The sequence below is a fragment of the Diabrotica undecimpunctata genome, chromosome 2, assembly GCF_040954645.1.
Source record: "Diabrotica undecimpunctata isolate CICGRU chromosome 2, icDiaUnde3, whole genome shotgun sequence".
NCBI classification, from domain to species: Eukaryota; Metazoa; Arthropoda; class Insecta; order Coleoptera; family Chrysomelidae; genus Diabrotica; species Diabrotica undecimpunctata.
This window is the reverse complement of record NC_092804.1, coordinates 33,875,075-33,996,852: the sequence shown is the minus strand read 5'-3', so window position 1 is coordinate 33,996,852 and position 121,778 is coordinate 33,875,075. Positions and strand designations below refer to the sequence as shown.

Here is a 121,778-nt window from a genome sequence, read left to right as displayed (position 1 = left end):
GTATGCTTCTAACAATCTTCTAATCCAAATTTTCTAGTGCATGCCCTATCTTTTGTATAGCCAAATGTTTGATGTCATAATTGCACACAATTTTATTTAAATAAGTTAGAGCACGCCCTATGTCCTTGTAGCTTGCCCTGTCTGTATAAGACTTCCTGGTCACCATATACAGCTAATATCGAGGACCATCTTCTAATCACAGTACTCTTTCAACTTAAGGCTGCTGATTTTTCAACTCGTCCAAGTGACCAAACTTCTTAATACCTTAAAGGTACGTTCATAGCGGAGATCATTGCATTGTATCTTCGCCGATGGCATAGCAGTGACAGTGAACGCTTGCATTTAAAATAATGCATTTATTTTACCTGGCGATCGATAATATGGTACGATCCTATGGTCGGAGCGAGGGTCGGCGCCTCGTTGTGAGCGCCCACTTAGAATCGAGTGACATATAGGATCGAGGATAAGGTATTCTATTAAACAGAGTTATTTGTTGGCCAAATTACGAAACAATAATAAGAAAGAATCAAATTTAACAACTAGAGCATTTTTATTATAAAGAATTGTAAGGATTAACTTATTAGATTATCCTTAAATCCACTTTAAAATTGCATAAAACCAATTGTTCGCTAATATCAAGATTTCGTCGCATATAATCTAATTTATTATTTTATGCCGGATGGTTGCAAAATATTATCTTTCTTGTAAAAAAACGTACTATAAATTTCTTAAAACACAAACGTATTAATGGGAAATTGTGTAAACACTTGACTGTTGTACTTCTCCTTACAATGCAACTGGATCATCTGAAAGTAAATACATTGAGATTGACAGATAAGATTTTTCTACGAATATTGGACTACTTTACCATCGCAGTTAAAAATATAAATCTATAAAAGAAACATTCGTCCTAAGCATTTATCACAGAAACATTTTTTTATATTATATTAATAGCATTTCTTATTCAATATGCTTCTGAAAACTCTTATTATAGTATGTGTTGCTACAAGTGCCTATAGTCAAGGTCAGTATTTTTTGATATCTTATTCATTTTCCTTCTTAATTTTTTGGTCCTTTTTATGTCTATAATATTGGAGCCAATTCTAATTTTCTAGTATTGATAAAACTAAGATAACCTCTACATAAACTCAATATCATAAACAAACATGACACGAATGACACGCACAAAAAACGGTGAAGAAAATTGTACCATCAGCTAAAGAAGTAACAAAACAACATCTTGAGTAAAGAAAAACGAAAATAAGCAAAGAAATTCAAAGGTTAATTGACAACATATTCAAACTTGTTGACCAACGAAATTAAAGTACAGTAGAATGGAGAAATCATAACAGATAGTAACTTTAATAATAAAAAATATCGAAAGTTAAGAAATTAGTAACCATGTGCCAACAAAAGAGAAGCTAAAAATGACAACTTATAATGAGAGCATTTAAAAATATCAAGTAAATTGTCCCTGAATAATATAATTGAAACCAATAATAAATGAATAATGAGAGGAAGTATGATTAAGCATCATATGCAAAATTTTATGAAGAATCCACAACAGCAACTTGTCTTGACCATACTCGTAGACTCATAAATTTGAATCATCATTATCAATAGCTATTCCATTCATCTTCTGGTATAAGTCTCCCTTAGGTGTGTTCATTCATTTCTTTTTGTTGGTTTTTGCATTCATTCGTGACCAGCCATTCGCTTTATGTCATCCGTCCATCTGGTTTGAGGTCTGCCTCTACTTCTCTTGTTTGCTCTTGGTCGCCATTTAATGGTTCTCTTCGTTCAACGGTTGTCTTTTATTCTTTCTATGTGTCCTGCCCAGTTCCATTTTAACATTTCAACATCCGTAACTTTTGTTCGTCTTCTTATTTCTTCATTGGACTGGCGATCGGTGAGCTTAATGTTGAGCATTCTCCGTTCCATAGCTCTCTGAGTCACTTGGAGTTTGTGGACTATGTTGTTGTTAAAAGCCCATGTGACCGTCCCACATGTCAGTACCGGCAGCACATACGGAACGAAAGTTTTTGCCTTTAAAGTATTTGTTATGTTTGATTTAAATACTGTTTGTATTTAAATGCGAATGCTTCCCATGTTAAAGAACATCTTCTATTTAAGTCAGCCTGTAAGTTAATCTTTGTTAATTCGATTTGTTTCTCCTAAGTATATATATGACTTAACCGTTTCTGTATTATTATTGTGCAGAGTTGTATCCTCAGTTTTATATACAGATTCGTATGTTAGATATTTAGTTTTTACTAGATTTATTTAAGTCCTATTTCTCTTGATTTTGTATTAGTTAAATAGTATTTTCGGCAATTTTCCTTTGTCTTTTTCTATTAACGTAACATCATCGGCAAATCTCAGCTGATTAAGATTTTTACCGTCTATCGTCATTCCTTTATTTTCTCATTCTAAAGTTCAGAACATATCTTCTCTTCTTCTTCAAGTGCCATCTCCGCGGCGGAGGTCGGCAATCATCATAGCTATTCGGACTTTTGAGACGGCTGCTCTGAAAAGTTCATTTGATGTACATCCGTACCAGTCTCTCAGGTTGCGCAGCCATGACATTCTACGCCTCTCTATGCTTCTCTTGGATCTTCCCTGCATAATCAGTTGGAGCAAGGTGTATTTCCCTCCACTTGTAATATGTCCGAGATATTCTAATTTTCTTGTTTTTATTGTATTTAAAATTTCCATTTCTTTATTCATCCTTCGCAGAATCTCTTTGTTTGTGTCGTGTTCTGTCCATGATATTTTCAGAATTCTTCTGTACACCCACAGCTCGAATGATTCCAGTTTTTTCATTGATGTCGCATTCAAGGTCCAAGATTCCATTTACCTTTATTCCGCATCCCTGTCTCACTCCACATCTAATTTCAATTTCTTCTGACAGCAGTTCGTTAACACGTACTTTTACTCGTTGTTTATAGTATAAATTTGATATGATCCTGAGGTCGTTGTAGTCAATCTTCTTTGATTTCAGGACATTCATTAATTGTTTATGTCGTACTTTATCGAATGCTTTATTATAGTCAATAAAACATGCATATATATCTTGATTGACGTCCAAGTATCTTTGTATTAGTATATTAAGTGAAAAAAGAGCATCACGTGTTTCTAGGCCTTTGCGAAAACCAAATTGTGTATCATTAACGTCTATGTCCAGTTTGTGATATATTCGGTTATGGATGACTTTAAGTAGTAACTTTAGCATATGAGACATTAAGCTAATGGTGCCGTAATCGTTGCATTCTCTTGCGTTTTTTTTTTAGGGAGACAAATAAAAATAGATGTTAACCACTCTTTGGGTAATACGCCTGAACTATAAATTTGGTTCAAGACTATCACTAAAACATCAATGTGCTTGTCATCTAGAATTTTTAGGTTATATATATATATATATATATATATATATATATATATATATATATATATATATATATAGAGTGGTGTATCGTCAAACGGGCCTCAATGGGAAATTCTAAATTGTTAAATTCCTGCTTTCCTAATTATTTTACACCTAATGTCATGGAAAACTATTTACAGAGGACTGAAATTTGTAATGAAAACAAATAATGTTAAAATTATTCTACGAATTAAACGTATTCCAAAATGTTGCAACAATATACATTTTTCAGGCCACCCCTAAAAGTCAGGCCACACGCAGTGCATGAATGTGTATGACGTATTGCTTTTGGTCATATTGATGTTTCTAATATTTGACAATATTGGAATTTCCAATATTTTGTGAAATTTTTATTTTGTACTTTATTTTTAAAAAAAAACAATAAAGTTGATTAAAAAATGTAATAAGTTTAGGAAAATGTAGGAATAATAAAAGTGTGTCAGTTTTTTATTTAGCGCAAGATTTCCCAATAGACCAATTACAAGCCATTCAATAATTCAAAGGATTTTACAAAATTTTGCAAATACTGGAACCGTGATTTCTAATTGTACCTATACAAACAATATTGCTGAGGTGCCGAGAAACTTAGAAAATCAAAATGAAATAAATGTGTTAACAGTAGTAGTAGAAAATCTTAGAATTTAGTTTAATTTTGGATAGCCCCAAAGATTTTTTGGGGTCAATTGTGTATTTTAATTCGTTTTTGGACATTACTCATCTTGTCATCATTTATGCTTTGTAAATACACTTCCATTTCAGTTTTATCATACAAAAATTGATAAAAAACGAACATTCCCAGTAAAAATAATACAGTAAAAATAATAAACAAACAATACACGGAACGACGATCTAAGGAATTGAATCATATAGGGATAAGAACGGACTAAAAATTACTCTTTGCGAATTATTAAAGTAAGAACTTAACTTTAGCCAAATCGGGAGCTTAAGCTAGCCACAAAACTGGTCCACTGCTGACTATGCATTACCTATTCTATTTCATTTATTATATCTATAAAATATCCCAAATACTTCGTTTTTTTTTAGCTGTAGGAACATGCCCACCTATAGACGGAGTTTTTCCTGTGTACCTTCCAGACGCTACGGACTGCAATATATTCTATGAGTGTTCAAATGGTCAACCAATTCAGTTACAATGTGCCCCTGGTACATTATTTGATGAAAAAAGAAGTATATGCGATGTCGATGTCAATTGCGGAAATAGGTCCACGCCTAAACCTCCATCTGCCGACTCATAATTTTACTTGAATTCTAAGTTTATAATATTTTTTAATAAAATTGTAAATTGTGTTATGAGAAATATTGTTAACAAGTTTAAAATTTTAAATGATAATAAAAACAGTTCTATCAAGTACATAAATAATATAGTACAATATCATTTCATATAATTGATACAGATTTTTCTAAAAAAAGTCTGCTAAACAAGCCAAAGCCAAATAAGACCAATTAAATATCAGTGGCGGCTCGTGGCTTGAGAGACAAGGTCGGCAAGGTATTTTTTGTCTTCTCAGATAGGTATACCGTCTAATAAAGACTTCAACCATTATAGGAGATTTTTTGTTGTCTTGTGTGTTGTGTTTTTTTTTGTTTTTTCCTATAAATTTAGAACCTAAACATGTTTATAAATTAACTCGTCTAGTCTACGTTGTTTGGAAGTAGCAAAATGGGTTATAACGTCATCGTAAAATTTATTAGAGTTTTGGAGAGATTTTAAAAGTTTTTTTTCTATTGACATTTGAGACAAGCTTGACATTCTCTCTTGTTTCATGGTATTTCGACAATACGTTTTGATTCTTTTGAGGCAAGAGAAATCTCGTTCATTTGAGGCAGACGTTGGTGGTAATGAGAGAATTAATGACAATAATTTATTAATTTCGGTAACAGTTTGTTGTAATAAATTACAGTATATAAAATAATACATATCTTGTAACTTATCCCATCTTCCGAAAATATTTGGATCAGCATATAAAACTTTTAATTCATTTTCTAATTTTATTTTATTAAATAATGATGGATAATTTTTAATTAACCTGTCTAATAAATATCTTGGAAATTCTTTGGCGTAACTTTTAAATTTTGAATCGTCAAAGAGGTCAAAAATTTGCAAATCTTCAAAATTCGAAAAACGAGTATCTATTTGCATAATAATAGTATCCAAAATTTCAAAATATACTCGTTTTTTGAGATCTGTTTCTGTGTCATGCCTTTGTCTTTTTTTTTGGGGGGTTCGGAAATATCAAGCGAGTCCAAAACGTCACTGCGTATATACTGGAAATTACTATCATTACGAAAATCTCTGAGATTTTGCACCAGTCTTATTATTCTATTTTTGGAATGAATAATGTCAGTTAATTTTGAACAACATTGAATATCAAATCGGTTTGAGTAAACACTTTCTTAAAAATAGTTAAAAGTATGTTAAAAGAGTAATCATTTAATAAAGTTTTCAAACCGATTGCTTCACGGATCGAGATATCATCACTTTCAAAATCGTCGCATTCAATAATAAAATCTAAAACTTCCAAAAGCTCTTCACGAAAATCTGCTACAGTGAAAACTAACCGAGATTTAAAATTCCATCGCGTCTGACAAACTGTTGGCATTTTTTTCAAAACAAACCGTTCTAAAACATTAGTCCATTTAGGCGAGCTTGAGAAAAATGAAGCAAATCCGCTTAAACTGGCAAAAAAAGACTTAAATTCTTTAATTTTTTTACATGTATCCTGCAAAACTAAATTCATTCTATGCGCATAACAGTGAGTAAATAAAGCTTGCGGTGCAATAGTTTTAACTTTTGCCTGGAGACCATTTAATTCACCAGACATCACGGCAGCGCCGTCATAAGTTTGCCCTACCAATTTATTTTTGATATCAAAAAATTTTAATCTGTACTTTAAAACACCAAAAATATATTCTGCCTTATGGCTTTTACTCACGTCTGTAAAACCTAAAAACATCTCATAGATATTACCACGTAACGCGTATCGAACAACAATTGATAATTGTGGATGACATGATATGTCGGTAGTTTCATCTACTTCTAGTGAAAAGCAAATGGTTTCCTGAATCTCAGATTCAATAAAGTTACTCAAAATGTAACTAATTGATTCTATTAATTCATTTTGGATTGTTTTAGATACACCGCTAAATGTCTTCGAGTCAGAAAGTAAATTAGAAAATTCCAAATCGTATTACTTAAACATTTTTATTGGTTCTCTATAATTACCTTGATTTAACGAATGCTCCGATTCATTGTGTCCCCTAAAAGATAATTCCTGACAACTTAAAAAAATTACAATATCAATTAAACGACGTAAAACTGCGTGATTATTTTTTACAATTTCGTTATGTTTAATAGCATTTTCACGTTGGGCATTATCTAATGAAACATAGATATTTTGTTTTCCAAATAAATCTAATTTAATCTGGCTGTAAGTATGATCTTTCGAAATATCATGTTTATGTAAAGCCCTAAATAATTCCTTTAAATTATCGTAACCAGATTCACACCACGGATTTTGATATTTGCCCCTATTTGTCGAAAATAAAATGCAAGGCCAACAGAAAAGTTTGTTTTTTATTTCACTCCCGGTAAGCCATGAGTACTTGCTGTATCAATTATCTGAAAATGATCTATTACTTCCCTTACCCGCACTAATATTTATAAGCCGGGACATTTTAGGCAAAGGACGCCCCTTATTTTTAATAACAATTTGTTCTTCGTATGGAATAGATGAAAACCCATTATGCAAAATATAATTTACAATATCAGACTTATCAATACTTACAGTTTCTCCCATGGCTTGCATTTTTTAGGTTAATTTACCTGAATTTGTTTACACTTTAATTTAAAAAAAAAACTTCTAATATGTCAAAAAACCCTTTAAGCTTTAACTATTTACGGCAGACGTAACGTATCACAGTATTACTTTAGAAAATAAAAATTATCACAGAAAGAAAGGTTAGTTCGTGCACTGAATATCACTTCAGTTTACTACTTACGTTCTTATATGAAGTAACATTTCATCCCGCGCTAGCAATGTACAGTTTGCGACCAATCACCAATCCCAATGAAGCATCGGCAAATTTAAATTTGCCGTACTTGGTAATTAAGTTCATATGGAAAGAAATGTATATTTGGTTGCTAATCAACTAATATTCCGTTGATTTTTATAAGTAAATCGTCAAGGTTGGGATCGGCTTGCCGAACACTCAAAACGTGCCTTTTTAAGAATTCACTGGCGGATGGATGTCTCCGATATCGGATCATCAATTTGAAAAGTGTCTACGCAGGGATCACTTAACGCTCAGATTGGACGAATTCTTTTAAAAACCATGAATAAAATTTAGTCTGATCGAATTGGTGGAATTCTTTTAAAAATCATGAATAAAAGTTAGTCTTTATTATCTCACAGATATTTTTTTATTTCTCAAAAACAAATGACATCAACTGATTACCTGCCACAATTACTGATTGAAATACTGATTAAATTAAATATTAAAAAAACTATAATATCTATAAAGGTGTGGGTCGGCACTGCCGACCCTGCCGACCCTGACCGGCCGCCACTGTTAAACATAACTCCTCTTGTCCTAAGTGCCTTTTCGATTGAGGTTAGTCGTAAATTTCTGTCTGTCCTATGTTTGATGAATAAGTTGATTTCCTGTTGGATAGGTCAACTTTTTTATGTTCCGCGGCTTAATTTTTTTTTACCTTATACTACTCTTTCCTTCTATACTTCCTTCTAATATTACTTGAATTTGTTTAAATTCTCTGTGTTGGATTAGATATCCAAGGTATAACTTTTTCCTAATTTTAACGGTGTTAACTAATTGCGGTCGTGTGTCCATGCTGTTTAATACATCTTCGATAATGGTTATGTTTATTCAACTTACCAGCAATTTAATATTAAAGTAGTGAAGGAAGTAATGAGATCAATACAGTAATTCAAAAATATTAGAAGTATTGAAAATATTATATCGCAATAAATATTTGCTTTCAATAGAAAAGGGAGCACACGTATCGAATACAATGTGTGTCTTGTTTCATAATATTTCGTTATACTTTAAGTCAACCTTGTAGAGTCAGTAACTTTGTATGAACAAACTTGGCTTAGTAACGTGGCGATGTGTAATACAACTTTGACGTTATAAAATAAAAACAGAGAGTAAATCTGGGCACACACTCAATAATAATAATGTTTCTTACTTGGTCGCTATTCGTAATAAAACAGACGTAATCTCAGTTAGGCGTAGACAACGACATCTCCATACGGCTTTAAGTTAATCGCGTTTACATCTTTAATTAAGTACTATATAAATCATTATTTATAAATTGTAAGTAGCGTTTTAACAATACAGATGTAAGAACAGACTATACGTATATTTCGACTCTCTTCGCCCCAAAGATGATATCCTGAAATAGCAGAAGAATGGCGAATAGGGCTGAATGTCTACCCCAGATTTAGTCGACCCACTATTCTACCGTCGATACGTGCACATTGCGAATGCGTCTTTTGATGTCATATTGCTATAATATTTTTCATATAAAAATGCTTGCTCGCATATACAAAACAATAATTAGTTTTAAAGCTATTAATCTAAATTTAATATGTATTTATAAATACAATTTATTAATATATATTATATTATGATCAAATTGTGTAAGAAATCAAAACATAAACAAAATCCTTACTCTAAAAAAGCGGCAACACTTTATACACTTTTGCCACATGCTCAACTGTCAATAAAATTTGAAGTATTCCCGTATCAGTTGCGTACAATTGTCTTATCTATTTACTTAAAATTATTATTTTGTGGAATATTAGACTTACAGAGTTATTTCATAAAATTTATATTATTAATAATAACAAATGTTTTTGGTTATTTCATCAATATAATTCTAAAATTTCCAATATAATGATGATTACATTTTTCTGATTATTACACCATGTTGACGCCTATGAAAGATCGAGCAGTTCCGTATGGGTTTCGTATTATTAGCTTTGTTAGGAAAATACAATAGCCATATTTTCCACCCGTATCAACTATGGGTCATATATAGAATTTGAAAATTTATCTTATACTATATTATAGTAGGTATGCATATTTTTGGATTACAGAGCATTTTAGGAATGTTCGTCAAGTCAGATCTTGCTATTGCCATGCGCCTTCTAATCTTTGTGAAGTATTGTAATATATGATATGTAATAAATGATAACGTTTATTTATTCCTTCACCTTCAGAAAGCTCCTGAAAGAATACTTTAAATATATGTTTAGCATTTACATTAAATCAAAAAGGAGATATAAAATACAAGCCTTGCGAATTTTTCTCTTTATATTTATATAATTAATGTTACAGTTTTTGTTTTATTATCCTGTGTGAGTCCAATATATGTTACCAATGATGGCTATTAAATGTCTCTCTGGTCTTGCGTCTTTCAATATATCGATTAATAATTAACGATCATCGTTCATTCTGTAACGTGTCAAAATTCCGATGAGTTACGTCTGGTTTAAATTGTGCTATTTTTTAATTTGTATAAAATCACCCAGTTCATCATTTTAATTTGTGTAAAAGTTCCTAAGAAATTATTTCAGGCCGATAATACCTTAAATATCTTAACCTTAAATATAAAACCCCTTTCAAAAATACCGCCTATTGTAATAATATAATTTAAAGGCTATACCAAAAATGCACATAAATATTCAGTTTATGATTGTATTGTGAATCATCTGTACGAATCAACCGTTAGTTGGATAAATTTCCCACTGTCATACTCCCTGTACCGTACGGTTTGTTTGAATCTTTTATAGACTTAGAAGGTCCGACCGAAAGATGGCCGCGATAGATGAAATCTATTTTAGACCACACAACAACTCAAAGTTGGTTTTATATTTGGATATATATCTATAAATAATAATAATTGTGCCATGCTATTCATTATCCGTCAAAAATTGAGCTGTTAAGATCTGTTTTCACCCGCTGTGAAAACAGATTTTTCCTGCCTGTTCCACTGGTAAGTGTTGGAATATGGTTTTGCTGATTCTATTATACAACAGTCTTTCGAACAATTTGTACACCATACTTAAGAGTGGGATGGGGCGGTAGTTTTTCGGTGAATTATTACTTTTCCCTTGTTTTAAAATGGCGACGATTTTTGCATTTTTGAGTTGGTGGGGGACGTTTCCCGTTTGAAAGATGTCAGAAAAGAATTCTGCAAGCCATTGCCTAGTGAATCTGCCGCTATGTTTGAGGAACTCAGCGTGAATGGTATCGAAACCCGGCGCTTTTCCTATTTTCATTTCATTTAGGGCTTACGATATTTCTTCATGCGTAAATGGGTTGGAATATTCTGTTAAGTGTGCAAGACTAGATTTTATGGTTTTGAGGTCTTTTTTAACTTTAATTGTATGTAAGCGATTTTGAGGTGCCCTAGAGGTTGACACTATGTACGTAGCTATTTGGTCTGGAGTTACTAGGTTGGTTTGCTACTTCCGCCCCATCCAACGGGTGGGCTGCTACTTCCGAGTTTCCGCAGTAGGGACCAAGCTTGTCGACTTAACTTCTGAAAGTCTAGGTTTTCTACTGTCTGGGTCCATTTTTCACGCCTGGCAGCATCAATGCTGTAGAGTAGTTCGTCTGCAATCTCCTGCTTTCCATCTTCGCAATATTCTTCATACAGTTTTTTGCTCTGTTCTGTCCAACCAGGGATATATTCTTTGCAGTATCCTCTAGGGATTGTCGCTTTTGCTGAGGTGATTATTGCTTCTGTTAGTCTCCCGTAGTTCTGGCTCTTTGGTGGAATCCATCCTAGGCATTTATCAAGGTTACTGGTGAAAGCAGACCAGTTAGCTTTCTTTAAGTTCCATCTGGGGCGTGGGAACGATCTTATAATCGGAATGCTGATACCGATCTTGATTAGAACGGGGCGATGTTGACTATGTGGAAAGTCAGGTATAACCCTTCGTGATGCTGCTAGCGGTTGGCCTTTGTTGTCAATGGTAACAAAACAGAGATCAGGGTTATATTCTCTTCTCCAGGCCGCAGACCAGTCTCTGCAGACTATCTTCATCTTGGGTTTATCAATATTGAGTCGTCTGCTTAACACAGTATTTTTACTTCTTTGATTCTCATTCTGTATTGATAGTTCCCATCTTGATACTTTTAATGATTTCCTATTTCTATTGATTATCTACAGATTATAGATTCTTTTTTCTTAGCATTTTACTTTTATCTTTTCTTAAAACAAAGGTATGCGTTATTTGCTTGTTTTCCTTTATATTGCTCCAAGTGCCTCTTTACCGCTGTTTTATGTTGGTTTTAATTTTTTCCTAAATAATTCGATAAATCTTATTTCAATCTGATTCTTTATTTTCCATTTTTTGTTCTAGCCTTCTTTGATATTCTGTGATACAGTTGTTGTATATAAATTTTAGTTTCAAGTTTTATTGTTTTGTCCAACATCATTTCCTGTCCCAAGCCAGGGTAGAGGAGGAAGTCTGCTCTTGGTAAGCCAACCTTATATGTAATATAACTCTTAATATGAAACATTTGATAAACTGTTTAAAATATATTCAAGAAAATTATGAAATAACAAACTTTCTGGCAACGGAAAAACCGTGTTATGAGACGAGAACTGCAATATACTTAAACAATGTAAATTTTTAACCGAAACTAATCTATTTCATGAGTAGTATTTCAGAAAACAAATTATAAATCATAAAAGTATAGAAAACTTTATTAATTTTTAAAATAGTAATAAAAATAATTCTTTAAGTTTTTTTTAATATTGTAATAGCATCCAAATTTAAGCTATTATAATATTTAAAATAAGAGTTTAACAAAAGTAAAATAGCCTTTTATGTAATAATTATTCTTAATTAAAAAAACATAATGTTTCTCAAGACACGCTAATGAAAAGTGCGTGCCAACATCTACACGTCCATCTTTTAGTAAGTAGATAAATCAGCATACACATTTCGCCACCGCGCTTTCATCGCAAGGGGGCTAAGCAGGGGAGCTGAACCCTAAAAATATTGATTTTCTTTGTATGGACTATTTTTATTTTTTCTATTAGAAGAAACATGGAGCCAAATTGTATATCAGTAGAGTAGAAATTTATTTTTTTGGGTTTGAGAAAGTCGACGATTAATTGAAAATTATATTATTAAGTATTTACTTGCAGCTCTATTGATGAATCCACAATGATCGCAAAAATTATGACAATAATTTTATACCAGAAAAAAAACCAGAAAAAAACAGAAATTGCAACACTCAGAGACATAACTAATACAATACATCCTCTTCTAACTTGTAGAGAAGAAATAATATATGAAAAAAGCGTGTGCATCAACCATAGTTGTGCTTTATTCCATATTGAAGTCACATCACGCTATTAAGACGAACTGGGAAAATGTCGAGTTTGCAAAATTAAAAAAAGAACGGCGCCTATCAAGGTTGGATCCAGACTATGCTGAAATGTGATCGGTCTCCTAGACGTAATCAAAAATCTCAATCACACAGTTATTTGTAAACTGAATAACTTTAGGGTTCTCAAAATTAAAGTACTTAAAAAAAGACAAACGAGAACAGAAGACAAAGAAAAACGTTAACAAAAAATTAACCTACAATCAGATTAGGAACATGGAACATTACTTCTTTCAAAAAAAAAGACCAAGAGATAATAGAAAAACTGATAAACAAAAACATAGACATTTGTGCAATCCAAGAAATCAAGAAGAAAGGCCAAAAAGACTATAACCAATATTTTCTAGCATACAGCGGAGTGAAGAAAGAAGAACGTGCACAGGCGTAGGCATACTTATCCATAAAAAATTTAAAGACGACATAAATAACTGCCATTATATCTCCGAAAGAATAATACATATGAACATTACAATGGACTACCAAAAATTAAATGTCATAACTATCTATAGCCCCGAGGACTGCAAAACTAAGGAGTAACGACAGGCATTTTACGAACAATTGCAAACCATCCTTGATGAAATACTTCATGAAGAACCCCTATGTCTTATGGGTGACTTGCAGGAATCCAAAATGAAATAACTCCAGGAGTAAAACAAAGATTTAACCAAAACCATGTCAACGCAAATGGAGAACTTATGGCTAACCTCTGTGCTTTTAACGAACTGAGTATTAATAATACATTTTTCGTCCATAAGCTCCAGTATAGATATACATTTGAAAACTACAGGGGACACAAATATATGATTGATTTTATAGTGACTAATAGAAAAATTAACCCAAAGCACATTCTAGATATCCGAACTTTAAACTCAGCTGGCGCAGGGAGTGAACACAAACTAGTACTAGCAAAAAAAAATAATGAAAATAACACTAAAACATTTTCTACAGGAAATCACCGAGGAAAAAGTCAATGTAGAATCACTGTGGAACGACTCTGCAAAATAAATGTACCAAAGGAGGTTAGCACAGAGGATACAGCTGAAACAAATAGACGACATCAAAGATATAACGAGAGCTGGGAGAAAATTAAAAACAACATTGAAGAAGCAGCAATAGAAGCTCTAAGAAAACGCAAAGTCATACTGAACAAAAGAAACCACAATAATACACCATGGTTCGGAAAATAAATAAAAGAGAAATGTAAAGAGAAATGAGAGGCCTACACGAAGTACAAAACATCGAATACTCCAGAATCCCAAGACACCTATAGAAGAATACGAAATGAAACCAAGCAGTTGATAAGAAGAACAAAAAGTGAACACTGGGAACAGTTTACAAAAAGGATGGAAAGCTACTTTGGAAATGGAAATTTTAATGCAAAGAAATGGCAGAATTGAGGGAATATAATAACATACCAGCAAACGAATGGGAAAGATACATGACGCAACTGTTTATAGAAGAGGAAAATAATAATCAACAATTAATAAAAAACCAAATGTATGACAACATCTAAATTCCCACTACGATGTAAAATCGAAATTGTAGGGAAAATAATAAAGCAGGAAGCAAGGTTTAGATATCTGGGAATAGATATAACTAGTTACGGAGATGTTGAAGAAGAAATACGACAACAAAGCTTAAAAGCAACACGAGATGAGACATCTAAAACGGGACGACTACTAGAAACGACAGAGATGAAAATAATCCGACGAATATCAGGGAATGCAATATGTATGCGATATAAAAGACATAAATGGATGGGTGACAAACCGGAAACAGGAGTGGAACGAACACATTAGTAGAATGGCAGAGGATAGGATAGAACGAATAGCACGAGATAAGTCATCAAATGGACGAAGAAGTATTGGCAGACCAAAAAAAAGATGGTGCGATAATTTAAACAATTTAGGAGGCTTATATTGAAGAAGAAACAGGCTTTAAAGCCTATATGCAAGGAGGAAGAAGAGAAGACTATTTTTTGACTAAAATAAAAATAGTTTTTTGCCTCTACTGAAAACTTTTATTTTGGACACTTACAACGTTATGGTTTGGCGCCACTCAATTGTGGTTATTATTTTTACAATTATTTTGCTTGACTGAAAAACAAATACATTTTAAACAAATTAAAAATAGGAAACTTTAGCGTGTAAATTGTATTCTGTTAAATATATACACAGATCACTTCCATAATTTTTATTTATAAGGATACAAAGTTTGTAAATTAATTTGAGTAAAATATAAATATTTGTAATGTTTTTGAGAAAAAGTAATTGTAAAAACATTAAGCATAATAAGTTAAGAAAAATTAAGACGCAATTTTTTGTAAAATTTTTTGGAAAATTAACTGTTATAAGAGATTATTTATAACTATAATACATAAATATTAAAGTTGCTTATCATTACATTATTTTTTTTTACTAATAATATTAAGAGAAAAATTTTGCAAAGTAAATATTTATTATAAATTGTTTAAAAAAATTATTCGGTTAAATAATTGTTTCACAAATTAACTAAATACATTTTTATGATCTATGCCACGAGGTACCCAGATTAACGTCAATTTTCTTTAATTACAAACGGAGATATTGCGACTTTTATAAATTTGAATGTATGAATTCAGTTTTTGAAATAGTAAAATAGCTTCCCTTTTAAACCCCTTGTCGCTGGCGCATTATGGACGGAACATTTTTAATTTTTTTGTCTAAGCTTGAACTCTTAATCGTCCAAATGGTTCTTTTTAAAGTACTTGTTATTTATAGTAAAGCGAATTTTTGAAAAAAAAGTGAAAGCTTTTTTTTTTTTAATTCGTGTAGTAATACCAACGAATAAAAAAATTAACTTCCTTCATATTACTGCGTCTTTATTGCTATTGAGTCATTTTAATGGTTTTCAAACTTAACATCACAGTACTTTTGCAAACCTATTTTACAATATTTAACCGAAAATTTTTTATTCGTTGAATGATTTAATTTGATACAATAAGCTTTTCTTCACTTTTCTTCAATATGATATCTTCTTGTAGAGCCAGTAGTTTACACATAATAACGTTGTCGATAACAGCTTTTTGGGATAAACAATCTCAATTTTGCAATGCCTATTATGTTAAACTTCTTTGAATTTTTAAAGTTGAATATCTGTGATTTGTCCTCAATCTCACGCGAAAACAAAGTTTTTTGTGCATTTTTAAAAAAGTTTAGGGGAGGATAGGGCATTGTGAACCATCTAAGGAAGATATGCACATACTGTTAAACCAGAAATGATTTTGTTTTGTTTAATTAATTAGGGACGTTCATTAAACATTTAACTGTCATTTAGTTGCAATTGAAACATAATTTATTTAACGTATTTTCAACAAAAAAATGACAACTGACTATATGTCAAAAGTTCACATTGCCCCATAGGGTGGGGCAATGTGAACTACTGAGGAAAGTCACACTATTTCATTATCTAATGGCTATGTTTGGTAAATAAAATCAAGTAAAAAGAATTTTTTTATTAAAAATACTTATAAAACCGGTAACAGAACATTAGTAAAAATAGACACATGTTATATTTATTCAGAAATACAAAATTCACACTGAAATTCTTCATCATCTTCTGGATCTATTCCCGCACATGCTTCATGAGCCCATTTCAGACAGGCCGAGCAACGTACCCATCCTTCTTCATTGGCTGATGAGGAGAACCACTCGTTACAGTAAAAACATTCAGCATCTTCACCATTGCCATCATCTTGTACTTGATGGTTACATTTATTTTTTTTCTTTCCCTTACCATCTTTGGAAGGACAAACTTTTATTTTTTTGTTACTTCTTTCACTATCTTCGTGCTTATCATCATTTATTTTTTTCTTAGCTTTTTCCTTTTTCATTGTTTCTATTGCCTCCTTCGTATTTATTTCAAGTTCTAATTCTAGCTTATACGGACTAGATGTCAGTACAGCCGTTTTACCTTTTTTGGATTTCCTCTTTGGTTCCATTAATTTACTTCTCTTGGGCAGAGGACGAATGTCTTTAGGGCTGTTTGCTCCAAATGAAGTTGTTGCTCTATTGTGTGCAGGGGAAATTGTCAATTGAAAATCGTTACCAGTATGAAGCTTTGCAACTGAGGTTGAAGCAATTACCTCATCTTGACTTAAGTGAGGCTCTACAGTTGAAGTTGAAGGAATTGCCTCATCTTGACTTGACACTGGTAGACTATTATTCTCCAAATCTCTTTCAGTCGTAGCAGATGGTGCAAAATCGAGGTCTGTAAATATATTGGGATCATAAGGTACTATCCCACATTTTTTAAAAGCGTTAATAGCAGTCAAAGGTGTTGCAGCTTGTAAGAAAGCCTCACCAAAAATTTTAGAGATTTGGAAAGCTGTTACCACTCTGCCTGGGTTGTTATTAAGAAACTTTTCTAATGCCATATCATAATATCGTGCTAAAGGAGCCATGACACCAATATCGGTTGGCTGCATTCGATGGGTGGAATGTGGAGGCAAACAAATGATATGTACATGTTTTTTCCTAGCCAAATTAATTACTTCTATGTTTTTTGTATGGCTGCTGTGTCCATCCAAAATCAATAAGATCGGATCGTCTTCACTTGGTTTCGTTTGTTGAAGAAAATGTTGAAACCATATTAAAAAGAGTTCACTATTTATCCAGCCACTATCGCTACAGGCGAATATTGAACCTGGAGGTGCACCAGCTTGGAGTTCAACTTTCATTCTCTTTCTTGCAAAGATTAACATCGGCGGTATGAAGATTCCTGATGATGACATGCAAATAACGGCTGTTGTTATTCCACTTCTATCAGCAGAAGTAAGCCGTCCAACTTGTTTCCGTCCTTTATGCGCCAAGATTTTACTATTACATTTGGGGACTGTACCTAGACCTGTTTCGTCACAGTTAAAAACACGCGTTGGATTGACATGTTTAGAATCCAAAGTAGCTTTATACAGATCAAAAAATTGTTTTACATTGTAACGATTAAAAGCTTCAGCTCTTGCAGCAGATGTTGATTCGGGTTTACGTAATGAAAGCCCTGGGTGCCGTTTTCGAAATCCGTACGCCCAATCTAAACCTGCAAGTTTGTTTGTTTTATTATATAGATGGTCTATGTTATTTTTTTCGGCTAACTGGAAAGCTAGGTGACGAAGATCAAGCAAAGTAATTCCTTCTTCCTGTTCCTTGGTAAAAACCGTTTTGTAGAAACCTAGACCCTTTTCGTCAGGAGAAATTCTTGTTACTTTGTCTTTGCATCTGCGAATTAACGTTGCTTTCGGGATACCATAAACTTTACTAGCTTTTAAATAGCCCATTTCCCCAGCTTTAACTGTCCGGATAGCATTCTTCAAGGCAACAAGAGACCAGGATTGTTGCTCAGTTTTCCTCACATAATTTCGTACCATTTCTAACTGCAAAAGAAGCATATAATTAAAAAAGTGTCAAGAAAATATAATGGGGCAATGTGAACCACTCCTAGTCCACGTTGCCCCATGCGTAGTACACATTCAAAATATGGAAATTAACGTACCAGTTCACAACGTATCAAAAGCAAATCTTAATTATTAAAAGCACATTTTACAAGCAACACCACAGTATCAAAAAGTTAAAATAATCATGTCTACTTACCGAGAAATCTTTAGTCAAAAGTACTAAATTCCTTAGATCAGCAGCGACGAAACACGTGTTTTTAATTATAACACGTCTGAACGTACTCCCCGTGCGTTCACACTCATACTAAAAGTAGATAAGATGTCTACGCATATTTGTAGTAGTTACTAGATGCAGTGTTGCCAATTTTAAACAAAATAACCGATGTGGTTTACATTACCCCCATGGTCCATGATGCCCCATCCTCCCCTAATAATAGTAATATTTTTCAAAAATCGATTTTTGAAACTATTTTTGCAATAATTAACCACCAAAATAACAAACATAATTTTACAAACCCTCACTTTAAAAGATTTTGTTTGCTTTCTCAGTAAAATTGTGTCACTTTTCCATATAATTTAGCGGTCTTCACCTTTAGTATTTAAAATTAAATAGTGATCTTGCATTGTATATACATTGTTTATAAGTAATTATTGTAAAAATATTTTGTTTATTGCATATTGTTATCACCAAATTTATCAAAAGCAGTTGTTAGATACCTGTATACCTGTATACAATGTATCATGTATTCATTGTACCATGGTATCAACGAGTGCCATGGGAAAATCGTTAGTTACCTGGTATATAGTAAAATTGGTTTAGTTTACTTTCAATAATAGTTTTAAAGCCGTAATATTATAATATGTATCTGTTATAATATTGTATATTCTGTATTACCATTCGGTTATTGCTAAAAATACTAGTTTTTATTGTATTTATTAAATCATTTTATCGGATATCCGTTGAATGGAAACGGTTAAGATTCTGTTCTGAGCAAAACTTTTTTCAAAAAACTGTACTTAAATCCTTCAAAGTGTAACAATTTGTGTAATTCTCCTTCTTGTGCGCTACTGGGTTCTCCGCCCATCAAAACATTCAGCGCATGGAGCTAAATATAAACTGATTGACATTAGAACATAGTAAGCGAAAAAGAGAGAGGAGACGCGGAGGTCGACCCACTACCGGTAGATTCATATCGTGAAAACACTAGTGCACGAAACACCTCAAGTGATCAACACGTGTTATGTAGAGTAGTTTCGAAAGTGCAAGCAACAACAACGATGGAACACCACCCTCAACAATCAACCGAGTCCTCGGCAGCTCAGCACCAACCCTTGAATAATCCACCTGCGACAGGTAGCAGCAATGCACATCATACACCGGCTCAAACACAAAAAGCGAGAATTGCTAAAATCAAGCAGAAAATTCTGCGTAAGTAACTTTGTTTTTTTTTTATTTGTTATGATTTTGTTACAATCTGGCGAACGATAGCGTGCTGGATTTATCACATTGAATAATATGTAGTACGGACTCGCTGGCGCCGTAATAATGAGTAAGGTAATACATCTAAAAATAACGTAACCTGCATTGTTAGAATTATCGTTCTCAAAATAGAATGTACTAAATTTTAAAAACTAGATATCATTATATTGGCATCCATTTTTATGCTAATTTGAGTGCGCTAAATTAACTATTCATTTAAAAAAAAAAAAGTGTATATATTCTGTTGTAGCTAAAAATGTTTGTGATCTCATAAAATTGGATGGACATGAAAAAGATTATACTCTTGATTCCATCAGAACTTTCTCATTTATACAAAAAAATTAAATTTTTTATTCAAAGTAATTTAAAAGATATGAAAATATTATAAAGTGTATATATATATATATATTCGGCCCTGTCACTTCTGGACCCCCATTTTAATATGAGCTCTTATGCGTCGTGTTTCGCGGAGGATCACTCGGCCTTTTCTTTCTTTTATTGTTCTCTGTCGTCTTCTTTCACAGGTTGTTATGTGATTTCGTCCGATTGGTGATTAAGCTCCATTCCAATCTGTTTTTGATCTCCAATTAGGTATCTTCATTCTATAAATCCAAAAATTGTACTACCCTTTACTACTAGTAATCCTTAATCTTTATTTGAAGATTTGCATTTGTAATGAGTTGCCAGTCGCAAACAGATTGACCTTAATATTGGATTAGCTAACAGAGAAATTAGAGGGTAACATTTCCTGATGCCTAATGTATGCTGATAATGTAGTGCTAGTAGGAAATATTGAAAGGGGTTTAGAATAAAAACTGGAACATTGGGACAAGGAAAAAGGTTTAGAACTAAAAGTACAAAAAGCAGACTATTTGAAATGTTTATTTGAATATGGAGTTACCACTACAAATAAAATGATAACTTCGGACGGTAAATTGATTGTAATAAATAATAGTTCCAAGTACCTAGGATCAAACCTTGACAAAGCATCTGCCACTATGTTGGATTTTCCAGAAATGTATTTGATTTCAAAACTGTATTCACTCAGTATTGGGCTCCAACGGTGTACTCGACTGTTTCCATATTTGTTATTTAATATAGATGTTAAAGCTTGGTGATCTGTTTCTATAGTAAATTCATTTCCCAACAAATAAAATCTTAATTTTGTGACACAGTGTATGATACTTGCTAGTTCTAATTCTGAAACTTAGTAACCCTTTTCATGTGGCTTTGTAATTCTTGAAATGAATTGTATCGGATATTCGACCCCATCATGTATTTGTAATAATACCCCTGATAATCTCTCTATTGATGCATCTGTTCTTAATATGAATGGCTTTGTGTAGTCAGGATGGTATATTTTTAAATTTGACAGAACAATGTTTTTGATTTCTTGGAATGCTAGTTCTGTTCTCTGATCCCATCTCCATTTTACACCTTTCCTACAGAAACAACAAATGCATGTGACATTAAAAATGAGTATATTAGGGGAAGTCTATTGACTCTATTGACTCCTCCTTGGCACCAATTGATTCCAAAATAAGAGAGCACAGATTTAGATAGTTCGGGCATGTTCAATGTCGAGGCGCTAATCACCCAATACGAAGAATGTCTGATATGCTAATATGCTAGTTCCTGAACGGAGAAGTAGAGGAAGACCAGACCTAGGGGATACGTTTCGGCAGGACGTATAACCCAAGATAAAAATTTTTGGAAAAAGATAAAGAGAATAATAATTACCTACAGGTAGCACTTGTTTGGTAGAATTATCCTTCATTTTTAATATTGTATGATAGAGTTCTGTTCTTATCCTGCATTTTGATTTGTCTGTGATAAGAGTTTTCATTGGTCACAAGGCAGTTTAAGTACATGAATATGTTTTATACCTCAAAGCTAGAATTTTCTACGATAAAGTGGTACCCAATATGTCTCGCTCTGTTGTTAGGTGTTGATGCCATCAATTTGGTCTCCGCCATTTATTTGCAGGTCAATATTAAAAAAAAAATAGTAAAAATATCTTTTAATTAGCCCATTTCTTCATTTATTTGCAGACCCATATTTACAAAAGGTAGTAAACATATCATTTAATTATCTGGTAGGTTATAGTTTGCGAAGATTTATTAAAAATGTTAAAAAGGAAACACGTGTGTTTCAAAATTTTGTGAACGGTCACTATGTATTTGTTTTTAATACATATATGTTTTAAAAGTTGGTAAAAGTTCACTATGTAGTTGTATTTTGTTTATTACTTTATGCATTGTGGACTTCACCAGTCCGATTAGTTTATAGCGTCATAAAGTTCTTTAAAAAAAAAATGGGGTATTAAACCAAGGATCAGATTTAATGCCCGATATAACAAAATCAGAAATCAAAGAAGCCCTGAAGAAAATGAAAAATAATCGAACCCCGGGTGAAGATGGAATAGTATCAGAAGCACTAAAAATTGGAGGGGATGTATTACTTGAAAAAATTAAACAACTTTTCAATATCTGCCTTCACAGCGCCAATATTCCAACAGACTGGATTAACATAACGCTACTATGATTCTATTACACAAAGCAGGAGACAAAGCAAATTTAGAGAATTACAGACCGATTAGCCTCCTCAGCCATATATATAAGTTGTTTACGCGAATACTAGTTAAGAGAATGGAAAGAAAATTAGATTATCAACCAAGGGAACAGGAAGGATTCCGAAAAAGTTACGGAACAAATGACCATCTACAAAGTATAAAAACCCTAATAGAGAAAGCAGTGGAATACAATAAACCTCTAGTTCTAATATTTATCGATTTTCACAAAGCCTTTGACACAGTTGAGCTAAGCAAAATATTACAGGCGCTTAAAGAATGCAGGCTAGATTATAGATATACTAAATTATTACACAAAATATACCTGCAGGCAACAACCACTGTCAGATTACATACTAACAGTAATCGCATAAAAATATAACGGGGGGTTAGACAAGGAGACCCAATGTCACCTAAACTTTTTAATACGGTGCTAGAACATGCTTTTAAGAATTTGGATTGGATGACAAAGGGAATAAAAATAGATGGAGAATATCTAAACAACTTACGTTTCGCCGATGATATACTTATAATAGCTGAAGATCTAGGTATGGCAAGAGAGATGGTACAGGAACTCGTTGTGGCTACAGAAAATGTAGGTTTAAATATAAATATCTCGAAAACAAAAATCACGACTAATTTGGTACCCAACCAGAACATCAGTATTGGTGGGAAAGAAATAGAACTTGTAGATAGATATAAATACCTGGGACATGAAATTATGATTGGCAGGGATAACCAGACTCATGAACTGAAGAGAAGAATCGGCCTAGAGTGGGCAGCATTTGGAAAACTGAGAGAAACTTTTATAAGTGAGCTGCCCACATGCCTAAAGAGAAAGGTATTTGATCAGTGCGTCCTCCCAGTCTTGACGTACGGAGCAGAAACACTTACCTTAACAAAAGCAGCAACTACCAAACTGAGAGTCACGCAGAGAAGAATGGAGCGGTCCATGTTAGGAATAACTCTGCAAGACAGAATAACCAACGAAGACATCAGGAGAAGAACCGGAGTGACTGACATCATCGAGAAGATAGCCAGACTAAAATGGAGATGGGCAAGACACATAGCCAGAATGACAGATGGGCGATGGACAAAGAGGTTATTGGAATGGAGGCCAAGGGAAGACAAGAGAAGCGTCGGTCGACCACCTACAAGATGGACTGACGATTTAAGAAGACTCAATAAAAACTGGATAAGAGCGGCGCCAGATAGACGGGGTTGGAAACATGAGGAAGAGGCCTATGTTCAGCAGTGGACTTTTGAGGCTGGATGATGATGATGATCATAAAGTTTATTTTTTAGTACGCTGTTACAAACTGACTTAAAATCAATGAAAAGATGATATCGACACTAAATTCATTGGCTTTTCTCCAAAATATGCGACAGTCTGCTATTAACCGACGTAGTCTAGAGCCTTATTGATACGCGCCAACAAACTTTTATGACTGTTCCCCTCATCGTCCATAATATATTACGTTAACAAATATTTTGTATATTATATTGAGAAGTGTTGTTCCTTTACAATTTCTTCATTCTAATTTGTCACCATTATTGAACACTGGATAAACAATTCCGGTAAACCACTCTTCCGAGATTTGTTACTAATTTCAAGCCATGACTATTATTTTGTCAATTTGGTTAATGAGACTATTACTACCTCATCTTAAAGTTTTGCATCTATGAGGGTAGTTGTAAGGGCGTATTATTTTGGTCTCTCTGAGATGGTATTTGAGGTGTTAATGTGCTTTTTCTGCTGCGGTGAAGGGCACAACTTCTGTAATTATTACTTCTTCCTTTGTATTGACTATATATCCGTTCCGTTCCGTTGGGTTTTAATTTTTTAACGACTCAAGTTCTTCCAATATACCATTTGCAAAAGTTTGCTTTTTTTATTCTTTCCTAAGGTCCTTATATGCCTGCTGTTTTCTCAGGTTTTTCTGGGCGGCCTGTCCTCATCTTCGCATTGTACCAGACGTTTCGTGGTGGAGGTCTTTTTGGTGCTATGATTACTTGCTGATCTTGGATATTGTTCCTACACGTATTCCAATATTCACTAGTTCCTAGACTTTCATTGATTATGACTAAGGTTCAGTGTAGTTTTGAAATCAAATATTTGGGGATATTTAAGAAGTTTATAGTTGTGTCGAGATTCTTTCCCAGATTATTGCGCCAACTAGGTACTGATCATAATCAATATTGGTACCTCAGTAGATACGGACATCCATTAGATTAGAAAAGTGGCATTTTTAAGCAGGTGATCGTTTTGGTTATTTGTTCAATATTTTTTTTTTGTGGAAAAACATGTATTTAGCAGATGATAAGGTAGCTGTTCGGTTTCCATTGTTATTGGTCATCATCGTCCTATCCATCGTTCAGGAAAATATCCACTCTCTTATCAGCAAAGTCGAATTCGACGAACAGCCATCATGTTGAAAATAAATTGGACGCCTTTGTTTCAAGGGAAAATCATCTAACTCCGATAATAAAAAGTTATCCAGCAAATCTACATATATGCTTCCTGATTTAACCTTTCCTCCAGAAAATACGGTCCGATTATTTGATTTGGTAAAAGAGCACATGAAATATTTACTTTTTTCGCAAATTGATTATTACGTTAGATCATGTAAAATAGGATTTTCACTAGCTCAGTACCGACAGTTGTGGGATGAAACGTTGTCGTGAACGTTGCTTCAGCAGAAAATAAAATATTGTAGAGAAAGAACCGGTTATTCATAAGTTTATTTGCACAAAATTCATGCCTCGTGTCATAATTACAATATTGGAAGGTGTCAATAAATTTCGTTTTAAATGAATGAATTTTGTTTCGCCTGAATATTCTCTATAAGTGTTCCTAGCTGAAATCAAGTTCTGCTGCTCTTTTTCGTAAACTCGTCTTTGGATTTCCGTTACTGAATGATAGTTACATCCGCGTCCTCCTTATACGTATTTTTCGATTTTCTTGTCAATTTATATATCTGGTTATTTTTCATTAAATATTTGAATTTAATAGGACTCCTATATTTTTTGTAGCAGATTTAGCATTGTTTTAAAGTCATTTACCAGAGTTCACAGTTAATTAGGTACCTTGTCAACATTACTTACTAGATTTTTGTTATATTTTGGACTTTAGTGCAGAAATTCATAAGGATTTACATAAAATTGACTATAAAATGAATTGAAATTTGAAAACCTTTGAGTTTTGTTTAATTTTACGGGGTTTTACATAGAACAAGCAAAACGTTTTATCACTAAAAAAAAATAGAAAAATCCCTCTTAGGCACTCCATTCGTCGACATATGGAGTACATGTTTCATTACTTTTTTGTGAAATTTATTGTAGTAAAAATGCAATGAAGATATTACACAATCTTAATGTTTATTTATACATCTACTATATTTATACATACAAAAGTAAATATTAAAGGTTCTCATGATAATTATGAGCCTACGTTTTATATTTTGTTTACTTAACTTTGGTTATCTTACAAATGATTATACAATTATGTATATATATATATATATATATATATATATATATATATATATATATATATATATATATATAAGTGTAATAATTGGTATAATTGGTATAATTGGTTTCAAAACGTGGAACGATGTTGTCCAATGCTTTGTCGTAGGGTTGGATCAACCTCCATATTGCGTGGAGTTCCAGGATGATTTCCAGCCGCCACTCGTGTGGATTGACGAAGGTTCTTCTGTTCCATCCTCTGATTAATTGAAAAATAATATGATTTTGATTTACACTGACGAGAGGGTCACCGGGGGCTCTGTTGTCAACAAGGTGCTACTGGCAATGTAGAGTACTCTATCAGTTTTAAATTTCTTACATTTAATTAATTATAATTAATATATCTTACATGAAAGGTTTATTAGTACTCTCTATACACAGAATGCACTTCGATTGTTAATAGAGATGTCGGTTCCTCAGACTTCCAAGACTACTCTTCCCAATGCGTAGGAATACTGACAGAATGTCGACTCTTTAACTGGTCACTAATTGCGAAATAATTCCCTTCGGACCTTTATTTATTTCGAACGAATGGTTTAGCGAAAAAGTGTTGCTTTAGCTCATTTACCAATTCATGGAATAATTCTAAGTCTGCTCGGGCTTTTATTTATTCCTGACCGTCGGTGATCTATCGGAAACTGTGGCAGTTCGACAAGATCTGAAATAGTTCTAAGCCTATCCGACTTTTATCTATTTCAAACCAATATCTGTCTGAACAGTTGAAGTGTTCTCCTCGATCTGTTTGATAGGCTTTGTGAAATAATTCCGTTTTCAGACTTTTCTTTATATCAAACAAAGGATAGTCAAAGAGTGAAGTATCGGATACCTTCATTTCTGATTGTGGTGATTCTCAAAGTCGTGAAACCTTGTATTTATCAGAGCAATTAACAAAGATATGGAACTGTTCTTCGTGACGAAGTCTCTTAGTTATTTCGATGATTTTTGGTATAGGTGAAAAGTAAACCGCAGAGTTTACTTCTCACCTATACGGTCTACTCAGCCAAAATAGGTGTTGCTTGGTTAAGATTAAGAACTAGCCTAACCTGCGATTGGAAGGTACGCTGCTTTTATGCATTTACTAGTTGCATGTGCACAGCGATCTTCCATCGGAAGGCCAATTCAATCATAAATAATAAACCTCGTTGTAATTGGCCGGCCATAGTGGCAATCTTTACTGTGATTGGTCCACTCTGGCGACAGCTTAACTTCTACTGGTTTCTATTATTAAATTGGCCCTGTCTCAGATATCTCCTTCTTCAAGTGCCGTTTCCATCAGCCTAGTTTGGCAAAAATGTTGGTGAAGTGTGTGCGTTTTTATGCTGTTAACGGAAATTTATGTAAATTGGTGTCTAATCACGGATGTTCTTTAATTAGGGACATTGCCTACAGCCAAGTCTTTTGCTGTCCACTCTTTTTCCTTCTATGATTAGATTTGAGCGCTAATAACTCTGGTATCCACATTTTAAACACCTCAAGACTCTCAAAACATAGTATCAACTTTTATTGTCCAGACTTCTACTCTATTCAGCAAAATAGAGTACAAGTAGCATTGTACAAATCTAAGCCGGGTGATAATTCTGGGCCTGTGGTCGCTTAGCAGTGTCTTCATCTTGAGTTCTACCCTTGTTCTTATTTCTATAGGGTATAGTTTGTCTGTTATGAAGCAGTTCAAACATTTGTCAATGCTAAATATTTATCTGCAAGTTGAGATTTCATAGATATCAAGTTATATTCTTACCGTACTCCAAATCTAATAGGTATTTGCGTTGTTATGCCGCTTTCCAAGAGAAACTACAGACTGGACAACATTCAGTGTCCGCTCATATTGGTGTCGCATTTTCGGTATATTTTGCGATATATTATGTTTTAGATATAGTTTAGGATCACTGAGATATATTTCTAGTCTCACTAATCTTGCTTGTTGCTTTAGTTATCCACTCTTTTCATGTTTTCTTAGGCCTTCCTCACTTTCTACGTTTTGGTCGTATCCACTACATTGTCAGTTGGAGTAGTCTGTTTTTGTCCATTCTTTTTACATGTCCATTACCCTATAAGCTGTTTGTTCTCAATTTTGTTATTGAGCTGACCACTGCCATACGATGAATGAAAAGCTTAATTTTTGCTGAAGGTACCTACGGTTCAGACTTCTATTTCGGAGAAATAGAACGTGTGTGGTAATTATGGCGTTTCTAAACAATATACGTCCCTGAAAAGTTACAAAAGACGTGTAGAACCATCAACAAATAATTTTAGAAATCTGTTTTTGTTTCAACGAAGCAAACTTTAATGGATTACTGTAGTGGCAAACCATTACTTTTAGTGAGTAGAATAACGAGAATGAGATGGTGAATTATTACCATTCCACAAAATGAAAGTGTTTTTGCGTTATTTAGCTGATCCGGCTTACCTAAGCAGTGTAGGTGAAATAATTAGAATTAGCCAAAGTACTGTATTAAAATAATTGCAGAAATAATGGAGAAAATCTCCATAAACATAAAGAGTTTTACTCCTGGCAGATGAAGGGTATTGAATAGACTATTTAATGACTCCAAACATCCCTAAACTAATAGTATGCTGCGTTGTACTTACACAACATTCCAAAAAATGCTACGCGGTCCGCGATCCAGACTTCTAATTAGAAGAAAATAACAATAAAAAATTGTAGGGAATAACAAAATTTATTGACAAAATAACAAGTAGTTGAAATGCAAAACCAAATCAGATTCGAAGAGAAAGAGTATAAAATGTCTATAAGATCTAATAAGGAACAGAATTCTTCAATGCAAAATCTCAACCTAAATATCGCCATATCAAAGTACGTTGAAATAGTTTACAACTGTTTATACACTTTATAATTTTCTGTAATTAATAATTCTTCCTGTTCTAACTCTCCCAATATTTTTTTCTTTAGCCTCAGGACTTCCAATTGTTCTAAGAAAAACTAATATTTGCAATTCAGCTGTTGATTCTTCTAATTTAATAATGTTGTTTCAATAAAACTTACTTTAGATAAAACTTGATTTAGTTTAGTAATATGTCTTTAGGACCATTAGAGATTGTGTTACTTGAACAGCTAGTGCGTTGGAGACAAGAAGCTTTGTCTCAAGTGAAAATCACTATGCGACTGAGTGAAAAGGTACTAGAAGGATGATTTCTAGTCAAGAAACTATTAGAAAAGGGTTACATGTATGTCATTTAAGAACTAGAAGACGCGATACACATCCACAATAGACGGCAAAGCAACGTGTACGCAGATATTGTTGGGCGATGGAACACAGTCAATGGGGTTTCCAAGACTGGAGACATTGCCTTTTGTCTGACGAATCAAGATTTCGTTTATATACGTCTGACGGCAGAATATTGATCCAAAGAGAAAAAGTTCAACGATGTAATGCACATTTGATGGGTTCAACTAGTTTCTTTGGAGGCAAATCAGTTTGTGTCTGGGTGGCATATATTATAATGGATGCACTGACTTCTGACTGATGAGTAATTTTAAATAATGAAACAACGAGATATGTAAGATATCGTGACGGGGTCATAGAGCCAATAATAGTGCCATTTGCTGGTACTATAGGTTGTAGATTTGTTTTTATCGATGATAATGCCCGAACGAATGGATAGATTATCATGCAATTACAAAAATGGATTAGCCACTGTATTCTCCGGGTATGAATTACATCGAACATGTTTGGGCGAAAATCTCCAGACGTTTAAATCGACTCATAAAGCCACCTCAACTTTAAAACAATTAGCTAAGGAATTGCAAAAATTTAAGAAACAACTCAAAATTTTATTGATAATTTAATATTAACATTCAAAATCAGAGTAACAGCATTTATTTATTGATTGCGCACTTTGATACACTTAACATAAATATTTTTCAAATATCCACTTGAATTGTTAGTGTAAATATTTAGAATGTTTTGAAGATATTTGAATTAAACTTATGTTAGGGCGCCATCTTTAAGTAGCTCTAGCTCCCTTATAAAGCATGTGTATATTAGGGTTGTTGTCAAATCGGCATAAAATGAGTTCGAAAATTAGTAGTTTTCTTTTGTAAAGAACGCTTGCAGACACCCTGTATACGAGATAACAAGTCAATAATATAAAAGATGGAACATAATCCGATCGTCGAAAACAAAACAGATAGAGAGATCAGAAATACACAGATATACTGCGCTTGAGAGATAGTACGACTTCTGAACGGTAAAATAATTATATTTAAAGACAACGTGTATTGTTTTCGACTATAAAACAATCTTATCAAGACAATTTGTAATATGTGTGTTTATGAGTAACAACAATATTATGATTAAAATGTAGTTTTAATAGGATGTTATTTTTGGCCTAGTCTTTATTGTTTGTTCTCCATACAAGGTCAGTTAATTTCGGAGAATAAAATTACATACATTCCACTTTTTTAAAATAATAAAACATCCATTTTATACCTCATATTTAAGATTGAAATAATTACTATTCTTCATTGTACCTCTGTTTTATAATTTATTATTTATTTATATAAATATTGTCACTATTCTTGACTTTTGACACATACATCTTTGAATAGAACTAAAGATTTATACTTGATTTTAAAATGCATAATAGCACAGTCTTTATCCTTAACTGTTCAAAGTAGAAAAGTTATAAATATCGATAGGTACCTTGTTGTCTCAGTTTTGTACAAGTTATTAAAATAATATGATCACACGGACAAACTTCGAATACAATACCAGTGATGGCGAACAATGGTGATTTTTAAATCAGACCGTGATCAGTGACCGTGATATTTTAACCCTGGAAGATCACACTGACTTTTTTTAACATATACCCAATGATTTTTTGTGAAGAAATTAAAAAAAAAAGTAAATATTTTATGATTTCCAGAGACTGTCTTATCACTATTGAATACACAAGAATAATTAAATCAATCATTTTATTTTCTCTCTCTTAATTGCAGTAATATAAAAGAAAAAAATATTAAAAATATTTAAAAATAATTAACAATCATTTTCTAAAAAGCCAGAAACATAATTCAGAATATTTTACCTTAATTTAACAACAAAATGGTCTTTCTAATTAAAAGCTTACAACTTTTGATTATAGAACTCATATTCATTCTTAGCCAGGTATTTCAATTTCACTCATTTTGGTGACTACATTCACAACACAGTTTAGCTCTATGCTCCATGCAGTATGCTTTATGGCAAGCCTAGCATGCATGCTTCGTTAATCTATCTTTTCCTTTGCAGAAATAACACCTAGTTTACTTTACTAAACTTGTGGGATGTTGTGTTGGAAGGTCTTCAACTTGAAGAATGTCACACATTGTTTGCCTGAGTGACTTCTGTGAAGAAGGTATTTAGAGTCTCTCTCGCATTAGTGGTTCAATTAAAGCCATCCCCAAAGACTTTAGAAATGATCTTCTATTATTAGATGCATTTTCTTTCCAATGGGGATTTGCGAGAGAGAATAGCGCCATTGCATTTATACCACTTGCATCAAGCATGTTAAAAAAATTCTTAGTGGTCATCGTCTGGATCCAAGTAACCTAGCAACATTTCTAACTGGTTTTCTGAATTTCACTATCACTTTGTTCACTTTCATCAGTATCGGTATTGGAGGTTTGTTCTTCGACATAATCCTCCTCAGATTCGGAATCGGTACCATAGATATTTTGACCATCATCCTCGTTCTCTTCATTAGCAAATAAATTTTCAATTTTCCATTTCAGCTTGGGTCAACGGAGGACGTTTTTCCCAGTTTTCTTTCCAACTGCATATGAAGCCATTTCCCAAAAAAATCATTATAAAAAAAATTAATAAACTATCGCAAACCTCACACATGGGTGCTACATACCCTTACATTTATTCAATAAATTTTCGTGATTGGAAAAATTTCTTGAATGAGATCGCAACTACACATTCGTCCTTGGCAGACTACAGACTGAATTTACGTAAAGCGGCATTATCAGTGAAATGCGGTTGCACATGCTACATTTAGTTAAGTATCTGGATGGGTATCTCACACCCAAGTGTAAGCTTCCAGGGTTAATAATGGTGATTTTAAACGGTGACAGTGACCACCGTTCTTTTATGTGCAATAACAGATAGTCACAATACTCGTAAACTATACAACACGGAATCTTTTTAAAATGAAGCTTCTATACTGGTGTTGTATTTATGTTTTTTTCTCTAAAGTAAAATGCTGACGCGAGCGTCACGGAACTAGCGCTACAAGATCGCTTCGTCACGGATAGCGTCATAGAATAGCCGTTCATGACATCGATTCACTACTCTTGATCAATTCGTTCTAGTCATCATATATTTACTTTAAGCATATTTACATTAAAAACTGCAGGAGAAATAAGTTACAAAATATAGACATTAAATGAGAAGTAAAAATTTAACATTTAGTTTATATAATAATTAAATTTACTATCAAATGATATTTATTTATATTTTATTATTAACCTTTGGTCTGAATATGACAGGTGTGTCAATTATAAGTAAACATCATATTATGCTTTGCTAATAATAACTTATCAGGTAGCGTTAGGAGCAAACATAATACTTTATTGAATTTGTTTAAAATATTTAAAAAATAAATAAATAATAAAATTACTTTATTTAATTTGAAACATATTATTTAAATTTTAAGAATACAGAAAACATAGTATGTTTTTTAATATGACTTGTTATTTATAAACATCTTATTTAGTTTATATAATAATTATTATACTATCAAATGATATATATTTATATTTTCATAAATTCAGATAAATATAATTTCATATAATTACAATGTTGGATTTTTGCAATTATCAGGTCAACTATTAGATTAAATGCAATAAAAAGAGATGTAAAACATTTTCATATTTTTTATAGTCACAGCAGGGGAGTTCATTTGTTTACCTATCAAAGGGGTAGCCGTTAGGTATGCAAAAATTCAAAACGGACCATAATTTGTTGTTTTTATTTTTAAAATGTTTCATAATTTTTTGTACAGGAAACGTAAAAAATATTTTACTAACGAATGCTATAAAGCATGTAAAAAGCTTTAGAAATTTGATTGAAAATATTATGAAATTGTAAAGAGAATAGTAAAAACAGCAATTTTGTAGATTAATATAAAGCTTCGCGCTAGTCTACAGTACCCAGCCTACTGACTGAACCTTTTTTTTTAATATAAACACCGTTTTTACACAGACTCTGCAAAAAAATTTAGAACTCTATACTCATACTTTAATTATTTCTAGCATTTAAATAACTTATCTACGGAGAGGTTTCTCTTCGGCATTTTAAAATAAAAAGGAAAATTAAAATATGTATTAAAGTAACACTTGACGCCATTTCAAGTTATTGCTTGGGAATTATTTTACTTTTACATTGGGGATTCACAGGCATTTATTGAACGGGATACAATATAAAATGCAAATGAGCAAGCCTTAAAGATGTAATCCAGAATTTCACGCTACGATATCAGAGAACATGAGTTTACGTTACAGTAGAGAAATAGAAGATTGTCAATAAGCACATACATATATTACATACTTAAATCAATATGTCTTTCTCTTTGGATTAGATAGCCTCATCATCATCACTACATTAATCATTTCATAAATAAATTATCGTGAATTTGTTATAATTCAAGTTATGACGCAAAAGATGTGATGTGTAAAAAGTCTTGTGAGCGATGCGAGATCCACAGCCTCAGATTCGGATTCTCCTATGCACACTCTCACGGACAGCAAATAAAAATAAAAAATAAAAACTTTTATTGTCCTTAATAGAATTAAAATTTCACACCTAAGAAATTTCAGATATCGTAGCCTTCTTTGTTGACGTCCCGCTTCCTCACCGCCTACTGGTTGGACTGCTTTCTCTCGGATCTTGAATTTTTCTGTTCTGTACTCCTTGGCTTCTTTTTCTGTAGGTACTTGTTTTCGGCATCGTACCTACTTTTCTGATTGGCTGTCTTCGGCAATCCCGGCTAGACCCTGATCATATGGTCGATCAGTCTATGTTTTGATCTGAACATCCTCTGGATCCGATTCTTGGCGAGGATGTCTCTGGTCTTAAGGAGTCTTCTTGTGGCTTAGTGGAAAAAGTATCTTGTCTTTTACTCAGCCACCTCTCTCAGTGGTGTATACTGGAGCATTTCTTTGATGGTTGCATTTGTTATTCTTTCTTCCCATGTTGATCCTTGTAGCATAACGTCTCTGTAGCTTCTAGTTTCTTCCAGTTGGTTTCCGATGTAGAGCTCCAAACTGGCACAGCGTACAACATAACCGATCTAACGTAGGCCTGGTATAACTGGATATTCGGAGCCTTCGTTAGTGGACATGGCCTAAAAAAATAAGTGACAGTTTTTTAGCAGCATTTGCTTTTACTTTGATTTGTTGAGTGTTCTTCACGAAGTTGAGTTTCCTGTCGAGATGGACTCCTAGGTACTTGACTGAATCTTCTGACTGGATCCTGTTTTCTCCTATTGTTATTTCTACTACTGGTGGACTTGTCTCCTGAGTGATTCTTCCGAAGTGATTTTCTATGTTTTGGAATATTCTTCTATTATCCTTTCCTGTTGCATGTATTGCCGTGTCGTCTGCGTAGAGGGCTGTACTTGTTCTTGGATCTGTTGGTAGGTCTGAAACAAAAATGTTGTAAAAAATGAGCGAGAGTATACTGCCCTAAGGCATCCCTTCTTGCCTTTTTGAGTTCTGGACGCCTTTGGGTTGGCTGAAACTCAAAGGTTCTATTAGTTAGATATGTGTCGCATATATTATCTAAGTAGTGAGGTAATCTAGCTCTGTCCGTCTTATAGATTAGTTGTCTTTTTCCAGACCGTGTCATATGCCTTCTCGGTGTCTAGGATCGCCATTCCTGTCTTCTGTTTCCTGTTGAATCTGATCTTCGCGTCGCTGATGATTCTTGCTAGTTGGAGTTCGCAGCTTCTTTCTCTTCTGAATCCGAATTGGTTCTCCTGATCCTCCTGATCACGAACAACGGTGATGGTATTGGTATATATTACGTTTCTTCGACGTAAAGGTATTTGTTAATTGTTTTCTGAACCACTGGACTCAAATTCAACCACCACATCGCAAATAATTCTCTTGGTAGGAAGATTATGGTAAGTGCGCGAACGTTGCTCGAATAGAACTCACATTTTGATAAAACAATTTTATCATTTGCAAGTGTTGTTTTACGCTATATCCATCCATGGAGGTTTGATAAAACATACTGAATAATGACAACCAATATAACAGATGTAGCTTCAATAATATGGTCGTTACCATCTGTCAAGATGTGAAAGTCACTATCAAAAGACCCTTTATTATATCCAGAATATTTCTTCCTCTGCGCTAACATTACCAACTTTTTGTTGGCTTGCTTTTGTTGTTTGTTTACGGACTAGGAAATAACAAAACTATTAATCATCTTATCATTTAAATAAAAGTATTATTTATTAAATATTTGAAATTAGTAACTGTATAATAAACCATATATTAAATTAACTAAGCATTTTGATGGATTATAGTTATCAATAAATATAAGATAAAATAATTTCACAATTCTATATTTTTAAGTGTTAAACACCAACTGCATATATGAACATTACGACCTATTGTCCCATTATAACGTTATGAATAACATATTTAATAAACACAATCAACGCCTATTTACACATCTAGTTCAATATACAATGATGCTCAATAAATGAAGTGGATTTTTAAAGCAATTTTAAATCTGTCTGTTAGTTTTTTTGTGTAGATGTATTTAAATGTTTATAAAATTCAGTGATATGCTGGATAGCCAAATATTTTTGACGACGTAAGTCTAAAACCTTATATAATTTTTTTATCAATTATCAACTTCGAGTTTTTTTTTTTTTTCGTTGAAAAATCGTTTCTTGGGAAAGTACTTCGGCAAGATTGAATAAAAACACTCTTGCTTGAAGAAGCTATTAGTCCTTGACGCTGTGTATGTCATGTTTCTTCTTGTCGTGAGGACTATGAAACTATTTTCATTATAATTTGAGGCTCTTTCCCATCCTCCCCCATATGTAGATGCTGCGGATTTTGTCTTTAAATAGCGATTCCATGGCCTCCTCCTTACACTCCAAATCATATTAAGTCGCATAGTGATTTCCACTTAATATAAACTTTTCTATCTCTAACGTACTAGCTATTCAAGTTGCACATTCTCTACCTGTCTTAAAGGCATAGTATAAACTAAATGTTATTTTAACTAAACTGACTCATATTTGAACAACAATAAAAAGAAGTCACTAAAACTTGTAGATCAAGGCGAAAAGCTCAGGTTTGTTCGGAAAAATATTGTAACTATAAAAAAATATTCAAACCCGAAGTTTTCGTCTTGTCTATTTTATTAAATTTTAAAACAAATTTTTATTTACTGAAAAGTAAAAATACCAAGAAATAAAAAGTAAAATGTAAAAAGCATCAAAGCTATTAATTTTGTTCAGGGTCGTATCCATCAGAATTAAATCGGGATATATTTTTAAGAAAATAACTAAGAATAGAAAAATCCACTTTGATTGTTGAGCAGTGTATTTGGATTATTTTAAACGAAAAACTTTCTTTTTTGCTGAATAACTAAAAAAAATTAATGAGTGAGGAGTTTGTTACCAAACACCCAGGTTGTAGATGTACAGAATTATAAAATATATGAATGACTGTGAAGCCATTATTCCTGTATGTGTACAATTCCAAAGATGTCGCATCTGTTTTTTTATAATTCTTATAGATATTTATATATTTTGTAATCTTTTATAACTATAACCTGTGAGTTTGACCCAGAATCCCCACGCAATAATTTTTTTCTAGTTATTCAGCAAATATTTTCGTTAAAAATAATTCAACTAAATAACAAACATGAAATCAGGTTTTTTTTCTTCTTTCTTTTTTGTAAGTGGAACTGAAAGACTTAACATTAACTTCACTCCATTGAACTAATCTGTTCAAACAAAACAATACCACATTTAAACTTATAATACCAAAAATTTCATCTGACAATTAGCAAACAGCTAGAACGTGCCTTAACAGGAAGAAAACTTCTGGAAATTCGATATGGTAATAAAAAACAATAGAGCCAATTATTTGGAAAATTAATTTGAAAAATGTAATACTGAGGCGACGAATTGAGGCTCAAACTCTTATGGTTTGCTCATTTGCATTTTATTCTTTTTCTACCTTCTTATTAGTCAATTTTGCATGTTTCTGTTTCCTTGGAGTGTGCCTGCATGTTATTTTGTCACCCAATCTTTTTCATGGTCGCTTCACTTCTTCCAACGGTAATTTGTCTCTTGTTATTTTGACTACCTTATCTACCTTATCGTCTGTCATTCTGCTTATATGATTGTTCCAGTCTCTCTTCCTATTCAGTATTCAGTCGCCTATTTTTCCACCTTACATGCTGTTCTGATTTCGTCACTTCTATTTCGATTCTTCAGCGTGTTTCCCGTAATTCTTCTTAGTATTTGGATGTATCCGATCTCGTTTCAGCTGTGTATGTCATTATTGGTTTTATAGCCAAAGGTCGCACATTATATATTACTCACACATTAAACCAAGAGTAACCAGTTATATGCCTGTGGTTAAGTCGGATATGTCCTAGATGACGTCGAGTAACAAGGATGAGCTCTGTGTAAAATTGGATATTTCCACGGTTTTACAGATGTTTTCACTTCGCGAAGTTTTGAAGTTGAATTGTCCCACTGGTTTTGCCACAAATTTCCACGTTTACTTTAATAAATAGTTTTAAATCATTTCTCATTTCAGGTGCGGTTTCACTGATTCTTGATGAGTAATTGAAAATGTTGTGTAAAATTGGCTAATGGTATTGATGGAACTGAGGAAATCGGTAATTATAAGAGCATTGGATATATTACTGCAGTTAATATGAGTGAGAACTTGATAGATGGCATAGAGCTCAAGTTCTTTGTAAAAATATCCAAGGATGTGTCGGATTGCGAAATATTTACTGTCCAATAATGAGGAATTATGATTGAGTTGGAATAGGTATTTGATATCTGAATTTGTAAAGCCTTGAGAGTTTGCCTAACTCTTTCGTAGAATGGTGGTTTCACGTTTCTATTATCAGTATATATGTTTTTAAAACGATCAGTGAATATGGTATTTCGAGTTTAATTGTTCGGATTAGAATTAGTGGCGACTTCATATGTAAAGTTAAATGCATTCTTACATATAAATGGTGGCTCTCTAGTTTCTAGTCGTAAACTTTCTATTGGGCTGGTGCAGAATACTCACTGTTCTTAATGCTGTAGTTTGAATAACTTCAACGTGATGTAATCTGGATTCTTTTGGCAGATGCATATATTATGGAACCTTTATCTATTTTAGATCTAATGAGAGTTTAATAAACATGGATTAAACAGTTATAGTTCGCTCCATTCTTTTTATTAGAAAGAGTTTTTATAAGATTAATTTCATTTTAGCATGTTTTTTAATATGTAGTATATGTTTTTCCATTCAATCGAACATTATTCCTAATAACCTAATGTTATCAACGTAATTTAGGATTTGGTAAAATAATTTTAGTTGCGATTTGGTCGGATCATGTTTCTTTGAAAATAACAGATACTTTGATTTGCTGAGGAAAAACTGCAATTTCGTTCTCTTCAACCAGTTTTCGAGTTCGTGAAGTGCGGTCTGCAAGTAACGCTGAACCGAAAAGATATTTTTTTCCTGAACATAATAACATTAGATTATCTGCATAATCTAATGCGAACCAAGCTAGAGTTTGATACTATAATATTATTCATATCAATTAATTGGCAATTTTGGCATTTGGGAGCAAATGTCAAAAGGACCCGGATTTGCTAAATTTTCATACCAAATGCTAACGGATGCGGATTCGCGTCTTATTTTTGAAATAAAAGGCTACAAAAAAATTATGTTTTATTTGAATAGTAACAAAACATACACAAAAAATAATATAATAAGAGCAACTTGAACGTCATAGGTAACAAATAATACAAAAATACACCAACTAGAATAATTTTCGGTCTTCATGGTATGTTACGAAGCATGCGCTTAGGCAAAGACCAGGTTTGTCAGTACAAATAATTCATAAATCGTATCTTTTCTTTTTTTATTCACTGTGCACACCCTGCACTTTTTACATTTCGTTTCTCCTTTTGTATTTTTCTCAGCTATTTTGCTCAAAATATGCCGTTCAGACAACTTATTCAATGTTTTAGGAACATTTTTCTGAGGAGAGCGTAGTAAATTTCTTATAATTTCTATTCGAAAATCATAAAGAGACAGTTTTGTTCCAAAATATTTGTTAAATAAAAAATAAGAGTTTACTAAAATCACTTGTAGTATATGTATACCCAATTTTTTGTACCAGTAAAGGGTTTTTCTTTCGCAAGGTTAGAATGATCGCAGCACTATAGGCTCTAGAGGCCCTAGCCTTCGATAGTCTAAACTAGTTTTTTTTTCACTTTTACGGCCCTTTACTTGTACTTTCTAGTCTCTTGTTCCCATTTCTCCTATGTCGGTCCGGACGGCATCAAACCGCTTCCTTCGTGGTCGCCTCTTCTTTTCTTCCCTTTTTGTTTCTACATGCAAGACTCTTAGGACGTTTCTTTCTTTTGGCATTTGTAAAATATATCCCAAGCATCTTCACTCCATTACAACCATCTGTACTCTGATTTTCTGCGTTATTTTGGGTCTCTTATCTTTGCGATCATTATGGCTATAAATATTTATTGGCTGATGCTTTAAATAGATCAGTTGTTGTTGTGATGAACTATTTCCTCAGGTTTTTAACCATGATATTCTCCTTCGAATTTCTTGCTTTACGAATATTCTGCCTTATAGGATTGTTTTTAGCAATCTACAATTCGTATATCTGTTACAACTAATACGCTATTATTTCACTAATTAAGGTTTTTTTGTTGAATTTTGTTACTTATTTAAATAATGCGTCCAGAGCGATACGTTGGTGTTATGTGTTCCGTCACCTACAGACTTCTATGTATACATTAATGAGAATTAACTTTCAAACAACGTTGATTATTTTCAGAATTTAGTTGAATACTTACACAAATCCCAATAATTACAGTTACATTCCTTTTTAATAACAATGTCATACTTTTATTGCATACCGTCCCTGTTCCAAAAGTTTTTGTGTGGTCAGATTAAATTACGTTTAACTAAGCGTACGTTAATTTTAATTTCGAGTTGAACTCTAGCCCTCATAGCGATCTGCCCACACGGCAAGCACATTATGTCTACAATCGGATTCAATCATATTATGTTTTAAATTGCCCCATTAGATCAGCTCTATTATTGTTATACGGGTAATTGTAGGAATTTACAGATTAACATGGTTTCTACTTGTTTTGTTGTGGTTCGGTCAAAGAGGATTTTCATTAAATGTTTCTCAGTATCCGTAAAGAGATGTAGATACATATATTATGGCACTATTTTCAAACAAAAGATAGAGAGTCGTAAAGTTGTAATAATTAAATACTGTTTTGATTTTTTTTTTAATTAATTACTACATTACACCCATTCTTGTTATTGTGTATTATGCGTTCTTGACACATTTTTCTTATATCTCCCACGATATTCTGGAACCAAATGTAGCTAGCCCACACTTGTTACTTTTAAGACCATTAAAAAGTTTATTTAGTTCCTGGCAGCCAAAAGTTATATACATATTTTAACCACTTCTTTGTTAAATGGCTGTAGAAAATATTTATCAGGAGGGTATTGTATTGGAACGACATTCAGGAATGGGGGTTCAAGCGAAATGTAGAAATATATTAAATAAAAACAAATAATAATGATATCACTTTAACTTTAATGACTATTAGGTTAAATCTTGTGGTAGAAATGAGCGGTTTTTAGAAACTGTATAGTTTTCGTAATCTCGGTAGGGTTGTTGAGCATTTCCTTAAGAGTAGGTGCTTTATACAGGTTGGTGAAGGGTTTGCAGTCGGTGAGGATGTGTTTGACGGTCAGGTATAAACATTGCAATGGTGACAAGTTAGACAAGTTCCTGACGACATCAAGAAACCATGGGTAAGTTTGGTGTGGTTAATTCGGTGTCTTCTAATATTGATGCTTCTATTCAGGCAAGTCCAGAAAGAGATGACCAATACCAGTTTTGCTCTTTTGCCATAAATTTTGCCAAATTATCCTCTATTAACTGTATTGGTAAAGATTAGGGGAGGAGTCTTAAGGTTAGTTTTATTGCCTTGGATTTGTGAAATTGTTTTCCATAGTTGAGTGGGGTTTGCATTGTGTACTAGGGAGGAAGGGTAATTTTGCCATGAAGATCTTTTGCTTTTCTTAATAATGAATTTGGTTTTAGTTTTAAGTTATTTGTGTATAAGAAGTTCCTGGGTTTTATTTCGCCGACATTGATTTAAAGAATGCATTCTTGAATAAACAGATGGCGTTATTATCAGAGTTCCACCTGGGTACTATGTCGTGAGTATAGGAAATGGTTCTTTTACCGATATGAGATTTGGCAGCAGTGAGTAAGCATTCGATAAATATATCTAGACTAATGTTAATATTCTCTGTAATAGATAAGGAAGACAAGAATATATCGGTTATTAGAACTATATTTTGACCGGTTAGTGTTTTAAATTTCCAGAAACTTCTAGCAGTGGTTTTCTTATTAGAGAAGCTGGATATGATGATACGGAAGTGGTTGTTATCATGTAGGGCATCAACAACTTCTTAGGAGAGGAAAACTGTAATTTCTTAAAATAATCCTGAAGATATATTAAAAATTGGTATTGAGTCCATGAAGAATTTAAAACATTTTCAATAACTTTGCCTTTACCAAAAGTACGGAATGAACCCCAAATTCTGTTATGCGCATTGAAGTCACCAACAATAATGTATGGGAGGAAAAGTTAAAATATTAAATAGACTAACTCCTCTTCATTGATGGCATGGTCAGGAGCAGACACACAGAGCAGTAACCGCTACTGCTTCATTATGCCAATACAAAGTCTTTTTCCCAAAAAACGTGCTGCCATAGTAGCTCTTTTACAATATTGTAATGGCTCCAAAAAGACTTGACCCAAGTGTTCACGTTTCTTAGATTGTGATTAGTTGGGCTTGAAATCTAAAAAATGATAGAGTTAAGAAGACACGTCCAAAAGACAGTCCATTTTATTGTTACAAAATCGTACATTATCGAATATTTTTCAATCGTACATACTGGTATTCATGTAAATTTGTCTACTATTGGAAGAATATTGAGTGGAAGTGGAGCCAGAAGACTTATATAATATCCCAGTTAACAAAAGCCGTAATATTACTCTAATGTAGGGCAACTTAACATCAGCATTGGACTTTTTTACAATGGCGTAACTGTTTGTTCAGACATGAGTGTAGATTTGCCTTGTGCCATTCAATTGGTCGTTTTCGCACTTAGAGGGAACGTGAAGAAGGGTTCAAACAAAATATAGCTAAAGTGTATTTTGAGTTGCTCACGGAGTTACTTATTCTGGTCAGGAAAAAAATTGATAGTCATAGATATGGATTCTAAACATCAATATGATCGTTGGCATAGATGGCCGTCAATTTAGCTTAAATTTTGTTCTTTTCGTAGATAAAGCTCGACTGTACCAAGCAGTAATTGCTAATTTAGCTCTATAAGCACGATATTACCCGTATGGAGTGGCATCATCGTTCTCCCTACTGTAATATAATCGAAAAAGTCAAGGATTACATTTTTATTTAATTGATAGTGTTGAATTTTATTTTTTAAATTCCATTTCAAGTCTTTTGTATCAGCCTTCCTTTATAAAATATATATTTAACAGCGCTACAAGCCTTGTAGGCCCCTGGCTTCTAAAAACTTGGCTATTTTCCTCCATTTTTTTCGGTTCCTTGTTTTCTCTCCCCAATTTCTCACGCCTATATATTCTCTTTTAGGGTGCTTAGCTTTTTGTAAAACTCTGTTTTGGTTTCTAAGTCTTTATCTTAGTGGGCACATGTACATTAATAATACTTATGTTCCTATGCTTTCTTCTTACTCTCAAGTAACATATTCTGTCTGATATTGGTTGAAAATTTACAATTGCTTTGTTTACTTTTTCCGACACCATGAATCCTACTCCAAAATATCTCTTGGTTCCCCCACTCTTGAACAGTGTGCTTTATAAAATATAATTTAAAAAAATTGTTGCTCATATCTTGTTTTATTTTGAATTAGTTGTTTTGTTTTCACTTTTCTGTGATGTCTGCCACTTTTTGGTATAAATACATAATATATGAATAAGCGTGTTTTTATTTTAAAGAGACGCTACTGACATTACCCGTTTTGTAATATTTAATAAAAATATCTGATAAAATGGTTTAATTTAATATATTGTAATAAAAACAAGAATGGTTGTTTCGTCATGATTTAATATCGAAATAAAAAGGGAATTAAGTTTTGTGACCTGCCATGCCGTTCCGATGACGTAACGCTCATTCACTTCACAATACCGGCAATTTCTATTAAGTTCAACTTGGTGAGTTTTTCACATATTTTAAATGGAGTCGGACATGGAGTGTAGGGTCAACAAACGCATCAGAATCCCTTATTTCCCGTCGACCAGCGATGGTCTTTGTATGTTTCACACATATTACTTCATGCCGTTATTTACTTCCGTCCTCTTCTTGCAACTAGGCCAAACAATACGTTAATATATTACACAATTATTTGCATGCAAATGAATTATTTTTAATATGTAGACTAAACTCATCGACAATATAAATAATATTGTACTATTAGTCTTACGTCGGGATTGATTAATTAATTGGTAAATATTTACACATACAGGGTGAATGATTAGTATCAGGACACTCAATAGATCTCCTAAGTAAAAGATACAAAAAAATATTTACATAAATTGCAGGTAGGTTTGAACTCTAATTTTAAAATTAGTTACAATACATTATTTTAACAACAAAAGGTATCTTCTTCTTCTTAAAGTGCCTATCCGTTCCGGATGTTGGCGATCATCACGGCTATCTTTACTTTGTTTATTGCAGCGCGGAACAGTTCAGTGGTAGTCGTGTTCTTCCCCGTCCTCTCTTACCATTTACTTTCCCTTGGAGAATCAGCTGGAGAAGGCCGTGACGTTCTTGATTTCTCATTATATGTCCTAGATATTCCAACTTTTTAGTTTTGACGGTCATGAGAATTTCACATTCTTTCCCCATTCTACGCAGGACCTCCACATTAGTAACTCTGTCAACCCAGGATATACGTAAGATGCGCCTATAACACCACATTTCGAAAGCTTCGAGCCGATTCATAGATGCAACAGTCAGTGTCCATGCTTCCATTCCGTAGAGCAGAACTGTGAATATGTAGCAGTTCAATAGACGGCATTTTGTTTTTAATGATATGTCTCGACTGTTGAAGATGGTTCTCATTCTAACGAATGCTGCTTTTGCTTTTATTATTCGCTGTTTAATTTCTGTTGAGTGGTTCCATTGGCTATTTAAATTGGTGCCTAGATATGTATATTGCTCGACTCTTTCGATATTCTGTTGGTTGATTGTAAGTTGAGCGTTTAATATTGGTTTTTTACTAATTGTCATAAATTTGGTTTTCTTTATGTTAAGAGCTAGTCCGTATCTGTTGCTGACTTCTGTTATGCGATTTGTTAATATCTGTAAGTTATTCAGATTATCGGCAAAAACTATAGTGTCAAAAAAAGGTATACTTGTTATTAACTTCAAAACTCAATAGTTTTCAAGATAATTGCATTTTACAAATCAGCTGCATAATTCTGATTTAACGCAATTACTACAGGTAACGAACGAAAAATAGACAAAAACATCAATACTTCTGAATTTTGGTACAAAATACCTTTAACTTAAGTTAATAGTTAACGAAATATTAAAAAAAATAAATATATCAGTAGAATAAATAAGCATAGGATTTGACAAAATAACAGAATAATGGGGATTTTACATCAAACATTTTACGTTTTATATTAAATTGAAGTAATAATCAAAACATTTTATTTACAAACCATATTAAGAAATAGTTAACCTAAATAACATTAAACTTTTTGTCAAAGTAAGTGCTCGATATGTCCACCATTTTTTTCAATACAGTTATCAATACCTTCCATAAAAAACCATATATATATATATATATTTAGGGATTCTACAGTATTCACTGCCTTCCCTCGCTCAACCGTTTCCATCTCTCTCTGTTGTTCCATTCTCCATCGTTTAGTCCTCTCTTACTCATGGCGTCGTCTACTTCGTTCCTCCAGGATTTTCGGGGTCGTCCTCTTTTCCTCCTTCCTATGGGGCTCCATTCGGTTATTCTTTTTATCCATCTGCTGTCGCTAGCTCTTCTTACATGTCCATACCACTTTAGTCTTTTTTGTTCTATATATGTTAGTATGTCTGTTTCTATTGATGTTCTTTGCTGTATTTCGTCATTACTTCTCCTATCCATTCTTGTTACTCTGCAGCATCTTCGCAGGCATTCCATCTCTGTTGCTATTATCTTACTGCTGTTTTTCTTGTTTATGATCCAATTTTCGGCCCCATATGTCATAATACTTCGCACTAATGTTTTATAAATCTGCGTTTTTGTCTTCATATTTAGGTGTCTATCCCACCATACTGAGTTAAGTTGTCGGATTGCTGTTCTTGTTTGTCCTAATCTTTGTGTAATTTCTTCCTCTGTTGTTGCCTTTTTCGTGATTATAAACCCCAGGTATTTGAATTTATCCTTTCCTTTGATTGTTACGTTGTCATCAATCTGTAGATCTTCTATGTCTTCTTCACTTGTAGATAGGTACTCTGTTTTCGCTAGGTTAATATCTAGGCCAGCCTTGGTATATTCTTGTAGTTTCTTCATCATGTAGCTGAGGTCGTCTTGGTCTTGTGCAATCACTACTTGATCGTTTGCTTTTTCGTAAAATCGTAAACTTTTTGTCAAAGTAAGTGCTCGATATGTCCACCATTTTTTTCAATACAGTTATCAATACCTTCCATAAAAAACCATCTCATATTAAAAAGCATGGTTGGTTCAAAATAAACTGCTGCAGTATTTATTTCTTTTTCATTGTGTTTTATAAACAAAATCAACAGGATTAAATTGTGGGCTACGTGGTGGCCAAGGAATATTACTATCACGACCAATCCAATGTTCAGGAAAGTTGGTATTTAAAAACATGTTCTCACTGCCCTGGTATAATGGCGGTGGTGTACCATCTTGCATAAACCACATATTTTGCCTTAAGTTAAATGGAAATTCTTCCAACAAATCAATAAAATCATTTTATAAAAAATGTAAACAGTTCTCACTATTCAAATTACGAGGTGACTCACATGGCCCTAAAAAATTATTATCAATGTTTCCACACCCTTTATTTTAAATTCATGTTGGAAATGTCTTTCTCTCTTAACATAAGGATATTCAGTATTTCTAAAATGATTGTTCCTTAAATTAAAAACACCATGGCATGTAAATGTAGCTTTGTCCGTAAATAATATTCTATCGATGAAAGAGTGGTCAAAATTTTGTCTGTTTCGGATATCATTTGCAAATCTGCGTCTTAAAGGTTACTTACTTACTAGCCAACGCCCACCCTTGGCATGTTAGCCATTTGGTGGCGCGTCTTAAAGGTAAATCTGCTAGTAATAGATTTTCCACGGGTATATAATGGTAAGGGTCAAAATGCTCATGGTATAGGATGTTTAAAATTAAAGTTCTGCTGATTCCTAGCGCCGCGCCGGAGATATTGATCAGATGTAATGATTTTCGGTCGGCATAAGTTGTCACGTTTAGGACAAATTGATAAACTAAATAAAATATAGATTTGATATTTGATCATTACTTAGACAGTAAATTAAATTATTATATAAAATAAAAAGGATGTTTAAAAATAAAATTTGATTATGATTAGAAAGCAATTTATTAACAGCTAAGTCGAACAACGCCAGTGTAGAAGCTTATAGAAGCGATAGAGAAAGGTTTCAGGAAATTGTAAACATGATGACGGCCAACGTCTGAATACGGACACGGCACCTAAAGAAGAAGATAGAAGCTTCGCTTCAACAAGACATTTAGCAGCCATAACAAAGCATTTTGTAATGTTACATTTATATACTAATTTTGAGTTGTTTTTATAAGTATAATCTATTAATTATGCTTATCCACAGGTATTCAGTGCTTTATTGCACAAATAATAAAACTAAGAATTATTATGCAATTAATCTATAAAATGCGATTGTCTCGAAACTATTAAGTTTTGAAATTATTAACAGGTATACCTTTTCTGTGTTAAAATAATATATCTTTAATATTTTATAACAAAAATGTCGCTTACTTGAAGAGTAAATAAGTTAAACTCAAATGTATGCTACATATGTGGCATATGTGGCGCCCTCTAACAGCTACATCAAAATTTACATCAAATTATAATTTCTCATACTCAAGAGCATCCAGTTGTAAATTTTTATACGTCAATGTTTACTAACATAAAAGTTATAGCGAAAAATAAAATTTTAAATTTCCAGTTTAACACGCTGTATCTTTCTTATTATCAACATTTTATTAAAGCATGTTGGCTTATATCATAATATTCTAAAGTGTAGAATCTAGTGTAGAATCTCTTTGCAGCTGGAAAGAATATGATTATCAGTTCGACATGCTTCCCACATCGGGACATACATAAGGGCACCTGGATATCACCTGACGGAAATACGATCAATCAAATAGACCATATACTGGCTGAAAAAAGAATGGCGACGAGTATATTGGATGTAAAAAGCAGACGTGGTGCAAGCTGTGACTCAGACCATCTGCTAGTACAGGCACGGTTTAGATGCAAAATCAGTCGACAGGCAAAGGAAAAATATACAAAACAAGAAAAACTAAACTTAGACAACCTAAAAGTCTCTGAGGTACAAGAAAGATTTGAGAGAACAGTGGATGAAAAATTACTAGAAGAAAACAGAGCAGACTCCACAATAGAAAACCAATGGAACACAATAAGCAGTATCATACTCAACACAGCGAAAGAAGTCTTAGGAACAAAGACACAACGGAGAGAAGAAACATGGTTCGATGAAGAATGCAAACAAGCTATACAGGAAAGAAATGAAGCGCATAAGAATTACATACTCAGACGTACTAGAGAGAGAAAAACAGAACATGAGAACAAAAGACGAAGAGCAGATAAACTGTGCAGGCAGAAAAAGAGAAAGTATGAAAACCAACGGATACTAAACATAGAGAGAGAGTTTAAGGAAAACGAAACACGTAGCGCATACCAATTTATCAAACATCTAAGACAAGGATACAAACCGAGGACTAGCCTCTGCAAAAATAAGAAAGGTGAAATCATTAGCGATGTGGACGAAATTAAGAGAACCTGGATGACATATTTTAAGGAATTACTAAACAAAGGGACACAACTACCATTACAACAACAGTGGCAGCAGCAGGCACGACAGGAGGTACAACAACAAGAACTGGGGAAAGATGGAGAAGAAAATGAATTAACTAGACCCCCAACGCTAGAGGAGGTCCAAACGGCAATCCACATACAAAAAAGCCATAAAGCACCGGGAATAGATAAAATACCGGCAGAACTACTCAAGCAAGGAGGAAGGAATTTGACACAACAGATGTACCAGCTAATACGAGAGATATGGATAGAAGAAGAAATTCCCCAACAATGGAAGAAAAGTATAATCTGCCCTATTCATAAAAAAGGAGACAAACTGTTGTGTCAGAATTATAGAGGCATCTCTTTACTTTGTTCGGGATACAAAATACTCACAAACATCATTAATCGAAGACTACAACCTCTCACGGAAAAAATCATCGGGGAATATCAAGCAGGGTTTAGGCAAAATAGATCTACCATTGACCAACTATTTACAGTTAAACAAATACTAGCCAAAGCATGGGAATATGACATGGACGTTTACAATCTCTTTGTAGATTTTAAACAAGCCTATGATTCAATAGATAGAACAATTCTACCTAATATACTGAAAGAATTTGGCATACCATCAAAATTAATACGACTAGTGCAAATGACAATGACAGAAACAGAAGCACAGGTATGTATTCAGGGACAGATCACTGATGCGTTTACGATAACGCAAGGACTGAAACAAGGCGACGGACTAGCTCCAACGCTCTTTAATCTTGTTCTGGAATATGTAATTAGACGATTGACGGTGAGCGGAAATAACATACTTACAAACAAGTCTACCCAATTAGCAGCATACGCAGATGACATAAACATAATGAGCAGAACAATGAATGCAGCGGAAGAAACCTACGTTGAGTTGAAACAGAGTGCAGAAGCAGTAGGGCTAGCAATAAATACAAATAAAACAAAACTACTCATACAAACCAGATCAAATAGACCGGTGCAACAACACTTTATTGACGATATAAAACATGTAAATAGATTCACATACCTAGGAATGGATCTGGTCGCAAGCAATGAAGAAGAACCGGAAATAAATAGAAGGCTTGTGCTGGCAAATAAAGCCTATTTCGCGATGGGCCACATATTCAAATCGCGAGACGTACACCGGAAAACAAAACTCCGGGTCTATAAAACAATAATCAGGCCCATAGTAAGTTATGGTTGCGAAACATGGGTGGTGACACAGAAATCTGCCAATGCATTAGATGTGTTTGAAAGAAAAATATTACGTAGGATCCTGGGCCCAATAAGTGAAAACAACAACTGGCGAATTAGGTACAATAGAGAAATATACGAGCAATATAGCGAACCAACTCTAGCACAACATACTAAACTGCAGAGATTACGATGGGCAGGGCACGTGGTCCGCATGCATGAGAATAGAATCCCCAGAAAATTATTAAATGCAAGAATGCAGGGAAAAAGACCTGTTGGAAGACCTAAAAAGAGATGGGAAGATGAAGTCGATGAGGATGCCAGGAACTGCCTGGGAACGCGTTCATGGAAAAGAACAGCGGTAAATAGAGATGGTTGGAGAAGCCTGTTGAAGGAGGCCAAGGCCCGATTTGGGCTGTAGCGCCATTGGATGGATGGATGGATGTAGAATCTAGTGTTTCTTTTTGTACAATTACTTAAGGACCACCTTGTATACACCAAGATGATAATCCAAAAAAAGGTCGTACAGTAGGTGGTACAGTAGACTAGCACGAATATTCATACTGTTTTCTGTTTCTGTATTTCTAAAATTTAAATAGTATTTTTAAAATTGTATACGGTAATTTTGTTATTTATATTTTAAACAAAATATTTGTTTTATTAAAATAATTAAATAAATTATTATGTTTGCTCCTAACGCCACTTGCTAACGTATCAACAAACTTACACTGTATATTTCGTCTGTATTGTTACCAAACATACGTTGTTTACTTCTGATAGATTCATCAAAGTCAGACTAAATATTAAATTAATAAAATTGTAACGCCTAGCTCATCTATTGCACATTAAAACCCCTCAGGGGTGTTGTTCGGCATAAACTAATTAATTTTGGAGAAATCGGGAATTATTAATAAAATAGGTATTCAATACATCTCTTTATTAATTGGTAAATTACTAAAATAACAAATTGGAATTTAACAATAATTAAAAAATTGAGGTTTTGATAACAGAGAATTAAGCATCTATACACAAATTCAAAGAAAGAAAGAAACTTAGCTTAACTTCCATAGGAGATCCTGCTGTTGCTCTCTTCTCAACTCGATCCATAAATTGTCTGCATCAAAACCATGCCTCTATTTTCTTAAACCAAAACCACGTATATTTTCTCAAATTTAAACCATGTGCTTTTTCTTACATCTAAACCATGTGCATTTTCTTACATCTAAACCATGTGCATTTTCTTACATCTAAACCATGTGCTTTTTCTTAAATCTAAACCATGTGCATTTTCTTACATCTAAACCATGTGCTTTTCTTAAATATAAACCATGTGCATTTTCTTAAATCTAAACCATGTGGCTGGAAAAACAAAAGCCGATATAAAATTTGTCATGACACGAGTTTTGTCCAACAACAGAAGAATTCTGGCAAGTGGAAAGCTCTTCTCTCTAAGACATGCATACCGATTCAGAAATCTCTGATGTTGCTAAAACTCACGAATTAGCAATTGCAATTAATAGATGAATTAATTATTAAATGGAAAACGAAAAAGCAAAGTTGTATGATTCATGCTAGTGAGATTTATATTGAATTATTATTATTACAGCAAGTATAGGTAGAAAGAAAATAATAATAAAAATTCTAAGCGGTTTTTAAGTACTAGCGTACACAAAATTATAAGTCAAACTTACAGTGCTCATGTTCTTGATTAATGTATGAAAATATGTTGTCGTTGTAAAAAGAACAAAGTATTAAACTTACCCAGACTGTTGGAAGTTTCTGACCACGAAGATTTATTTTTATTTAGTACCTTGTTGGTTGGTGGTTTATTTTAAAAAGGCAGTAAATCGAATCGCATTCGTACAAGTAAATTATTTAGTAGTAGGGTTTCTGTTTCTTGTATGACAAAGCAAGCGTATGTACAAGTACGAGGGAACTTAAGAAATTAATCGGTGAATTTATTTGTAGTAGCAAAATGTTGAAATGAAATATAGGAATAAAAACAAAGGAAAAAGAACTTATTATCAACGAGAATTAAATAGTACGAGCAGAAAATAATGGAAAGTACTTTGAAATTAATAAGAACAAAAATGTAACGTTTTAATCGTTACAAAATATAAATAAATATCATTTGATAGTAAATTTAATTATTATTTAAACTAAATAAGATGTTTAAAAATAAAATTTAAATTTAGTTTGAAAGGAATTTACAGAAACAACTAACGTTAAAAAATTAATACAATGCCAGTATAAATAGTAGTGACGTTTTCGTGTCGCGGTGGTTCGTCACGACAAGAGATAGGAAAAAAGTTTTTCGAAAATAAAAAAATTTGTATGATAATTTACAAAATTGGTGTCTTATATTGATACATAAACACACACATGTTTTTGCATCAAATCATTACGTATTACTTATTACTTAATACCACAAACAGACAGCCTAATCAATGACATTGAAATATCTTCGTGCAAGCGTAAATAAACATCATTAGTTGACTATTTTAAGTATATAATGATATGTGGTATGGTCAGTAATGAATAATTTATAATGCCAAAGACGTAGAGCGTTTAAATTTTAAATTCCATTAGATTGAAACACCTGACAAATTTATATCGTGAAGAAAGAGTTGGATCATAATTTATTGACTATTACATTAACATGGAAGGAAGTAACTTTATTATAAGCGTATCGTATGGTCGGTTGACAGTCTAGTTGAAGATGATTTCCGTAAACACTCTGTTGTGTAAATAGTGTACTGTTTTTAAATAAAACGAGCGGTTCTTAATTTATATAAATATATTTATTTATAAGTTTACAGCACATATATATACCAAAAGTATTATTCTAGAATCATCTGGAGTAGTCCATCTCTAGACTTCCCGTTGGAAGCGCCTCGAAGGCAGGGCTATTGAGAATGCCATCGATTATATATTCGAGATTCATCCTTCTAAGAATTGTGACACGTACCCCGCATCGAAGATGGACTATTTACACTGCTCCCCTCTTAGATCTGAACGTCCAATCAGTAACTTTACATGAAGGCCCGGTATGGCGTAATCTACAGGACTCTCCAGCTCTGCATGAACCCCTCAGAAAAAAATAATAGTCTACTGACTTTGAAGGACACGATCTCTGCGGATTAATGCAACACACAGTAACTCGTACGCCGGTTTCTCGGAAGGTCACTTCAAGCATGCTTCTGACAATCTTCCAAACTAGATTTTCTAGTGCACGTATGCACTTACTAAGGGGAAAAATCGCTGATTACAACTAATACTTAAGGACAAAATCAAAAGCCAAAACATTCGAGTATGAACTGGCCTACTGAGTTCTGAATAGCTTTTCATAAGGCAGAAGATTAAATGACACTCTCTCTCTCTCTCTCTCTCTCTCTCTCTCTCTCTCTCTCTCTCTCTTTCTCTCTCTCTCTCTCTCTCTTTCTCTCTCTCTCTCTCTTCTGTATTTATTTGAGATCAGTTTCAATGTATTACCTTATATCGTACTGAAATATTGAACGATATAAAATGTGTTAATTATTGAATTATTGTAAGAATTGTTAGGATACGTCCTTACCATAAAAAAAAGAATCATATCAGGAATCTTATATTACCCATAAATGAATCATTTCGATTATTACATAATCAATCATATTTAATTTAACAACATTTAAAACATTAAAAGGGTTTTTACTCAAGTATTTAGTGGCTCAAATAATACTTACATCCAGTAAGTATTAATGACATTTTTGAATTAACCTTGGTCAAAATTTTAAATTTCATGTTTGCTTTAATTAAAGTGGTTATACTTTTAGGGTAACACTGATGATGGAATATTAATTCCGAAAACGTTCTGTGATATAGCCCGATAGGGTGTTTTAATATATACCTTTTATAAAGTAATTTTTAAATAAATTTTTTTAATCATATCAATCAAAATATTTTTCTATGAAGTTGAAATTTTTTAAATCAAGTATTTAATATGGTCACAAAACCTGTACTATAACAATAATAAATCAAGCAACAATATATATACAATAAATTTATTGACGTATAATTTGGTTTTCTTTTCAGCTGGTGTAAAAATAACTCTGCTTCTGTCCCTCATCATATATCTCGCTATGCTCATCATTGGTATTCTAGGTGTTCACCACTGCCCCGTTGAAGAAAACATACCACTCTTCCTCATAGCTACGGGTAAGTTATATATTAAAGTCGTATCCGTTAGGTGCTTGAATAGAATGAATGATTTTTTTTTTTAGAATATATGACTAATTGTGGTATAGATACAACATATATGTATTTATAAACGAATTGTAATATAGATATATAATATATTGGGCTCCAGCTGTCAATTATGTAGGTAGAGTAAAAAAACCAATTTTTTAGTACATATGCCAATTTATTGTTGAAACTTCAAATATATGTATCAGGTAAATCCTTAACAAATGCGGGGATGAATCGTCGGCGATATTTGCATTGAAAACTTAACAAAGTAGTGAACATTTTTGGACGTCGATCAATATTTCAGGTCCGTTTGACGTTAGATGTATGATAGAATTTTAACTGGATTCTTCTTGTAGTGCCTATCCGTTTCGGGTGTTGGTGATCATCATGACAATCTGTATTTTGCAAACTGCTGCTCAGAAAAGATTTGAAAAGATTTGTGGTTGAACCACGTACGTAGATTTTTCAGCCAGGAAACCTTTCGCCTTACTTCTACTTTCCCTTGTAGAATTAATTGCAGCGACCCATACCTTTCGCTGTTCCTCATAATCTGACCGAGGTATCCGTTTTTTTCTGTTTTTATTGTGGTTAACAATTTTTTTCCTTTTTGCATTCTTAAAAAAACGACTCAACGCCGTACAACAATATTGAGCCATTTTTTGTAATGCAGATCTTGCTTTCTCTATCCTACATTTTATTTCTATTGGTTGACTATTCACACTGATTCTTTTTTTAATTTGCTGTTCCTTCTTAGAGATCATCATACATTTTGTTTTCTTAATATTCAGTAAAAGTCCATATCTCTGACTCTCTGTAATACTATTCATTAACTCCTGGAGGGCTTCATAACTATCAGCGAATATCACCATGTCATCCACGTATCTGATGTTATTGATACATTCTCCGGTAATTCGAATTCCGGCTTCAACATTCTCTACTGCTTATTAAAAGATTTCCTCAGAGTATATGTTAAACAACCTCTCTCTTGATACAAAAGTAAGAATGCTGCAATGCTACGTCTTCTCCTTTTTTGTGGTGTTGAATCGTGGACCTTGAACTAAGATATGTGCAGAAAACTGAAAGCATTTGAGATGTGGCTATATCGGATAATGATCTTAAGCATTGGATCCGTGGACTGACCGAATCACAAATGAGGAAGTTCTCAAAAGAATTAATAAGAACCGAGAAGTACTGACCACCATCAAATCTCGAAAGTTACAGTTCTTCGGACATATTATGCAAAATGAATCCAGATATGCTCTCCTTTAAACCATCCTGCAAGGATTTGGAAAACAAGGTCCAGGAAGAAGAAGAACATTTTGGTTAAAGAACTTTAGAATCTGGTTCAATACAACATATGTGCAGCTTTTCCGCGCTGTTGCAGATAAGATAAAGATTACCATGATGATCGCCAACAATTGTAAAGGATAGGCACATCAAAAAGAAGAATATGTTAAACAGCAAGGGTGATAGTATACATCCCTGTCGGACCCCACGTTTGATTTTGATATCATTGGATTCTCCTCTCTCTGTACGTATAAATGATGTTTGATTCCAGTAAAGATTGCAAATAATTCTTAGATCACAGGTGTTTATTCCAATATTTGTTAATATCTCCATCAGCTTGTCGTGTTTTACTATATCGAACGTTTTATGGTAATCAATAAAGCATGCATAAATATCGCAATTCACATCTCTACATCCTTGAAATAGCACTTGTATGCTAAAGAGAACCTCTCTCGTACCCACTGCGTTCCGAAAACCAAACTGTGTACGGCTGATTTTTTCTTGGCAGAGTTTATATATCCTTTGATGTATGATTTTTAGAAATAATTTGCATTTAGAAATAATGCACGATACGGATTTTGTTTTCTTTGGTAGAGCAATAAACGGTGACTTCAGCCATTATCTTGGTACTACTCCGTTTAAATATATGTCATTGAATATTTTTGTTAGTCGTTGAGTACCGTCGGTGTTAAATAGTTTTATGAGTTCAGCATATGCATTGTCAGGTCCAGGAGCTTTGCCATCTTTTAGTTGTGGTATTGCTTTTTCACTTCATCTGATGTAATTGGTAAGTGCTCATTACATATGTAGGACGGAGGTTCTTTGGACCTATTATCATCACAGAGCTCTTGGATGTATTTGGTTCATATGCGTATTTCTTGATTTTTATCTGTGATGATGTTCCCCTGTTGATCTTGCAGTTTGCTAGCTGTGTTGTATTTTTGATTTTTGGATTTTAACTGGATAATTATTTCTATTTTGTTGATAAAGAACCGTATAATTTGCAAGTTAACGAAGATAATGACCTTGTTCTGATAGCGAATGCAATTACAAATTACTCTTACAAATAAAATAGATGTGAAAAAAGTTAAAGAACACAATTAGTAATTTCAATCTTATTAGAATCATTCTGCTCGTACAGAAATAAATGTACATAAGAAATTTTGAAGAAATTAAAGAGAGAAATATACTTGTTTTCTGACAGCTAAGTTTTTTTCTACTTTGTATTTTTCATTGTAAGTCTCGTTCAAAAGATACTTGCCAATTGAGTGAATAATCACAAAATGTTTATTCGTTTTTCACATTTTTTTTTAATACTCACCATTTCTCACCTCAAATTTTTCATTTTACCGCACGAGATTTTCCGAATTAAGCTTAAATATGATCTGTTAAAATGCAATTCCGGCATCGTTTTTTATATCGAAAGTTAAGGTCATGTAATGCTTCTCGTAATGACTCAATGTTAGTTTTGGGATAATTATCGATATCGCCTATTTTACTTAATAAAGATGTGAGAGTTAAGGCCCTATTTTCAGAGGAAAATGGATGTACAGTTCTACGGAGAATATTTTTTTGTGATTCATCCACTTTCGCGTTGGTTGAAATGGGCAGGTTTTAAAATATTTGTCAGTTTTTTCGCGCACAATAGGTTCAACTGATGCTACTAACAATACTGTTAAAAAAGGGCAGCGACTAACAACTTCCGTTGAAGGCAGTGTTTTTAGTCCATCATATACCTTTCAGATAATTTGTCTTTCGTTAAAAAAGGGTAGCGATTAACAGCTTCCGTTAAAAACAGTGTTATTTAGTCCATCATATACCTTCCAGATAATTTGTCTTCCCTCTTGTGAGACGGGGTTATGATGCTAATGTCTTATACTGGTACCATTATCCATTTTTACTTTACGATATACATACACCTACCACCAAAACAGATGTAATAATGTAATACTGCGAGTCTCTTACTTCAACCTAATATTTTTTTCTTAACTCGCAATAAAAAATAAATTAACAAAATAAGCAGAACTATCCAGACCAAGCACTCAAATACAAACTTAACAACCGATATTCTAACAACAACAATGAGTTAAACACTGATTGCAAAAACTGTCCACATATTTTAAATAACAATGTTGCCGAATGGCCATTCATCTGCTACGTAATTCCCAATAAAATATTTCATAATACTCGATCATTTAATTTTCAATCATCAATAAAAATGTAATACATATAAAGACAAGTAAGAATTTGATGGTAATATGATCTTCACAGACGACCTCGCCACAGCCCGTATTTTCTTGTCGATAGTAGAGATTAGCTGATTGTTCTGTCTAAGAGATGGTAAAGATGTAAAATGATGCTTTTTCGCATGCCCAAGTACCCCATACTCTCAGTAATATAGATTTCCTCGACGTAATGTGTGACTTCAGAGAGGGAGGAGCTTACAATGCTATTGAGATACAAAATTTTTCCATACCCAAGCGAACCTCATACTCTACTACATATAAAGACAGTACAAGCGAAATTAAGATTTGACAGAGGGAAAAAGAAGAAGGTTTGAAAAACTAAAAGAAGATTTGATGGCTACGGAAAAGAAGAAGAATTGACATTTGATGCCGACTAGTGGATAATAGTTAAACTATGAATGAAAGTCAGTAATGTAGATTCCTTCGACGTAATGTGTGATGTCAGAGTGAAAGGAGCTTACGATACTATTGAGATTTACGATACTATTGAGAGAAAATTTTCCAATACCCAAGTGCCCCATACTCTGGCCATATCTTCTAATATTTTTCAATGATATGTGTGGATTTAAGAAATTATATAAAAATGAGCCTATAAATAGTAAGGCAAGACTTGAGCAAGTAAGAAATTCACAGAACGACGAACGATACCTACAAGTACGTCACATTGAAATTAATTTTTTAATAAAATAATTAAATTCCAAAAAAAAATGAAATGACGGCACCACTGGAATAATGGAATTTCCTAACAGTTGACGGACTCAGATTTGATTTGGTTCTTGCCTCTTCAATAATTGATTGTGCAATGTTTCAGATGGCCTCACAATGTTTCAGATTTTCCTTTTTTTTTTCTTGTTATTGACAATAATGTGAACAACTGGTCTTAAACTATCCTTAATGTGTCAACGTCAACGGCTCTCTGAAATTAAATGAAAATATTTGAAATTTATTATAGACATCACTGTAAAAAACTTCATTTCACGGTATTCAAAAGCAAAAAGGAGCATTTTCTCGTTCTTTTATAATCCATATATGAAACAATGGTTTCTTAACAAAAGTATTTAAATCTTTAGGCATTTTTAAAATAATATCAAAATAAAAAAAATAAAAAAATATGTAAATTTGGTGTTGGCGCACATGAAAATAAATATCACATAGCCGTATTTTTAATATGAAAATCATATTATACTCATTTCAATAGCGAAAAACAAATATAGGGGAAAACTACAGACTACAGAGCTAGAAAAGCAGAAGTTATGTTAGGTATGGATTAGAAGTGGAAGACATACACTGGTTACTTTTATTATTTATGTTATTTCATTTTAATTTTATTGATTGTATATTCATTTATAGGATTTATAATAATAATAGAAAAAAGTTAACTGAATTTAAAAACAAAAAATTCCTCCCCGGCGGGGAATCGAACCCCGGTCTCCCGCGTGACAGGCGGGGATACTTACCACTATACTACCGAGGAATATATCAGACTTTGCTATTAGCAACTTAATACAGCGTGGCTGATAAAACAATTATTATTTTATGTTTTTTAAATATTTTATAGAAATACATAATCAATTTTATTATGAGTTATTATAACATTAACATAATATTAAAATATGTTATGTTTTTCATAGCAATACTATGTGGATATTTATATATTTCTGATATTTTAAGTGGATTTTAGGACGTCTATTTTTAAATGTTTTGTTCAATTTTCAACAATTATGAAAGCTACAGATTTGATATATTTCTAAATATAAAAAGGCTTTATGCCAAATACATTTTCCAAAATTTTAGAATGAAAATCTCCATGCATTTTATTGTATTAAAAGCACATTTCTGTGATACCGATATACAAGATCCAGGTTTAATGCAGAAATTCAAAATAAATCGGTAAACTATCATTGAATATTCATAGACGGATAAAAAAGAAGATAATGTAGGGTCTGCAGTGTACTATTACAAGTTACCTGATACGATACTTGCATGATACTTACATAGCCAAAGTTTGTTCTTTCGCGCATGCTATTACAAAGATATTAAGAATTAAATACTGTTCACAATAGTCGAAGTACAGTAGAAGATTACTTAGTTTAATTAAGAGATCTAGATAATGACATTGAGTTAGAAATGGTCAAATTATTTTATATGTCAAAGCTCGGCAGAAAAACTATTATTTCTTGGATTAAAGGTCATTTTGGAATAAAGAGTAACAAAATGGTAGATAATCTAGCCAAAGAGGCGTTATCAAGGGTGGATCCAGGACCGATTTTCGGAGGGGACCACAAAATTCCATGAATTCCTATAAGTGCAAGGAAAGAAATGTAGTTTAGTTTATGACATTAAAATAGCATAAATAAAAGGTGAATAATATTGGTTAAGTTACTATATTTGTCTAGTACAAAAATTATTCTTGTACACTAAACCTTATAAGTACAACAAATTCGAGTCGTCTGGCTTGAAAATCGCTTTATTACTTTTTCAGTGTTTACTTCAATGTCTCGAAGAACATGAAGGAGGCAAAGACCCGTCAGTCGAGTTTCCCCGTCCTTGCCCTCAGCGAAGTCTTCACTATGCTTAACGTTGAGAAGGTGCTACCACGTCTGACTAAAAAATAATAAAATGTAAATTGAACGTCTGTCATCATGACTGGCCTTTTGGCTTTACCAGTGTCATTAACCTAGGAAAAAACGTCTGTCATATTCTTCTGGGCCACTTGGATGGTTGGCTCTCTTAGTCTGTCTACCCACAAACCTAGGTAACTTCACTTTAACGTCCAATTCGTCTGCTAAGTCTTTAACTTCGTTAAAGATCTTACTAAAATTTTCTTCGCAGTTAGATCTTCTGTCTTTCAAAGTCGACTTGGAAATAGCCTTAGTCGCCAGATGAGCATCAAGAGATTTTGTTTGTAGAAATCGGCTTAGGTGCAATATTAATTTTAGTATGTCAATCAGTGACATCATTGAACACTAAGAATTCAGATGTGCATAAATGGACACTGTGCCGGTTATCTTTTTTAAGGTTGTACTCACCGTATTATCCTAAACATTTCTCCTCTATTTACTGAGTCGTAACTACCTTGCAATCGATAAATATGTTTCGTGTATTTATACTCAATTTCTAAAATTAGTCTATGAGTAAAAATCTAATGGATTTTCTATTTTCCACCTGTGAACCCAGCCTGGTATTTTTCAATTATTTTTTCTGTGTGTTGTGCCATACGGTGACAGAGAAATATATTGGAGAATATTTTATCTGCGAGAGCATATTTATGTTGGATCATTCAAAGTTATCATATAAGATGTTGTTATTATGTATTTTGACCGCCATCTTTATAGGATTCGGCCGAAAGATTATCTATTTCGGGTAATTTGTTTCTGGATTGTTTTTTAACTTCAAGAATCGTTGATTGCTCCTCTTCCCTCTTATCTATTTCATTTGTTTCAAGTACCAAATATCTGTCGTCTTCAAGGTTTTTTCTTCGTCCTCTTACATTAAGTGTCTGATTTAAATGTTCCTTTCCTTACCGTTGCTCTCTACAGGGACTCATACAGACTAATATTTTGACGAGAACTTTCCTAGTAGTCTAGCACAAAAAAAAATAATGTATACTTTGAAATAATGGAACATTTTTTTATATAAATTACTTATAATGTATAATATGTTTATTATATTTTTATTATCTAGGTGCCATTGGTTTAATCACCAAAATCACAACTTACATGAGAGAGCAAATAATGAGGCATTTTCAAGTTGGATATGTTGAATCGAGCTTGTACACCGTTGAAATGGTCTTCCTTATTTTGGGTAAGTAGTTTGATCACTATCTTCTTAAACACAATATTACTAAAGAAACAACTCCATTTATTCTGCCTCTATAGTTACGTCAGGTTCATTATTTTAAATAAAGTTGAATAATTTACCTCAAGTACGAAATCAGGTTCTAGCAAAATTATGATCTTTATTTCCAAAAAACTAATAATTGAAGATATAACTAAGTATACACTGAACTGTTTAAATATGGATGAAAGCGTGGTTTCTTCTTATAGCTTATAATTAATTACATCTCATAATAAATACAATTCAATGATTATAATGATGATGTCCCATACCTTCGGTATCCACTGGAAAGAAACGTCACACCTGTTGAAGTAGAAATCACTTAAAAATGCTTCAGGAGTAAATGTAATAAAGTGGTGGGCTGTAACTTGAAACATTCGGTTTGTGCACTCATGTACTATATGATGCACTGTCTATTGTTCTGCACCACATTCGCATTCAGGGGTTTGACATTTTTTCCATAAATAAAGACTGACTCCGCGCCTTCTCTTGTCATTCCGGACACTATTTAGAGTGGTCGATATTGTTAGGGGTTAATTCGAAGTCTTTTGATGTCCAGTAGAGCGTCCTATTCGATGTTCGCAAGTTTCCCCAAACAGCTAACCATGTTTCAGAACTCCTATAGTTTGTGTGTTGGGAAAGTTTGTCTAATTTGATTAGCGGCTTTCTAGACTTTATCTTCTTTGGAAATCGATTATGTTCCTATAGTTCGACATGTCGACAGCTACAACTTTGAAAAACAAGATATTTTCTTAAGATAATAATAATAATAAGAAGAAGAAGTAGATCTGGATTATTCTTGATGTTCAATATTGTCAGCATAATATTATTTTATGTACATACTTATAGTAATCGCATAAAAATAGAGCGGGGGTTTAGACAAGGAGACCCAATGTCACCTAAACTCTTTAATACGGTGCTGGAAGATGCTTTTAAGAATCTGAATTGGCTGACAAAGGGAATAAAAATAGAAGGAGAATATCTAGACGTTTCGCCGATGATATATTCAAATCAGATGAGGATCTAGGAATGGCGAGAAGGGTGGTACAGGAACTCGTTGTGGCTACAGAAAACGTAGTTTTAAATATAAACATCTGAACATCTGAAAATAAGAATAATAATAAATTTGGTACTTAACCAGAACATCAGTATTGCTGGGCAAAAAATAGGACTCGTAGATAAATATAAATACCTAGGACATAAAATAATGATTGGCAGGGATAATCAGATCCATAAACTGAAGAGAAGAATCGGTCTTAAGTGGGCAGCATATGTAAAACTGAGAGTAACGTTTAAAAGTGAGCTGCCCACATGCCTGAAGAGAAAAGTATTTGATCAAGAGAAGAACCAAGGTGACTGACGTCATCGAAAGGAAAGCCAGACTAAAATGGAGATGGGCAGGACACATAACTAGAACGACGGAGGAATGATGGACAAAGAGATTATTGGAATGGAGACCAAGTGAAGACAAAAGAAGCGTCAGTGGATCACCTACACGATGGGCTGACGATTTAAGAAGACAACATAAAAACTGGATGAGATCGGCGTAAGATAGACGGGGTTGGAAACACTAGGGAGAGGGGAGAGGCCTATGTTTAACAGTTGACTTATGAGGCTGGATGATGATGATAAATATTGTATTATCTGCGAAGATTTGAGGGCTTTATGTGGCTTAAAACCGAGGACCATGGATGGATGGAAGTAGATGTCCACTTCATGGATTGAGCGAATAATGAGGCACGATAAAGCACAGTACTCAGTTGTGGATATGATAAGACTCAAGACCGAAGTTCATACCAGTCAGATGTTTGTTATACGAAAGAGTGGGGAGCAAACTAATAGCTAAATATTTTGGAATATGATTAAATTGGGGAAAGAAGGAGGGCAAATATAGGGTGATTTAGAGGTACTTTTTTCAATAAGAAAAAACAATGAAAAAAATAAATTTTATTTAAAAATATTTATTATCATACAAAAGAACCATTCTTTACAATTACTTCTTAAAGATAATTTCTTTTAAATGTTGGCCATGACTACGATTAAGTTGGTTCATTCTGAAGTACCAATTCTCGATGACTCGTTCCAGCATTTCGATTGGTATTTCACCAATGGCTCGAGTAATATTAGACTCCAATGCCTCAATTGTATCTGATTTATTCATGTAGACTTTGGACTTTAGGTAGCCCCAAAAGAAAGAGTCTAGAGGTGAGATGTCACAGGATCTAGGCGGCGAATTCACTGGTCCAAAGCGTGAAATAATTTGTTCACCGAATTGTTCTCGCAATAAAGCCATGCTTTCATGGGCTGTATGGCAAGTTGGGCCATCTTGTTAGAACCAAATGTCGCCGAGACCACCAGCTTCAATTTCGGGTACCAAATAGTATCATGGCACGGTAACGGTCTCCATTCATAGTAACATTCTGGCCGGCATCTGTTTTAAAGAAATATGGACCAACGATTCTATCAGCCCATAAACCACACCAAACAGTTGTTTTTTTTTTCAGTGTGTAATGGCAACTCTTGAACCTCTTTGGATTGTTCATCACCCCAGGTGCGGGCATTTTGTTTATTAACGTACCCATTAAGCCAAAAATGGGCCTCATCTGAAAACAAATTTTTTCTCCAAAACATTGGATCTTCTGAAAGCTTATCAAGAGCCCATCGACTGAAACGGTGACGACTCGGAAGATCGGTGGGCTTCAGCTGTTGTCCTAATTGAATCTTGTATGCTTTTAAACCAAGATCCTTACGTAAAATATGCCAAGTTACTGCATATGACAAGCCAAGAGCTTTTAAGAACGGCGACGAATCGATTCTTCATTATTTTCGAGTACACTATCTGTTACCGCCGCTATATTTTCTTCAGTACGTACTGAATGTGATCTATTTGGTCGCGTGTTATCCAATAATAAAAACTGGCTTTTAAACTTACTAATCGTAAAGCGAATTGTACGTTCGGTAAGCGAATTGTATGTGGACCATAAATTGCTCTAAGCGCACGAAACACATTCCTCACAGAACTCCCATTTTCAAAATACAACTTAATAATTTCTAGACGCTGTGCCGGGCTTTCCATCATGAAATGTCAAACAATACTGTACAAAAGCGTAATGTCAATTTAACAGTATTCATGCACGATCTCCAATCAAATCTTCACCAAAAAAACTACCTATAAATGAATCACCCTAGTAGGTATTAAGAAATAACCTCTAGATACATGACCTCTGATTGTTTGGGTAGAAGCAACTGGTTTGTTTTTTGTAGTACGACGGCTTAGTTTCTACTTATTTAAAGTACTCGTTTAAGCTCACATTATTTTATATGGTACATTCGAGGTCTGCAATATAGAACCAAAAAAAGGCGGAGCTAATACAGACCTGTGTTTTTAAAACGTCAGTAAACTTTTTATATTGTATAAAAAAAATTGTTTTTTAATTAAATGGTGTTGTTTCTCATGTAAAAATAGTACATTTATCAGGAAACTACTGCATGGCCTCTTTTCTCTTTACTTCTGTAATTTTCGTCCTTACGATAATGATAAGTTACAATATTATGTATAAAAATTTTTGATAACAATACAATTTTTGTAACTTTTGTAGTTTAACACTTTTTATTCAGAGTAATTCGAGATGTAAATCAAAATCTGACTCATTTTTTTAATTATATGTGCATTATTTATACTATCGTAGGTTGTTTATACATATTCTTTATAGCATGAATATAAGTACGAGCGCATCGTTACAAAATTATTCATGAAATGTGTTTGCAACTCGTTTATAATACTAAAAGTTATGGAAATATTGGTAGCATAATGATTAAAATCCATAGTTTTGATGACCAGCGCAATTGGATTTGAAGATCAAATTTAGTCTTTGCAAAATAACTTTCTTCGGGAAGGAAAATTCAGATATTCATAGACAAATATTTATGTACTCGTACAAAACACAAATATGAGGACTGTCAAGATGCTAAGTTGCAAGAGTTATGGGGCAAGTGTACTAAATAGAATAAAAGAAGAGACTTCAAAATATAGATAAAGGGTAATAACCCAACGAATGCAAGTAATTGTTGTATAAAGGAGAAACAAAAACTCATGTCATAGAAAGTAATCGAAAATTAGTGAAGAAGCTACAGCTGTATGAAGTAGTCTAAACCATAACAGATATGGGGTAAAAATATGTAATCAAGTGACTTAAGAATTCAGTCACGTAAACAATAAAGCTTGTAAATCAAAAAGATTAGAAAGAGCACAAAAGTTCTAATGAAACTACCTAATGAAAAAAGTCCGATCGACAAAACCTGGAAAAAAATGATGATGAAAGAAAGTACAAAATAATTGTCTAGGTAAAATAACTTAGAAAGAGCAATGTGTAGTTCGAATTGGAGGAGAAATCAGCAACAAGATTAGAAGCGGAATACATAACGATCATTGATAAAAGTAACGAATATCTTTAATCCCTTATAGACAGAGTCACTACATTCCAACAACGTACTGGTCATTCTTGTGTCCACCGTACATTGTCTTGTCAGTTGACTTGTTAGATGCCAAGATTAAATTTTTCTAGTTTTAGCAGCATTGCTAAGCATTTCATAGTGGTGTATTCCTATCATTTGGCACATATTATGTAGCCATGACATCTTTTTACGTCCTAGACCTCTCTTACCCCTAACTTTCCTTCTAGTACTAGTTCCTAAAAAGTCTATCGTTCTCCTCATAATATAGACCTCTAAGCAGTCTTCTTACTTTTTACATAATTAAAGAATTCCTTATAATCAGCAACAAGATTAGAAGCGGAATACATAACGATCATTGATAAAAGTAACGAATATCTTTAATCCCTTATAGACAGAGTCACTACATTCCAATAACGTACTGGTCATTCTTGTGTCCACCGTACATTGTCTTGTCAATTGACTTTGATTTTTCTAGTTTTAGCAGCATTGCTAAGCATTTCATAGTGGTGTATTCCTATCATTTGGCACATATTACGCAGCCATGACATCTTTTTACGTCCTAGACCTCTCTTACCCTTTAAATTTCCTTCTAGTACTAGTTCCTGAAAAGTCTTTCGTTCTCCTCATAATATAGACCTCTAAGCAGTCTTCTTACTTTTTACATAATTAAAGAATTCCTTATCCTAGAGAATAGACAAACTAATTGACTGGCGCCCAAGAGAAGACACACGCAGCAGAGGACGACCACCAACACGCTGGATGGACGACATTGGACGAATATCCAAGAAATGGCAACAAGAAGCACAGAACCGTGAAGAGTGACCAAAATTGGGAGAGACCTATGTCCAGCAGTGGACAGAAGAGGTTGCATGATGATGATGATTATCTTAGAGGCCCGCTCTTTCTAATACTTTTCTGACTCGGTCCTTCCATGATATTCTAAGCATTAGGCACATGCGCCACATAAAATAAACCAAGAATAAACTGCTTGTGAATAGTAAACAAGTCATTCGCCTAGGCAATCAATAAGCCTATTACCAGAGCTACTCATTTTTGGGATAAACGACACAATAATATTTAGGATCCGAATAAATGACCCACTAAATCCTGATGAAGAAATTTAAAACTCGTATACAAATGGCTAGAGGAGCAATTATAAAACTTGTATACTCTGCAATTCTCAAAAGTGCCGTCTCTATCAGGGGAAGTTGGCAATAATTTCGGCGAACTATGTGCGATTTTTTATCATTTTTAAGTGTGGATGTGAATTAATTCTTGTCTGGTCACAGATGTTCTTTATTCAGAAACACTGTGTCAGCTAGATCTTCTACAGCCCTCTGTTTTTCTTTCTATGATTAGTTTTGGGAGCTCATATCTTGGATATCTATTAATATGTGCTAGGTATATAATCTCTCTCGCCCTTATTAATGTTAACAGTACTTTTTTCCATTTTTCTCAAAACATCATTTCTGCCGTGATACCTTAAGTATACTTATTTTAAGCATACATCGGCATATCTACATTTTTAAAATCTTAGACAGCACATTGTACCGACTTTCATGGTCCAAGTCTCTGCTCCATACAAGTGTATATAATACAGAGTGCACGTAGCATGTGACAAATCTGAGCCTGATTGTTATTCTGAGGCTGCGATAGCAAAATAATGCTTGCTTTTATCTTAAAAAAAAGTTGCTCATTTCTAGGGCTGGGTTTAGGTTGGTAGTGTAAATATTTGAATCGTGTCACTTGTTCTATTAGCCTTTCGTGGAGCGTTATGGTTTTCTATAAGGTGGGGTTTCGTCCTATGACCTAATGTTGTTTTAGTCGTGCTCATTTTTATTAGAAGATCATCGTCTTCTGTGGTAGACATCAAACAGCATCTGCGATAACTAAAAAGTAAGTTCCAGATATTTTATGTGTATCCTGTATTACTATTATCAATAGTTTAACAACGGCTTCCTCCATGTCTCTCAAGTCTGAGTTGTCATGATCCAGTTCCCAACAATTCTTTTTACGTCGTTGCCCCAACCTTTGGTCGACCTTTGCTGCGTTTGTCAACTCGTGATCGTCGTTCTAATAATCTTCTAGTTTATCTGCGATGTTCTCCCCACATGATTTGTCCATCTCTATTTAATTCTAGTTATGTTTCACCATATCTATGTTTCTCTTTTAGTTATTTAGTTTTATAGTTAGCTATTTTAGTTAGTCTTTGATTTAGAAATCTGAATCATTTAATTTTAATATAATGAAACGATTCCAGATTGGAACAATTTCCAACTTACTTTTTTCTGTTTTTATTATAATCAAGTATTTTTATCTTTATTTCATTAAATAAAATTAATTATTTAAACATAAAACCATATCAACCGGTAGGGTTATTAGTGGATATAACAAACGTAAGAAATATGGCCTTAAATAGAATTGTCCAACTTGATGTCTTTTAAATAGGTTAACACTGTTGAGATTTTTTGGTGAGAACTGTTTTGAGATCATCATCTGTGATTCCGTGTGATTTTCTTTCTTCCATGAATTCTAAACAATCAAGTTGGATTTTTTGGCAGATGACATTTAATGTTATACCTAATTTTTCCCAATAGTTTTGCCATGAATTGGTATAGTGGATTTTAACCGGGTTTTTTAGATCGGTGTAAGGATGGATATGTTTTTAACTTTGCAGTGTGGTTTGACCTCATTCGACTTTTGTTTGTCGGTTGATCTGCTTTTGTATTTCCTTAGATACCTGGGTGTGAAGGTACATAAATAAAAGCTGCTTTCTTTTCTAATGATCGGAATGTTTCTAGTTTTTTTTTATTGTTTATAAAATAGGGTTTTTGATAATATATTTGTTTTAATAACAGTAATGCATTTAATAAGTCTGTTATGATAATGCACTTCACCGTTCTACTCTTTTTGAAGAAGATTAGGGCTTCCAAAATAGCTGTGGTCTCGCCTTTAAGTATACTCAAGTTTGTAGAAATCATTATAAATAATATTTAGAATTGTAATGCATTTTCTTAGTTTAATTAAATACATGCAGGATGTTTTTCATGATTCATGAAGAAATTTGTAAAACTGTTGAACTTTTTCATCAATTTTCTAAAAAAAAAATGCAAAGTAACCCAAAAAAATTTGAACTAATATGGTTGAAATTTTTAAAACCTACTGGTTTTACATTTTAAAAAAATTGTTAGTAGCTTTAGGTCACACATATTTTTGCCTATTGTATCGTTCTGTCGCCTTTTTTTGTTATTATGTTATTCATGTGTAAACATAGTATAAGTGTACAAACTCCATGTACGCGGTTGAGGAGAGCTTGTGTTGCCAACTGCTAGTATTTTAAATCAAATTATGCTAGTGCCTTAAACTTATAAATATCTATTACGGTCATATGTACATTCAAAACTATTATTTTTTGTGGCGTCTTAAATTTATAATTTATTTGAAAATTTGACAAAAAATTTGTCATATATTTTCTCATCTACAACTTTCCATCTCTGTACAAGAATAATAGAAAAAGACTACGCGTAGCAATAGAGGAAAAATTGGACGAGGAAGAAACTGCATTCAGGCAGGGAAGGGGGATAACAGATAATACATTCATCTTGAGAAACATAATAGAAAAAATAAACGAAAAACGAGAAGATTTATATCTCACATTTATAGATTTAAAAGCGGCATTTGATACAATAGATAGAATGAGAGTATGGAAAATCCTAGAAAAACGAGACAGGATAAAACGAATTTAATATTAAAAAGGGAATAAAGCAAGGTGACAGCCCCAGCCCAGTACCGTTCTTCCTAATAATGGATGAAATTCTGAAAAATTCTAAAAGGGCCACAAACCATCTGCAAACTACGGTGGGATATTTGAACTTAATACCGGTAAGACTTGATGGACTACTATATGCAGATGACATTGTACTATTCTCAGACACTACAGGAAAAATTCAAAAATTGATAAATATATGGGTGAGAGAATTATAAAAACAAAGAATGGAAATAAACATCAAGAAAACAAAAAGTATGATAGGTAATCAAAAGAAAGTTGATGAGCTAAACCATTTTCCACTTTACTGTAAGGAAAACCTCGCGAAAACAGAGTACCTATCTACAAGTGAAGAAGACATAGAAGATCTACAGAGAACAATCAAAGGACAGGATAAATTCAAATACTTGGTTTATAATCACGAAAAAGGCAACAACAGAGGAATAAATTACACAAAGATTAGGACAAACAAGAACAGCAATCCGACAACTTAGTATGGTGGGATAGACACCTAAATATGAAGACAAAAACACATATTTATAAAAAAATGCGAAAAAAGTGCGAAATATTATGACATATGGGGCTGAAAATTGAATCATAAAGAGATGGAATGCCTGCGAAGATGCTGCAGAGTAACAAGAATGGATAGGAGTAATGACGAAATAAAGCAAAGAACATCAATAGAAACAGACATACTAACATATATAGAACAAAAAATAATAAAGTGGTATTGACATGTAAGAAGAACTAGCGACAGCAGATGGATAAAGGGAATCACCGAATGGAGCCTCATAGGAAGGAGGAAAATAGGACGACCCCGAAAATCCTGGAGGAACGAAGTAGACGACGCCATGAGTAAGAGAGGCCTAAACGATGGAGAATGGGACAACAGAGATGGAAACGGTTGAGCGAGGGAAGGCAGTGAATATTGTAGAATCCCTGAATATATATTGACTTAATTCGAAAGATAATCTTTTGGCATTATAATTTAAATATGATTTCTGGGATATGATCGCCCCGGCTGGCTCTGATGTAGTCTAATCTAGAGATCAAATTTTTGATGACTTTTTCCAATATTTGTGGCCGTATATCGGCAATAACGCGGCGAATGTTGTTCTCCAAGTGGTCAGTCGTTTCATGCTTATCGAAGTAGACTAGCACCTTCATATATTTAAACATAAAATAGTTTAGTAGTGTTAAATCTGACGATCTTGGAGACGAATTCACGGGTCCAAAATGTGCCAAAGTGGTGGCCAAAGGTTTTTTTTTTCAATAAATCAATTTTGGCACGATCTGTGTGACATCTTGGCCGTTTTATTGAAACCACAGCTCCTGCACATCATGGTTGTTCAAATGGGGAATGAAGAAGTCAGTAATCATGGCTCTATAGCGGTCACCATTGACTGTAACGTTCTGGTCAGCATCGTTTTTGAAGAAGTACGGACCGATGATTCCACCATCCCACAAAGAACACCAAACACTCAGTTTTCTAGTTGTGATGGTGTTTCAACATACACTTGAGGATTATCTTTACTCCAAATATGACACTTTTGTTTGTTGACATAGTCATTCAACCAAAAGTGAGCTTCATCGCTAAACAAAATTCGCTTATGAAAATCAGGATCAATGGCAATCTCGTTTTGGGCCCATCCATAGAATCTACGCCTTGCTAAGTGATTGTGTATCTTCAATTTTTGCACAAGTTGGATTTTGTAAGCACGTAAACGAAGATCATTAGACACATATCCAACTACTGTATACGATTATATTTTGTATAATATGTATTGTACAAAATATATTCTCTTATTGACACTCTGATTGAGAATGAGTCACAATGGCGATTATGGTTCACTCGCTATTATACCATGCGGTCCATATGTATGGAATAAATTCATTTTTGGCGTTATTATGTACTATCTGAAAAAAAACCTGAAACAGGTCGATTTTTATTCTTAAATTGACAATTTACTGTATGAAAATATTATCCCCTTCCAGCAACCCCTTTGAAATATAAGCACCCCCTCGAAAATTTTAAATAACAAAGAGGGTCGTGTGGCACCTTGTTAGAAAGGGATTTAGTCCTCTGTTCAGCAATATAAAGTTTTTTGAGTTTTTTGCAATCATAACTGAGAAAATTGATTTTTACAATTAAATTAAATGTACAACTTGACCACCATTATTCACTTCTTGATAATAACCGAGGCGATTTTGGAATTCTCGTACAACATTTTGTATGACCTCGGGGGTTATTTTGTTAGTTTTTATCGTTATCCTAACTTTTAAATCAGCAATATTGCCCGGTCTATTAAAATATACTTTAGAAATAATCAGGTATTTTCGTATCTGTTCTGCTAAACATTAGGGAAAAAATTTTGAAGATAATAAAATATTAGTCAAAAAGCCAAATAAACAATTGATATGAATTTATTACGCTACTGTCATTTAGGTATTTAAAGTTACTAAAAGACGTAAGTATAATGTTTATGCGCGTATTTAATTTAATTAAGGCTCATTTGTCCGAGACTCAAAGAATAGAAATTTTAATTATGATTGGTTTTGGTAATAAACCAAGAACTCAAAAGGAGGTTTGTGAAATGTTTTGGTCAACAAGTTTTGCAGTCTACAGTTAGAAAAATTAAAAAGAAGTTTCGTTATACTGGAAGTGCAAAAAATATTGAAAAACCAGGTAGAAATGTTAAATTTACTGATGAAAAAAAGTTAGATGTACTTCTAGAGATTGAAGAAAATCCGCATAAGACAACTCAAAAACTGACCGCCGTCAATAATGTAAGTAAATCATCTATTTTGAGAGTTTTGCATAAAGAAAAATACCACCCTTACAAAGTTCAGTTGGTTCAGGAGTTAAATGAAGATGATCCCGATAGAAGGCAAGAATTTTGTGAAATGATGATGGACAGAATGAACGCAGATTTGCAGTTCATAAACGAAATAGTTTTTTCTGATGAAGCGACATTTCATTTAAAAGGAACTGTTAACAAACTCAGAGAAAATCCTCACACAGTATCCTAAAAAAATTAACATTTGGGCTGGTATCATTAATAATAAAATTATTGGTCCTTATTTTTTTGAGGGCACAGTTGATGGTGAGGTTTATCTAGATTTTTTGATTAACTTTTTAGTGCTTATATTACGAAGACTTTTTCCTGATGTCAATCATCCAAATGAGATAGATCGATCTATTTACTACCAACAAGACAGAGCTCTTCCGCATTTTGCACGTATAGTTAAAAATTATTTAAACGAGGTTTTTCCCAATAGGTGGATTTGAAGACGTGAAACGATCGAATGGATGGCTAGATCCCCGATTTGACTCCAAACAGTATTGCTGTAATAAAAGTTAGGATAACGGAAGAAATTAACAAAATAACCCCCGAGGTCGTACAAAATGTTGTACGAGAATTCCAAAATGGCTATTGTCAAGAAGTGAATGGTGGTCATTTTGAACATTTAATTTAATTAAAAATTACATTGAAAAATACATTCTAAATATTATGTGACATTATTATCTTCATTCAACCTAAGTTTTGTGATAGAGACATTATCAAAATTTTACATCTTAAAAATCAATGTTCTCAGTTATGGTTGCACCAAAACTTAAAAAAAACTTTATATTTCTGAATAGAGGACTAAAATACCTTTCTAACAAGGTGCCACACGACCCCCTTTGTTATTTAAAATTTTCGAGGGGGTGCTTATAATTCAAAGGGGGTGTTGGAAGGAGATAATATGCACATACAGTAAATTGTCAATTTAAGAATAAAAATCGACCTGTTTCAGGTTTTTTTAGATAGTACATATTAACGCCAAAAATGAATTTATTCAATACATATGGACCGCATGGTATAGTTAAGAAAACTAGAAGAATGTTTCCTCATTACAATAATATTTTAATAATCATTTATATTTTTGTCAAATTAAACCAGATTGTTCGAAAGAGCATAAGAAAAGGAATTTCCTTTTTAAAATCCTTAAAATCTAATATTAAAAGCACTGCTACAGTAAAAACAATAGCACTGACACCTTTGTATTGTGATGTGCATGGACCACAGATAAGTATAACTAATATTTTATTAACGAACTTTTCGAGCACGAAAATACTACGGCCGCTTGCATGCTTCTTATGTACCGCTTTTCACCAGCTCTGTCACGGTTTGATATTTTTCTGATGTTTTTTGTAAAATTTATTTTCAGGAGCATATTGGGTGTATAAGGAATACCCTCCCAGCTACAATCAAGCCGACGGGATACTTTATTGTCAGAAGACTGCCTATATATTCGCTTTTGTCTACATTACGATTATCTTGGCATTCATCGCAATAGGAGTCCTCTCTGTCTTGCTGTGTATCCTACTATGCGGATTATGCGCGTGTGCTTGCTCTGCCTGTTGCGATCTTGAAGCACAACCTGAAGAAGATGAACTGAATAAGAGCACTGAGCACTAAGCCTTCGTATTTTTGCTTGAATATGGGCAAAGTTTTATTTTAAAGTTATATATAAGAATATAGACGATTGATAGGTGTTAAGTAAGATGTTTTATAGAAGACGGTGCAATAATGCATATTGCATATTATCAAAATAGGCTTAGTTAGAGGCTACAGCATTTCTATATGACAATAATTTGGCTCTTGTGTCATTGTAGTATTTTTCAGGTGTAGTATTTCTGATGGTTTTAGGTAAGAAATACGAATAAATCTTCGTAGGCATTTGTTAACAAAAACCTGCAGTTTGTCTATAGGGGTTTTGGTCACTTTCCAGGTTTCACATCCGTAGAGTAGAAGAGACTTGATATTCGACTGGAATGTTCAGATCTTTGTCTTTGTGATATACTGGCCAGGCCTCCATACGGGACTGAGCATGTTGAATCCTTACTGAGCTTTTCCATGAGCTTGATGGCACTTATTAGCTATTTTATTAGCTTCAGAGGAAAGTGTTGCGAATTGGTCAGTTACATCTTGGAATATTTGCCCTAAGAGGCTGTCGCCTATTTATGTCTCGTCAGTCTCCTTCAAAAGCAGCAGTGAAGTTGGTGGCTGCGCGACATTTCTGTTTTGACATTGATTTTTACATGGTTTCTATATAATATATTAAAAATAATGACCTCCGAAATAAAATTTAATACTAAGGAAGACAAATTGATAATTGCTAATGGAGTTAAAACATCTTTTTCGTGCCTTAAAATATATCGTCATTTCTTTTTCCAGTAGCCTTTTAAAGAACAGTTTCGAAGCCGTTACACGCTCTTTTTCTACATCTCATATACTGAAGTATTGACGTACGTTTTGCGTATGTCGCTTGTCTCTGTCGCGTACTCATTTTAAGAAGAGACAGTTCACTTGGTGTCTCGGTCTTGCCTATCTGTCACCTGTCTCGGTCGCTTGTTTTTTAATATATTTTGAAATATTAGAGACTTAAATATTTATATCCCTATAAATATTATCAAATATATTATCAGAAGTCCATTATAACTATAATCGAACGTGAAGAGAAAGAAATTATGAATATTCTTGAATTCACTCACTGTGTCCACTCACAAATGGTCAAAATTCAAACTTATCTTATAATATGCAATGCATTAATAAGTATTTTTATTAAAAAAGATATTTTACTTTAATTGGCTTAGTATGTATATAATCCCTTCAAATTCCTTTTCCTAAAGCTTTAGATTTATCATTGACTTTAACTTACTTGCTAAAGAAGGTAAAGAAGCTGAAAACAATGAGATCACAATTCACAATCACAATGAGAAGCAATTATTATAAAAATTATTCATTAAAGATAAGAACAAAATAAGATAAGAGTGTTATATTAACATTTATAAGGACAGAAAGATAATGAAAATAATCATGATCTACAGAATAAAAAAAAAGAGAAACAATAAACAGTAGGCTAAGAAAAGAAAATTTAAAAAATAAAATTACGTGTAAAATAGAAATTAGTACAAAAAGAAAAAATCCTACACTCGTAGAAAAAGATGAACATAAATGAAATGTACATGATTACAAAAGCCAAATATTAGAAATAGCTGTATGTATGTTAGTGAAATATTTACATCAATACATATTCCAAATATAATTGCCAGTAAAAATGCTGCATCAATAATCTTTTTATTGTATTTTATAATATAATATGTATAACCTTTTCTATGTAAATATTTGCACTCGATATTTATACTATGTTTATTTTTATCATTAAATCTAATAAATTTAAAGTGTTTTATTGTTAAATTATTCCTTAATAAAGATACTACAAAAAAAGTACGAGAAGCCAAAGAAGGCAGTAGGAGTATAATAGTTCATATTAGAAATGAAGATTGATCAAAAAATCAATTAAGGATCCATCAAATAAGATTCCAAAGTAAATAATGCGGAACGAATAATTATTTATTACTGTCAGAACCGAAAAATACTTAAGAAAATATTAAAGATAAACTGTGATAAAACTAAAACCATAATAAACCAAAAAGAAGGCCTCAATATTATAGTAGAACAGACAAATAACTAGTAATAGTACTCAAAGCAAATTGCAAAACCATCAAAAAGTTAAAAAGAAAATTACAATTCGAGGATGAAGACTTCATAGACGAAGTGGAATAAACTTACGAAGAACTGACAATCATAAACAGCACACATAGCATAAAGTCAAGGAAATAATTCGTAACCAATTGATAATAATGGTACTAGATCCAAATCAAATAACAGAGTCCCGAAACAGACCTCAACTAAAGCAATCTCACCATTAACCCAATCAACACTATGATACGATTCATGTGATTTCCAGAACGATGTAAAATCGCCAATGTGATGATGATTGAATGGCATAGATACTCATAACATATTTATAGATTTGAAGACAGCCTACGACTCTGTAAATAGAAGAAAAATGTTCAGAGTAATGAAAAAGCTAGGACTAAATAAGTCGGTAAATTTAACACAACTCACTCTTGAAAAAGTTGAATGTAAAGTACGAATTCAATGGGAATTGTCTGAGCCTTTTAAAACAAATAAAAATCTGGCTGTGGAAAAAGTAGTACGTATGTCACAAATCACAACCAGCGGTTCAATATAGGTATAACAAATCAGTGCAAATCGCTCCTTAATATACCCATTGGTCAGAGAAGAAGAGCAAGATCCAGAACAGTTCCTTGATAACATCGATGAAGACATGAGAAATATGGAAATACGTGTTTGGCGGAGAGAGGCAGAATAATGATGATGGTGATAATTATGATTCAGTGATTCTAAATCCAGGAAAGGTAGCAATTTTTCAACAAAGTTATATACCAATTCCCCTGCTATTAGCTGTAAGCAAGATTGCTAAACCAGTAATACTAAGTAGATTAAAAGTGAAGATGAGGAAGCGAAAATTTTATACCCACATACTCCTGAGAATTCTAAATACAGAGACTAGGTGAATACATATTACAGGGATTTAACGACGATTATTACGTAGGTACAATATTTCTTAACGTTAGCAAAGCCTTCAGGCGTCAGATAGCAGACAGGAAATTAGGGATCCGAATAGGATAATAAACTATCCTTAGTCACTAATACTGTATACCATATGAAAAGCAGATACTTAAATTAAGGACATTAAAAAATATAAAATCACCAGGAGAGAACATAATTCCGAACGAACTCCCAAAGTACGGAGGACCAGATCTGGCCAAACTACTAAAACTAGTTAAAAAATAATAGAACAAAACAGAATTCCTTAAAAATGAAGATCAAACATCCTAATACCTCTTTTCATAAAGGGAGACAAATCGGACTCAAAATTACATAGGAATTAATTTATTAAACACAACACTAAAATTAACAACCAAAGTGATAACAACTATACTGAATGAAATTGTAACCCTAGCAGACGAACAACAAGGTTTTAGGTCGGGAAAGTCATGCACCGACGCTATATTTATAATGAGGCAAGTGCAAGAGAAATCATTAGAATACAACACACCGGCATATCTATGTTTCGTGGACCTTAAGAAGGCATTTGACCGGATAAAATTATATATAAAAGACATACATCTCGGAATAATCAAAACGATCAAAAATATCTACTAAAATAACACAATAAAAGTAAAAGTATAAGAAGAGCTAACTGACCCAATTGAAACTGGCAATGGGATAAGACAGGGAGATTCCCTGAGTCCTCTATTGTTCACCCTGATTATGGATGAAATAATAAAAAAATGAAGAACTAAAAAGAATACCAAATGGAGCAAAAACAACAACAACAATAGTCTGCTATGCAGACGACGCAATACTACTCTCTCAAAGTGAAGATGATTTACAACGTATGCTGCACCAATTTACTATAACCGCCAGAAAATTTAACATATTAATTTCCCCAAAGAAGACAAAATGTATGGTTAAAACGGTAAATTTACTAAGATATAAATTTGAGCTGGAAGGTCAGACAATAGAACAAGTGATGGAGTCTAGGCATCACAGTATCTAGCTACGGAAAGCATAGTCTGCTATGCAGACGACGCAATACTACTCTCTCAAAGTGAAGATGATTTACAACGTATGATGCACCAATTTACTATAACCGCCAGAAAATTTAACATATTAATTTCCCCAAAAAAGACAAAATGTATGGTTACAACGGTAAATTTACTAAGATATAAATTTGAGCTAGAAGGTCAGACAATAGAACAAGTGATGGAGTCTAGGCATCACAGTATCTAGCTACGGAAAGCTCATCAGACCAATAACGATATACGCGGCAGAAACACGACCTTACACAGAGAGGACAGAAAGGATGTTAGAAATGGTAAAATACTAAGGGCAGAGTTAGAAGTACAGATATACGACGTAGATGCAAGGTAGGGAACATCAAGCACTGGGTAAGAAATAGAAGAGTAGAATAGAACGATCACGTAAGACGAATGACAACAAATAGAGTAGTAAAGACGGCAATTTACGGTTCCCCAATAGGAAGGCCACCAAAACGATGAAACGACAACTTACTGGAGGCACATTGACAAACAGACAAAGTCTACATAAAAAGAAGAATAAGAAGAAAAGTGTTTACACTAGAAAATTCCATTAAATGCTGAGAAACCGTAGGCTGTAATGTTCACCAAGACAAAATAATCTCCAGTTAACGCCACAAAACTTTTCGACTACCAAATAGAATGAACCAACGAAGCTAAATATGTGGGAGTCACGCTAGACAGGGGACTCACATTCCATGTGAGTCCACTAACACCATAAAAAAGTCAAAACACATCCAACCTCAGGGGATTAATTGGAAGAAGAAGCAAACTGTCATTTAAAACCAAAGCGAGACTAGTAAACAGTATGATTATACCTACACTAATATATGCATCAGTAGCGTCTGCTCACTAACAAAAATTTATGCAACAGGAGCACAAAACCCGACAAGCAGAGGAGAAATATAAATTACTGAATAAAAGTAGAAATAAATGCAAACAAAAGATGTGAAGAATTAAGGTGGGTAATATATTAATAGAAGAGCAAGAAAAACTTAAAAGACAGACAGAATATTTTAAGGAAAAGCTTGAGGGAGATAGGAGAGAGGCGAACCCTGGGATAACATTATACCAAGTAGAAAGAGAAAAAAGACCACAAACGATACCCGAGATTAGAACAGCAGTAGACAAATTAAAGAAGAACAAATCACCGGCTCAGATCAAATAGCATCGGAGCTATTGAAGGAGGGAAGAGATGCGTTACTAAAAACAGTACATGACCTGATAATAAAGATATGGTTAAATAATAAGTTACTAGCGGATTGGAATAGGGTATTATTGTACCACTACATAAAAAAGAGACCAGTTAGAATGTGGAAACTACCGTGGAATCACGCTGTTGAACGCAGCTTACAAAGTAATATCAAACGTTATTTATGAACGGCTTAGACCACACGCTGAAATATATTTGGCAAATACCAAATATCACTGTAGGTTCGACAGACAGAAACACTATTGTTTTAGCTATCTGTTTGCGAAAACTTTTCACATTTATACTCTTCCTGCTAGTACTAGATTCTTCCATTTTTATTGAATTAAACAATATTTAACAAAAGCAATATATCGTTAAACACTAAGACACCTGTATACGAGGTCTGGCTATTAAATAACGAAACTGCGCGCACAGAAGGCCTCCTAGAGGAGAAAAGTGGGAAACGAATGCAGCATTGGATATCTGGAAGTGTCTACTCTTTCAGTACGAAAACACGTTTTTGTCGCTGTAGTAGTATTTTTTCTGTAGAGGTTAGAAAAGAACGTGTTTTTTTCTAGTGCCGATAACAATGTGTGACGAAAAACATAAGCAACGGATTAATGTGAAATTTCTCGTTAAATAAATAAATAAACTCTGAATGATTGCTATAATTTGTTGAAAGAGACCTATGGTGAGAATTCTCTATCTCGTGCGCGTGTTTTCGAATGGTATAAACAGTTTTCTGAAAGCCGAGAAAGCGCCGAAGATGAGCAACGTCCAGGTCGACCTGTCTCTGTTTCAACTTTGCAAACAGTGACCAAAATAAATGAAATTGTGCGCGGAGATCGTCGTATGAGCATTCGGATGATTGCTGAGACTATAAACGCCGATAAAGAAACTGTCAGAAAAATTTTACATGACGAATTGAACATGAAGAAAGTCTGTGCGAAGTTGGTTTCAAAAAATTTGACCCCTGACCAAAAACTCGTCCGTCAACAGATCTGTTCAGATTTTCTTGAGAGGTTACATGAAGAGCCTGAATTAATGAAAAACACCATCACTTGCGATGAAACCTGGATATTCAAATATGATGTTGAACCTAGGCGATAATCCGTGCACTGGAAAACTCCTGCATCGCCAAGAATGAAAAAAGCAAGGATGTCGAAATCAAAATTTAAAGCCATGCTAATCGTTTTTTCGACATTAACGGCATCGTGATGACTGAATGGGTTCCAGAGGGTCAAACTAAACCAAACTTACTATTTGAAAGTTTTGGCAACGCTGCGAGAGCGAGTTCGTAAGAAACGGCCGGAGTTGTGGAAAAACAAGTTGCGGATCTTGCATCAGGACAACGCACCTGCCCATAACGTGCTGTCTGTGAAGCGTTATTTAGCCGCTAGAGGCATTTCAGTGCCCAAACAACCGCCGTACTCGCCTGGTTTAGCACCCTGTGACTTTTTCCTTTTTCCGAAGATCAAGTCTGCCTTAAAAGGAATCCGGTTCGAGTCGATGGAAGATGCGAAGCGAAAAACGGCGGAGCTCCTTAAAGCTTTAACAAAAAAAGACTTCCAGCATTGCTTTGACTAATGGAAAAAATAAATGGAACAGTGAGGGAAAGGGAATATATTGAAGGAGAGCATTCGATTGTAGAATAATTTTTAAAATAAAACTACTTTTTTATAAGCAGTCTTGTTATTTAATAGCCAGACCTCGTACTTCTAAGAGACAATGTACTTATAACTCTGAGAAAACTAAATATATCCTGACCATATACGCATACTTTCTTTGCTACTGACACGCTTCGTGGTAAAAGTCATAGTGATAGCTAAACGATGCAATAAACGTAAGTGATCACGCTCATAACTCATTTCATTTTTTATTTGCTGGGCTATAGAAGAATTACAATTTGAGAGCAGAATAAGGAACGAAAACAATTGATACGAAAACACTACAATAAAATCCATCCAAGAAATAGCTTTAAATATCAGAAAAATAAGTTATTTAATTATGTATCAATTATATAGAAATTCCCTTTTCGCAGTATTAAATTAATTGATTAAATTTAAGTACGATTTATATCTTTTAATACGTACTATAAGTTACGATTCGAAATGGTTTCTAAAATTGGAATCCTCAATTACTGCCGTTATTTTAGAACCTATAAGCTCAATTTTCCCAATAAAAACAAATAATAGTCAGGCGACAATGGGTAATAACTTTAATTAACGACCAGCAGCTGGAATCGTCGAAAATGGTAAAGTATATAACCTTCATAATTAACATGTTTCATATGAGTTTAATTGCTGATATACAAAAATGTCATCTACGGATTTAAGTCCCTAAATCCAGACCAGTAAATATTCATAAAAGGAGCGATTTTTCGATGATGGCCAATTTTTCCTTTTTATCTGTTTGGCAATTTGAATACATGATTCCCCTTTTATTTCTAGTATAGTTCAGGTACAATATTATGTAACACAAAATCTACACTAAGCATTATATATATATACAGGCATGAGTGCCTTAAGAACCGGCAAAATAACGCGAAACATAGAAAACATAATACGTTGTGAAATAAAAAGAGATGAAAGTAGTAGAGGTGAGAAATTATCGATGTAAACCTATAATTTACTTTACATTACATTAGAACTATCAAAAGTTTCCAACCTGTAGACGTTAGCTTATGAGCTGGTTGACTTCAGTCATAGTAATACGTATCACGTAATGTAAGTAAAACAGTTTAAGTAGGAGTATTTTTTTATCCAAAATTAAAGTATTAATCAATAATAAACTATGATTTGATACGGCGCATACACTCTTCTCAATACAGAATTATCATAGCTTGTTATTCTGTATTCGTCAACACAGAATTAATTATCAAATTAATACTAATTAAACTGTTTACTTACATTTGCTTTATTGCCTTCAATCAGTTTTTACTTTATGCGAAATTTAAAAAATGTAAATATTCGACGTCATACTTGTAATATTATGACTGAAGTTAACTAAACCGTATTAATTTTACAAACTCCCAATTGTCAATAGAAGCACGTGAAAGCCAAACAGGGTCGTACTGATGTGTATCATATGATTTTTAAAAATATTTATTTTTGAAACTGTTAGTATAAGAATTTCTTGAAATTTAATCATTATATCACAATTAAACTAAACTTTTAAAAATAACACGACCAGTACATAACTTAACAATAACTATAACATAAATATAACACAATATTTTAACTAAAAAATCAACACCATACAATTTGAATTTAAAATGCTGGCAAGTTTGGATCTGTAACATGAGAATCTGTCTGGCTTAAGGTAATAAATTATGTTTAATAGCCTCTTGACGAATGAGACGGCGAATATCAACATGTGCTCATATTTACAGATGGAAATTTGCTAAATGAATGTACTTTAGCTCAAACGCTAACGTCAAAAGGGGAGAAACTATCGATAGTCCTAATGCAATGTAATGTAAATTAGAGGTTTCTATCGATAATTTCCCACCTCTACTACTTTCATCTCTTTTTATTTCACAACGTATTATGTTTTCTATCTTTTGCGTTATTTTGCCGGTTCTTAAGGTACCCCATCACTGTATATATATATATATATATATATATATATATATATATATATATATATATATATATATATATATATATATAATATATATACAGTGCTAGTTAAAAGTCCGTTCCCCTCCTCGTATCTTTTGAACGGTTATACTTATAATAGTGAAATTTGAAGGGAGGTAATAAACAGACGTAGGCTTCTTAACTAGTCATAACAAGTGACATCAATAATAGTGACAGATACCTATTCAACCATACTAATTTTATTTGAGTTTAAGCTCATTTTGATGAATCTTCTTGTTCTTCCTATGCCGTCCCCATTAACGGAGGTTGGCGACAACATTTCTAAAAGTTTCTCTGTCTTTTGCAACGTGGAATAATTCGTCTGCAGTCATGTTTGTCCAGTCTCGAATATTTCGCAGCCATGACTTCCTCTTTCTACCTATTCCCTTTTTTCCATCGACTCTACCCTGCATGATGACCTGCAGAAGACTATATTTATCATTCCTCAGTATGTGTCCAAGGTATGCAGTCTTGCGTACTTTTATTGTTCTCAACAATTTTTTGTCTCGACCCATCCTTCTTCAGCACTTCCTCATTGGTGAGTCTGTCAGTTCATGGAATTCTCAACATTCTCCAGTATATCCAAAGTTCAAAGGCTTCAAGCTTCTTAACTATTTGTGCTTTTAACGTCCATGTTTCTACCCCGTACAATAGTTGGGACCACACGTAACATTCAAAAAACCTCAGTCTCAGCGCAGTACTTAGATTTTTGTCACAGAACAATTGCTTGAATTTTTAGAACGCTGCCCTTGCCATTTCTATTCGTACCCTGATCTCTTGGTCTGGATCTAATTCTGTGTTGATGTAAGCTTCCAGATATTTATAATTTGCTGTCCACCAAGGCTTAGTTGTTTATTATTTATTGGACTCCTTGATACTATCATAAATTTGGTCTTTGTTGATGTCAAGTCCCATTTGAATGCATTCACTATTTATTGCTTCTAGTAAAGTTTGTAGTTCTTCCATACTCTCAGCCATAATTACCGTGTCATCTGCAAAGCTCACGGTGTTTACTATTTTACCACCAATTCTTATTCCCTCTTTTCTTTCCCATAAGGCTTTTCTGAATATGTCTTGTGAGTACACGTTGAAAAGCGTCGGAGACAAGACGCATCCTTGCCTGACCCCTCTCGCAATCGGTATATTATTTGTGTCTATAATTGATGAATAAATTAAATAAATACTAAAATTGTAGTTTAGCATTTAATAATAATAAATATTATATTAAATCCTCTATCTAGCACTATATATATATATATATATATATATATATATATATATATATATATATATAAAGTGCTAGATAGAGGTTTGTAGTTTGTTTGTAGATGTAGTTTGTAGTGTAGTTTGTAGGCTAGTTTGTAGTTTAATTTGTTTTTGACAATTATATATATATATATATATATATATATATATATATATATAATTGTCAAAAACAAATTAAACTACAAACTAACTTTCTCTCCAAGTTGGCATTCATGACATTAAGGGTTATTTCTACTATCTATTGGTTGCTATTCTAATTTATTTATGATTTATCAAAATTCATTTTCTTTTAAATAATGTTTTCAAACATTTTTTTTTAATTAAAAAAGATAGATCCAAAAGTTTTTTAAATATTGTTTTTAAATCCGTTTTGTAGTAAATTAATTAACAAGCTTAATTTTATCTGGTAAGTTACTACTTTGTTACAATTATTCGTTCTACTTTATCATATGATTTGTATTTTTATTTTAGCTCTTGAAAATAATTGTAACCACAATTGAAAGCTCGAGTAATTAAGAAATAGTTCTCTAATAGCCCCTTTTATTGACTCCAATCCATCCAAACTTAGTTTTGTTTTTTCCAAACGAATTAACCTTCTTTTTCTTACTTGATATATGAAAACAGTGGAATGTGGTGAACTCCGTTTCACACTATAACCCTTTAAAATTTCAGTCAGATAAGAGGATGAAAGAAAAACAAGCTAGATATTAACTATTCCATATATTAGCGGAAACGTTCTGTTTTGTATTTACAAAACAGCATCAGTCCATATTATGTAAGAACAAATGTGCTCTTAGAAGGAACAAAAGGTTTTTTGAAAGATGAAAAAAGAAAAAAGAGAATGCTAAATATAAAAAATGGCATCTCGTAATAGATCGAAAAAGAGATCATTCGAGATCGTTTCATTTGAGATTGAAAAATCTTAAAGTGGTGCATTTTTGAAGAATCTACTGCAGGAAACATAGAGGTTTCATGTCCATAAATCTCAAAAAAATTGTTAGGTACCTGGCCGAGTTAAAGTCCCCAACAAGGTACGTTTTTACCGTATTTCTCTGGACTAACTGACCTTTACCACTGTTATTTGCCCTAGGAGACATAAGCTGTAAGCTACTTAACCTGTTACATCATGTAGAAGCTTTCTATAGAAAAGAACACAAGACGTGTCCCAAACAAAATCTGAATTGTAATGATTATTATACATTTTCCGACATCATGCCAACTAGTCGCCACAACTGATAACGAACCATGATACTCATTGATACACAAGATCAGAAACTAATCATCTGCACAAAAATTTTGGGATATCAATAATATGGAAAATAGATTATTTAATCAAAAGAAATATAAAAGTTCAGAAGGTGGTTGTTGAGATAATTGAATACCAAGCTTTGAAGTGGATAAAAATGATGAAACATAAATGGATTGACATAATGGAAATGATCAAAATATATGCAATGAATTGTCCCTGATAATCTAGTCTTTTTTAGATGATCGATCATTATATTTTGCAGTTCACAAAACACTGATATTGTTTTTCAAAAAGGTACCAGAAATATTGCAAGCATAACCCATCAGCAGAATTTAGCAGGCTCTGCTTGTCGATATTAAAAGAAGTCATCAACAAGAAAACACCAACATTAGCGGTGTTCAATTTTTCACATGCGAAATACAGTGTTATATTTTTCGCTGAATAAATATTCTTAACCTCATTATTAAAAATTTCAACCCCACTTTTTTAGAGATATAGACAGTTTTGAACTAGCAAACAAAAATCACTCTCTTGACTGTTGACTCGCTTGGACAACAGACCTCTCTAAGTTTGCTTCTTAAAGACGATAGACGTCTTATTCGCTCTCTTCTTAGCTGTTTGTATCCGTAAAGAACGGACGTGCCTTTTAATCTCTCCCTTAGCTATTTGTCTCCGTAAACAAAGGACGTGATTTATTCTCTCTGATATTGGTGCCGAAACAGAACAGATGGTTTGTTCTTCTCTCTTAGTGACAAACACTAGTTACCACGTGATAAAATACCGCGAATCTCTCTCGGCTGTTGACTCCCATGGACAACAGACCTCTCTGAGTTTACTTCTCGCAGATAGCACACGCTTTTCGCTCTCTCTCATCTTAGTGTTCGTATCGAATAGACGTTTCGATTTTTATCTCGACTGTTGACTCGCGTGGACAACAGACATTTTCTCCACCTTTCTTAGTGATTAACAGATCAGTTAACAGAAACAGTACCGTGAGACACATGGTAAAAACCGCTAATTCGCGGTTTAATTCACACACACACAATTTTCATTATAATGACTTAATCCCATACAATATTTAACCTTAGACACGCCATAAGAAAACAGCTTCAAAACCTTTTTTATGATTATATTGGTTTCAATAGTTGTACCTTCTATAATTTTGTATGCTTAAATCTTTAAATTGACATAAACAATTGTTTTTTATTTTACAGGGGCCTATTGGGTGTACAAGGAGTATCCACCGAAATACGACCCCGCTTTTGGACACGCCTACTGCCAGAAGACTGCTTATATGATGGCTTTTGTATACATTACATTTATATTGTCGTTCGCTTTTGTAGTGATAGCAGGATTTATCTTTTTCCTTTGTTGCATTTGCTGTCTCGCAGGTTGTGCTCTAAATTCGGATGATGAAGAGCAACCTCAAGGAGGTGCTGCTTGATTTGTTTAAATATTGATACAGGGTTTTATTATTTAAACTATTGTTTTGACTGTTGAAAGAATACTGATCTGATTAAAAGTCTGAAAGATTTACGTATTGGAGTTTTTAGGTTGGTTACAATTTGCATTTTAGTATATAAAAACTGCCTTGAAAATTATTTACTTCAATGTTACAGTAAGGTCGGAACAATAACAATAAAAATGCTGTTGCTTATTTCAGCTAATAACTTTTGTGACTACTTTTTTTGCTGCTGAGCACTGGAAGGTCAAAGACAAAATTTCAGTCAGTAACTTTTCCCACTAGTTATCGAATGATCGTAAAATCGAAAAGATCGAAAGATCGTAAACTGTTTTTCTGTTTTTCTTCTTCACCTTGACTCTTGAGTTTTTCTTGCGTATGACATTTGTTAATTTCTTTTAAATTAGCGTATAGAATTTATATGTATATGTTACAAATTGTTTCTTTAAATTGCGCGATGACGAATCTTTGATGAATAATTAAAGATCGTGGTTTTGCGTGAAATTGGGTTCAGGTTTGATACTAACCATCCTTCTTCTCTACCTTAGAGATGCAATTCGATGTGATTAATAGAGAATCTATTAATTTTGGAGATATTTTTTTATATAATATAAAAAATATGAATTCTTTGCAATATTCTGAGACCGCAGAATTGATGCAAAGGTGCATTTTACTAGTGATAAATTTAGGTTTTGATCGAGCAACCGGCGTCCTCCCCAGTAGGAGTTGCAGGAGCTTATTTAATCGTCTTTCCATGATTTGTTCTCACATATTATTAGCTTTAATTGTTCCATAACTTTTATCTTTATCTCGCCTTTTAACTTGATCTTCCTCTCGCGTTTACCGCCATGTTAAACTCTAGGATTTTCTTCAGCTCTTACATGTTTCGGTCTTTTTTTGTTTGAACCAGTGTAATCGTTTGGTTGTATTTGCTTTTTTATATCATCATTTTCCGTTACTCTTTTGATATTTTGGCTATGCAACAACATGCCGACGCACAGGCATAGGTATATTTGGGCGCATACTGTATTTGAATCTATCCAGAAATAAAATGTAGCTCAACTTGAAATGTTTATTTGTAAAAAAGTGAAATATGTTTATTACAAGTATGGTATACAAATTGTAACCAACAATAAACACTATTAAAAACTCGAATCAGTTTATAATGTTAACAATATTTACCTATTAAGCATCTAGGAGGCTAACAATATTTAGTATTAATGACTATATGAAGCTAATGTATCGCTTCGGTATTTTTTCATTTTTTGTTCACGAAGATATTTTTGTAAATATAAATGACACCATGTAATTGTTACTGTTTAATAATTTTAAGTGTTTATGCACAGACTATATAGCTTATTACTATAAATTTTATATTACTCTTATTTAAGAATAAAATATTTACCTACTATTATGTCTAAATGTTTTATTTAACGAAACAATATGTTTGAAATCCCCAACGAAACTGAATTTCTGTAGTTGGCTGTATACCATGTATCACAAAAATTCTTTTATAAAAGGTATATTAATATAAAACCCTATTGGGCTACATCACATAACGTTTTCTATTAACTATTCCATCATCAGTGCTATCTGGATTTACATGTTTGAAGCCACTAAATATATGGGTAAAAATCCTTTAAATGTAGCTAGAATAACTTTCAATTACATCTTTGATAATAAAAAACTAGGATGTTTAAGTTATAAACGGAATGGGTCACATGCTAACGCAGGACTCTACTGGGGTTGCTAGTCCTTAGACGAAGTGTCTGTGAGGACTTGTTCAGTTGTTATCAACAAGTTCTCACATAAGTGTCGTAAAGAAAAAATGGCAAAGCAAATGCGCTGAAATACACAGATTATTTAAGAGGGACAAACGAATACTATAAAACACTGAACAGTTTAAGAAAAAATCAAAAATACTCTACTAATGTATCGCTAATAAAAATTGAAGAATAGGAAGAGCATTATAAAAATTTGCTAATTGAGGATAGACCAGAATTTATGGTAAGAAATGGATTTAAACATCAAGGAATTACTGAGAAATTAGAAATGATTATCACTTATCGAAAAAAATACAAATATTTTTAATAAATGTCTTATGAATGAAGACATGACACAAGACATCCCCAAAAGATTGCCAGATATCATTCATCAGCTCAATATATCAGAAGGTATGTAAAAAAACTTTCAGCAGTTGTAGATGCATTGCTGTAACGAGTTCTACTGGGAGGCTGCATAATAGAGTTTTAAAAGAAAGAATTGAAAAATATTTCCCAGGCGTCGAAGAGCACAGCGGTTTTTACACTGGTAGACCCTGTTTGGATAATACATTTGTAGTAAAACAACTGGTAGAAAAAAAAATTATTGACGAGTTATTTGAGGTACTTTTGAACTCTAGTGTAAAGAATTTATATGTAAAAGCCGTGGACAAGATAGATAACAAACAGATTAGGAGTATTAAAATAAGAAACAATACGCCAAAACCTTTGGCAGCATACAAAGGTTTAAAACAAGGCCTTTCTCTTTCTTCTTCTTCTTCTTAGCCATCTATCGTCCATTTTTGAACATAGACCTCTCTTAACTCTTTCCATCGATCTCTATCCTGAGCAACATACTTCCAATTTGTTCCGGCTATTATTTTTATGTGATCTACCCATCTAATTTGTGATCTCCCTCTTGGTTGGCTATCTTTGAGTCTCCAATGTTGTATTGTGGCGTTCGATCGTTGGTCTTTTTGTCTAACAATATGACCTGCGATTGCAAAGCTCCATTTGAGTTTGGGAATTTTTATTATGATATCCTCGACTTTTGTTTTCTGTCTTACCCAGTCGTTCGTTTTTTTATCTGACGGTCGTATACCTAACATTGCTCTTTCCATTATTCTTTCTCTTGTGGTTAGTTCATTCATATTTGCCTTGGTTAGCTCCTTAATTTGCTACTCAATTATTGAGGTCTTTTGCGATTCTTAAGTATCCAACTGATAGCTCTTGCTCTTCTAGTGATTTCCGCACTTTGGTTCTCTTTGTCAAATTTCAGAATTAAGCCTAGGTAAATATATTCGTAAACTTGTTCTAGCTAACTGCCATTTATATTTATACATCTGGGATTGTCTGTGTTTGTCATTGGTTTTGTTTTTGTCAAATTCATTTCTGGACCAACATATTGGGAGCTGTCTGCGAGTTCCTCATCATAATTTGTAATTCCTCGAAAGTGCTCGCTATAATTACTATATCGTCAGCGAATCTGAGGTGGTTTAACTCGTTACCATTAACGTTGATGCCATATGTTGACCAATGCCTTTCTCCTACATTGTTTAAAGTCTACACCTAAAGACCTCTGGAGGTATGGAGAAAGAAGTGTTTGAAAATAAGAATTTAAATCGAAGAAGACTGCCTGTATACATTATTGTTTGCAGGTGACAAGGTAGTAATAGCGAATGATGAAGATGATATAGTATTCAAGACCAGGTAGAAATCGAAGAGTGTACCAAATGGGGGTTAAAGATGAACATACAAAAACGGAACATCTTTTAGTTGGTCGACAGCCAGAAGACATTACACTCAAAAATGGGATTATAAACTGTAGTTAGGCGTATAAATATCTAAAAACCTATATTACCAAAGATGATAGCAGTGGACTGGATATGAGTTACAAAATTCTTCAAGGACAAGTAGCCATACAACAGTTAAACGCCCTTTTATGGTCCAAAAACATAGTGGAACCCATCACAACATAATATGGCACAAAATGTTGGAAAATAACACAAAAGAATAAGGATATACTTAAAGCGCTAGACTTTATGGCTATATAATGGATTTTTAAAAGAAGATCTTGCAGAATACTTTGGTAGTACTTGATTTTGGTTCTGTATTTATCTTGTCTTTATTTTTGTCTTTTGTTTAATTTTCCTCATGATAGGTATCTTCAATTTTCTTTATCCAGACAGACACACATCTAACTGCTCACACTGCTAAAGTTAGGTATATAATAAGATCTGGTCTCAAAAACAGTTCCCAACGTTACGACGAGAAGCAACTACAATTCCTATCAGAAAAAATGACTCATCTCCAATTCTTTTAAAATCATATGCACCAATTTCTCTCACTTGTTCACTATATAAACTGTTAGAAAAGATGGTCAATAAACGCTTGATATAGTATCTAGAAAGAAATAATATTCTTGACAAATTCCAAACAGGCTTTATATCAAATCGAAGTACAATGGATAACTTGGTCACACTACACACTGACATTATTAACGCATTTTCGAATAGAAGCGCCTTCGACACTCTACAAAGACCTCTAATTCTCAGAAAATTAACAGAATATAATTTAACTGGACACATTTATGTATTTTAAAAAAAAAATTAACAAGTCGATCTTTTAGGGTATTAAAATATGGAAAAATATCAAAACCACATTCTTTGGATAACGGTTTATCTCAGGGTATCAGGGCTCAGTTTAAAGCACTATATTATTTTTACTTAGCATGAATGACTTTCGCTCATAAATAGAACCACCAGTCGGATACTCGATATATGCTAATGATATTATATTATACTGCCAAGGCAGAGTCACAACCACCCCAGCACTTTGCTACAAAATACAATAAACAAAAAAGGTACCTGGTCTACACGTGCTGGATTTGTGTTTTCAGCTTCTAAATCCGAAGTAATTCTTTACTAAAAAGCATATACCTACCTTCTATAACCCTAAACTGAGTCCGTTTACAAACAGTTAACTATTTGACACTTCTTGGAATCACCTTCAATAAAAAGCTTATCTGCAGACAGTATATTCAGGAACTTAAAGGAAACTGTGCCCAAAACATCTAGTAGCTCCTTACTAAAGTCTCTAAACACGATTTAAAATACATCCCTACTAACTATGAAGACACCAAGACTAAACACCAAGACTATGTCTTGGTGTTTTCAGATCAAGCTCCGCTGAAAGTGTTTGTGTTGAATATTCAGAGCCACCACTCCATCTAAGAAGGCAATAACATCTGCTTTCATACTTTGTAAGAATATCAGCAAACCCAAGTAACCCGGTAATAAATCTAATTAATCTCATACAACCTCCCCCAGCAAACGCATCCAATCACACACTTACATTACCACAAATAGTATCTCCTTTATTAGACTTCAACAATCTTTCAAATAACTACTTCTATTTATACCCCCAGCTCCATGGATGCACAATCTTCCAATATTCAATACTGATTTATGCAGATTCAATAAAACAGAAACCATAAATTTAATCCTCAGAAAATCCTTCCAAAGCATCCTCAACTTAACACAATTTGATGAAATTTTGTACACCAATGCCTATAAGAATGAAGACTGTTGTGACTACGCTATGTCCACAATGTCGATGACAATAAGCTCTGTGCGACTACCTAGAAGTTATAGTATTTACACCGCAGAAATTATGGAATGATTCTGATACTGATTCTTTTTCCTAGATTTATTCCGTAAGATGTATCTTCTCCAAAAATTCCTATATTCTGCTAACATAACAGCCATAATGATCTGGACTCCATCTCATGTTGGTATATTGGGAAACGAAAAAGCAGACCAGGTTGCTAAAGCAGCATGTTCTTCTGACTCAGCCTTCAAAGAGGTCCAAACATATATGGACCTTAACATATTTATAAAACAAAAAATCATCAGCTCAGCTCATGGGCAGATCTGTGGAATAAAACAAAAACTAAGCTGCATGACGTTTAACCCAACTTATCTCGCGTCAATATGTCCTCTATGAATAGGAAAGAACAATCAGTTATTGGCCGACTATGAATATGGCATACACGTCTCACACATGGATCCCTTATGGCATCAGAAAACCCTCCAGTACGGCAGTACTGTAATACCCCATTTACATCAAATACATGATAATGAACTGTTGCCAGTATAATTCTTCTAGAAACAGGCACACCTAAAAGTAAATTTAGAAGATATTCTTAGTGTTCCAAACCGTTTTGACAGTGATCTTAAATTTTTAAAACAAACATGTTTAATTCAGCTAATATAAAGACACGTTAATTTCAAATAAAATTTTTTTTTTATTTTTCACTGAAGAATTTTTGGATATATTTAGTAAATGATGAGAAGATCCCATCTACACCATGATATTTTAAGTATACTTCATAATACAGTGTTTAGCAGTTCTTAATACCAGAAAACATTTCCATCAGTGTATACTTATTTCTTAACTAATAAAAATAAGGATTTATGTCGTCACAACCAAATAATTAAGCAAGCCGAGAACAAAGCTCTTACCCATTTAGAACAATTGTTTTAATTATTTGCACTGCATTCCAATGCAGATAATTGATCCTTAATATTTGCAACTAGTTCTAAGCAACTAAAAATAAATAATGCGGGACTCTTGGCATCATTACAAGTAGTTATTTTCAGTAAGAAATTTAGCATTGTCTAAAAGCGGCGTCCAGGAACATAAACGTAAATATTATTCAAAATAAAAATGTCTGACGCGTAAACACTTTGAAAAGAGATGACCGAAGACGGTGAAAAAACTCCCCCGACGCCTAGTAGTTCTACTTCCGGAAATGACGTCGATGTTGAAAAAGCGGAGAATATAAAAAGTTTGGAAGCCGACGAGGATAACGAACCTTTGGAAAAGGCAAAAGAAAAGCCTCCACGTAAGTATTTTTATTTTCGTTTAATTTGTTTTAGTTTCACGGATAACGAACTTCCGAGGCTTTTATTACGTCAACGTGCTTTCAGTTGATCCAATTACATAACTAAAAGTAAAAGCATCACTTTACTGCGTATAATATCGTAGAATCTATTTCGTAAATATGCTTTGTATCACGAGTTGACAAGCAGACATTTTCATATTCTCTACATTAATTTGATAATATGCGCATCGTGATATTTTCAAGACAGCTGCTTATTTTCAGAGATATTCTTTGTTTGTACTACACTTCAATTTTGTTTTTGTTGTTGATATACGATTACCTTTGGTATCCCTTATTTGTCAATCATAATTATTGACATATAATATAAAATTCTTTTTATAAATATATTTCGAAATATCTTTCTTCGCATCAATTTGTAATCTACCTGCAAATCTAATTATTACTGGTGGAATCCCCGAAGTATCCTCTTCTATAGGTATATGAAATGACTTATACTGCCAAATATTCGAAGGCCACTAACATCAGGTTTAATATTTACCCACATTTTTCAAACGGTGTTTTGTTTAAACCAGTAGCCAAACATCTATTTTTTAAGTAAACAGCTGTGTTTATAGCTTCAGCACAAAAAATTTTCTTAAGATTGGCATCAAACAAAAGATAACTTTGCCTTTTCTACAATTGTCCGATTCAAACGTTCAGTTACTCCATTTTGTTCAGGAGTGTAGGGATTGGTTTTTTGATTTATAATACCATTTACACTTAAATATTTTTCAAATTATTTTGAACAAAATTCTCCACTATTGTCACTTCGCAGAATTTTTATATGAACACCCTTCTGGTTTTCAGTCCTACTTTAAAATTCTTAGATAAATGAAGACCGTTTTACTAAAATCATTTTGGAAAGTTACAAAATATTTGGAGCCACCTAATGATCTATTCTCCACAGGTCCACATACATCAGTGTGTACAATTTCCAATAAACTATTGGTTCTATGACCTTGCTGTGGAAACGGTAATCGTGTTTGTTTGCCCTCACAACAAACTATACAGTTTTGTTTTTTAATGTCAATGTATCCAGTCACCTTCAGTCCATCTACTATTCCATCTTTCATTTTATTTAAATAAACACTGTTTATATGACCAAACCTTCTATGCCATGTTTCGCTATTGACAAATAAACAATTTCCAAAATCTTTATTAACCTTAATATTCAATTTGTACACACCATTTCTAATGTCAGCCTTTGCGATTAGTTCAGAATTTTTGTTCAATATTTCGCAACAATAATTTTCAAATTTAACTAAATTGACATTCTCTATTAGTTTGCTGACAGATAAAAGGTTAGTTGTAAGTTCTGGAACACAAAGAGCATTTTGAACTACAATACTAAAATGATTCTCACCAACAATAGTTGTCAAATTCAAATCAGTTGAACACTTTACTTTAGCTGTATTCGTGTTAGCAACTATAATGTCACCTGTATCACTTACTCTTTTATTATTAATCCAGTCTTCATTTGGCGTTAAATGAACACTAGCTCCTGAGTTCACATACCACTCAGTTTTTTTTAAGTCTCCATTAAAAAAAGCGTCACTAGAGCCATGTATTTCGGATGTTTTCAACTTCGGACATTTATTTTTATAATGTCCAGTTTGTTTGTCCTGCCAAAAGTAGCGAACTCATCGTCAATGTTAGAACTAGTTCCACTCATTTTTTCTCCTTTTTCAACTATTTGGTTCAAATAACTTGCCATTGAACTGCAATCTTCCAATAGCATTGAAATTAGATTAAACTGATAAACTGATTTTTCTCACATACCTTGAGTCATCAAACAACTTTTTTAAAGCGTGCCAAATTTCTTTCGCGTTTTTTGATTGTTTTATATGTATATATAACCATGGATCAAGCAATAGAACCAGCTTGGCATTAGCTTTTTCTTGTTTGTCTACTTCGGTTTCATTTCCGTCTCAACACGTAGACATATCTTCTAGAACAAGATAATTTTGCACTGCGAAAGCCCAATCATCGTAATTTTCGCAGTCTAATAACTTTGGCACCGTAGACATTTAATTCACTGCCATTTTGAAACGTAACACTCACTAGTATACAAAGTTTATCTATTTACCTACGGAAAAAATGGTCTGTTCTACCATAACCTGGTAAAATTTATAAATGAATCACACCAGTTGAGTATACAGTTAAGATTGACTTTATTTTGTTCCAAAAGTGAATGCAACTGACTGTTTACATTGTACCAATCTTAACTTTGTGTAAATGACAATGGCGCTAATATTTAAATTTTGTTTAAACAAAAAGTTAATAACCTGGTGATCTTTTAATATTTAAAAAGCGTAAGGCTATGTCCAGTTACTCTACAACCTCTGTAGAAGACACACGTGGTTTTATTGCTCCTTGCAAAAAATTACGACGAACGGTAGGCTTTATCTAATATGCTATACTATAATCCATCAAACAATCGCATAACTGAATCCATATTATGATCCATAAAATAATCCCCAATATAATCAATATTATAAGTCCAAAAAAATATGGTCAATCGGTCTGTGGTCTATAAATTCTTACTTTAAGAGACGAAACCAGACAAACAAATCAAGATTAATTACTTTCGATCCGAAACCTTGACCGAAACTAACGCGATCTTGACCCACTCAAAATAAATTCTGCGATTAGTGAAACTTAAAACAGGCATTGTGGCTACGCAGCTTCCTAAGCTAGATATCTTTATACAATTAATACACCGTGTAAAATTTTGAATAACTTCTTTAAACTCTATTAATTCAAGATTCACCCATAACTAGTTTTTGCATTTTTATTTTTAAGAAATTTATATCTTTCGTCAGAGAGTCGTCTATTCCCCAAGTTTATTGGATTTTTCTCTTTTGATTTCATTGTGACAACGCGACATAAATCACGATATGAAACTTGTCGAATGTTTAAACCTTAAATATGCGTAATACCGCTACCGCCTTCAATTAGTGAGATAACTGATTATTACTTAAATCAGACCTTAATGTGGTGCACCGTAATTGATGCTGGGGCGGGGGAACCTCCAATAGCGAATTGTCGTGAATCAGGTTCATACTTTATCGCTCATCTTCACGCCTGGTCACGTTTTTCACGTTCACGCCCGAGAAGGTTGCTCACGCCCAAGTCGTTTATAAACTATTTTTTATTATTAGAGTCTTGACTTTTAAATCGGAAACCGTGATGAAAATACCATTTTGGTAAGAAAATCCAAACATTAATATTAAAAAATTTGTTTTATATCTTATGGTTTATTGCAAAAATTTTATGGTTCATTGTCAATCAATTTTAATTGCAAATATTGTAGTTTGTACTCTAAGAAATGTAGTAGTCAATATAACACATGCCACAATAAAATAGATTCACATTCGTAATAAAATTGAAAGGAATTGAGTAAAAAATACACTTTTTGATTGTAAAACATACTTTGAACAAGTCGTTGATATTTACACATTGAGTATAACGTATGGTCCTAAAGTTTTGGGAAAAATTTCACCTGGTCTGATTGAGAAGCAAAATGCATTTAACAAAGAAGGCCATGGAATTGAAATGTCATCAGTTATTGACATTTAATAAACAAAGCAGAATATTTTGGTTTGTACTCTGCAAAATGTCTTATAAAATTGATATTCGTCGAGGTGTTTATAATATGGTTGGGCGGATGTCGAAACGAGATATTGTTAATATTTATTGAGATCAAAACATAAGCAAATCGACAATTTATCGCACAATCAGAGAATGTGAAGAAGGGATACCATGTGTTAACTTGCGTAAAAGTGGCCGACCGCGGATTTTGAACCATATAAGAGAGGCAAGACTAATTGAAGCAGCTAAGAACAAAATTGGGGTCTCACAGCGAAAACTGGCCAGAAGATTTCATGTTGGAAAGACTACAGTATACAGGACCCTATCGAGTAACAATATTATCTACCGGAAAAGAAGGAAAGCTCCAAAATACACAGAGGATCAATTAGAGAGAACTCCGAGATGTTGCCGCGCGTTAAGGCGAGTGCATTTCGTCAACAAGTTGATCGTGATGGACGATGAAAAATATTTTACTTTGTCTAACTCTGAGATGAAGGGTAAGGATGGGTTTTACATGAACGATTATGAAAATGTACCTGATGAAATAAAATTCAAAAGTAAGAAAAAATTTGAGGACAAAATTTTGGTATGGTGTGCAATTTCTGAGGCTGGCTTTATCTCACAGCCCTACATTGGTGTTGTTCGAGGCGAAGCCTTAAACGCAAATATTTATATTCAAAGATGTATCTCTAAATTGTTTCAGTTTGTGAACACACATCATGCAAATGATCAAATAGTCTTTTGGCCAGATCTTGCTTCATGTCATTACGCGAGGATCACAAGGGACTGGTACGAAACTAACAACATTACCTTTGTACTGAAAGCAAACAATCCCCCTAACCTACCTCAGGCTCGTCCAATTGAAGAGTTCTGGGCAATATTAAGTCGGAAAGTCTATAATAACGGATGGGAAGCTCAAAATCAGGAACAGTTAAGACGCCGCATATATACAAAAATTAGAGAAATTGACGCCGAGGTCGTCCAAAGGATGATGCAACGTGTCAGGGGAATTATTAGGCAAATCGAAAATAATTTTCCCTTGTCTGTCATTTGAATTTTGATTTATAATAAGGATAGTTAAGTTAAATTGTTGAATAACTTAATAAAAATATAAGATTATTGTGGTCAGAGTTATATGCTTTTGAAATTTTTCCCAAAACTTTAGGACCATACGTTATTACAACTTCTTTAATTTATAATAGAGGAGATGTGCCATATAAAATACCGTTATGTATTTGGTTTTTCATTTTTTTTTGTTTCTTAAAATTATTTGTCATTATTTTTCACAAATATACATTAGTATTGTAAGTGTCAGATTTTAATATTAAAATACGAGAGTTTGCATACCGGGACAATCAAAAAGCAATATTTGAAAAAGAGAAATTTTGTACCTATAATAATATTATACCTATAATATATTATAATATGAAATATGTAGGGGAAAGTGGTACACAGTGACACATGGTTAACAGTGAAATACCGAAGTTAATTTTTAAATTTGTCGCCCTTGTAAAGCGCATTTGTGAAATCTACAATTGCCCAGTAGAGTTGAATGTTTTTCTGAGTGTTCACGAGCTTGGAAGAAGTTTTGCGAGTAGTAATTGGATTTAATGTTTTGTAAAGGTATGCAATAACTTAATAAGAGTAGTTGGTCTGTATTTTTTATTTATTAACAGCTGATTTCAAGCATTCTTACTATTTAAATAGCATTTTACCTATGTAATAATATAACCTTAAACACAATTTGTAAGATAATGACTCGCGTAACAAAGTTTTAAATTTTATTGTGTGGTTAGGATATTGATTCAGACTGAAACAGTGTTATGTGGTATTTTTGATGTAATGTTTGCTACCATAAGATTGACATTAGAGGAAAATTATTCTCTACGTGGAGCAGCCGAGAGATATAATATTAGTTTTGTAACTTTACGACGACATGTGCTCAAAAAACGCAATAACCCTGACGCATATATAAAAATGTCACCCAATTATACCGTCCGACAAATTTTTACAGTGTAACAGAAAGTAAGATTAGCAGATTATATTAATACCTGCAATAAAATGGCATATGCCACAAAAGAGTGTAGAAGGCTTGCGTGGAAGATGGCAGATGTAAGCAAACTGGTTGTTCCTGAAAATTGGACAAAAAACAACCAAGCTAGGGTTAATTGGCTACGAAAATTTACGAAAAGACGAAATAATCTTAGCATTCGTCAGCCAGAAGCCTGCAGTTTAAGCAGAATCACTTCGTTTGTGAAATTCACGTCACACAATGTGAAAACATTTTTTTTTATTGTCTTTTACGGCAATGCATTTAAATTCTTTTTTCTTGATTTAACGGATACTAGCACTGTGCAAAAACCCGGAAAAATTGTAGCCGAAAAGGGTTTGAAACAAGTTAGTCAGTGTAGCAGCGCCGAACGTGGCACTCTAGTAACAACTTGCGCAATCATTTGTGCTAACGACACATACCTTCACCCAGCGATAGTGTGTCCGAGAAAATATTCAAAAACTCACATGGTAGCTGGGGCACCTCTAGCTACACTGGAATTAGCAACGCCCAAAGATTGGATGACGGCCCAACTCTTTTCACATGTTCATGACCATTCCATAAAGCATTTACATATTATACCTGAAAATCCTTCCCTTATAATATATGAAAATCATAGCCATATATCAGTTGTCGTTGTTGAAAAAGCTCAGGCTACAGGTGTGACTATTTTGACCCTACTACCACACTGTAGTCACAAAATACAGCCCATAGATATATCGGTCTCTCGACCATTCAAAGCACATTACAATGCTGGTATTGATTCTTGGCTTCTACGACATCCTGGAATTCCCATGACTATTTACTAAATAGCCAAATTTGTTGGAAAAACTCATGCAAAATCCCTAATCCAAAAAAGTGGAATTTATCAATTTAATTCTCTATTCTTTGAAAACACAGTAGTTAACATCAGCAGTATCTTACAGACTACAACGGGAAGATGTCCTCGATTATGAATTACCTGGACCTGCCACCTTACAATTTCGTAAAGAGACTACACCAGATACTGAACGTGCTGGACCTTCTGGCGCACAACTTCAGAATGAGATTACTTCAGAAAAAAGTGAGACTGAAGCATCTAACATAGGATTTTAGCTAGAAACAACTATGGATAATAAACTTCCCATATTTGCTAGTCCCGAAGACTTCAGAGGGTATTTAAAAGCACCACCCCATATAGAATGGTTCGACGATGAATGTAAAATGGAACTAGATGAACGAAATAAATTAAGAATGAAAATGATGCAAGAAAAAACAACAGAGATAGAGAGAAAATAAAATGAACAAAGGAAAAGAGCCAAAAGAATAATAAGATCTAAGAAAAGAAAATACAATGAAGATAAATTAAAATGTATAGAACAGAGCTATAAAAATAGAGAAATTAGAAACTTATATCAAGGGGTGAAAAATGAGAAAAAGGGGTACCAAGGAAAACCTGTACACTACAAAAACAAAAATAGAAGAAATTTAGTAAGTGACGAAGAAATATTGAGCAGATGGAAAGAATACTTTGAAGAACTTTTAAATGAAATTCCCACAACAGAATATGAAGAGGAAGAAGAAGTGAAGGAAAATGTCGATCAAGAACGAATAGAGGAAAGACCGCCTAACGAAAAAGAAATAAAAGAAATAATAGAGAAACTAAAGAATAATAAGAGCCCAGGAAGAGATGAAGTAACAGCTGAAATGTTTAAATATGGAGGACCAGTACTAATTAAGCATTTGGAAAAGTTGCTAAAAGACATATGGGAACAAGAAAAATTACCGAAGGAATGGACCGAAGCGACACTGTGCCCTTTTCACAAAAAAGGCGACAAAAGTTTATGCCAAAATTACAGGGGAATAGCCCTACTAAATGTTGCATATAAAATACTTGCAGTATATATAAAAGATAAGCTATCTCAAAATATAGATAATGACATAGGGGAATATCAATGTGAATTCAGAAGAGGGCGCAGCACAGTGGATCCAATTTTCCTACTGCGCGAAATACAAGCAGAAAGCTACGAATATGGGAAACCTACAATGGCCCTATTCATCGACTTTAAACAAGCGTTCGATAGGATAAAGCGCAAAGAAATATACAAAGCACTACGTGAAATGGGAATTAGTGAAAAACTGATAAGAATGGTAAAAATGACACTCCGAAAAACAGAGAATAGGGTTAAAATAAATGGCGAAGAAACAGATAAGTTTGAGGTCAGTGAGGGGGTGCGACAAGGAGACCCACTGTCATCGCTGTTGTTCAGTTTCGTCCTCGAAGTTACCATCAGAGAAGCTGGAATCAACAGGTCAGGACTTATATATCAAAGAAAACACCAATGCTTAGCATTCGCTGACGACATTGTACTGATAGCCAGAAGTAAGCAATAATTAAAAGAAATAATAAAAAGATTAGAAATGAAAGCGAGAAAGAAAGGGATGTACATAAATGAAGAAAAGACCAAATATGTGGAATGGACAGAATGAGATTACCTACAAGAACAATATCTGACAGTAATAACAGATGAAAAAACATATAAATTCGAAGAAGTAGAAATATTCCAATATTTAGGAGCGACATTCACGAGAAGACCAAATATGAAGGAAGAAATCCAAGCGAGAATTATGGCCGGTAACCGTTGTATTTTTGCACTAAACAATTTATTAAGAAGCAAAAACATATCTAGAAGGGCTAAGATAAGAATATATAAGACAGTATTAAGACCTATTGTATTATATGCCAGTGAAACATGGACAATGAACAAATACGAGCAAGTCTTGCTGCAAGTCTGGGAAAGAAAAGTCCTCAGGAAAATATTTGGAGGTAAATTATGGAATGGTATATGGATAAAAAGACCAAATATAGAATTAGAGGAGATGTATGGAGAGCCGAATATCGTAGGGATCATAAAGTCACAAAGACTGAGATGGTTGGGACACATCCAAAGGATGGAAAACACGAGACTGCCAAAAAGAATGTTAATGGGAGGAATAGGAGGGAAAAGGAAGAAAGGCAGACCGAAAACCAGGTGGAAGAAGGATGTTGAAAAGGACATAGAAAAACTTAAAATACCAAACTGGAAAAATAAAGCAACAAACAGAAAAGAATGGAAAAGAATAGTAACCCAACCATGGGCCTTCTATTCCTAGAGAGCTAAATTATATATATACCCCATATAGCTAAAAGGAAACCTAGAAATGGAGGTAAAAGTACAATTATTACTGACACACCCGAGAAAGATGCGTTCATAGAGAAAGTGGGAAAGGTAAAGCACTGATTAACATAAAGGTTAAAGACCGTTTAAAGTAATTTCCTACAAAAACTAAATTAATTAAACGGCAAAAAACAGAGTCTGACTACAGTGAAGAAAGTGATATCCAACTAGTCGACTTCTCAGATGATGATGATAATTAATTTCCTGAAAAAACCTGATAAAGAACCTGATTATTTTCGAACTGCTACTAAAGACGATTTCATGTTGGTACGTTTTCCTAAAAAGATCCACTATGTTGGAAAGCTATTTACCGATTTTAATGGCCAAAATGATTACCTGTAATATTTCATATTTACGAAAATCTGAAAAAATGGGTGGTTTTTTTTTTGCTTTCCTCCACAGCCTGAGTTAGCTCTAGTGAATAAAGCTGATACAAAAATGGTTTTACCTCAACCCGTTTCCATAAAAAATCAACGCTTGGCAGGTTATTAAAATTTAATATTGATTTTGTATTTTTAGATGTTCCATAAGGATTTTACGTGGTCAAAACATTTTCTTAAGACACTAGATATAATATGTTTTACTGTGTGCCGATTCTGGTACACAGTGAAACAATATTCGGTACTTTATCTTTAAATTTTATTTTTTTTTATCATTATGTGATTTTTTAGCGAATACTGCTTTGAAATTTTTTCTTTTAATTCAAAAATACAATTTTTTTCACTGTGTACTACTCTCCCCTACATAATATAGAATATTATGAGTTCTGACCCTAATATGAAACACACATATTAATAAATGCATATAAAAAGAAAAATTATATTTAAAATAAAACAGTACACATTTTACGAAATTCTTAACTTGTATATTTTAATAAGGTTCTAAAACTGCTTGCTTGTGGTACATCGAAGTTAAATACTATGTTTATATGGGAATAAGCCACAATAAATTGTAATGACAATTACAATTTACCTAAAAATTTGACATTTCAATTTCCACTCCGGAAATCGTTCCCAACAAAGATTATTAAATAATTTTGTTAGAAAACGGTGTGTAGCCACCAAGATTGTTGATAAGGACCTTGGCGGTTATACACCGTTTTCTAACAATATTTAATCATTTTTTTTTATAACGATTTCCTGAGTGGAAATCAAAACATTAAATTTTTAGATAAAATGTAATTGCTATTACAATCAACTATGGCTCAATCCCATAAAAACATTCAGATTCACTCCCAAAATAATCTGTATGGCACCACTTTTTGCAGAAAATGCATTGTATTCACTTTTCTCCTTTCCTGTCTTCCAAGAATTTTCCATCGCAATAAAGACAAGTAACATCTTCTTGCTTGTGGTTGTCTACAGCTATATCTATAATAAGACTATCATCAGAAGAATCTACTGTGTAACTTACTGATTCGGATTTGGAAGAACAATCTTAGAAGATTGCCTTCTTCTTAGTCTTACGTAGATACTTGCTACTACATGATGGTTATTGCATATCTTAGCATTCTGTTGGAAAACCAACTAATTTTTTACTACTCCAATTTAATTTAACGCCGCCTCTGTAGTTTGAATATCAATTTAATTTAACGCCGCCTCTGTAGTTTGAATATCAAAAATTATCTATTAGTATAAAAGACCAGACGATCGTCAGCGTATTTGACACCTCTTCAGCCCGCACACCCCTCGTCCTTTTGCCCCCTCTAGACGCATAGACCCCAGTCGCATTAAGTATTAAGTATTTTTTTAGATAAAATGTAATTGTCATTACAATCAACTATGGCTCAATCCTATAAAAACATAGTATTGTATATTTTAAATGTTAGGATTTAGGTAGTGTCTGGATTGACTTTGCAAATCTCGCAAATGAAGATATCAGATTCACTCCCAAAATAATCTGTATGGCACCACTTTTTGCAGAAAATGCATTGTATTCACTTTTCTCCTTTCCTGTCTTTCAAGAATTTTCCATCGCAATAAAGACAAGTAACATCTTCTTGCTCGTGGTTGTCTACAGCTATATCTATAATGAGATCATCATCAAAAGAATCTACTGTGTAACTTACTGAATCGGATTGTGAAGAAGAATCTTAGAAGATTGCCTTCTTCTTAGTCTTACGTAGATACTTGCTACTACATGATGGTTATTGAATATCTAAGCATTCTGTTGGAAAACCAACTAATTTTTTACTACTCCAATTTAATTTAACGCCGCCTCTGTAGATTGAATATCAAATATTATCTATTAGTAAAAAGACCAGAGGATCGTCAGCGTATTTGACACCTCTTCAGCCCGCACACCCCTCGCCCTTTTGCCCCCTCTGGTCGCATAGACCCCAGTCGCATTAAGTATTAAGTATTTCAAGTGGTTAAGTCGATCAAGACGTTGCTCTCTCCCTCTCTCTCTCTCACCTGTGCCACACAATTGTTCTTACAAGAGCATAGTTGAATTTAGTTTAGTGTTGTAAAGTGTATACAAAAAGATATTGTGGAAGTTAATAAACCGCTAATAAAAAGGTTTAAGTGTATAATCTTTCACCCCCACAAGAGGAAATAAACGAATCAGCAAACAATTAAATCCTGTAACAAAACTAGACAGGTCACCACGAGGGTTTGGTGCGCTACGGGAAATGGGAGGAAATAACCCATCATTTCCCTACACATTCCATTAACACTTTTTGCTTTACTGTTTTGGAGAGAAATTTATTGAAGTCTCTCTAAATCATCTTTATATGATGACGAGGTAATAATTGCTGCACTTCACCTTCGAGTCCCTTTCTTTTTTTTTGAAAGGTTGCCACCGATGTATTGTTTTCGGGTTCAATAAATTCCCATTCATCTACACTAATGTTGGTAATATTTTAACTACTACAGATTCTTCTTCAGTATTATATACTATATTCTTGTTCTGTAGCAAAGATATCGCTTTCCTTAACGATATTGTGATTCAGAGAAAATATTTCGATGTTTTTAAAACCATTAACGATAATTGCCCGAGTTTAGACTTCAAGATACGCCTTTTCAAATAGTTCAGGAATGTCGTGGTGTGTAACTGGTAGACTTAGCCTTAAAAATAATCTCAACGCCTCACTATAACGGATTTTTAAGGATTCCATTAACGTATTATCTAATGGCGGAGGTGGTGGGTAGAATGTGTGGTTTATAATCAATGTGTGGTTTATAATCAATGGTAGAAGGGAGGCAAGCACATTATGTCAACAAAATTCTGTCTTGGCAAATGTATAATTTCTAAATTTTGACAATATGTAAGATGTCCATCTGCTAATACTAGCAACATATTTTCATTTTGTGATTATTTCACTGTTTACATAAAATGTAGGAACCGCTGTGTAAAAATATGGGATTGAATCCACTCACTTGGATGACACACAATATTTGAACCAAGAGGGGTATCCTATTCCAATAAAATATTTTACTTTTTTTCTGGGAAAAATCAGATATGGTGGAACAAAAGTTACTCCAGCACTCATTCTCAAGACTTCTGTGACTGTGACTAATCCAGTCTATTTACGTTGAATACTCTATCAGCTGAATAATTATGATTTTCAAATGCTGCCTCTAAAATATCAAAGAATTGTGTCACAATCCCCCTATTTAAGCCTTTGGCTCTATGTATGGACGTTCCAGTTGGCTTTCTGACAGAAATTCTATCCTTGTATCGTTTCAGGAATGAACCCAACCATTTTCTTTCAGCACTCTCCTTTTCTTTGGAAAATAGATTTGCTAATTTATTTAATGTAGCCAGCTGATAAGCCATCGTTTAAATCATGATTTACCTATCATTTCTTGTTAACTTTTTTTCCATTAAAAGTAGATAGTCTACCAACTGATCTGAGTTTTTGTGGTAGGGCCCTTAACCAGGTCAAGGACACGACTAACACTATAAAGACGGGTCTCCACCAAAGGAAAATTGGCAACTTTCGTGTTGTCAACATGCGTTGGTGACAAAAGTTTCCGAAATATGTTGCCAACAAAAATTGCAAACAAATGTTGAGAACCTTGTTTCTCTTTTTGGCGGTAACATCAAAGGAATGCGCGTGTTGTCGACATTTTAACGGCTTTGTGGGGACGGTCGCTCAGTTGGAAACATAAGTTGTAAACAGAAACATGTCTGTAGTAATAACGTGGACAAATGAACTTATTGTAGTGTACTATGGAATCCAAAAGACGTAAATTATAAAAATAAAAATAAGAAAAAGGATGCCTGGAAAACCATCAGTGATGTGATGGGGCTACACGAACTTGAAGTACAAAGGAAAATAAAAAATTTGACGGCACAGTTTTTCAGAGAGAAGAAGAAATTAAAAGAAGAAAATAAATCGGGTTCAGCTACTTCTGATACCACAAAGTGGTTTGCGTACCAACGACTTCTATTTTTATCAGACAAAAATGAACCTAAGTTATGCCTTGAAAAGGGATTAAATGAAAAACATGTAAGTATGCAACAATATTGTATTTATTTTACGATTTATAAGCTATGAATAACTACGATTGAAAGAGGATCATAACGTATCATATTCTAGTAATTTAGCAGTTAGTAGAAAGTTAGTTAACTTCTAACTTAAAAAAATAAAATAACTTCATAAAATTAATATTATTAATGCACTAATTAATTTTCTTGCTGTTTGTTTCGTTACTTTATATAATTTGTTAATAGTCATTTTGCCAAGGAATGTTCCCTTGTTCGGTCATAAAAAACTCTGCAAATTCTTGTCTCACATCTTTCGCAGCACTTGATTTCCGAGCTCTCTTATCGAAACTATGGAATGGCATATTGTTTTGCATCTCGTTCCTCCAAGCTCCAGAAATAATATTACCACTGTCTTTGTCTTCAGAATCGAAAGTTCCAGGTGGAGTGTAGGTGGTCCTTGATTTTTTTTTCTTAAATAATTATGTAAACAAATACAAGCAGTCACAATTGTCTCCGCTTTCGTTGGTTCAAGTAACATTATTTTTCTGAAAACTCGAAATCGTGCAGATAATATTCCGAACACATTCTCTGATACCCTTCGCGCTCTTGATAGTCTATAATTAAATATTCTTCCCTGTGATCCTTTTTCTTGGGTACCTGGATAAGGTTTCATCAAATTTGGTGACAATGGAAAAGCATCGTCACCCAGAAAAACATAAGGCACAGCCATGGCTCTACCAGGAAGCTTTTCATTATTAGGTAGATTAAGTTTACATTCGGACAACATTCTTTTGAACTGGGTATTTTCGTAAACACCACCATCCGATATGCGTCCCTGGCAGCCAACATTCATATACAACACTTCGTAATTTGCATTAGCAACAATAAAAAGCACAATGCTAAAAAACGATTTGTAATTAAAGTAATCGCTTTCACTGTTTTCTGGTGATTGAATCATAATATGTTTTCCGTCCATAACTCCTGTACATTGTGGAAAATTCCATAGATTATTAAACTGTGTTGCCACTACTTTCCACTCTTCAGCAGTTCCAGGCATCTATAAAAAAATATATTTTTAGGATTCTGGGTCGGAAGAAGTTGAGACAGAAATCTCCCAAAATCAAAATCTGTTACCAAATGAGGGAAATACAAGTAATACAATAGTCCCACCATCATCGGATTCAGAACCACCGAATTCACAACCAGGTCCGTCGACAGCGCCTTGTATTGGGAAAAAAACTAAATGTTCAAAAAGGAAGGTTTCAACTGGTGACCAAAGGCAAGAGGAAGCTTACAACGTATTGAAAGAACTTCAAGCTAAGAAAAATCGCCATAAATACAGTGCCTTTGGGGAGCATGTTGCAATGAAAATGGAAGCTTTAAAATCAAGTTATGATCAAAATGTGGTGGAGCATGAAATATCAAATATTTTGTTTCAAGCAAGTATCGGAAAATACGACTATCCTGCTACTGGACATTCTGGACAAATGACTCCAATTTCAACACATTCATCAAGTTCCAGTTTTCCCATACATCCACTTCTTTCATCACCAGATGACACATCATCACTCACATCACACTACAGTCAACTACTATCACCACAATATGCATCATCCCCTTCACCACAATACATACCACAAGTGACAGAATCTCAAACAGTACCTGAACTACGCTCGCCACAATATGCATTACCATCTTCATCACAATACATCCCACAACAAACACAGGATATACCACTCACAGATTCACAAACAGAACAGGAAACAAGTTTGGCTACATCTAGTATTCTGCTGGAAGCTATAAATACTGCTAATATATTAGACTAATAATGTGTACCCCATGATGTTTCATATGATTTGCATTAAAATAGTTTCTTAAATAAAAACTTTCTAAATGCGTTTTCAGTTATTTTTGGAAACGAATCGAACCTGACCCCAGGGAACAAAAATTGAATATTTTACCAAACTTGCTCTGCTAAAGAAACCGTCAAAAATATTTATCATAATAGAATACACTTACTTTTATTTGATCGCCAAGAACTTCACATGTTGCTATACATACTTCTGGTACAATTTTTGAAATCGCTTGCTTTGAAATCCTAAATAAATGCATTAATGAAGTGTAGGAATCTCCGGTAGCCAAAAATCTTAAAGTAATTAGTAGGCGTTCGGTAGGTGTGATGGCTTTTCTAAAATAAGTGTCATTTTTTGTAATTTTTGGTACAACAAGATTGAGCAACCACTCAAAATCGGAATCAGTCATACGGAGAAAGTTTCTTATTTGTCCGTCTTCAATACGTCCTGCTAACAAATCATCTTTTCTCAAAGCATTTATTAACTCAATTCCTCCATGTGTGTTTCTTCCTATGAGGCTTGGTCGTACCCAATATTTATGTTTTCGTTTCTTTTATTTACTCAAAATAATAAATGATGCAGCTGCTAAGATAATATCGTCATCAATCGACCCCATTTTGTCAACACAATAGTCTTGATGGAGACTGCCAGTTGCCAACTAACATGTTTCCTAAATTATTGTTGACAACTTTATGTTTAGATGTGGACAACGATAAAAAACAAAAGTTGGTGACTTCGGAAGAGTTGCAAACACAAAAGTTGCCAACTTTTCAGTGGATACGCGCCTTAATAGCAACAAGCTAGTGATATTGTTACTACTTTTAGTTTGTTTAATTTTAGGGTATTTCATTAAGGCCGTCCGCACATGAAGCTACTAAAAAGAAACCAGTTGGTAACTTTAGTTACCAATCAGTTGCTTATTAGTTACTGTCCATGTATTTTAATGAGTATCCGCACACAGCGCTACTACGCTACTATAGAGCGTTTCACGTTAAGAAAATAACATTAGGCTTATGGAGATCAGTGTTGCCAAAACTCTCAGGCATGCGGTTTACTAGATTGTCGATATATTTTTCGAATTTCCATTTTCAATTAATATTTAACTGTAAAGTCAGAATAACAACTGAAGAACCACAAAGCTTTATTATCATTATGTAGTCTCAGAGAACGACATAAAATTGCTGACATACGCACACCGTATTATTTTAAGTTGCAATTAGTAATTAGATATACGCATTCCAAGCGGTCCGTTTATTTGCTTTTAAATCTTTAATAGTCGGCAGAGTGCATGATTTAACTAAGCAATATTTTCTACTGATTTCTATGATTCATGGTATATGATATTCTTACCGAACAACAAAAATAAACTGTCGTTACTATAATTAAAATAAGATAAAATAAAATTATCTTTTGTAAATACTATTTATTTAATTAAAATCATTTTCCCTACTTTTCATCTCTTGTTTCGAATGGACACTTTTGGTCAATTACGTTAAAAAACAATTATTTAATTCATGTCTGTGAAAACGAAAATACAAAATTATACAACCCTGAATCGTGCTTGTGTTCATCGTGGCATCGCTGCGCTTCTATCGTCCATAAGAAATACATGGCCCTATCTCCGCAATGTTATTTTCTTAACGTGGAACGCTGTATAGTTAGTAACCGGTCAGTTATGCATTAGTGATAAGTCGACAGCAGACTGGACGTGCAGGTCGCTTGGGGACTAGTTTCTAGTTTGTTGTGATATTTTTAAAGTTTACACGCGAAATGACAAAATTGGTAGAACAGTCGTTTAATATAAAATTAGTGCAAGAAGTGGAAAAACATCCCTGCTTATACAACTATATGTTAAATGAATATTCGCGATATAGATATTACGGAAAATACTTGGAATTATATATTATATGGGATTCCTTCCCGTTTTCGTACATAATTATGTAGAACACAAACAGATTGTGTTATCTTAATAATTGTTTTGAGTGAGTGACATTTTTAACGCGATAATAACACTCAATAATATACTATAAAGTTTAAAATTTAAACACCCTATAACAAAGCTACTCGTACAGGCAAGAAGTGACTCGTTTCTATTAATTTTCAGTAGCGTAGTGTGCGAGTCATAGTTAGTAAACAGTTGGTAATTCTAGTTACCAACTATATAGTTTAGTTGCTTTTTAGTAGCTTCATGTGCGGACGGCCTAAGGGGACATTGACAAATTTCCTCTATATTTTGCATTTATTTTTGTTTATCGTTTAGGTTAAATGCTATTTTAGTTAAAAATATTTCGATTACGAGGAGTTTTACCATTTATGGATAAAATTAACGAATCTATTTATTGCAGCTGGAATAAATGCATCCCTTGTTATGCTGTACGCAGTATTTTTCGCCATGTTTATCACTGGTTGGGTGAACCTAAACAGCTGTCCTCTAAATAGACTGATTCCTATTTACTTGATAGTGGCAGGTAAACGAATACACATATTGAACCGTTTTAATTACAGATATCCGTTTCAGGTTTTGTTGGTGCCTTAGCGAAATTCCTTAGTAAAACTGACAGTAAACATGTATTTAATATCGCAATGGTTTTGGTAATATTTGATATTTTCTGGCATGGCCTAGGTAAGTTTTAAAAAAGTAATTGTGTTCTTATCTTTTAGCATTAATAGACAAGCGTAACATGATTCAAGTATTTAATACAGTAAAGCTAAATTATCATCATTATTTTGCTATTAATCCTATGAGGAGTTATTGTTCAATTACTTGCATCCATTAATTGCATTTCTTAATAAGTTTGAAGTTTGTATCTTGAGTCATACCACTATTAACCCTCTTTACACATACCTCTTGTCTAAACATTTGATCTTCTATGACCTTTCTCTCCAACTCAACGACTCTTGTCAAAGTTACAACTCAGCGATTCTGGATATTGGGTGATTACCATTTTGACGTTGAATGTGGCTCAACCATCTGAATCTTTGCTCTCTTATTTTGGCATAATTTGTTGACATCCCTGGACACATCTCAATAAACATTCTTAATTGTATTCAGTATACATTTTGATACCACTCATCTATTTAAGTATTCTCGTTTCCATTCAGTTCCGTATACCATCAGATGATGTTAGAGCCTTCATGAGTCTTGGCTTGTCTCGAAACATCCTTCCATCCTTTCCTGTCGAATGCCTATCTTCATATCATAGCTAGTCTTATATTCGTTTTATAGTAATTTTCCTATCGGTTTCGTTGACATATTTCTGTGACGCATTACACCACACGCCATTTTATTTATCCCACTTTAACTCTAGTGCATGTATTTTTAGCAATTTTTCCATTACTCTGTAGTACCAATCCTTAAAACTAATGCTTCCACAATTGTTTCACCATCCAAAGTTAACATCTTAGTTCTAGTAGTAACTGTTGTGAATTGTCTCCTATTTACAACGCAAGTAGCGATCCAAACGTTGAAACTTGCTAAGTAGGTACACTTGGATTAAATAATCCTTCGTCAAATCAATTTTTTAAGTCGAAGTGGTAATAGTCATCATCATCATCATCATCATCCAGCCCCATTTTCACATCCATTGTTGGATATAGGCCTCCTCCAAACGTCTCCAGTTCTCTCTTTCTCTAGCTGCTGCAATCCAGTTTGTTTCTATTCTCCTTAGGTCGTCGGTCCATCGGGTGGGTGGTCTGCCTCGACTTCGCTTGTCGGCTCTTGGTCTCTACTCCAATAATCTCTTCGTCCATCTTCCGTCTTCCATTCTAGCAACATGTCCAGCCCACCTCCACTTTTGTTTATTGATTCGAAGTATAATATCGTCTAAGCCAGTTCGTCGGCGTATCTCCTCATTTCTCACGCGATCTTTCAAGGTCAGGCCCGGCATTGATCTCTCCATTCGCGTTTGTGTTACCCTCAGTTTTTCGGCAGTAGCTTTCGTTAAAGTTAGGGTCTCTGCTCCGTAGGTCAAGACTGGTAAGATGCATTGGTTAAATGCCTTCCTTTTCAGGTGAATTGGGGTATTTGTTTTAAAAATGTCTCTCATCCTTCCATATGCCGCCCATCCCAACGTAATGCTCGTAATACGTGGGCGGTAATAGTAATGCTCGATGAATTTAAAGGAACTTTATTTTACGTTGCACTGTTACAAAAGATATTTATTTACAAATGCATTTAACTAAAACTAAATCGTCTTGTTTTTCTACTATGTGCGAACGAAAATTTACGTATGTATTCGCAAAGTGAATCGAAATTAAGCCTTTAATTAGCGAAAGAAATGGTCAAGCTGCTAAGGAGTTACACAATTTTGCCGAGATGACTGTCTCGCAGGAGAACCGATAACAAAGTCTTTTAAGAGGTCGGGATGTACCTACTGTCCGGCACGAGAACCGAAATAAAAGTGTTTGAATGACGCTGGGATGCCTATCCCACATGAGAGTAGTCTTTTTACACAAATGTTGAGAGACCGGGATTTACCATCGAGTTAGAATCTATGGAGAGGGCATCACGTGACTAAAAACGACCTCGCTTCGGCCATATTGTTTTGACACTTTTGACAGATCGTATATGTTTATTTACGTTTGTTGTTTTTCGAATATTTTTAGTTTTATAATACTTTTATAGAAACTGTAATAATATATTGTGATAGTGCATAATAATGGTTTCTTGTTCTCAACGTAGTTGCAGTGGCAGAAGCAATGTTAATAAAAAATCTTCAGGAATAACGTTCTACAGGTTAGTATACAAATATGTAAACAAAGTAATGGCATGTACTTCAGAGAATAAATTAATAGTATTTGACTGTATTAATTTATCTTTATGTATAATATATCGTGTTTTTAGTGTTTACCGCGGGATAAATAAATCATAGTTTATTAAAAATGTATTGCACTTTGTAGATTATGATTAAATCTTGTGAATAACTAGTCATATTTTTATAGTAGCTTTAATATTATTGAGTCCGGCCATGATCCCACCGCCATATTGGTATCACCGTTAGCCACGCCTACCTACGCCGTTTTTAATAATAATAGTCTCCCGTTTTATACCGCTGTCGCGACTTTGGGAGTATAGCAGGGTAGTCTGCTATATCTAGGGCCTACGGTATACAAGGAAGGTAACATGGGCAGTGCTACGCTTCAACCGTCTATTATTACCCCTGGTTTTACCCAAGGTACTCATTTTTATTCAGGCTGAGTCGACCTGGGGCCTATAGACATTTTTAAAATGTCTAGATGTTCTTGCCGGCGGTGGGATTCGAACTCCGGACCACCGGCTTGCGAGGCAAGCATCCTACCGCTTGCGCTACGCAGGCCGTTTTTAATACACACGTTAATATGCTCATAGCTTCTCCATAGATTCTAACTCGGTGGGATTTACCCACTGTCCGGCACCGGAACCGAAAGAGTAATCTTTGAATGCCGTTCCAATCCAACATTTTATAGGAAATAGCGATCCGTCAACTTCTAACCGTCTTCAACGAACTTTAAACGTTCCAACGATGAGTTATAATAAGCCACTTTTCTATACATTTACGAAGAAACTGCATAATAATAAAACAATAAAACTAAAAGATTTATTGCTCTTTCGCAACAGATAAATATTACTGACCCAATTCTAAGTAGACAAAAAACTCGTTTTTTCTAATGAATTAGCGAAGCAGTTGGTACTTACCAGGAAAAAACATTCGTGACCAGTTGTGGTCGTAAAAATGATAAATTTTCTATTGAGAAGAGGAGAATTGGCAATAACATAATATCGAAACGTGTTTGGATAATGAAACTAAACATATGGGTCAAATAAAAACCTGTTCGAGCAGGCGTATCAACGAAAAAACGGATTAGACAAAAAACTCGCTTTATTTGAGATGAGATATATTGAAAATAAATAGAATATATTTTCGTATTTTATTAATAATTGTAACAAAAATAATGCGGGATTATTGGTGATATGTTAGAACTTTAAACAGTAAAGGTCGATCTAGACATATCCGTGCCGTGTCCGTTCCGTGTCAGTGCCGAGTCCAGGTATTTTTAATGTTTTATTTGCATACAACAGCGTCGTGACAGTGTGCGTACAGAGGCAAATGAGAGAGGAAAACGTTATTACATATTTTTGTGTAAAAGATAGTTGAAAATATGGCGGCTTTGAGCAAGAAATAAGAGCAAGACCAGAAAAGGCGGAAACAAAGAAGATGGAGTGTGCATCCTATGTGAAAAAAAGACAAACCGAAGGAGAATTCAAAATATACAGAGAATTATTAGACGATGAAACAAAATTTCACGAATATTTTAGAATATCGCAGTACTCTTGTAATATTTTATTGGATAAAATTAAATATCGTCTTGAGAAGCAACTTACATTTTGAAAAATACCGATCTCGGTCAGAGAACGTTTGGCTGTTTGTTTAAGGTAAGTATCTAGGTACGGGAATAAAGCCCGTTTTTAAATTATGATTTTATTTTTAATTATTATTACTTATTACAATTTCATTCAAAATTGTGAAAATAATTGCTTGCTTATTGAGTTATGTTAAGAGTTTAGAGTTTACATGTTTAGAGTTAAAAGTTACATGTTGATTCGTTTGGGTTATCGCTTTTGCCTTGAAATATCTGCAACTAATGCATCGTATGAGTAGAATCTGACGAAGTCCCAGCCGGTGATGGTGTTAACCTAGTTGACATATGGGTGTAATCTAAAGAAGTTCTAGCACTCGATGGAGATGACAAAGGTTGTACGTGGTACACATTATTTTGGACAATGGGTCGAAGTAGTTGTTGTTCCTCCAAATCTTGCACCACTTGAAATAGCCTACCTTTTGCCAAATGTTGGTAATATGGAGAAAATAACTTGACAGTGGCAGCGAGTCCAGAAAAAAATGCATCAATTGGATGTACATTTTCTGTTTTGTGACTATTTTCTCTAGCGATTATGTACTTCATTAAAGTAGTTGAGGCTGATTCCTGCTCAGACAGCTTCCTTTTCGTTCGACCTGGCGGCGTTTTTATTACAGGAGGCGGTTGGTTTTCTGCTTCAGTGGGCGTGCTTGTTTCTAAAATCTCCGTAGTTGGTTGCACTGCTTGAAATTGACTTACTTCATCTTCAGTCTCTTCATGAATTGTGTTCACAGGAGCATCAGATTCCGAAGACTGCACATTAGACAGAGTGTCTATCTTGGCAAAAAACGGAATTAGAAATTGCAGGCAATCTTCATATTTATATTTTTTCCTTTTTTCCGCTGCTTGTCCACTTTTAGTCACTTTCTTTGCCAAGTTTTTTCTAAATTGGTCGCGTATATTCTGCCATCTACTTTTGCAAGCACCACCTGAAAATACATATTTTTATATTACACTCTATATGGGATCGCAGTGATTGCTACTATAGGCCGACTATACTCAAAAGTACTACGAAACCTGATAGAAAATGATATTAAAGACAAACAACCCGAAGAACAAGCGGGATTTAGGGCCGGACGCTTCACTATGGATAATATTTTCACATTAAAAATTGCAATGGAAAAACGAGTGCAGGGAAATAGAGAAACTCATATAGCTTTAATTGATTTGGAAAAAGCATATGACAGTGTACCGATCTGCCAACTATGGATAGAAATGGGTAACTTGAAAATAAACCCAATTCTTATTAACGCCACTCAAAAATATTACGAACAAAACTTTGCAAGAATTAAAATGGGACAAGAAATCACCTCTCCTTTTCAAACAACAAAGGGACTAAGACAAGGCTGCTGTCTATCACCCACCTTATTTAAAATCTATTTGGACAGATCCTTAGTGAAATGGACAAAAAAATGTAGAAACATGGGAATAACGGTGGAAGAAAACAAGCTATATACACTTTTCTTTGCGGATGACCAGGTAGTAATTGCCGAAGACAGCTACGATCTTAGCTATATGGTAAGAAAACTGCAAGAAGAATATGAGGTGGCAGGTCTAAACATGAATATGACAAAATGTGAATATCTCTCAGTGGGAACAGATGAAATATGTGACCTAGTCTTGGAAGACGACAAAATCAAAGGCGTGCAATCCTGCAAATATTTGGGGGTCATTTTCAACAAGAAGGGAAATAGCGCAGATGAAATCAGGGAAAGAATAAACAAGGGCAGAGCAGCGACCCGTGCCTTAAACTCTCTTCTCTGGCAAAAAACAATTCGACGAGAAACCAAAAAACACATTTACGGTAGTATAGTCCAAAGTATTACACTTTACGGTTCGGAAGTATGGGACGTCACCAAAGCTAATAGAAACAAACTTATAACGACAGAAATGGATTATCTGAGACGAAGCTGCGGTAGATCGAAACTGGAGAGAGTTAGAAACGAACAAATAAGAAACGAAATGAAAATGGAGAGAAATATCAATGATGACATAGAAAGAAAACAATTAATCTGGTTCGGACATGTTAAAAGAATGCCAGAGTATAGATGGCCTAGAAGAGTACTGGAATGGATCCCTCCTGAAAGAAGAAAGAGAGGACGACCACGGAGAAGTTGGCGCAACGATATTGATGAAGCAATGGCGGCAAGAGACTTAGAACAGGCAACTGCATATGACAGAAAAAGATGGAAATTGGGGGCGGAAAAGCGGCGACAGCCGTAATAAATCCGTTATTATATATATATTACACTCTAAAAAATTAATCAGTTACATTTAACTCAAAATGAACACAATACTTTTTTCAGATATTTAGCAACTGGAAACTCTCTGATAGGTATTTCCTTTAGTTATCGTTTAGGTCATGCAACAGTACATAACATTGTACATGAAATACGTACAGTTACTAACGGAAGTTATGCCAATTCCGACAACACAAAAATTGAGAGAAATTTGTACAGAATTTTGGAATCGCTGCAAATTTCCTAATTGTCTCGGTGCATTGGAGCCCCGTCCCGCCTAACAGTGGCTTTAACTACTTTAATTACAAAAAAACCTTTTTAATTGTACTTTTAGCTCTGGTTGACGCTAATTATAAATGTATTATGGTCGATGTTGGATCATACGGTAAAAGTAGTAAAGGAGTACCTAATACTTAAACACTCGAATGTGGGTAAAGCCTTAGACAATGGCAGTTTGCATTTGCCGGGAACAGCTCCATGTGTTATTATTGGGGATGAAGCGTTTCTCCTTAAACGGTATTTAATGAGTCCCTTAGTCGATGATCCTGTCAACAAAAATTTCAATTATCGCTTAGGTTTTGCCCGTACAATTATATAGAAATACCTTTGGAATATTATCACAGAAGTTTCGCATTTATAACAGAAGGATTCAAGCAAATCCTGAAAATGTGAATTATATTACCTATCAGCAACATGCGTATTGCATAATATTATACCGCTACCGATCCACCATCTTCCATAGTAAATTCCGAATTAAAAAATATTCTATTGCAACGTGTTAATGCAACTAAAGAGGCTTTTTGAGTTATAACAGTATTTAAGAATTATTTTTTGTTGCCACAAGGCAAGTTAATAAACTAAAGGATCTCGTAAACCCACTACATGACTACAAATCAGAAAATAAATATGCGTTTACATACTTGTTTGTTGTATTTCTTCTCCTATTTTCTTCCAGATTTCCAATTTGTATTTGGTATCTAGATATTTTAAATTTGAGGTATCATAAATGGCCGGGTATTTTCGGACTAATTCGATAAGTTTTTCATCGTCCATACTAATACTAGTACGATAATTGCATTTAGTAAGGAATGTTACACTACAACTAATAAAAATAATATGTAATTAGAAATAAGAAATAAAATATGTAACTATATAAATAATATATAAAAAAACATAACATACCAACCACACAATATCCCCTGCTTGTCTGTTTACCAGCACTCGCGTTCACAAAACAATGAAATCATGTTTGTATAAGTTCGTGCGGTCCGTGTCATTTCCGTGCATCGCCAGTGCCGAAAACAAAAATATCGTTTGGGATTAACTTCACGCAGGGCACGGACGAAGCCCAGTCGGATAACACCAATGTATAAATATACTCATACGAGCAAGAGTACAGCTGGTTACTAAAAAAACTGATACGACAGTAAGATTTTGATCATTTTGAGCAGTGTATTTTATTGGTCTGACATTATTATTATAATCCGGTCAACTTAGGCATCAAAATAGTTGGCAAATAACAAAAATTGCCGGAGAGCCAAATTTTGGTGGAGAGCTAGAGTTTACCATAACAAATAAAGTTTTAAAGTCCCCATCTATCCCATGTGTGCAACAAAAGTTATTCGGGGTCAAAAGTCAAAATTTGAGATTTTTTGGATTTTTCTCGAAAACGTTAAGTTTTACCAAAAATAACCTCAAACCAAAGTTCTAGATCTTAACATTCTCTACAAAAATAGTCCTTACAATTTTTTTCTTAAGACGTACCATACCTGAGATATTGCGATTTTAAAAGTTACTTTATACATTATATGCACATATAAGCCACGTATATACATATGGGGCACTTAAGACAAGTATAAGTGCCTATTTGTGTCTGTTTTATATATTATATAATATATTATACTATTCTGAAAATATTTCTTCAAAAGATAATCAGTCCCAAACTGAATTTCCTCTATCCACGTGGCCTTGAAAACATTTGGCTATACCATTGTTTAAAAAAGAAGAGATTGTCTATTGTACAATGGCTACAGTATTGTCCGTAGGTCTTGTTCATATTATCTGTTTCGTTTGTTGTCTGATGCAAAATACCATGACAGTTGTTACAAATCTTTCTTAAAACCTAATACTGGTCGTAAAATTGGCCGTCCTCAAGATGAAACTGTAAACTCTGCGATGGAGAAAATGTTTCAATTTATAGAAACAAGTGATGATTGACAGTAAAAATGACGCAGATGTCCTTATAATTGAGACAGCAATTAAAAAATTTAAGGCAACAAATACAACAATTGTAGTTGGTGAAGATGTTGATTTGTTATAATACTACTTACTGCAAGGACTCCAGTAGATAAAGTTATTTATTTTCTGAAACCCGGAAGGGCTCAACAGCGAACAGAGATATATTCTTCGACAAGTTTATCGGCTTATCCCAAATGCCAAAAGTACATTTTATTTTTACATGCGATAACCGGCTGCGACACTACGTCAGCAATGTACAGAAGGGGCAAAACGTCAGTACTTAAATTATTCGAAAAAAAAAAAAGATTTGACTGACTGCTGTAAAGTTTTTACAGAACTTGATTCCACACCGCAAACAATAATTACGGAAGGAATTCGTTATCTTCTTGCGGTTTATGGAGCTAAAAAAAAATAGTTGTCTTGATAAATACCGATACTTAACTTTTGTAAAAATTACGCGAAACAAGAAACAAGTACAACTATCAGATCTTCCTCCAACATCAGCATCTGCTTTTCAACATTTGTATCGAGTATATTATCAAGTTCAAACATGGCTAGGCAATGAACTGAATCCAGAAGACTGGGGTTGGAAATTAATAGATAATACTCTGAAACAGATTAAAACCTTACTCCCACCTGCCCCAGAAAAACTCCTTAACACTATTATCGTCATCATCCATCACACCGTAACTTCACAATGTACTACAGAAGAGAGCTGTTCCAAAATTATGCAGAGAATATAAAATTTTCACATGGAAAATTTAGAGTTCCATGATATAGGTTACAATTTTCTAGTAGAAGATGGAAGAATCTATGAAGCTACTGGATGGCAAAAAGTTGGGACTCACCTAGAACTTATAATATCAAGAAAATTGTTTTTAAGGTTTTTATTTCATATAATAAAAGGTTGAAACACATTGAAAAATTTCGATACCATTGGGATATATCGTCCCACTAACAAACACCATTGGGACAATATAACAATATAATTAAAAATTTCAAAGAATATTTTTTTTGTTTCGATATTTTGGACTATTCTAAAAAAAATCAATCCTAATATTTTTCTCTAAAATCGACAGTTTTGAAGTAATAAGCGATTTTAGGTCCTAAAAAACCTAAAAATGGCTATTTTCGATGCTTAAAAATTACTACGATGCTATTATCGTAGTAAAAACTTAAATGTTTCATGATGTCAAAGTTTTAAAATGTACTTTGAACATTTCTTTACAAATCCCTTAAGAGTTTTTGTCAATGTCTTTATTGCGCTCCATTATTTTTTAATTGTTAATTTGACGTGTGCGAATTTGATGTTGCGAATTTGCATAAAATATACACTATAAAAATGATGGTTTATGTTTAAAATTGATGTTGTTTAAACATTTAGATACACTTACAATATCCCAACTATTTTTGACGAGTAGTTTGTATTCCAAATCTACATGCTATTTAAAAATTTTTAAAATATCTGGAGATATATAAAAAAAAATATATTTAATAAACTATTTTTATATTTTAGGTACATATGTGGTGTATACGGAATATCAACCTAACTACGACGTCAATTCAGGAAATTATTGTAACAGAACCGCGTATTTACTTTCTTTTTGGATATTAACATTTCAGTATACATTATTAGGTATATTTATAATGTTATCTGCATGTTATTTATTAATGAGGGGAAATTTTAAGAAGTGTTAAAAACGTACGTAGGGTAGGTGGAGGCAAAGCTCCGCAATTTTTACTATTGTCAATGTAGTGAGAAGTCGAATAAGTATTTTTTAAAAATTAATATGAAAATATCTGGGTAATTTGTTATACAATATTGTATCTGTGTATATACTGTATCTGACTATTAGTTATCTAAAAAGTTAAACTTTTGTTCAAAAAAGCATTTGCGGGGATTTGCCCCTTAATATGGGGTAAGTACCCGCGGAGCGGTGGTTTTCCAAATATCGTGATAAAAGTTCATATAATGTATAAATAATTCAATATTTTTCTTTTTCTTTTTTTTTCGGACCATAGACAGTAAAAAAAATATTTTTTCACTTTCTCTGTCAGACGCTTTTATCTTTACAAAGCTCTTATTACCTTTTCAGCTAGTTGTTTATCCTTATCAGCTTCTTTCATTTCCAAACGATCTTTAGTAAGTATTGAAGTCAGCAATTGTGATTTCAATTCTTTTTTAATGGGTATTTTAATGGGCTTTTTTTTGAAGTAGAGGAATTAGATCTTCGGGAGTTGATATGTAATTTTGAGAAGAAAAATTATCTCCATATCCCCTCGTAAAGGGTGTAATTTAAGTTGAGACTTTTCTTGATACTCAAATGCCCCCTCTTGAATATGTTTAACTTACCAGTGTAGTCACCTGTACCGATAAAAATTGACTTTTTACAAGTGCTTGAC

The 121,778-nt window shown here is 33.5% G+C and overlaps 3 protein-coding genes and 1 non-coding gene across 6 annotated transcripts; 2 read left to right on the top strand and 2 right to left on the bottom strand.

The window, feature by feature from the left end:
• The first annotated feature begins 19,426 nt into the window (after positions 1-19,426).
• LOC140434399 (uncharacterized) lies at positions 19,427-88,085 on the top strand. Of its 2 annotated transcripts, none has more exons than XM_072522612.1 (4): positions 19,427-19,731; positions 53,597-53,719; positions 60,967-61,086; positions 86,424-88,085. In XM_072522612.1, the coding sequence occupies exons 1-4, from the start codon at positions 19,581-19,583 to the stop codon at positions 86,651-86,653; spliced, it is 624 nt and encodes a 207-aa protein (XP_072378713.1). In that variant the 5' UTR covers positions 19,427-19,580; the 3' UTR covers positions 86,654-88,085. The 2 variants fall into 2 exon arrangements, with proteins under 2 accessions (XP_072378713.1, XP_072378712.1); XM_072522611.1 differs by lacking the exon at positions 86,424-88,085 and adding an exon at positions 73,553-75,569 and having other exon boundaries at positions 19,428-19,731.
• On the bottom strand, positions 58,685-58,756 carry TRNAD-GUC (transfer RNA aspartic acid (anticodon GUC)). Its single transcript has one exon. It is a non-coding gene; the product is annotated as a tRNA-Asp (tRNA).
• A 4,944-nt stretch (positions 88,086-93,029) lies between the features above and the next one.
• Positions 93,030-121,301, top strand: LOC140434398 (transmembrane protein 272-like). Of its 2 annotated transcripts, none has more exons than XM_072522609.1 (4): positions 93,030-93,337; positions 110,847-110,962; positions 111,007-111,124; positions 120,892-121,301. In XM_072522609.1, exons 1-4 carry the CDS (start codon positions 93,190-93,192, stop codon positions 121,071-121,073), a joined length of 564 nt encoding a protein of 187 aa, XP_072378710.1. In that variant the 5' UTR covers positions 93,030-93,189; the 3' UTR covers positions 121,074-121,301. The 2 variants fall into 2 exon arrangements, with proteins under 2 accessions (XP_072378710.1, XP_072378711.1); XM_072522610.1 differs by having other exon boundaries at positions 93,039-93,337; positions 110,847-110,969; positions 111,020-111,124.
• LOC140434397 (uncharacterized) lies at positions 114,724-118,453 on the bottom strand. Its single transcript, XM_072522608.1, has 3 exons — positions 118,320-118,453; positions 118,058-118,239; positions 114,724-115,826 (listed from the first exon to the last, which is right to left on the bottom strand). Exons 2-3 carry the CDS (start codon positions 118,188-118,190, stop codon positions 115,120-115,122), a joined length of 840 nt encoding a protein of 279 aa, XP_072378709.1. The 5' UTR covers positions 118,191-118,239; positions 118,320-118,453; the 3' UTR covers positions 114,724-115,119.
• Positions 121,302-121,778: the final 477 nt, after the last annotated feature.

Excerpts from the sequence above, each read along its gene's own strand:
- LOC140434399 (XM_072522611.1), top strand. The coding sequence starts at position 19,581 with ATGGAACACCACCCTCAACAATCAACCGAGTCCTCGGCAGCTCAGCAC. Across the intron at positions 53,720-60,966 it reads ACTCTTCCTCATAGCTACGG|GTGCCATTGGTTTAATCACC; the intron begins GTAAGTTATATA and ends TTTATTATCTAG. Across the intron at positions 61,087-73,552 it reads AATGGTCTTCCTTATTTTGG|GAGCATATTGGGTGTATAAG; the intron begins GTAAGTAGTTTG and ends ATTTATTTTCAG.
- LOC140434398 (XM_072522609.1), top strand. The coding sequence starts at position 93,190 with ATGACCGAAGACGGTGAAAAAACTCCCCCGACGCCTAGTAGTTCTACT. Across the intron at positions 110,963-111,006 it reads TGATTCCTATTTACTTGATA|ATATCCGTTTCAGGTTTTGT; the intron begins GTGGCAGGTAAA and ends TTTTAATTACAG. Across the intron at positions 111,125-120,891 it reads TATTTTCTGGCATGGCCTAG|GTACATATGTGGTGTATACG; the intron begins GTAAGTTTTAAA and ends TTTATATTTTAG.
- LOC140434397 (XM_072522608.1), bottom strand. The coding sequence starts at position 118,190 with ATGGACGATGAAAAACTTATCGAATTAGTCCGAAAATACCCGGCCATT. Across the intron at positions 115,827-118,057 it reads AGAAGAAATACAACAAACAA|GTGGTGCTTGCAAAAGTAGA; the intron begins GTATGTAAACGC and ends ATGTATTTTCAG.